The 138,914-nt window shown below is 45.0% G+C and overlaps 6 protein-coding genes across 10 annotated transcripts; 2 read left to right on the plus strand and 4 right to left on the minus strand.

The window, feature by feature from the left end:
• Positions 1-9,858: 9,858 nt before the first annotated feature.
• Positions 9,859-24,113, minus strand: MYADM (myeloid associated differentiation marker). The gene is made up of 2 exons (XM_054994625.1): positions 23,959-24,113; positions 9,859-13,182 (listed from the first exon to the last, which is right to left on the minus strand). The coding sequence occupies exon 2, from the start codon at positions 13,169-13,171 to the stop codon at positions 12,269-12,271; it is 903 nt and encodes a 300-aa protein (XP_054850600.1). The 5' UTR covers positions 13,172-13,182; positions 23,959-24,113; the 3' UTR covers positions 9,859-12,268.
• A 2,650-nt stretch (positions 24,114-26,763) lies between these two features.
• ODAD1 (outer dynein arm docking complex subunit 1) lies at positions 26,764-49,143 on the minus strand. 2 transcript variants are annotated; one of them, XM_054993570.1, is made up of 16 exons: positions 49,061-49,143; positions 46,747-46,913; positions 45,986-46,065; positions 42,493-42,592; positions 40,803-40,992; positions 40,163-40,285; positions 39,960-40,073; positions 38,632-38,699; positions 37,150-37,337; positions 35,731-35,856; positions 35,458-35,540; positions 34,048-34,216; positions 32,544-32,707; positions 31,575-31,678; positions 30,413-30,491; positions 26,764-28,245 (listed from the first exon to the last, which is right to left on the minus strand). In XM_054993570.1, the coding sequence occupies exons 3-16, from the start codon at positions 46,050-46,052 to the stop codon at positions 28,138-28,140; spliced, it is 1,683 nt and encodes a 560-aa protein (XP_054849545.1). In that variant the 5' UTR covers positions 46,053-46,065; positions 46,747-46,913; positions 49,061-49,143; the 3' UTR covers positions 26,764-28,137. The 2 variants fall into 2 exon arrangements, with proteins under 2 accessions (XP_054849545.1, XP_054849544.1); XM_054993569.1 differs by having other exon boundaries at positions 31,563-31,678.
• A 5,690-nt stretch (positions 49,144-54,833) lies between these two features.
• On the plus strand, positions 54,834-66,044 carry EMP3 (epithelial membrane protein 3). Of its 2 annotated transcripts, none has more exons than XM_054992255.1 (5): positions 54,834-54,978; positions 58,002-58,087; positions 62,312-62,414; positions 62,534-62,674; positions 64,057-66,044. In XM_054992255.1, the coding sequence occupies exons 2-5, from the start codon at positions 58,010-58,012 to the stop codon at positions 64,224-64,226; spliced, it is 492 nt and encodes a 163-aa protein (XP_054848230.1). In that variant the 5' UTR covers positions 54,834-54,978; positions 58,002-58,009; the 3' UTR covers positions 64,227-66,044. The 2 variants fall into 2 exon arrangements, with proteins under 2 accessions (XP_054848230.1, XP_054848231.1); XM_054992256.1 differs by having other exon boundaries at positions 58,005-58,087.
• A 7,150-nt stretch (positions 66,045-73,194) lies between these two features.
• On the minus strand, positions 73,195-84,848 carry TMEM143 (transmembrane protein 143). Of its 3 annotated transcripts, XR_008597930.1 has the most exons (9): positions 84,815-84,848; positions 84,092-84,287; positions 79,970-80,077; positions 79,611-79,805; positions 79,097-79,233; positions 77,999-78,278; positions 75,856-76,039; positions 75,559-75,770; positions 73,218-73,247 (listed from the first exon to the last, which is right to left on the minus strand). XR_008597930.1 is itself a non-coding variant. In XM_054992257.1 (8 exons), the coding sequence occupies exons 2-8, from the start codon at positions 84,284-84,286 to the stop codon at positions 75,625-75,627; spliced, it is 1,245 nt and encodes a 414-aa protein (XP_054848232.1). In that variant the 5' UTR covers position 84,287; positions 84,815-84,848; the 3' UTR covers positions 73,195-75,624. The 3 variants fall into 3 exon arrangements, 2 of the variants coding, with proteins under 2 accessions (XP_054848232.1, XP_054848233.1); XM_054992257.1 differs by having other exon boundaries at positions 73,195-75,770; XM_054992258.1 differs by lacking the exon at positions 84,815-84,848 and having other exon boundaries at positions 73,195-75,770; positions 84,092-84,316.
• Positions 84,849-85,630: 782 nt separating this feature from the next.
• Positions 85,631-98,294, plus strand: SYNGR4 (synaptogyrin 4). Its single transcript, XM_054993644.1, has 5 exons — positions 85,631-85,687; positions 88,469-88,613; positions 90,034-90,271; positions 94,045-94,181; positions 98,033-98,294. Exons 2-5 carry the CDS (start codon positions 88,518-88,520, stop codon positions 98,249-98,251), a joined length of 690 nt encoding a protein of 229 aa, XP_054849619.1. The 5' UTR covers positions 85,631-85,687; positions 88,469-88,517; the 3' UTR covers positions 98,252-98,294.
• Positions 98,295-99,135: 841 nt separating this feature from the next.
• KDELR1 (KDEL endoplasmic reticulum protein retention receptor 1) lies at positions 99,136-110,939 on the minus strand. Its single transcript, XM_054993645.1, has 5 exons — positions 110,638-110,939; positions 108,735-108,835; positions 105,310-105,468; positions 100,665-100,917; positions 99,136-99,882 (listed from the first exon to the last, which is right to left on the minus strand). Exons 1-5 carry the CDS (start codon positions 110,726-110,728, stop codon positions 99,848-99,850), a joined length of 639 nt encoding a protein of 212 aa, XP_054849620.1. The 5' UTR covers positions 110,729-110,939; the 3' UTR covers positions 99,136-99,847.
• Positions 110,940-138,914: the final 27,975 nt, after the last annotated feature.

Below are 138,914 nucleotides of genomic sequence, written 5' to 3' on the forward strand. Positions count from 1 at the left end.
GACATACTGAACACCAGATGGTGCTACTGCCACAGGTTTCAAGACAATAGCTGCAGATGGGTGGACAGTCTCATAAGCAATAAAGTACAGGAATGATGAAATGTGATGGTAAATCAACCTTCCCACATGACCATAATTAATTGATTCTGACACCAGTTCAAGTGCTTTTAGAACTGCCTGTCTGTTTTCCATAAATGTGCTTTCTAATAGTGGGAGAAAGGGCTGAAAAAAGCTTCACGTGAGAATTTGACCATGATGGGTGGAAGGAGGTTTGAGGGGAAATTTCAGTCAGGGAGTTTCATCCTTTGAAGAACAGATGCAAGAGTTCTAGATAAAGCACTGAAATATAAGATATTATAATAAGACATCGTGCTAGAGCCAATCGGTTTTTCAGCTTAGGTTTGCCAACCTCCAGGTAGGGCTGGATGATCTCCAGAATTACAATGGATCTCTAGATGGGTCTCATTTTGAGGGGGAAAGCACAGGAACGCAGTTTCAGTAGTTCCCCAAAGAGGTCACATGTCAGGTAGCCCCGCCCACCTGACTCTCGGCCATTTTGAGCCTGTTTTAGCCTGGATTGGGGCCGAAACGGCCCAGATCAGGCCTCTGATGGGTGGTGGATCACTCTTCCGCTCAGCAGCGGCCCAATCCTGACCATTTTGGGCCCCTTTTTGCCATTTTGGGCCCAATTTCGGTCCTGAATGGCCAGGATTGGGTCCAAAACAGCCAGGATCGGTGATGTTAGGGGGTGTGGCATATGCAAATCAGTTATGCCAATGACACATTTCCAGTGATGTCAAGGGGCATGGCATATGCTAATGAGTTGTGCTAATGAGTTCCTCCAGCTCTTTTTCTATGAAATGACCCCTGTCTCTAGATAAAAAAAGATCAGTTCCCATGGAGAAAATGGTTGCTTTGGGAGATGAGTTCTATGGCATTATATCCAACTGAGGTCCTTCGTCAGGTTCCACCCTCAAAATCCTCCGGAATTTCCAAACCCAGAGCTGGCAACCCTATTGCAGTTGGATCATTCCATCCCTTCTTACTACAGGCTTCATCCTGTGTAGCTGTTGTTCATGGAGATACCAATCCCTTTTTAGTACTCAAATGGTGCCCCCACCTCCTTAATCTGACATCTGAAAAGCTGGTAGGATCCAACCCATAATATCAATGTAGTGCACTGAAGCCAAGATTGCACACCAATATATTTGACAAACTGTCATAACGTTTATATATCTATCTAAGGCTTCACTTACTTCCTCCCCAAAGAGAAAGGTCCTTTGCACAAGATATTGCAAAAACAATTAGTTAGCCCCATGCCAATCATCTTTTTTTTAGCTCTGCAATACAGCCTTAGTTTTGTGATAGGCTAGAATACTTTTGAGAGAAACATTCCGAAGGACAGCTGGCCAAGGTGGTGGGGTGGGAAGAGACAAGGGAATCGCCTAGTCAAACACATATGCAGAGACCCCCTTTTATATATAGGACTGTAACTCAGCTGTGGAGGGCATGCTTTGCCTATAAAAACCGCAATTTTTAAAAAAAGGAGATACATTGAGAGGATCTTTTTCAAGGAATGGCCTCTATACGAGGCCAAATGCTGCAGTTTGCTGAACCCATGGCCTGGCTCCGTTGCTTCATGTCAGAGATGGACATGGACTCCAAGCCGTGAATCTGGAACTCCATGGCCTGGTGCTAGGCCTTAGTGAGATATCTGTGATTGTGTATCCTCAGACTTCTGAATCTGCTTCAGGTACACAAGGGGTTGGCAACATCAATCCTTACAACTGTCAGATGACATGACGGCTTTGGATTAGCCTGGCCTAAAATGCAAAGAGCCTGGTCTGTCATCCCCATAGGCCTACAAAACAGCATTTTTGCCCATAGAAACTCTAGTTCAGGCTTCAGTTCCTGATACAGGCCAAGTCTTGATTCCAGTGTTTTTTGTCCGAGCTTTCAGCATTACTTTTGCAACTGTGGGATGAAGAAAATACATTCCAGGTCTGGATTTAGGGTTGCCAGCCTCCAGGTAGTGGCTGGAGATCTCCCAGAATTACAACTGGTCTCCAGGCGACAGAGATCAGTTCACCTGGAGAAAATGGCTACTTTGGGGGGTGGACTGTATGGAATTATGCCATGACAAGGTCCTTTCCCTCCCCAAACCCCACTTTCTCCAGGTTTCTCCAGGTTATACCCTTGAGATCTCCAGGAATTTCCCAACTTGGAGCTGGCAACCCTATCTGGATTTGAGTACAGCCACCTGCAACTCTGGCCTGGCACTCTGTTAAAACATGCACATGCAATCAAGCGTGTGTGTATGGCAGGAGACTTATGAAAGCCTGGTTCATACATGCATGTACATTAACTCTGTTCATATGTTACATCCTGCATGTAAGATGTGCACACATCCATTTGTAAGAAAGAGCCAAAACATGTAGACTTTATGAACTAAACTGGGTGCCAGTACCTCATGGATAAATATGAGATTTAAATCATGTGTTGAAGTGACACAAGAATTACTCCATGTAGATAGAAAGAAAGGTGCATTAAACATTACCTGGAGGGCACTTTTTGAAAAAGGAAAAAGCCACTTCTGGTGAGGCAATCCAAAATGGAAAAATGGAGGAGGAGTTGGTGCTCCAAGTCACTCCCAACTAGTTTCCCTGCTCCAAAGTTCCCATTCTATGGAATTATCCCCCCCTCCCCAGTTCCAAATGTAGGCAAATAAGCCTTTGTAATTCTGCAAAGAGAGAAGGTGAGCACTGGAATGCCTTGGAGTAGGAAAAACAGTGGACAGGGAGAGGACCAGGGCTTTTTGTCAGCTGGAACACGGTGGAATGGAGTTCCAGCACCTCTTGAAAATGGTCACATGGCTGGTGGCCCCGCCCCCTGATCTCCAGACAGTGGCTCTCAGTGGCGCGGAGGGCTATCTAAACTCCCCTCTGTCTGGAGATCAGGGGGCGAGGCCACCGGCCATGTGACCATTTTCGCCAAGGGCAATTTAAGCTTTAAAAAACTCCCCCCTTGCTCCAGCTGACCCAAAGTGACATCATTGTGCGGTGCTGAATTCCACCACTGAGTTCCACCACCTCTTTTCCCAGGAAAAAAAGCCCTGGAGAGGACTACACACCCTCTCCACTATCGCCTCTCCATTCCATCCTCCAGAAGCAGTTTTTTTCCTGTTTTCAAAGGACAGTTAAATCTCCCGTTTGGCCATCAGGCACATTTGCCAGTTACATATAGGACACTGCTTTAATTACCGAAAACTTGTCTGCTGCCAGACCTTCTGCCTCCTTTTCCTAACTCCTGATTTAGGGCTGGGTTGACTTCAGCTTTGCAGACTACTTCTTTTTGCATTTTTAAACTAGAACCCACCATAGTTCAACAATGTGCCTGACTTTTACCAAACAAGAAAGTGTACTCAGGATCTCTTTAAGAGCCAAGGCGTATCTGTGTTAACTGACTCTTGATTATGCACTGTCTAGGAATAGATGAAGGAATACAAGGTCCACTCAAGGTTTAACCAGTCCAGCATTCTTTCCCAGAATGCCAGCAAGCCGTCAGGATGGAGGTGGTCTGACCGAAATAGGCTCATCATGAGCCACCAGTGGACCACAATTTACCTTATGTCCACTTACTTATTGCCCTCTGCAGGTTATGGTGCAAGCTCCCAACAGGGGTGGCTCCAGGGTTGCCAGCCTCCAGGTACTGGCTGGAGATCTCCTGGAATTACAACTGATCTCCAGGTCACAGAGATCAGTTCACCTGGAGAAAATGGCTACTTTTGGGGGTGGGCTGTATGGAATTCTGCCATGTCACAGTCCTTTCCCTCTCCAAACCCCACTTTCTCCAGGTTTCTCCAGGTTTCACCCTCCAGATCTCCAGGAATTTCCCAACTTGGAGCTGGCAACCCTAGGTGGCTCCCTTAACTCAGTTCGACATTCCAGTCATAAAGAACTTTTTTGGGTTCCGCAATCCATTAGCAGTTATCTAGGTAATGAGTTTGGTATGACTCATCCTAGAATGAGAGGGAACCACCCTCTTAGCTCATAGTCGATTCATCCAGTCCCCCTCACCCCACCTCTCCAGGAAGCCATGCTCTTTAAGCAAGATTTATTTACTGAACTCATGCAAGCTGGAGAGAGGCAAGCAAGATTTTGTAAGGAAAGGGGTGGGGGAAGAGAATCAGAATTAAAAAATCTCAGGGTATTTTGCATCGATCAGTGTTGCAAATGAAGTGTCTCAAACGTGAAGCCCTATAAGGTGGTCTAGCAGGTAAGAGTAATCGAAAACCTTCCCTGCCTCCCAGTTCAGTACTTTTTCAGTCAAAAAGATAAATTAAGGAACAGGAAATGTGACACATTTCTTGTTATGCTTTATCTGTATGTTATGTTACCATGGGTATGCGACACAAAGAAAACCCTTCAACGATGAAAGAGAGAAAAAACAGCATGCAAAACAATTTACATGGAGCAGTGTAGATCATATACTTGCGGTTAAAGTTGTGAATAAAACTAAGAGGAACCTCAACTCTGCTCACTTCCTTCTTTCCCCTGATTAGAATTAATTTCTCTCAAGTTGCCGACAACTTATGGTGACCCGGACCTAGGCTTGCCAGCCTCCAGGTGACAGCTGGAGATCTCCCGGAATTACAACTGATCCCCAGGCAACAGAGATCAGTTCCCCTGGAGAAAATGGCTGCTTTGAAGAGTGAACTCTATGGAATTATACCCCACTGAGGCCCCTCCCCTCCCCAAACCCCACCTTCTTCAGGCCCTGCCCCCAAAATCTCCAGGAATATCCCAACCTGGACCTGGCAACCCTTCCCGGACCCCTCATGGAGTTCTCAAGGCAAAAAATAAGCAAAAGTGGTTTGCCAGTGCCTGCCTCTGAACAGAGATGCTGGACTTCCTTGGTGGTCTCCTATGATGATCCAGCTTAGCTTCCAAGATCTAATGAGCTGACGCTGGGCTAGGCTACGCAGGCTGCTCTTTTCGTTGTCCACCTCCATATGCTATGAGTTTGATTAACATTTGGTAAGGTCCCCACAGCAGAACCAGATAACTTTACTTTGGAAGCTTCATCCCGCCATTGGCCATAAGTTGCCCATCCCTACTCGATGGCTGTAGTCAGCACAGTCAACATAACTGGCAGGGTACTTTGGGAGATGACTGGTGAGACAAGGCCCTCATACTGTACAGACACACTCCCAAGTTTCCCTGGCAGCAAATCCATTACCACAGTTAATGCTTTGGATTCATTCAGCCCAAGGACTGTCTGTCAGTTGCTGAATCTCTCTACCCCTTGCTGTCAGGCCCACAGATTAATGGCAAGATAAATTTTAAACTTAAGTTGATATTTGCTTATCTGCCATACTCTTAAGCAAAGTAACACTCCCCACCCCCACCCCACACCCTTTCCCTCAGTCAGCTAAGTTACATTTCCCCTGTACCAACCGCAACCCTGCCGCTATCTCAATCTTGCGGGCTTGCTTCTTCACAAAACGAGTCAAAATAAGAGCTCTTTTGTGCCTGAAATTAGTAATGAATAAGTCATTTATATGTCCTCAGAAATATTATTGAGGAACATTGTGTCTCACAAGGCCTTAATTTAGTTCATCCAAAGGTGGAAACTCTGGTTCATTCTGGGAGGGCAGCCGAACTCCAAAGGCCTCAAGTGCATAGATCGGCTTTCCTGCATCAATTCAAACCAAAGGCTCATCCTGTTTCCAATCAGCAGGACAGGAAGATGAAGATTAAAACTTTCCCGTTATCTGTTTCTAGCATCTTGTCTTCAGAGATATACGGCTTCTGTATGGTTTGGAAATCCCAAATGACCCCCACCCCCACCTCCCGAAGTCAAGTCTCTGCTTCCTGGGATTCTATTTAACTTGAGCGTCTTAACTTTTATTTTCCCTTAAACTAATTCTCAACTGGGATTGCCAGCCTCTGCAGCCTGGAGATCTCCTGGAATTATAACTGATCTCCAAGCTTCAGATATCAGTTCCCCTAGAGAAACGGGCTGGCTTAGAGGGTGGATTTTATGGCATTATGCCCCACTGAGGTCCCTCCCCCTCCCAAATCCATCCGTTCCAAACCTCTCCAGGAATTTCTCAACCTGGAGTTGGCAACTCAGCATTCCATGCTTCCTGACGTATGTTCAATTCTCATCAAGTTGTTGGGCAATGAGACTTTTTTTTCTTTTGGTTAATTTACACTCATTTTTAGAAACCCTTAATGGTGGTCTCTTCAGATATTGCAGCAGCCATGAGGGCTGTATAATCTGTGAACTGGCCTGTGGGTGGCCCGGTTTATCTGCTTTTGTTATCAAAATGGAGAACAGCTACCATTGATAGTCACTATATCTAATAATAACATTGCTTCTGAACATGGAAGCATGTTCAGAAGCATTTACCTATCATGAGTAACATGGAGCAGTGTAGATCATATACTTGCGGTTAAAGTTGTGAATAAAACTAAGAGGAACCTAAGAGGAACCTATCACCATTTACCTATCATGAGTAACAGACACATCGGAGGGTAATTCTGTGCCCCTCTGTTTATAAACTAAGCAACGCCTACGGCTAGCACAGAACTAAGTGTGATGGTGGCCACCCTAATATCGGCGGCCAGAGAATTCAAGTCTGCCAAAGCTCAAGGACTGAATAAATGAGGCTACTTAGAAATAAGAGAATGGGAGCAGTGAATCCTTCTCCTACTCACACCCATAAACCTGGATTGCAGCTCTTGCCTTGGGGTGTGGAAGCAGCTCAGGGATGAGCCACGGCGTCAGGAAAACACATTCCAGCCAGATAGACAAATATATATAGCCATGACTTCATCCCAGTGCTGGAGCGTAGCCAGAATTGCCTCAAGGGGGGAGGCAGATGTTCAGGCAGTAAGCTTCCACACAGCCTTTAAGATTCAGCCAGTTCTGGGGTGAGGAGGGGAAGCCTAGAGAAGAAGTTGCCTCCAGGTTTTGGATGGGAATCCAGGTTTTGGATTCAAGGTATCTGGGGCTGGATCTATGGATAAGGGTGGCATGGTCTCACCCAGGCCCACAAAAACAAGAGGGTTGATCCAGCATCTGGTGAACTTCAGGTCAGGGAGGGGGGACAAAAGAAACCCAGTTTATGCAAACATTCAGATGTATGCATGCAACATACAGAACGATCCCCCATGCTAATAGCTAGGGTTGACAACTGCCTGGAGGAAAAAAAATTGCCGCATCCCTTAAAAGAGGCTTAACAGGATGTTATTTACCAGATGATGTTATTTACGTCCATGAACACCTTCAACAGCCCATTTCCACACATCAAGTCTCTGTTACAGGGACAGAACATTTTTCTCTAGGCCTGTTGGCGACCGTGCGAGTGCTTTTCCCCAGCCCTCTCCCTGCTAATTCAAACATGCGCTCAGCACGTCCCTGGAACAACAGCTGCGTTCAGTCAAGACTCCCAGAAGCAAGTGAGCTGGAGTTTCCATCGGGTGAGAGTTCCTCCTCCCCTTCTCTCTAGCCAAAATCCGGCACTAACTGCAGATTCCTGGAGGGAGGGGGGAGCATGTGAGATTTTTTCCCCACCATACCAGCTTGCCCCACCCTGTTCGGTTCACAAAACTGTTATTCTGCCTTAGATTAACATTGCCACCACCTCCACAAAAGAAGTCCTCATATCTCAAAATTAGTTTATACCCTCACTAAAATAAAGTAGTCAGACCTTTGGGGGACAGCATCACTTTAAGCTGTGAGGGGAGGGGTACATGTTGAGATGCTTCTTTATGTAGAGAAAAGCTCTGCATGTTGTAAAACCAACATACCCTTAATGTGTTAGTTTTCTTAGTGCAAGGATTTTTGAAGCGTGGAGAAGCAAACATGTGATCCCCCCATCTACCCCTTAAAACATCCAGACAAAACTCTATCATTTGGTTTTCCTAAATGCATAAAGCGGTCCCTATTCTCCAAAAGCAAAAGAACACCCAATCTCTGCCCAAATTCTGTGCTCTGAGCAAGAAAAACAAGATTTTTTTTTTAAGATCTTGGTTCATTTGCATGATTTTCATTTCTGAGCTTAACATTTGAGTTTCCTGACAGAATCCATGGGGTTGTGGGAAGAAAGGAATAGCAGGAGATGAGGGTAAGGAGACATCAATGGAAGCAACTGGGAAGGGGGGGGAGATATTTATGCAGAATTTAGAAGGCTCAGCCCTTGAATGTTAATCAGACGCTGCCTGCTTGCTCTCTGCTTAACATCTGCTCCGACTGGCTACTGCAAGAAACACAATACTGATACTAATAATGGCAGTCCTGGGTGGAATGTCATTAGTCTTGAAGGTGCCACTTGGCTTCTGTTTATTTTTGCTGCAATAGACTAACACAGCTACCCCCACCCTATAAAATTATTACCCATCCAAAGTTGTGGTGGAATCAATGGCCTCCAGTGGCTGCTAATTGGAAAGCTGCTGCACTGGAGAAGTTAATTGTATGGAGACACAGCAGCCCATCTCCTTTTCAGATAAGTTCCTCTTGCTCACACAGAAGTCTTTAATTAATTAAATCAATCAATCAAAGTACACCATTTGGGAACAGCTGCCTTGACAAGCATGAAAGACAGACACTTGCTTTAAAAAGAAGCAGCGAGCTCAGGATCCCCAGACTCCAGATTTTGCAGCTGACTCCACACAAAGCTACCTTTGCAGCATGACAGAAGATGAATCATTTGCTTTGAGGGTGACAAGGTGCAAAGGAAGACAAGGGCCCTGAAGGAAAGGGGATCACAGCAGGAGTCTCTTGTCATGTCACAGTGCTGTTGAGGTTAAAAAAAGCTGCACCTGATGAAATGCCCTCTTCTGTATATTGAATAAGAATATGGCAGCTCTGTCCTCTCTCTTGCATGTGTTTGTCCAGATTTGTCTGGGTAGGGGAAGGGCCAAGGCTCAGTGCATGTTTTTCAAGCCAAAAAGTCCCAAGTTCAATTCTGGGAACCTCCAGTAAAAGGAGGGCCTAACCACATAACGCTTTTCCCAGGTACATCCCCGAGTCAGGTTAACAGATGTGGTCAGGTTATTTTCCAGGTATGCGCAACTCTGCTTTGAATGGGGACCGAAACAAAGGAGGAGAAAGAGCTTAGAATGTTCCTCCTCTCCCATTTCCCCCCAACCCTGCCCTTCACAATTTTCCTGACTAGAAACAGTCCCAGGGAGCCACGGTTTGCCCCATGGAGAAAACATGTGTAGATGGGCTTTGTGTATCTTTTCCCAATGTGGTAAACATCAGCTCCATGAGACCATTTTAGGTTGGGGAAATGGAGGGGGGGCATAAGCGCCTTCCCCTCACACACTGCAGTCCTGATGTAAATTGGGCTCCCATGTGATTGGGAAGCATGAAACTCCCAGACCGAGACTGTCAATCAGCCCCAGGAGATTCGGTCTTCAGTTAGCAAATGCTGAGTGAAATTTTTCTCTGTCCCAGACCCTAAAAAGCAACTGCCAGTTAAGAGTAGACCATTCTGAATTAGGCAGCCCAATAGGGTTGCCAGCCTCCAGGTGATAGCTGGAGTCAGATCTCCCAGAATTACAACTGATATCCAGGCAACAGAGATCAGTTCCCCTGGAGAAAATGGCTGCTTTGAAGGGTGAACTCTATGGAATTATACCTCACGGAGGGCCCTCCCCTTCTCAAACCCCACCTTCTTCAGGCTCCGACCCCAAATCTCCAGGAATTTGCCAACCTGGACCTGGCAACCCTACAGCCCAATGTTCTGATACTCAGCCTGGATAAGGTGTCACATGTTGTAATTATTCATCCCCCTCGGAGACTGAATTTGTACTTTGTAGAAATGAAAAAAGGTGAGCCCAACCGTTTAGTATTTCATTGCTCCTTTATTTTATACATTTCTATTTGTTTGCATATATAAAACACAGGCTCACAAACAACAGCACCACATTGAAACTGAAATGGACAGAAGAAATCTATATTTTGGTGGAATTTGAGTCCAGTGGCACCAACGCAGCTACCTACCTGAAACTATATTTTGACATCTAGAAGGCAGTAAATATGAAAACAGAATGGTACTTTTTAAAAAATACATAGAAATCAACACTAGTGCTTCAACAGAACAGAAGAGAGCAATGTTTTGTAAGGGTATTAAGGGGGAAGCAATATTATTTCTAATGTCAAGTCCTCTAGAATGATTTTTTAAAATGACTGTATTGGCAAAAAAACACAAACTCAAATTGAAAGTCATACATTTAACACTTTGCTGAATATGTTTTCAATTGTATTGGTTTATCAGCAAAAAAAAAATTAAAGCAGATTTCTTTAAGACACTTGAAGGCAAAGGTTTGTTCTCATTTTACTAAGAAGGTTTCCCCCAAAAGTTAATGGCACAATTCCTTTTAATTAATATTTTACTGTAATACACTGAACACGTGCCCTTTAAGAACCACACAGGCAAAGCTTTTTAATCTTAAATAGTACAAGCCAGGTGCAGTTTTTCAGCATGGCAGTGGCATATCATTGGCCTTGAAACCGATTACTTTGTTTTTAGCCTCCCGTAAAACACTGTTTGTTTTGCTTGATATGCCACTGGACTCCCCTTTAAGAATTAAGGCACTGCAGGAATTAACTGCTCTCATGCCTAGGAATAGATCTTTCAGCTAAGCTGGATCCTGTAACTTGTTTTGTTAAGCCTTTTTCTAGGGAGAAAGATTTCCTCCAATGGAGAATGACTTTTTCTGATAGAAAATAGTCTCTTAGTTGAAGGAAGTCTCCCTCGGTTGGGACAAAGACTTGTTAGACATAGGATCTGACCTATACACTTTTAAGAATTATATGGCTTTCTTGCACAAACAGTTTCTCTTGAGAAAGTGAACACTTATAAGGCCCACTAAGCTATGGATTTTTTAAAAATCATCCATAACCAGTATTTGGAAAGTGTCCTCTAACCATAGATGAAGCTCTTCCTCAGGTTGGCAAAGGAAGCTTATTGAAATCTAGCCCTGTAACACTGTTTCTATACACTCTCCATCCATTTCAACAAGGCCTGGATGAGAGAATTGCCATAGCAAATTATCTCTTTGGATTTGAGACATCAGCAAGTAGATATCTTAATTGCATTCATTAATAACTAAGAAGTGCATTCAGTACAGAGAGAAAAACATAGCTTTTTTTGCATAGTGTGAAGATAAACTCACTACTTTTAAATCTCTAACATGAAAGCTATTTCTTTTTTACTACCAGACAAATATGCTCTTTACAGGGGAGTTCTCTCCACTCTCCTTTCCCAAAACATAGGTTGCTCCGGAGACTCCAGCACACGCCTCGCCCTCTCATCCTAATCTAGGGTCCCCTCCCATTGGGGAACAGGAAAATTTGGAGGAGACTTCTCATACACACATCCGTATTGGGTCAGAGATCTCTCCTAGACTCCTCACTCACAAAGCAGATCAACAGAAGGACAACAAGCTAGCAGACTGGACAGAGAGCTGTCACAAGGGCCAGAAACACGTGGTGGCTAGCACAAACATTGAAGGCGTGTGTGCATCACGGAGGAGAAAGGGCCACCCATGGACTGGGCAACAGATGTGCAAGGGAGATTCTGGAAGGCATACATTCAAAAACGAAGTGCTTGCAGAGAGGCGAGGAAAGGAGTGTAAGTAAGGAGCTGTCCTGGCACTCAAAGCTAATGATTCCCACAACTTCCCCTCCCTCCCGATATATGCATATGCCCCTCCACCAAGAAGGCAGTCCCGCTCTTTATGCCCCTATATCTTGAGTCCCTTAGCTAGTTGCCAGGGGAGATGTTAAGAAAGAGCAAAAAGTATACATTCAAATGTTTTAGAAAATGACAAGGCATAGGAGGAAGCAGGGCAACGAGCAAGAGGGAAAGACACGCATGCGCCACCATGCAACAAGTGACAAATGGGGGAACCAGGCCAAAGGAAACGATGGGTGAGGAGTCTGTGGAGATTCGAGAGGATACGGCAAAGAAATGAGAGGAACAAGCACCTGGGAAGCGAATGGTGGCTGATGATACAAAAAGGTGGTCTTGGGAATGTTGGAAAGGAGGAATGTGAGACAGAAAAGGGGTAAGTGTGGACATCAAAGGTGGGGGGAGGGGAGTAGAGAGTTGATGGCCGAGAGAGAGAAACGTGAAAACGCAAGGGGGAACAGGCCCACAAACATTTTTATTCCCTTCCCTTTCTGTTTTCATTCCTCTCTCCCTCCTCCTGAGCTTTTCTGCCCAGCTGCTCACTGCCACCTGCACTATCTACCCTTGGATGAATATCAGTCGTGCAGAATACACCAGGTCAGCAAGGTACACCAACAGATTGAGGGCCGTCAGGACAGCTATGGTGACGTATTTGTCCCACTCACAGAAATAGTCTCCACGACAATATCGAGTGGGCTGTCCCCCGTGCTTTTTGTCAAAGTGATAGATGGGCCAAATGATGGTGGCTGTGGCATACATGAGCACGGCGAAGAAGGTGTAGCCGCTAAGGAACTTGTTGAACGCGCACGGCAGCCAGCCAGTGCATTCGCCGATGCAGAGGATGATGACGACCAGCGAGAGGATGAAACAGATGCAGTACACTGCCAGGCACCACTTGAGAGCACCATCCCTCTCGTAATCATCCTTATTGAGGAAGACAAAGATGATGCAGGCAATGAAGGTCTCCACCACCTTGAGGAGTCCAGGGACGGTGGCCATGTAGCCTGTGACTTCTCCCGGTTTGGCTTTGGTCATGATGACCTCAATGGAGTAGGCCAAGCAAGAGAGGCAGGAGAAGACCGTCGCAGCAATGCGGTACCCGCGTTCTTCACGACCGGGATGTGACTTCTGGATGAAGGCGACTGGGTAGATAACCGAGGCAGAAAGGCACAGCAAGGTGGCGTACATGGCAAAAGTGATGGGGAAATTCTTCCAGGAGACTGGCACGCGGTGCTGAAGACCGACAAACTCCACGAGCAAGATGACAATCGTGACAGCGAAGCAAAAACACCATGAGAACATGCACCAGTCACCATAATGATGGTCCCCATATGTGCGACCCTCGTGGGCCACAAGGCTGAAGGCCACACAGGTGAAGATTGCTTCCAAGATACGGATGATGCCCAGCTGAGAGGTCAGGGCGCTGGTGTTGCCCACGGACTTCGAGCGAGTTACCGGCATGTTCAGAAGAGCTGGGAGAAAAAGATACAAAATACAAGACACTGTGATAGGACAGTATATGGCCTAGCAGAACAAGGCACTGAACTTGGTTGCAAAAGACTCAACCTCAAAATCAGATACAAAACACCGGGTGATCCGTGATCAGCTCTTTTAAAGCAATTTCAACCATTAGGGACCCCAGTTTTGGTCAGGGGCACATGGAGAGGGGATTTAATACTTCTATGCCCTCATGGTTTCATTTGTCAGAACTGCTCCACCTGCCTTTAACTTTAAAAGGGGAAAAGACTGGAGGGGAGACCCCCTCCAAAATCTTTTATTTCTTCTGAGTAACTAGAGAGGCATACAGGTTTCAGAGCTGAAAGTATACAGGGCAGAAGACTCTTTCTCTCCCTGCACACCCTGGCCGTTTCCACACTACTCACCTTCATCTGGAACACTGCGGAACGTCACGAAAAAAACACGGAAGATAGTGTCTTCTCGCGCATGTTTTGTGCGATGTCATGCAAAACTTGAGTGAGAAAATGCTATCTTCCGCGGGTTTTTTGCAACGTTCCTCAGCATTCCGGATGAAGATGAGTAGTGTGGAAACAGCCCCTCTTCTGATGCAATTTAATTTTAAAAGACACTAGGAAGATATGACCGTATCCTGATATGAGCATATCCCGACGGTCTGATCTTTAATCATAAATGTATTGGTACTTTTGCTCAGCCTAATCTATGGAATATGAAGAGGTCTGTGTGCCAACACAGCGTTTCTCCCAATGAAAGGACTCTGTGTCACTCTATGAAGCTCATTGGTGGTATAATTGGCACAGAAAAAGAGGTATGAAGATTCACTTGTACAAGGATGTGAGGATGGCAACCCAATTACATGGCTTTATAAAAAGGATTAAACAAATCATACAAGAACCCAATTCTTGTCAAAAGTGGGGGGCGAGGGAGAGACAGTTCCATAGAGGATGAGTCTATCAAAAGCAATTAGCTGTCCTTGCTAAATGGAACCTCCATATACAGAGGCAGTATACCTTTGAAAACTAAATGTTAGGGCCAGAGAAAGGACTTCACCTTTCATACGTCTATCTTTTAGGCTTCCCAAAGATATGTAACTTGCATGAGGAATTTGCACCCAAGTCTCCCAGATCCTAGCCCACCCCCTTACTCGGTACACTACTATACAAATTTCCAGCCACTTGGATATTTATTTCTTGGGGAAATCCTTAGGGTTTTTTTTACTTCATTTATACCCACATTTGTCTCCTCTTTTCCATTTTTCCTCACAACATTCCTGTGAGGTAAGTTAGGCTGAGAGTATGTGACTGGCCCAGTGTCACCAGAAAGTTTCCATGGCAGAGCAAGGAACTGAACCTAGTCCAGATCCTCGTCTTTCACTCTAGTCACTAAACCCCACTGGCTCGCACTGGAGATCAAAGAAATGTGCACGTATTACAAATACTCTCCGTTTGGAGGCTACCAAAATATGGAACTGCTAGTGTCACTAGGCTCAAGATTCAGATCTATAAACATTCACAGATGGAAACCTGACACCTAGCCAGATAACACAGGGCAGGAAATAACTACTTACTCCGTAACCTGTGGCAAAAATGAGGGGGAAAAAATACCTGCAGGACACCAGGGAGGGAAACTCTCATGAATTACAAATGAGCAGAGTTTTGATAGTTTTAGGCCACTAGTAGTTTTAGGCCAAAAGTATCATTTAGGCCACTGGTGTACCACACACATGACTAAAATAGACATGTACTGTCATGCTGGCTAGTAACTGTAGCCGACTTGTTTACATCCCTGATGCGAAGACATGAGAATAGTCAAAATGTGTGTGCAAAGAGATAAAGCTTTGTCTTCTCATGCTAAAGGGCAATGCGACATCACAGCTCTGTCAACAGCCACTGCAGGCAAAGGAAATTCAACAGGAAGTCCTTCAAACAAGTGGTACTTGCTAGCACATGGGGCTGGCACAACCCTCACAGCAATCCGGATAGTCTGTTGAAATTTAGCAACAATCGCAGTACAATTAAGCGCAGTCTTTTGTCTGCCTTACATACATACAGCACACAGACGGACACCTGATACAAAGCCTCCTCAAAGGATGTGGGAGAAGGAAGTCAGAAGTTATGTCCTTCATTTATTTCTCCCCACCTTTCTAGGGCTGGATCCTACCAGCTTTTTCACTGTCCAAAAAAGAGAAGGGGCCCCTTTCAGCCACTCAAGAAGCTAGGCCAAGGACCTGGCTGGGCAAAAGCTGGGACTGCAGTGAGGAGGGGAATAGTCAGATCAAGAGGAAGTGCTGGAAGGATCCCACCCTCAGAGGGCACACCCAAGACAATTACACCATCACACTCATTAGTTCTCTCATCTTATTACTTGTCATTAGACCAGTAGCCAGGCGACCATAGGGCTCACTGTCTCAACACCCTTGCTATTTTCCCCTTTGCAGAGAGAGTTCATGACTAAGGGAGCGCACTCAGGGTGAAATTGAAACAGAAATAAGGCAAAGTAACAGCAACTGTTAAAAACCAGTTTGAGAGATGCCTGCAATCAGAGCAGCTAGCCCATCAGAGGTAGCCAAAAGAAACAACCAGGGCATTCTAAAAGGGGCGTGGCCCCTTACCCGGCTTCATGGAACATTTGGCCTTACCTGATCAGTGTACTAGCACTTCATGGGAAATTCATAGCTGAGGTAAGACTGGAAAGGAAAACTCCTTGCTCACAACTGGGGTTCTCAGCCACTACTGCATGCCGGCTAGGGTTGCCAGCCTCCTGGTGATGGCTAGAGATTTCCCAGAATTACAACTGATCTCCAGGCTACAGAGATCAACTCCCCTGGAGAAAATGGCTGCTTTGGAAGGTGGACTCCGTGGCATTATACCCTGCTGAGGTCTCTCCCCTCCCTAAACCCCACCTTCCCCAGGCTCCACTCCCCCAAATCTCCAGGTATTTCACAACCAGGAGCTGGCAACCTGCCATCTCATAACCAAATAGCAGAGCCTATAGAAGAGTATGACATTCCTTCTATGGAGCTACTCAAGCTTTCATCTTCATTTAGTCCACTGCTGGACTTCCAGGGGGCTGTTTGCACTAGGGTTGCCAGCCTCCAGGTGGTAGCTGGAGATCTCCCAGAATTACAACTGGTCTCCAGGCCACAGAGATCAGTTCACCTGGAGAAAATGGCTACTTTGAGGGATGGACTCTATGGGATTATGCCATGCCAAGGTCCTTTCCCTCACCAAACCCCACTTTCTCCAGGTTTTACCCCCTAGATCTCCAGGAATTTCTCAACCTGGAGCTGGCAACCCTAGTTTGCACATCTGAAGTTCACAGCAGAGGTAATCATTCATTTATTAGACGTTTACCCTCTCTTTTTACCTTCACAACAAACCTGTGAGGTAGAATATGCTGAGTCACTCAATAAGCATCACTACTGAGTGAGAATATCTCCCTAGACCTAGTTTGACACACGCATAAAGCTAGTCATCCCTGGCATGATAAATTCAGGTGGGTATTCATGTTAACCTGAAACAACAAAATCGAGTATAAGCCCAGTGGCAAACAGAAGTATGCAGGAATAACTGTTGTTAAGTCTTAAAGGTGCTACTAGCCTCCTGTTTTATTTGGCTCTCTCCAGGAATTATTTCTGCCTGTGGTCATGTTGCTTCCATGGTCAAAGACACGGGCCACACCCCCTTCCAGAGCTACTTGGCCAGCTGCCCTATTCTAACCCTTCAGTGCAGAGAACTACTTCTGTCCCCCCCGCCCACCCAAGGTTATTTTGGGTAAGCAGCGAGATACCACAGAGTAGGGGTGAAATGATTTCAGTCTTGTATACTCTATTTATATTGACTAGAAATTTCACAGTCCTTTGATCTGACGTGTCTTCAGTTTACAAAGTAGGATTTGAATTGTTTTGCAATCAAGTTCTAGCTAATCTGTCACAAAAGGATCACTTGTTTACGCTCCTGCTTAAGAACCCAAGAAAAAAAGTTTGTCTAGCTCAGATCAAAGTCTATGCAGTTCAGTTATTCTTAGCAAAACTCCTAGCAAGAACATGAGGTTGCCAACCTGCAGGTGAGACTTGGAGACCTCCCAGAATTACAACTGATTTCCAGATGGTACAGACCAGTTCCCCTGGAGAAGGGTGGACTCTGGCATTATGCCCTGTTGAGTTCTCTTCCACCTCCCAACCCCACATCCTCCAGACCCAAATCTCCAGGAATTTCCCAACCCAAAGTTGGCAACTCTATAAAGATGACCCATAAGCCGAACATCATCTACCACCTTCCCACTACTGCCATTCAGTATATACAGAGGAGTTAGCCGTGTTAGTCTGTAGTAGGAAAATCAAAAAGAGTCCAGTGGAACCTTTAAGACTAACCAACTTTATTGTAGCATAAGCTTTCGAGAATCACAGTTATCTTCGTCAGATGCATCTGACGAAGAGAACTGTGATTCTCAAAAGCTTATGCTACAATAAAGTTGGTTAGTCTTAAAGGTTCCACTGGACTCTTTTTGATTTCAGTATATACACTGTGTGGTGTCTTTCTACAAAGCAGACTCATCACAAAAAACTGGGGGTGCACGCCTCCAGGTGGTGGCTGGAGATCTCCAGGGAATTACAACTGATCTCCAGGCCCCTGGGAAAAATGGCTGCTCTGGAGGGTGGACTGTATGGCATTATACCCTGCGGTTCTTCCCCTCCCCAAACCCCAACTTCTCCAGGCTCCATCTCCAAAATTTCAAGGAATTTCCCAGCTTGGAGCTGGCAATCCTACAAAAAATCTTCAATCACAGCTGAGTGTGGAGTGTTACAGCTGAGAAAGGAGACCCCAGAAAATGTCTAATGTGCTAAATTGGGGTGTGTAGAACATGAGCCAGTGTTTCAGACAAAGGTAATTGGTGTCAGCCTGTACTGCTAGCAGAGGTTTCCTCATCTGCAGCTCCTGCAGAGGCTGGAAAAGGCAGAGGGCTTCATGGAAGGAGGGGTGGGGTTGGAGCTGGCTGAACTGTTCTCCATATATGGCCAGGAGAAAATCCCAGTTTGCCCTCAGTTGAACATTTGGTCTCAATCACGCTTCACTTCTGAGCTGAGGAAAGGGAAAAGAAAGAGGAAAAAAAAACCCTCCTGGGCTCAGCGCCAGCCTTGCTGCCTGTCTCCCTTCTGGGCTACTTCCCAGACAACCCCAGCAGCTCTCCGCCTTCTGTCCCCTTTCGACGGCTATGCCAGCTTCTCCACCAGCAGGATCCACACAGTCCACCCCAAAGCCCATTCCATCATTTGTACTGGATGCTGCCCCCCGCCCCGCCCCGGACCTTCTGAAGCTGGGCCCCAGGAGGAGTTCAGCCAAGCTGCTCAGAGAGAAAAAAATAAAGATAAATATGGAGGCAGTTGCAGTGGTCACAACGGAGATGTTAACTAACAGAGAGCTTTTTTTGTGTTTCCAGTCCCGCTTAATGTGTCCTCTCTACCCTGAAGTCATAACATTTTCTTTCGCAACTGGTAAACCACAGGCGAGTGCAATTCATGCAGGAAAGAAAGAAGACGGCCATTTCAAGAAATGTACGCTCCAGCCAATATGAATTAGAATTACAGAGGCAGGAAATGCAATAATAATAATAATTTATTCAGACTAAGAGCCACCATTATAAATCTGTTCCTACAGTGCTGAATACAAAGTAGAATTATCACCCCATACCTTTCAGGAGATAACTTTAAAGTGATGTAATTCATAATTAAGCTTAATGGATTTTAGCTGCTTTTGTTTGACCTATTGGGAAGGTGGAAGAGTAGCAGCAGTTGATCTTTTTCCTTGCTACCAACCTTCCAAAATATGTGCAGTTTTTGCTGTTTCATTCCCCAGACTTTTACAATGTTTTCACAATACCGCTACTGGGGCTGACATTTAAAGTGGAACACTGGCAAGTGGGGCTTCTTGGTAGTTTTCCTTCAGGCCATTTTTCTGTCAAAACCAACTCCACCATGCTGATTTTATGGGCATTGGGCAGTGGGAGAGATTTATGGTCGCTCCTCCCACTGCACCAACTTCCCCTTTAAAATTGCCACCTCATGAAACATATTGTGTACAAATGTTAAAGTCAGAAAAAATAATAGAAGAAAGATGACATGTAATGTTATTCCACCCTAAATGCGCTCTCATTTGTGATTCTAGATTTATCTGCACACATGAACAGACACTAGTAATCTGGATTGAACTGGAAGAATTACCACAGTTTGCCTCTGTTTTCATGAGCAGCAGTCTCAACTAGGATGCTCAGAGTTTGGGTTGCCAGCCTCCAGGTTGGGGCTGGGTATCTCATAGAATCACAGACTTGAAAGGGGCCATACAGACCCAATGCAGGATGAGCCTAAAGCATCCCTGACAAATATTCATCCAGCTTCTTCTTAAAAACTGCCAGTGAAGGGGAGCTCACCATCTCCCTAGGCCTGGAATTACAATTCATCTCCAGGCTACAGAGATCAGTTCCCATGGAGAAAATGGCTGCTTTGGAGTGGGGAGTCACCTCATTCCTAACCATGAGTAAAGAAAATACCACCCACTTTGTATTCTTTCACAGCCTGGATTTGTAGGAGCAACACAATCATTCAAGCAGCTTGGCATAATCTATCACAAAAATTGGTGGCCTACAAAACATTTTACTAGCCTGCTTGCCCACATATAACTATGACAGTTATTAGTGGCTAGGATCACTTTCTCCCTTATCAACCTGTCTGCACGCTAGTATCTGTCAACAGAAAGACCTACTTTGATGGGCAAATCCGATAAGGGGTTCAGAGATCAAGGAGATCTTAGTTTTCTTGATGTTGTTAATGTTAAGTATCAAGGGAGCAGAGGCCTGATTCTGATCAAGGCCATAAAGTAAGTGTTAAGCCTCAAAGCAGCCTAGGGTAAGGTGGTTATATGGTTAACCACTTGTCCCATTTAAAGGAAAAACAGGTGTAGATAACCTGTATGGTAAAGTTGCCAGCTCCAAGTTGGGAAATTCCTGGAGATTTGAGGGGTGGAACATGGAGAGGACAGGATTTGGAGAAGGGAGGGACCACAGCATGGTAAAATGCCATGGAGTCCACCCTCCAAAGCAGCCGTTTTCTCCAGAGGAACTAATCTCTGTCACCTGGAGATCAGTTGTAATTCCGGGAGATCTCCAGCTACCACCTGGAGGCTGGCAGCCTTACTGTATGGTTACCCCTACAGCACCAACAACTACTCTCTGGGTCCATTTCAGAGCAGGAAAACAGTGCAGGGTGGAAGGCTTAATTCAGAATCAGGCCCTCCTGTGCCTAAAATTTGCATTTTAAAAAATAATTCAAAATCTCAGGGCTCTTCTTACACAGCCTCTACCGGTCATGAGACAGAAGAACCCCCTCCATCTGAGACTGGGCAGCTGGCAAAGAAAGGCAGGGTCTTTTCTGGGGTGGCATCCAGATTACGGATCTCTCTTTTCAGAGATTTGTGTTGCTCCCTAGCTTTTATTATTTGCTCAGTCTGTCTTACTATAAGCAGGCTTTTGGGAAGTGAAAAAGTGGGAATTTCTATTGAGGAGGTTGGTAGCTTCTGTGGTTGCTGTGGGTTTTCCGGGCTGTATTGCCGTGGTCTTGGCATTGTAGTTCCTGATGTTTCACCAGCAGCTGTGGCTGGCATCTTCAGAGGTGTAGCATTGAAAGACAGAGATCTCTCAGTGTCACCTGTGGGTTTTCCAGGCAATACAGCCTGGAAAACCCACAACAACCATCGTTCTCCGGCCGTGAAAGCCTTCGACAATACATTGGTAGCTTCTGTTTGCATTTTTACACTGTACACACACCTCAAAGGCTAGCTTGAGGTTCAAGTGATTTTATACTGCATTTTAAAATTTATTATGGGTTGGATTCAATAAACTCCCTTTCTCTGAGTGAGAAGACTTCTTCAGGCAGAGTGAACTCTGTCAGAAGAAGGCTTGTCACTCAGCAAAGAACCCATTAACTTGCCTCTCAAATACAACAGCAGAAATTTCAGGTAAAAATATTTTTAAGATCGATAAATACAATGAAAAGGATTAGACAACAACAGCAACCTGCTTTAGTGAAATTTCCCTGCTTCACAAGGTATTCCCAAAAGCAATTCTGACTCCCCTCTGATAAACTGTTTCAGTTCAGGATAACTAATCCAAACTGTTCTTCAGCATGCTCCCACAAATGCTTCCATAATAATTTATGAATAGAAATTGTATGCCGCAAATAGTATAATCCTATGCGGAGTTACTCCCATTGAAACAGGTTTAGACTAGAGTAACTTTGCATAGGATTGCCCTGTAAGCCTACAATTCCAATCTTTAAAAATAAAGTTTTGAAAGTGAGAGGTGTGAGAGTTTTTATATAAAAACCCATATGTAACTCAGAAAGGGGGGTAGAGTTAAATGTTTTTGAAAACACTGTGGGGAGGGGAGGCTGCAAAATTACCCCCTTCCATTCCCTAAGTGACACAGAACATTTTCAAACAATTTCAGAGAAATATCGCCTGCTTAAATGTAAACTGTTTTCAGAGAGAACTCTTGAAAACACAGAGAAGGAAACGCCCAAGGTGAAGGATAAAACTGAAGGGCGGGCTGGTGGACATCCCAGCTTCAAATACAGGACACTTACAGTGCAATCCTAGGCATAGTTACTCCAATCTAAGCATACAGTGGACTTAGATTGGAGTAACTGCACAGGAATGCACTGCTGAGGCTTAACACTTAAGAAAACAGGTCTTTCCTCCTTAAAAAGCACCCAGGAAAGCTAGAATGTATGGCTTAAGACACTGATGTACAGAAAATCCAAAACCTCAACCAGATACAAGAATAACAGCGCGGTAGAATTGGGGGTAAGATTTCTAGGGTGTTCCCATCCCCTGAAGGATGAGTTTGAAGGCAGTTCAAAGCATAGAGGTCTGGGAGATCTTGAAAATAGTTCTGGGTTTCCCAATTAATGGAACAAATTGGGTTCTCTCATTCTTTTAAGTATATGGAGCCATAAAATCTTCCAAATGTTTCTTCCTAAAAACTCCCCAAAGAACGCTGTTTCTCAACTGGCAAAGAGTAACACAGTCCCAAAGATAGTCAGCAGAAAGCCAGGCACATAAATAGAAATAAATAAATAAATCGAGCGGAAGATGGGACCCTCCCATGGAATAGGAAAAGGGACGCTGGGGGAAGAGTTAGGGTTGATTTTGTAAACCGGTTGTTGCGAAATCGGCGACTTTGGCCAGCCTGGATTGCAGCAAAGCCTATTTGTGGAGCTGAACAGTTGAAACTGGACACTCCCTTGTCCTGCTGTCTGCCCATTCAAGCATCTACTTGTCCTAAAGACTAAACTTGTGAATAACTGCTCCCTAAGTGGCCCCTGATGATAGAGGGGCAAATCAGTTATGGTAACTCAGGTCATCAATATGCCACAAGTGACAAACCAAGCAATTTCTTAACCAGGGCCCATAACTCCTTAATGTTTAGCTGAATTCCTGTTCGTTGCATGCTACTTTTGTAAAGAGCTTGAGAGAGAACTGTAGGATTTTATCCTGGTGGGGAGGGATGAGCAGTTTAAAGGAACTTGGCTCCACTGGCTGTTAGAAACCATTGCAAGGGGGAAAGAAAGGGCTGCCTAAAATCCTGAACACCCTCAAAAGTTTGGAATGCCCCCCCCCCCAAGATTTGGAGATCATCCCCAGAACTGGCACAAGGGTCTCATTGAATATATGCCTGAGATCTGAGTATCATAGCATACGTATACAGCAAAAAAAGTTGCAGAAAAACTAGAAAATCTATTTCCTCCCATTAAGCAGCTAGCCCACTGCTAATTGCAGAGGCACATACCCTCCTCTCTCTCTCTCTCTCTCTCACACACACACACACTTTGACCACATCACACACAGATGCTCAGCTATTACACACATCTTTTCCTTACAAAACCACAACTGGTCCCTCAGACATGCCTCTGTGTCCCACAATGCATATTCATTATTAGCACAAACCCACCACATCACACTCTTATGCACCACTAAACAGTCTTCTGCACAAAACTGTCATAGCCCCTTACAACCACAGACTGACAATGCATGTGACACTGTGAGATCAGAAATCTCCATGGGTTGTACTCAGGAAGAGCACGCAGGATCACAGCCTCCCTTCCAGAGTCTGGCAGGCACTGCTTTCCATATCCACAGCATCATACCCCCTGCGGGCCACACACGCAGCGCCTGCTTCATCGGCGCACTTACTCAAGCACTGCCGAAATTATGCCCACAGAACATTCCATCGTGTCCCAATTAAGAACTCAGGGGTGCAGCATGTGCCAATTCGACCCCAGAAAGCTGGGCGCACTCCTCCCTCCCAGCCACAAGGGGCTGGGGCTTCTGCCCCACCCGCACCGAAAACCAACAGCACAGGATGTGGCTCTCTCCCTTAACTTCCCCAAAAGCAACAGGTTTCCAAGGGGGTGTGGCCCTCTACAGCAGTCACACAATACAAAGTTCAGAATGCGCAGGGCACAACGGAGACCGGGCGCTGGTCCTTTTCTCGGATCCTCGGCCTGTCCTTCGCTATCCCTCCCAGAGAACGCGAGGAGCCCGGTCCCTGCTCGTTTCCCCCCGGAGAAGCCTGCTTTCCTGCTCGCCGCCTCTGCGGTCCCAGCCGCTCCAGCTCCGCCTGCGATGTTCAAAACTCGGGAGCCTTCGCCTCCCGGGTTAACCCCTTGCGTCCCGGGGCCCCGGGGCCTTCGAGTGGCCCATCCCAGGCCAGCGACTTACTTGCAGAGGCAGGGGGGAGAGGCGGCCTGTCTCGTGGGGGGCCAGGCAGGCCGGCGGCGGCAGCAGCAGGGCTCCGAGGCGAGGAGAGCCGAGAAGATGCTCGGATCGAGGGGAAACGGCCGCAAGTCTGGAGCCGAGGAGGGGAGGGGAGGAGAGCTGGGTGTGGTACCCAGGAAGGAGGGAGTGACACGGCGGAGGGAGAGAGGGGCGGGGAAGGCCAGGATGGGGGCGGAGACCGGGGACGGGGGACGGGGGAAAGGGCCGAGGGGGCGATGCTGAGGGGGTTGCTGGAGCAACCACACACACAAACACACCACACCCCAAAGACGTTGCGGATCGCCCAGAGCAAAGAGCCACCCCTTGTCCAGCGTCCAGTGGCCGGGGAGATGCTTCTGGGGCAAGCTCCGCTGCCGGTTTGCAGAGCCACGCTGCCCCTGGACGGGGAGGTTCCATTGAGCCAGCATGGGGAAGAGCCGTGGGTAGACGGCTCTCCTCCACCAGATCTGTCCAGTTTCCCTTCTCGTGGCCAGGGGCCATCATCGCGCATTGTGATAGTGAAGATGATACATTCATAATACACTGGGAGAAAAAGTGCTTTCTTCTGTTTGCCCTCAATCTACTGCCAGTTACATTAATGTGATGACCCCAAACAGACACACACACACACACACACACACACAGAGTTACTAATAATATAAGAGAGGGAAGTGTTGTTATATTCGGGTTGGTGGTAATATATAACACTACTTATCATGGTCAGTTTTATTCACACCCTAATAGCCTTTTCTTTCTGTATTTAAAAGTTCCACAGTTTTTAGCTTTTCCTCATAGGGAAGCTTTCTCCCTAGCACTCATGAGCTTTCCCAGCTTTGGCCTTTTTGGTTTGCCTGCTCTTCATTCCTCCATGCTCTTTTAAACATCTTAGGTCAGAATGAAGTCTTGGCTCGGCTCCCATTACAGGATGACCCCATTAAAGGGACTAATCTCTTTCTCAGGAACAGAGGGTTTATTTCACACATCAAACTGTTCCTGCCTTTCAGGGCCTAGCCAGGTCAGATACCGGAAAATCTGTGATCGGATCCTCCATTAAAAAATAATAATAAATGGAGCTATGGAAACTCCATTTCATATTTAGGCCATGGAGGGGGTTTAACCTCTTCCATCCCACATAGTGTCACTTATAGAACACTCTCTCACACACACAGACACACAACTATGCATGTGTTATGGGCCCTGCAAAGGAAAATAAAAGCGAAATGATAAACCAATGACAAAGCAAAAGGCACTTCTGTGCTTTTGAGATGCATCTCTTATTCTTTCACCTACCCCAAGAAGGCACTGGAAGCGATGAGAGAAACTCTTCCAGGCTCAGTTTTCTCTTTTATGAAACACTTGAAGATAACAGGCCTCCCGTAGGGTGTGGATATGTGGGATGAGATGCAACGAGCAGCCCACGCGCCCACCCCCGGCAACTATTTCAGATATATTAGAGAACAGAAGTAAGAGTAGGTGAGAGCCTCACCCTAGCCTACCTCGCAGGGTCATTGTGAGGATAACAGAGGGAGGACCATGATTCTTAGAGGAAGCTCCTTAAGGGAAAGAGGAAGCACGTGGGGTTAAATATAATAAATGCAGAACACGTTTTTAGTCCCTACCCGTGCCAAAACCCCCACTCCCTATTATTTTGCTGCCACTCAATTCTTGTTTTCCCAGAGAACCCGTATAACCTAGTTCCTCCACCCCACCCCATTCCAAAGCAGGGAACCCCAATCTCCTCCCTCTGTGGATCTTCCCCTCTCGAAATTGTTATCCACTCCCCTCTTTTTAGGACATCGCTGACACCTTGTGGCTACAAATGGGTCTGCAAGAAGCTTGAGCAGGAGGTGTATAAAAGTTGGCCCTTGGCAACTGTATGCTTTCCCCTATGGGGTAGTAGGGTGAGGAAAGTCACACTAACAACAACAACATTCGATTTATATACCGCCCTTCAGGGCAACTTAACACCCACTCAGAGCAGTTTACACCCTGTGAGGCGGGTGGGGCTGGGAGAGCTCCTAGAAGCTATGACTGACCCAAGGTCACCCAGCTGGCTTCAAGTGGAGGAGTGGAGAATCAAACCCAGCTCTCCAGATTAGAGGCCTGCGCTCTCAACCACCACACCAAACTGGTTCTGCTTCCCCAGTGCAGTTTCCAACACAACACAGTAGAAAAGAGCAAGAGTCCAGAAGTACCTATAAGACAAACAAAATGTGGGGTAGGGTATGAGCTTTTGTGAGTCACAGCTCTGAAGAAGTGAGTTGTGACTCACGAAAGCTCATGCCCTACCACAAATTTTCTTAGTCTTATAGGTGCTACTGGACTCTTTTCTACTGCTGGCTCTTTTCTACTGCTACAGACAGGCTAACACAGCTACCCATCTTGATCCAACACAACACGGTCCTTCATCTGTTTTGATCTAAACATGTTTTAAAAGCTGGAGATTCTGATAAAGGATCTCTTGCATTGACTGTGGGAGTGAACTAGCCATCAAGGATACTCAGTGCTGCCCCAGACACACTACACAAGCCTTGGATACTGGGCTGAGATGAAACAGTCTTTGTTAGAAGAAACAACCATCCTGTTGTTTCCCTGCCAAAGAGGCATGTCTCCCTTTCCCATTCCTTAACGGGATGGCTGTTACCTCTGCCCAATCAACAGGCATGTTTGACACAGTCTCTAGGAACATTCCCTGTTTCCCCTCAAAAACTGATCAGGAAACAAAAAAAAAGCCACAATCTCATCAATTCAACATTTTAATCATCTCACTTTCAATTTGCACTGATAATCCAAAAACCCGATACAATTTTGTTCCCACCTGTTGCAGGGACTGTGTACGAGTGCCCCCTCCGGCACTAGGGCCTACTTGCACGCCCTTCAACACAGACACACATAAGCCCCACCCCCATGTTCCATGGCCCGATCCTGCCATTTCCCTTCAGGGAAACTGTCGAGATTTTTTCCATGATGATCGTCTTTGGGAGTAGCGGAATGTATGCCCCAAGATTCTTCTTTGTGGTATTACAAAAGGGTGGGGGCACTATAAAGGAAGGGCTGGGGTGTGTGGCAGATTATGAGGTCATCATCCTTGTTAAAATAGTTGAGTATTAAAAACATTTGTGCTAAAAATCTGGGCTAAGAGAACTATATTTTAACACACACATGGGAAACGACCCCTCACACACGCACTATAAAGTACAGTTTTCATGCACTTTATCCATATGTAATCTGCACAACTCGTGTATATATTGCACACGCAATGCAGCTGGTATTCTGTGCAGGCTTAACACAGCACACAACACACACAGTTAAAACCCACAATTTCTGAGGCACATACTAGACTACATGTGTGTGTTGAAACACAAGTTAAGTTCGTAGTCAAGTGCTTTAAACCCGGTTGATTTCCTCAAGCGCATCCAAGGAGTTGCGACGTACCCTTGTCTTGTGCCTCAACTACTCGGTCTAAGAGTAGGGGAGACTTTATTTTGATGCTGCAGACAAAAACAAACAAACACAGTACAGGAAGGTGCCAGTTTTTGGACACTAGATGGGGAGGGGAGAGAACATCATGAGCTTCAGGTACCTGCTCCTAGCCCAATGATATCCCCCCATAAGCATCAGGGAACTGGGTGTTTTTGCCCAGAGGGTTACTGGAAGTATGAGCTCGCTACACTGCAAAGTCATAGGACAGCTTCCTCCACAGGAAGTTTCTGGCAGAAGTTATAGAGACAGAAAATATAGAGACCATGTGTTTCAAGGTATGTTTCCTCTTCACAAGAGAATCTGGAGTCAAATTGAGAGACGTAAATGAACAGGCAGCTCAGAAGCAAAGTACTTTGTTAACATGCAGGCTGTGTGATGTGTACTGTCTATGCAGCAGGACTATCCCGATTGAGCGAGCAGTCAATAGAAGGGACATTTCGCCAGAAGGAGGAAGATCTTTCAGAATCCACAGCAGACCAGAAGCCTCTGCAAGGAGAAGGCTACATCCTGGTACGCCGATCATCCCAAATGTGGGGAAATCTGCAGAGGGTGCTGGCAGCAATGCAGGGAACCAGACCACCAGGCAACCCTGTCTATGGCTTTGCGACTTCTGTCCTTTGCATGGCACAGTCCAGATTGCGATGAGACTGCCTACTCAAGTCAAGAGGCATGTGGTGTTTTCTTGTATCCGCTCGCCCGAACCCGGACACTGGCTACGTCAGGCTGCATGCTTCTCCTGTGGAAAGGTGTTTCTGGCCTGCTCAGGACCTGCAGACGGGAGAAATCCACCAGGTTACTGTCTTCTAACAAATCATGCATGCCAGTTCTGAAAAAAGTTAAAATGGGGAGGGAGCAGCCACACATGGTCCTTAGAGCTAAACTACACGAGACGAATTACACGAGGACGCTCAAGTGAAGGGAGATGCAATGTTAGCTAGGAAGCAGGGCCGGCGCGCGCATGGAGGCCAGGTAGGCGGTGGCCTCGGGCGCGCGGGCACTGGAGGGGCGCTGGAAGGGGTGTTGGGGGGTGGAGACGCGCGCAGCGAAGCTGGCATGACTTGGCTGCAGCTACTGCTGCAGCCAGTCAGCCAGCCCCTTGCTGCCACCACCGCTGCCACACACCCCAGCCGGGCGCAGCCTCTGTGCGCCGCTCGAGCCCCGCTGCCGCCGCCACACTTCCCAGCCGGGCGCAGCCTCCACGCACCGCCCCAGCAGCGGCTCGCAGCTTCTGCTCCCGGCTGGGGCGTGTGGGGGCGGCGGCGGTGGAAGCACGGGGCTGGCTGGCTCCGCTGTGTGCTCCTCCGCCCCAGCCGGGCGCAGAAGCCGTGAGCTGCTGCTGGGGTGGCGCACGGAGCAGCCTCCGTGCGCCGCCCCAGCCCCGGCTCGCAGCTTTTGCGCTCGGCTGGGGCATGTGGCGGCGGCAGCACGGGGCTGGCTGGCTGGCTGCAGCTACTGCTGCAGCCAGCCACCCCAGCTCTGCTATGCACTCCTCCGCCCCAGCTGCGCGTAGAAGCCGTGAGCTGCTGCTGGGGTGGCGCACGGAGCAGCCTCCGTGCGCCGCCCCAGCCCCGGCTCGCAGCTTTTGCGCTCGGCTGGGGCATGTGGCGGCGGCAGCACGGGGCTGGCTGCAGCTACTGCTGCAGCCAGCCACCCCAGCTCTGCTATGCACTCCTCCGCCCCAGCTGGGCGTAGAAGCCGTGAGCTGCTGCTGGGGCGGCGTACGGAGCAGCCTCCGCGCGCCGCTCCAGCAGCAGCTCGCAGCTTCTGCGCTCGGCGGTCCTCCACACGCCGCCCAGCCCCCCTGCGGCGCGTGATGACGTCTGCAATGACGTCATCACGCAGTCCGTGGCGCGCCCGCGCGCACACGCTGCCGCGGGCGCCAAAGCCTCTGGCACCGGCCCTGCTAGGAAGCGTAGTTTGAATTTCACCATCCTCTATAGAGCTGGCAAAGATCACTTCTCAGAGAGTTTGTTAATAATTGGCAGAGCCTTCAGGGAGGCAAAGAGGAAATTAACAAAACCTCTGAGGAGCAATCTTTGCTGGCTCTTTAGAGAGAGGTAAAATTCAAACTACGCTTCTCAGCTAACATTGCATCTTCCTTCACTTGAGCATCCTCGTGTAATTGGTCTCATGTAGTTTAGCTAAGAGTAGTACCAATCCTTCACCTATCTTGCTTGTTTGTGAGAATGTTTTCATGCTAGAGACCTGTTTGTAAGAACACGAAGCAGAAGGTACTCATCATAACTTTGCTAAACACAATTCTCAGGGCCGATTCAAGGCATTCTTTTCACCCCAAGCAAGGACACTTGTCACTTCCTGGGCCTGCGCAGCCACTGGCCAGATCTAAGCCATTACCACAAGGGCCAAGCGGCAGGACACAAGGGGCCAAGAAGTGAGTTACTGCTCACGTCCTGCTCTGCTGACGTCTGGGAGCCAGCTGGGTGGCGGCACCCTCCTCTCTATGCTGTCTACCAAACAGGTGCTTGAGTGGCTCCCTTATGGGATATATATTGGGAACGTCACAGAAAGGCCTTATCTACAGTGGCCCCAAAGGTACAGAACTTCTCCAAGGAAACTGGCTCAGCTTTCAGATGCTTTGAGATGCCAGGCAAAGACCCCTTACTCTGGATGACATCTGAAGTGTCTTTCTGGTTTGTAGGTTTGGTTTCGTTTGTTCTTTCTTTCCTGTTCTGTTTCACCGCTGACCTAGTCAGGATGCTTTCCAAGTTATTGGGATGATAGAGTTCAACTGTGTGTTGTGTGTCTTTTATCAGACTGCTAGTTAGTTTAGAAATATATGAATATTTTTAATAAAAACACTTCCTAACATCCACACCAACCCCTTCCAAAGAATTGAGAAGTGCAGAGTTGTTGTTTTTTGAACTCTTCTCAACTCCACCCTGCTCCAAAGGCCTACCTTCCCGCTTGTACCCACCTCCTTCAGGGCTTTTTCTTTGAGCTCTGCGTAAGTCAAGGGTCTCTGGTCTTCTTCAATGAGCAAGTCATGGCTTGGTCTGTAAAGGACGGAGAAAAAGACGGAATTTGCATGGCAAAGAGAGGATCCCATGCACTAGTTCCAATTTATTATTTACTTATTTATTTTATTTACTTTCGATTTTTATTCCACTCTCCCCGCGAAGCAGGCCCAGGGCGGATGACAAGTAAGTAAAAACATTCCATGTAATTTATATTCAAAACAGTTTAAAACAATAATAACAAAGCAATACAAACCAATCCTACTTTCTGTTCTTCTAAAAAAAAAGTAGCCCCTATTAAATCCCAAAGAATTCAAGAATGCTGGTCCTACTGAGAAATCCCAGGGATTCTTGCTATTGCCTTCCTTCCTCTGATCTACTAGATCTCATTTTCCTCTTTAAAAAAAATCCCTGAAATATTAGCTTTCAGTTTCTTCTGTTCTAACTACAGTAGCTGCCTCTTTTTTTCCAGGAAGGGGATTTATGGGTTTAGACAGCAGTTAGACAAGCTGAAAGTACAACAAGTACAGCTTTTTCTAGGCCCAGCAGTTCAGTAGCAGGGAAGCTGCTTTTTAAATCTGTTTTTAATCTGTTGTTAAACCGCTCTGAGCCCGTCTGACGGGGAGGGCGGTCTAGAAATGTGATTAAATAAATAAATAAATAAATAAGCTGTTCCTGTTGACTTTCTGCCTGTTGTGAGGCAAATGGCCTTTGGGGAGAAGAAAAGCCAGTGTGCTGTTGTGGTTGGACTACGGGCTTCAACCCCCACTCTGCTATGAAGCTCACTGGGCGAGTTTGAGGCGGAGAGAGGAAGCAACTGGCCCAAGCCCCTCACGGGAGGCTGGTGAGAACCAGGTTCACCAGCCTTAACTCCCTGAAGGAAAGGTAGGATAAGAATGTGATAGGGTAGGTAGAAAAATAATTTAAAAAATGGGGAGGCCAATAACTCCCTAGCTCTAATGCAGTATATTCCACTCCCATTCTAAACATCTTAAAAACAATCTTTAGTGGCTTTAACCCATTTGCCCCTATTTTGCTTTTAAGGATTTCAGCATTCTCATATCCTTTTTTGGGGGCAGTGGGAAAATTCAAGGCGGTATTTGGCATTACCCTGCTTCATACCCAGAAGTAGGTGGCCGAATGCTGAGCCGGTGAGGTGGACGCTCAGGCTTCTGTCCCAAGATCAGCTGCACCGTCTCCAAAGTATCAAATGGCTTGTCTTGTTGCTAAAGAGGAACAGAATATATTGTTTGGGCCAGCAGTCCCCCCCACACCTTAAAATAAAAAACACAGACTTCGAACAGCTGGCCACTCTGCCTCTTCTACTAACCCAGATCAATCCACTTCTTCTACTCAGTCAAAAAAACTGAGCAAAATATTGGTTGTGGCTTTTGTTAGTATCTTGGTTTTCATTTTTAAAAGGATTTCTAGTTCTCGCTGCTTCAGAAAATTAAAGACACAAATGCTCATGGAATGAAAACGAGGTACCATTATGCTTTCAGCCACCACAAATTGCATCGCACAGTTCCAAAGTAATGGTTTTTCTCCCCTACACTGGGGCAGTTAGATAAAATTTCCACAGAAGAATACATGGACCACCATGTCAGAATTTTTTAAAAAGTAATTTTTCGGGAAAGGTATGTGAGCAGACTTATTTCCTTGTCTTACCTGCAAAAGGTTAATAAAACACCACAGGGTAACAGTGACTGTGCCCTGACCTGGATGGCCTAGGCTAGCCTGATCTCATTGGATCATGGAAGCCAAGCAGGGTTGGCCCTGATTAGTACTTGAATGGGAGACCACGAAGGAAGTCCACAGTCGCTACACAGAGGCAAGCAACGGCAAATCACCTCTGAATGTCTCTTGCCTTGAAAATCCCATGGGGTTGCCGTAAGTCTGCAGCAACTTGACAGCACTTTCCATCAACAACTGTAACCCTAGGACTGGGCTGCCCCCTCTAATCCTAGAAGACTCTCAGAAAAACCCTTTTCTCCAATGAGCTGAAAGCATGAAAAACGATTCCCCCTCGCCCCACCCACGCCTCCTTCAGCCCTTGCTCTTTTTTTCCTCCTGCCAATCTGCCCTGCATACCTCAGCAATCACGTAGGAATACATAGCCAATAAGTCATTGATCTTTTGCTCAATCAAGCCCATGTAGATCGCGATGTTCTCATCCTGGGCGGCTGTTGACCCTCCCAGCATTTTCTCCAGCACTGAGGGATCACACTGCAGCTTGCTAAACAGAGACTCGATTTCTTCCAGAGGAGTGGGAGAGAAAGTGAAATGAATGAATGGCTCCCAAAGCTCTGACTCTCCCAATGTCTCCTAGAGAGCCCAGAGGTCTTGGGCAGTTTCCATCCACCCTTATGGACAATAACTAACTGACAGAGAGATGCTCTGCAAATCTGCCTACAAGCCGTCTCAGCTGACCAGCGACTGTCACATCTTACGAACCATGTATTGGAACAAGAAGTCATTATTTTTTTTAAAAGATGGATCACTGCTCACAGCGTGCTCTCTCAACCTACCTCTGCATCCGATAAAACAAGTTCAGCAAGGTTTCCAAAACTTGGAAAGCCTTTTTGACTGGAAGCAGCTATGGAAAAACATGTGCGTACCATGTGAGGAGTGAAGCCTCTCAAGTCCCTTTCTATTCTCTGAAGTCCTACCATCCACCTCCAGCCTTGATGGCAGGCAGAAATGTTTCTTTGCATTTGTGTAGGGCTTCCTGTCAATCAGTTTCACCAAAAACTGCTCCCACTTCCACATTCAAGGATAATGAGACTACAGCAAATATATTTCCTGTATTCACACCACTTTGCCCTACCCCACCACCTTCCCAGGCTACAGAGCCGCTCATCCCCGTCTTCAGCTGTCCTTCCTGGATCCAGTCTGCTCATTCATCTATTAGCCTGTTAGCTCACACAGCTTCTCTAATCAGACCTCAGAGATGCTGCGTCTTCCTTTCTGTTACCCATCACCACTGTTCCTCCTTCTTCCACTGTTCACGGAGATGTGAAGACCAGCTGCTCTGTGCTTTCTCATACGGAGCCCAAGGAAACATTCGCTTGAGATCCTATGAATGAGTTCCTTGTGCTCTAGATCACCTCTGCCACCTCTGCCACGGAGCATGTTTCCACTTGCATTAGCATGTCTATTTGCTCAAGATCAATGGACTTCAATGAGCCCTTGCACAATCAGAGACCAAAGGCTATCTAATTCATAGTTTCTCAAGCCATCATAGATAGAACTGGTACACTGGGGGTGACTAGCAGTAGGAGGCGCTTAGGACAAGTCAAGTCATAAGGCACCCCCACAATTCATGGAACACTGGCCTGTCACTCTGCTGGATATTTTCCACACATCTGCAAGATTGCTATGGGAGTACACCATCTACTCTCCGGCATGTAATAGCGCAGCCTGAAAGTGTCAGTTTTAAGACAACAGCAAGTTCTTAGCCCTTGAGGTTATACCAAAAACAACAAAGAGCTTCAAAATGTTTGTGGCCCTCCTTTCCCCGTTAGCAGTCTCTGTGCTTCTTCAAGGGTAGCTCCTGTGATAGGAAAACCTTCCATCTCTGCTGCTTGCTTCTTACCACTTTTGAACATCTCCCAAATCTTTGTCCGGGACTTCAACAGACGTTCGATCCGCTTTATCTCATTCAAAACTTCCTCCTGCTGTGCTTCGGCTTCCCGTAACCGTGACAACTTCTCTGCCTCTTTCTGGGCCTCCTGTGTCTGGACTGTCTCTATCTCATGAGTGAGCTGAAGGACAAAGTTGGGAAAAGGTATGGAACAGAAGAACCGCTTCTACTGTTCCAGGAGGTAGGCAGGTGTATTTTCCAGGAGGCCATTGCCAGGGAGCACCGTGCACAAAACAAAGTGGAGGGCTAGATATGATAATGGAGGGTGCTTGAAGGGAATGTCTTCCTCTGATAGAGGTTCACAAATTGGGAGGGCCTGAGATGTTTTAGGGAGCCGAGATGCGCATTCATTCAGGCACAGTGCACAGCAGAGGTGCGCACTCGTTCATGGCAAAGGGCCATGAAGCCCCAACCCAGAACCATCAGAAGTCAATATACTGATTACCTTCAGAGCCATAAATGGACAGATACATGGTGTGTGTTTTTTAAAAGAACGTACCAATTTGCCCACATGCAACATGGCTGCTTCCACAAGGTTTTGTGTCCAGACAGGAAATTGTCCATTGTCATTGTCCACAGCCTGTATGTTTCCCCCGCTTTTCTGTGATCTTTCCCAAACAATCTCATGGGAAAGCCTGTAGTCAAAGCACCTTTGCACACTATGTGGACAGGAAAGAGCATATTTTTGCAGGTCCCACCTGTATCAGCTCCATTTTCCTTTCCCCAGCATCCCGCAGTTGCCACTGCCAGCCCACTACCATATCACCAGGTGGCTTTTTAAAAAAAGATCAGCAATTGCCATTTCGCTGAGCTTTACAGCTATGTGCCAATTATTGATTTTCTTTAAAAAGAAGAAGGAAATAGCACTCTGGTGGCACGGGGAGGGGTGACATGGGGGAGGGGAAGGAAGGCAACGAAAGCTATCAGGTGGATATTCCATCACTGCCGCAAACGTCTCTGCATTCACAACAGCAACAGAAAGAAGAATCACAGAAATCACTGACATGTGGAAGCAGCCATAAATTTGTCTTGGCTATGATGGGCAGCATACATTTGTGCTCCTCCTTGAAATCCGTATCAAATCTATATTATTCCAGTATCTAGTAGCTGGTGCTTCTAATTTGCATCTAGAAATTGTCAAATTTTGCCACCAGAGAGAGATACATTCCACCCACACTGGGATAACTTGGCTGTTCTGCATATATTCCAATAGCCAAATCAGCTTCCTAACCTCACCCTGCCCCTCCCCACTAAAAATGTGGACTGTAATTTTCCTGGCAGCAAAAGTCGGACCTCAGGAGTATTTCTGACCGGGGGACGGGGGGGACAGTGAAACTGGGAACTCAGATCTCCTTCCCTCACCTCAGCAATTTGTTCTCGGATCTGCTCCAGTTGGTTGTTTTGTTCACTGACGTAGTTGAACTGGGCAAAGTTCCGTTCCTCCTCTAAAGCAGGAAGGAAAAGCATCAGGTGGGTTCCTACTCTCAAACCAGCCACTGCCAAATGGGATCCAGCATGCCCAGGATGGAAAGGGTCCCCCAAATCTCATCCTGGGATGCTCTCCCTGCGCAAGGCAGCCCCAAAGCACAGCCTACACTTCCCAGAGGAAAAGGGTCCTTTCCCCACGGACATCACCTGCAACGAATTTATCCAGGACAGCATCCAGGGAATTCATGCCCGTCAGCTGCAGCAAATTCTCAACGGCGTCTTGGTAAGATTCAAGCAGCTCTTCCTCAGGCCCTCGCCGTTTGTACTCTTGCTCTGATGGAAAAGAGGAGAGTCTAAAAGCCCTGGTTCCAACCACTCCTGTCACACTCTCAGATCTGTGTTACTCCCAAACTCCTAGCTTCGGGTTCAAAATGCCTAGTGATTATTGGAACTCCTACTAATCTATCCACAAACATGCATTAAAAGGGCAAGACAGCTTTCCACCTTTTACCAGAAGTACAAGAAAGTGATTTCAAGCAGTGTAAGAGATAACAAATGCCTGTTATCTTTGTGTATGACCCTCTACAGAATCCAGTGGTGGATCTAACTCAAGAAGGGAGGCCCAAGCATGGGACAGAAGGCCATCACTATCAAGCTCAGGGCTCATTTCGAGGGAGAACGCGCAGGAACGCAGTTCCGGTAGTTCCCCAAAGAGGACACATGACAGGTGGCCCCGCCCACCTGACTCAGCCATTTTGGGCCCGTTTTGGCCTGGATTGGGGCCAAAATGGCCTGGATCGGGCCTCTGACAGGTGGTGAATCACTCTCCCACTCAGTAGCAGCCTGATCTTGACCATTTTAAGCCCTTTTTCAGCCATTTTCAGCCCCTTTTGCCATTTTGGGCCCAAATTCGGCCCTGAATGGCCAGGATTGGGTCCAAAACAGCCAGGATAGGTGATGTCAGGGCGTGTGGCATATGCAAATCAGCCATGCTAATGACACACTTCCAGTGATGTCAAGGGGTGTGGCATATGCTAATAAGTTATGCTAATGAGTTATGCTAATGAGTTCCTCCAGCTCTTTTTCTACGAAATGACCCCTGATCAAGCTACTACAGTTCAGACTAGTACAATGTGCCACAAGATCTAGAAATGCAGGCAGAGCCAATAACTCTGTCATCTGTTTAATAAGAATGAGAGGGAGTCTGTGTGCGTGCGTGCGTGCATCCATTAAGCAGACTGCAGAGTCATTTGTTCTCTGCATAGATATTTATACACATATATTAAAACTTTGCCTAAAGTAAACATTTTAGAACTCCCGAATGTAATGTTTTAGATATGTATATTTTTACCTAACACAAGTAAAAGGATAAAGGAGACGCCTCCAAGACAAAAATAACTAGGTAGGCTGGGACCACCCATTAAAATAACTAGTTAAGTCAAGACCACCCAGTACAACCCTGAATTCAATTCCAGAATCCCTGCTTTCAATCACTCGACTCTTTCTGGATTAGAAAGTGGTCCCATCTTCAAGCTCCCCTGCCATAAGGGATCAGAAGCACCCACTATGGCAGGGCAGGAGGGATACTGGCTCTTCATTCCCCTTCCCGATCTCCTCCTCACACACCTTTCTTTTCTTTGGCTATCAGTGCCTCCTTGGTGAGCTTCCGCTCCTGTAGTTTGATGGTGATGAATTCATTCATTCGGCGGTCGTGTTCCAGGATGCAGTTTAATTCTTTCACCTCAGAGTCATACTGTTTTAGATCCTTCTCTGTCTTATCCCGCAGTTGACTCAGGCGGTTCTGTGCCTCATCCCTGCAATTTACCCCAGTGGACAAAGAGGGACAAAAAATTTTTCGGTGAGGGGAGAGGATAAGCCTAACAATCCCAGTGCCTAACTTCCCTGATAAATAAATGGAGGACTAATTTACTTCCATTTTTTCCCTAATGGGGACCCAAAGCAGCTTACATTGTTCTTCTCTCCTCTATTTTATTCTTACAACATTGCTGCAGAGTAGGTCAGGCTGAGAGTGTATGGCTAGCCCAAGGTCACCTAGCAAGCTTCCACAGCGGAGGGGGGGGGGCTCTAACCTACTAGAGCTTAGTGTGACACTCTAACCACTACACATCCGTGGCTGTCTTAGCCATACTTTCCCTGTTCCCCATGCCCAAATCTTGTGGGGTGACATGAGAGCTGTGTGAGCTGTGGACCAGGCTCAGATCTGTGGACCAGGCTCTTTGGCTCAGATCTTACTGCCCTGGACATCTGCCTGGCATACACATGGTCCCAAATTCAGTCCCCAGCATCTCCATTTAAAAGACCATTTCTGGAGACTTTTCAACAGCTGGGTGCAAGTCAGAGCGAATTATGCTGGGCCAGCTGGGCCAATGACCCAACCCAGTACAAAGGCAGCTTCATGTACTGAAAGTGCCATCTGCTGGATCCCCCAGAGCTGCTGGACGAAACAAAGTATCTGGCTCCCAACCACCACAGCAAGCTCAGTCTTCTGTTACAGAACCAGAGAATTTATTGCCCTGGATCCCACCCAGCACATGAACCCGTGCTGTGGGTGCTGTGTGACTTCATGCGAGCACACAATTTGGTACTGAGCAAAACTAGAGCAGTGCAAGAATAAATTTTCTAGAGCAACAGTCCTTATGGCCACGGAGACTAAGTGCCTGGGCAGCTTCTAGGCAGCACTATGAAGGTGACCTCCAGGTTTTGAGGGACTTTGGTGCCTTCCATAGTTTGTGGCCTGGCCCATCATGGGCACAAACAATGCAAATTAAGGAGAAAGATGGATTTATGTAATATGTAAGAATTTTGCATTTTGAAGCATAGGCTTGGAGTAGATGTATATTCTTCTAGTGCAGCTTATATTCAGCCCCAAGGCCTACAGAGGCCAGAGTAAAGGCTAGAACTTAGGAGAAGTGGGACTTGGACCTCTGAAGATGTCATAATTTGCGAATGGGAGAAGGCAGCCAAGTAAGCGAGGAGCAATCAACCCCCAGCGACAGAAGTTACAATCTGACAGCAGTAAGGGGTCAGCATATGGGTATAGGGTATGCTTTTCCCTGGGGCATAGAAGCAGTTTCTCCCTTCTCTAACCTTGCATCGTAGGCAGTTGTGGATGAGTTGATCATAGCCCCAATGTTTTGTCGTGTTTCAAGCAGCTCCTGAGAAACAAAACAGAGAGAGGCAGTTTTCAGATCTATCCTCTTACTACAATACAACTTTAGTGCCCTGTTCCAAAGTTCCATTCCCTTTTACGGGCCCAATCACAGCCCTTCCCTTCTCTCCAACCCGCTGTCACCCGCTCCACAGCAAAAGCACAGAGCATGATACATATGTTTTGCCACTGTTTTTTAACCTTCCAACCTGAGTTGTCACTGCATGTGTTAAACTCATAGGATTCCTTGGGTGATTTTTCCCTTCCCCTCAGAACCGGCTGCACAAATCATCCAACACAAGCCTTTGCAATGATATGCTAAAACTGGAGGGTGCATTTGCACAGAACAATCCAGGGCAGAATCACAAGCTACGGTTAGTTACACGATCATTTTAAAAGACTTTCTCCCCAACACACACACACTGTTCCAAACGCAGGCACTGGGTCTGCTATCTTGAGGGGGCAATGGAGGATTGAAATTCTGCAAATGCAACAAGGGGGGAAAGAGTGAAACAGCCCTCCCCTCCCGCACCATCCTCCCCCCTGACAAATCAGTCCCAGCAGCAGGAATTGTAAAAAGGGGGCAAGTCTTTTAAAAGGATCATCACCAAACAAAACAGAAGGTGTAATTCTGGCCTTAGAGAATCCATCAGTAGCCCTGAGTTCTGGAGATAAAAAAAAATAAAATAAACAAACTGAAATGAAATGAAATATGGCTACTTCTTGTGTGGAGTGGTTGATTCAGCTCAAGTGTCAACAGTGGATCAACTGGGAAAACTCAAAATCAAATTAATCAAATATAGGTTGACTTGACACACCCTGAACCACAGTGAAGACTCCTTTAACCTAGGAACATTCCATCTGGGTCACCGTACAAAAGCAAAAATAGCTAGAAGATGGAAGCAGAAAGTGGTCGTGTATCAACCCTCAAGACAATACTGGGTCTGATGAACAAATTAGGCACTTTATAGCCTTCCATATCAGAACCTAGAACTTGTCAATCACACGATTGATTTATTAAGGAGAAAAAACCCTTTCTATTTCATATAATTCTGTTTCATGACAGACCGTCTCTCAGCCAATGAGAATCCTGATTTATATAGCTCCTTCAACAGCCAATCACATCCTGCCATTATGTCCTGGAGCCTTCACCAGGCAACAAAGTCCAAAAATTCCGTAACAGAATCTTTGCTTACCTTTGATGTAACTCTAGTGCCCTTCAGAAATGCAGCCAGTTACGTTCCACCATCTGCTAGCACAGCCCTACCTTCTCTAGATGCTTATAAAGCTGTTCGAAGCGATCATGTCCAAACTGGAGAATTTCTAGGTCCTCACGTAGCTGTGAGTTGACAACAAGCTGAGAATTGAATCTTGAGGTGGCCTGGAAATGAAAAATGAGTGTGAAAATGAAGACAACCAAGGAGTCCTGCCTCTCAGTTCCCCTGGATAATAACGGCCTTTTTTTTTTACCCTGTCTAGCTGGTTCTCCAAGGTCTGTACCCTTTTCTGCAGGTGGGACTTTTGTTGTTGGATCAAGTGTCCACCGCCCACTTCCTTTTTCTGGACAGCCAAACGCTTCTCCCAACTTTGGATCTATCAACAATAGGAAGGATGGGGTTAAGGCAACAGAAACCAACAATGGTGAAAGCACTGAACCCAAGACTCTTCTCGTAGCTCCTCTGACTCAGGAGATTAGACTGAGGAGTCCTAGCACCCAACTGTTTCATCATCCTTCCTCCCCAGATGCACATCCCGCCCCCTTTCCAATATTGCTCTTTGGCAGAACATGCTGGGGAGAGGAGAAAAACACATTGTTTCCCTAGATGTTCCTATATTCCCCACCCCTCGGGCTCTGAGTATGTGGAGTTCCTCTTCCAATGTATTGGAATGCAATCCTCTTGTGTTAAGCCACTAGGCCTGCTTAGATGTCCAGCTCCTGGATAGGTAAGGCTTGGACCACATACGCTTTTTAATTTTTTCATTACATGACTTCTAATGCTTTCTCCTATGATACCTTGTTTTAGCTGCCTCAAAAGCCTTTTGGCTGGATAAAATGCAGGACAGAAACGGCTTGCACTAAAGCATCCTGGTCCCCAGTCCTTATCTATACCTCTCGATCAAGTAGGGCTATTCTCTTCTTCTCCTGGATTATCTGCTGCTCCACATCGTCCCGGCGTCCCAACATAGCACGCAGACTGTCAGCTTGATCTTTCCCCCGTTGCCGGTTGGTGCGGCTCTCGGCCACAGTCTGCCTCTGTAGCAGTTCCTCGTTCTCCTTCTCCAGGCGCTTCACCTCCAGCCTGCCCATGGGAAATGGGGAAGGGGAAGAGAGAGGCGGCAGAATGAGGCGGGATGAGGCTGGGCAGGCTTGGGGTAGCACTTCATGACACCTGCTATGAGCTTTGATTGGGATCGGTGGCAACGCCAGCCCAAGAGATCTTTGGAGGCACAGCTATGGGAATGACAGGTAAGCTGGGGCTGGGTGACTGAACGTGCGCATCTCTCACAAGGCTTTGGATGGGGTGTGTGGGTCAGGTTCGAAAGAGTGAGCCAGCTGGCGTAGTTTGCAATAGCCAAACACAAAGCAAGAAAGAAGTCTGCAAGAAAAAAGGCACCACTGTGTTTTGACTTTGAAGAAGCGCTGCCTTTGTAAAACAAAATTCTCACAGTGAAGCAAGTGGGGTTGGGAATGAAGACTCCTGAGTTCCCTAGAAAGGAAGCAAGGCAAAGCAGGGCGGGTGCCAGGATTCGGGGTTGTCGAGTCACTGAGCAGAGTTGATTATCTCAGAGGAGGAACAAAGAAAGCAGGACTCCTGGGTCCTCTGGAAGTGGAGTGGAAGTGGAGATGTTGTGGGACACGAGAAATCACATGAGTCCCATCTAAGACTGAGCTAATTTGAGAACACACATCATTGTGTAAGGCATCAAGTACTTGCGTGTGCAAGTACATGTGTGTGATAGACAGCAGGGTGAGGATTATAGTTTGTTAAAAGAAGTACAGCTTATATGTGCGCACACACACACACACATGACTGGTGTAACCAAACAAAATTGCCAATTATATGTTGTCACATGCTTATTAGTTGCCATGCACACTTCTGTTAGGTCAATATCTACATCACCAGTAGAGGATGGGGAGTTTTTAGAAGTTCATTTTACAATTTTTTGCAGGGAGATGTACAATACCCAAACGAGAACCGGATATTTCAGAAAGAGATATGAAAGACAGAGAGAGGACATGGCCAAAGAGGCACAACACACAACCACACCTGTGCCAGAAACAAAGGCCAAGAGATACCACCACCACCCCTACGAAAACAGAAAAGTGCAGCAAACTTCGCACCAAACCGTGATGCAGCTGAAAGCCAGAAGGTGAGAACTGAGACATTCAAAGCAGTTTGAGGCTGGAGTTAGCCCCCCTCACACACACCTATTTGGTTTTAAATAGAGATCCCAGCTTGGGGGAGTGTGCATGCCCCTTCTGCCTCTCAAACAAATACTGCAAAGTTTCTGTAGAGTTTCCAAAACATGGGAAACCTGCTTAAGCAAAAGAAACAAGGGTTTTTTGCGGGAAGGAGGAGATCTCTGGAAGCAGAGCTGCTCTGAAGGCATTTCCAGTTCTCTTGAAAGCAGTCAACTGACTCGTTTAAAAAGACAGACCATAACTTTCTGCTGTAATACAAAGAGGAACCCAAACACAAACATGAAACCAAATTCACCACACCACCCCCATCACTCTCTCATACTCATGCATTTCTAGGGAGCCAGAATTTGGTAAAAGATGCCAGGTGAATACGTACATCTGCCTACGAATGGTCTCCCTGGATTCCAAAGTGTAGGCATGACGTTGACTTTCCAACAGGCGGAACTGGCGCTGGAGCTTGGCCAACTCGCTTTCAGCTGGTGGACCACAATGCAAGTGGCAAGGAAGGAAGAAGGAAGGGAACAGTGGTTAGAAAGGCCAACATTGTCCCCTACCAGGAGTCATTTCCTCCTCCCTGAAGGATGGCGGGGTGCTCCCTGCTGAAGGACCCATTTTACCATGCTCAGAGTAAGAATGATGGTAGACACCATCAAGAGCAAAGACACAGAAAAAAAGAGCGCTTCCACCCTGTATTTGGCACAGAGATGCGCCATGCAAGCGAGGATGGCTTTATTACCACCAATGGCATTTCGTATTAACTCCAGTTGTTAGACATGTTAGGCTAGAGACAACAATAAGGCTTTAAAGAAAGCTGCAAGCAATTTGTAATAAGCTTTTGCTTCCTATCCCACATGCACACACCAGTTTCTTCTGACCTCTAGTCAAACAGGTTTGCAAGTTTGGGAGATATTACAAAACCCTGCTTATTAGAGGCAGAAATGGGATGAGTCTCTGTATGTCTATTTCTTCACTCCAGGCAGTGACCTCCAGGTAGCCAAAGGATTGGATAAGGAGACCTATATTAAATTTCTGCATTAAGTCATCCGTTGGTGCTTCACCCTTTGAGACAAGATGGCTTCTTCACTCAGGGTTTGGCCAGTTTGGTGCTGCTTTTAGGCTCCTGATACAGGTAGCCCAGGCACTTTAGCCTCTGCTAATCCAAGCCAGTTAGCACAAATATGAGGGATGGATTGTAGGATGGAAGTGAAGCGTAGGCTGTGTAATCCACAACCAGCAGGGTTTTCTCACACCAGCACTGGAGGGCATATAGCTACCTGCTTTCCTCAGGATATTTCACTGTGTGTCACAGGGCCAAGCCCAAACACTCAAAGCCCTGCATAAGCCCTTATTCCACCTACATGGTCCACTTGAACCCTGCCTTACAGACACCCTTTTCTTGGCAAAAAATGCTCCCTTGATTCCTTGAGTACCATATTTCCAGAGAATGAGAGCTAAGCTACAAGAGACGAATTACAAGAGATGAATTACACACAGGGCTGGAGGTATGGGGGCAGCAGAGGGGTTGCCTGCCCCCAGTGCCGACGAAGAGGGGTCACTGAGCTCCATGGAGCTGACGGCAGCAGTGCTGGTGGCTGAGTGCCTGCATCCCACCTCTGCCCTCCCACTCAGTTGCTGCTGCTGCCGCCAGCATACGCTCCTGGCCGGGCACAGCAGCTGCGGGCCAGGTGCAGTAGGCAGCCAGGGCGGCGAGCAGGGCAACTGAGCGGGAGGGCTGGACGGCCACTTGCACACCGCCTCAGCTGCCTACTGCGCCAATGGGGCAGCTGGCTTGCAGTGGCGTGCCCTGCGTGATGACATCACATGCAGTGATGTTATCGTGCAGTCTGGGTGTGTAAGTGTGCAAAGCGCACGCACACAAGTGCTCAGGGGGGCGGCAACAGCCCTGAAGCTGCCCCCAGGTGCCGGCAATCCTCGCTACAGCCCTGGGAGCATATGAAGTTGCGATGTTAGCTGGGAAGCTGAGTTTTAAGAGAGATCAGAAGGCTTTGTCAATTTCCTCTCTACAGAGCCCAGGAGATTTGGGCTCAGAAGGTTTGTTTATTTCCTCTTGGCCTCTTAGAAGGGGAGGTGAAACTGACAGAGCCTTCTGGAGGCAAAGAGGAAATTAACAAACCCTCTGAGCAGCCTCTCCCTGGCTCTGTAGGGAGGGGAAATTGACAGAGCCTTCCGATCGCTTTTAAAGCTCAGGTTTCCGGCTAACATTGCAGCTCCCTTCACATGCTCCTCCTCCTGTAATTCGTCTCTTGTAGCTTGGCTCTCAGCGACTCACTTTCTGAAACCTCACGCAGCCACTGACTCATGCTCAGTTTACATCTCACATAAACTGGCCAGGATTAGAGAGTTTGTACCTCAGCTATTTTAATTTAATCCCAAAGCCAATGTTCCTCAAAGAGGCCCAGTCTTAAAAGGAACTCGTAAAGCCAACCAAGGCTTGTGGACAGCAGCCAAGGTGTCCCGGTTCTGTCTCTCTGGCCTCATTCTTTGCATACAAAGGCCTTGTCTCTCTGTTCCCTTTCGAAAGCTGGCTCCCTTGGCTCTCCACAGAAATACTTCGGCTCGGCAGAAAAAACAAAAACTCACCAACCTCTTTCTTAGTCGTTTGGACAAAGTTTGAGGGAAATATCTATCATTTTATTGGATTGTCAAACAAGGAATGATCCTCTCAGCTCTCGTTTTGGCTTTATGCTTCCCCACCTGGCCCTGTTTTTCAGCATGGCCTCCACTTCCAGTCTGCAGCAACATGCAGTGATTTACAGTGCCACCCCGAGCCCAGTAATGCCTTTCTAAGCCCACTGACTTCAATGAACTGAGAAAGATGGAACTCTGCTTTGGAGGGCACTGTTAGTTATACCCATTTCATAACAGGGAGCTATCTTGCATCTTCTTAGCAAGAATCTCTCTTATTGTCCTCCTCATAGTTTCCCATATCATTGCTTTTGGAACAGCACTAAAGGAACACTTCCTGCCAAGAATCTTTATGAAACTACCAGATGTGTATCTGAGTCTACGAGTTATGACACAGAGATTTTATAGTATATTGTGCAGTCAGTGTAATGCTTTGTGTGTTTACCCATAAGTTCAGTGGGGTTGACTCCCAGGTAACTAGGCATGGGATTCATCTTTAGGCTGAGCAGTACGCACAGGAAGTTTACCAACCACATCCCCCCCCCCACATCATGGTATATACATGCATTTAAAGAACGCAATAGTTATGGGCCTTTGGGAACCCTCATTGAAACGATGTTCAAAGAGTTCTGGCATAACTGCTCTATGAAACAACAGAAGCTTTTTTTCTGTCATCTCCCAGAGATTAGGTTGAAGGGATGAAGGCATTTTATGCCACGGGGTAAAAGCAGCAGATGCCGAAACGCTTTCAGAAGTGCAAACACGTATTTTGATTCCAGTCTCAAATTAGCACAGCGCTGCAGAGAGGTAGGCAAAATTAAGGCAGACCTTCGCCAAAACCTGAAGAGTAGACATGACTCCTATCGAGATCCTCCATAATTAGAAGCAGTATACCTCAGAGTATCTGGTTCTGCATTCCCAGCTTACAACTTTTCCCAAAGCATTTAGCCATCTGCTGGAAACCGACTAGACAAGCCTGATCGAATCCAGAAGGGCTCTTCTTAAGTTCTCAGCCTTGGTCAAAGCAAACTGGAGCAGTGAGCCAGAAAATGAACCTTTCTGCTTCTCCATTCCAATGAAAGGAAAAAATGTGTCATCAGATGACACTTGGCTGAATTCACACGCTAGGCAGTGCTGTAAAATTCCCGCCCCCCTCCCCATGTAGATTCTGGCAAAGCAAACATGCCCATGGCAATATTCTCCTTCCCTCCCAAGGAAATTACCAAGGCCCTCCAAGTCCAAATCACTGCTCTCTGAGCGGAGGCTTGAGGCGGATTTGAAGAACGGCATCTTTGCTTTCTTCCTGCAGACAGAAGGAATGAGAAAACAGAGAGCGTGCTGAAGGTGAGAATTCCTTGTCCCTTTCTGAAATTCTTTGCTTTGAGATAATAAATGCTTTGCTCCAAAATCTTCTCCTGCAATCAGACAATGGACTTTCATGATAAACTTTTCCCCAGATGCCCTCTAGGCTCTAATCGTTATTTACATACTGCTTTGTACTTTCAAACTTACAAATAGAACAACCAAAATTTCATAATGACCAATCAAAACAAAGCAGTAAGATGACAAAGCCAATAAAAATCCGAAGCAAAAGATATGAACATAAAGCAACAACAAAAACAAAAGCAATGGGTAGAAGCAATTTGCCTCCTGCTTTTCAGCATTTCCCTCAATTATTTCCATTGTAATCTCACAGACCACCAAAGTGAACTTGCGTTCATTAGTCTTGACACCATTCTCAGACCCCTCTACTTTAGTTTCCAGGTATAGCATATACTATCCTTCCTCTAAGGGATCTAAATGTAGATTTTAACACACACCCCACAACTCTTTGAAACAGGCTAAGTTGAAGAATAATGTCTTGCCCCAAATTAGTTTATCACAAGTTATGACACACTTTTATTCAAATCTGTTCAAATATCTGCCTCCCCAACATCTGCATCCTGAATACCCCCTCCCACAAAAAGTAATTACTAGAAGGTACCTGGTTCTCTACTGGAGAACTCTTATGTCAGATATATGACCAGTGTTTGTTGCTATGCTCTGGTACGACCTCCTGGTCTCTCCTGCCAACATCACACGCTCTCGTTGCCTTTGTCAACTTAGTTGTTAGCAACCATCTCCAGGAAATGCATCAGCTCTCCACCAATGCTGATGAAATTGAAAGGTATGGAGGGAGTGAGAACAGGAAATTACACAGAACTGATCACAGATGCAAGACCAGGATTCTCTGGTTCTCTTAGGAGTGTGGTGAGAACAGAGAGAGGGGCTGGAAAGTAGAACTCCAGGATTCAGCTAGGGTTGCCAACTGCCTGGAGAAAAAATGTCCTATACCTTTAAGAGGCTTAATGTGCAGAAATGAGGAGGTTATATTTTCGAGGGCAAGGAAATAAATATCACCTTGTAAATATGATCCTATTAAGCCTCTATTAAAGGCACAGAGAACAGGCCTTTCCCCCCTCCTTATTATGGGTAACTCCAGGTTTCAGTGGAGAAAGTTAGTAGAGTTGGGACCCAAAACTCCATAATGTTTTCAAAGGAGACTAATTCCTAATAGAAAAGAACCAGATCTCCCAAATCATCAATGATTTGGGGAGGAAGGGGGATTATAGACCTGTGCCTCTGAATTTCCTTGGGACTAATTCAAACAAGAGAGTGCTGGAATGCACATATTTATCATGAAAGTAAGGTAGTCAGCTGTCTAGTCAGCTGTTCCTAGGCAGATCTCCTGTATATTACCCAAATTTCATGTTTTTCTCTATTCCTGCAATTCCCCCAACAAGTGATCCTTTGACTTTCCATCATATCGCACATAGTTCTGAAGTTTTTCAGGCTGCACCAGAGTCTAGTCAAGACATCATTTGAAGGAACCATTAGGCCACATTATCTATAGCTTCCTCAGGTTAGAATGTCACCTAAGTATAGATAGCTTTTCTAAACAAACAGTTCAAGCCCTTTTCCAGGTCCCACTATAGTCCTTGTCATACCAGTGGAATACCCCTTTGTATTCTTCTCCTATATGCACTACGCTACACTGTATGTTTATAACTTTTTTGCACTACCTGTGCCTCATTCAATTAATTCTGTCTCCCTACTCATTTTTGCTGGATTCTCCCCTCTTCCCCTGTTGAGAACAGACCGTAAGATCTACATGCATAGTCATGTTATTCTTCTGTTCTGTACAACGCCTCATACTAGGTCCCACCTTTTAAAGCTAGTTTTATTCATCTAACATTTCCAAATTAATTGTCTTTCCAGCAGGAAAAGTTTTGCCTATTTAATATGTGCATGCTAAGCTGCTGTTAGAAGCTCAGGACCAGGGCGGGTTGACAAAGATGGTTACAAGCGCCAGTGGGGTAGCTTTATTAGTCTGTTGCAGCAAAAGCAAACCAGAATCTCCCAGCGCCTTGGAGACTAATAGATTTATTATTTCACAATCAGTTCTTACCCTGAGAACAGAGAATTTCGTTCATTCACTTGATGAAGTAGATTCTAGCCTACAAAAGCTACAATAAATCTCTTTAATATGCTGCAAGGATCCTTTTTGTTTTTTAAAAAAAGGAAAGATAGCAACTGTACAGCACTTACACCACAGACATATACCAAATAAGTGTCCATATCACCTGTTTATACCTCATCTCAGCATGTCACACCACTGCCTAGGGAATGCCAGCTCTGGGCTTGAAAATTCCTGGAGATTTGGAGGTGGAGCCTGGGAAGAGTATGGTTTAGGAGGGACCTCAGCAGGTTATAGTGCCAGAGTCCATATTTCATATCAGACATTTCCTCCAGAACTAATCTCTGTGGTCTAGAGATCAGTTGTAATTCCAGGAGATCTCCAGGTCCTACCAGGAGGATGGCACCCCTATATGAGGTTACAATAGTTCCTGCCAAGGTCCTAGAAGGACACATTCAGATCTTGTGAGATCACATAATGCATTATGGCATCCAGACCTTTTTGTATTTTCCTAACTCCAACCCCAAAGCTCAAGCAGGTGACCCCCAAATCCCGAGCTCTCCAAAGTTCTATACAGTCATGTGACTGTGCAGGTCACATAAATATTTTGTCAGAGTTGCCAACCTCCATGTGGTGGCTGGAGATGTCCCAGAACTTCAGCTGATCTCCAGGCCACAGAGATCAGCTGTCCTGAAGAAAATGGCTGCTTTGGAGGGTGGCCTCTACAGGGTTATACCCACTGAAGTCTCTCCCCTCCCCAAACCCTGCCTTGTCCAGGCTCCACCTCAAATCTCCAGGAATTTCCCAACCTGGAGCTGGCAACCCTAATTTGTCAGCTCACCTGAGCCCCAAAGATCCTGGCAGGTCACGCTAAAGGGTTGTCTAGCCATGTTATTACGGGGCTTAGCCACCCCGAGGCCCCCTCCCACAAGCCAAGGCCCTTTCAACATGTCAACCCCTCCAAGGCCCTGGAAGGTCACAGTAAAGCCCCGCACAGCCACGTGACTATGATCGAGGCAGGTGCCAAGGTCCTGCCAGCTCACAGACACCCCCCAAATCGACACTTCCCCCGCCCAGGTCCCTCCGTTCCCGCCTCTCCAACATTATTCAGAGGAGCCCAGCCGCTAGGCCACACCCCTTTTCCGTAAGCCCTTCCCCTTACCTTACAGAACTGTGCGCCCACTGCGCATGTGCGATTGTAACAGTTCCCTCCTCCTCCCCCCTCCTCTCGCTTCTATTCGACGGACATGCGCAGTGCGAGGCTGTGTGTGGGCGCTGGAACAGAAGGGAGGGAGATGAAGGGTTGCCATGACAACTTTCCATCTCAAGTCCCTTTTGCGAAACCGCAGATCTTCTCGGTTTGCGCCCCGTGGCTGCTCGTTGCCATGGAGACGGTTTTCGGAAAGGAAGCTGAACAGTGCAGAAGGAATGGGGTGCTGCAAGAGAGGAAGCCGAAAGGCTGAAGATGCGAAAGGGAGGCTGGGGTGGAAAGGGGGGGGAGGCTGGGGTGGAAAACGGGGGGGTGCCCGCCCGCCTCCCCCCTCGCTTTCAGTTCTGTGGGGAAATCTTGATTCCACTGGGCAAAAAACCAATTCACCATACGGTTGCCAACTCTGGCTTGGAAAATTCCTGGAGTTTTTTTTGGGGGGGGGGATCAAGGGGTTTGGGGAGGGAAGGGACCTCAACGGAGTATTTATTTATTTATTAGATTAGATTTTTTTAATATAATGCCATAGAATCCACCTGGCAAAGCAGCCATTTCCTCCAGGAGAACTGATCTCTGTCGTCTAGAGATCAGTTGTAATACCAGGTGATCGCCAAGCCGCCTCTGGAAGTTGGTAACCCTAGCATAAGATTCAATTTTAAGTTGAGGTTTCTGACTATCATGCTTTTGAGAAGGGAAGAAAAGCTAACACTGTTTCATCATCGAGGTTTCTAGGCCTCAGTATTGTGGGAAGGATGAGAATCCAGAAAATTAAAATACGCCATTCTTGGAAATAGGGAGGAGATGTACCAGGTGCAGCCATCATTTTGTAGTTCATCTCTTCCCAATGTCTACCAGGCTTCCCTTATCATTTTCAATCTTAGGGCAGCCCCAAACTATGTATGCTCAACGGAATTACACTACAGCCATTCCTAGATGGGGATGAACAGGTACTGCTCTGGGAAAGCTCAGGGACCTGTGGGTCCTATGGCCGTCCTTTCTAAACTTCTTACAAATACAGTATCCTTATGCATAAAAGCCCTGCAACTCTTGCCTTTAAAAATGGCAGGATTGAAATCAGAGTCTGATCTAGAACTACATGTCATACTGCACACTGATGGTCACATCATCATCATCACCTAAAAAGTTGCATGTCTCACTTGCTGACCTTGGCTCTCATTTGACAATCTGATATAGACCTGTACCGAACTATTTGCAACTGTGATCTTCACGCATATTTGATTAAATTTATAACCTCCCCAGACTCGGCAATTTATCTCTACCACAACCATGAGAAAGTTATTGTGACTCCATTTTACAGATATGGAATGGAAGCTAAGGGACAGGATTTTTTCAAGCCAGCCCCATTCCTGAGGACACAGTACAAGTGGCATATTCATTTCAACTTTGGCTGGATGATGCCTGGATGTGATGTGATTGTTGCAGGGCTGTGCTGTCTGGTGCTGAATTTGGACCAAAATTTCAACATGACTTTTCTTATACATTTAGATGTTAGATTTGAATTTTGTAACTTGGAGTAACACTTTCTAGTGTACAAATATCAGCTTTGGTGTTCAGACTGTGAGATGTCAGTTAAAATGTGTGACAAACTGAGTAGCACTATAAGGCATAAAGCAGAATGTGGTGGAAGTGCAGTGGCAGAGTCCGGAAGTCAAATAATGGATTGTGTCACTTCAGATCACAGGATGGGATCAGATTTATGACAGTTTCTCTGTGTTAAAAAATATTCTCTGCCAAATACTGATATAGCACCGCAGGGAGAGACTGAGCTAGAATCTTTCTCCCTGATGGGTTGTTTACTTTCGGGGATTTTAAATTATACCATTCAAAACTGGTACCATTCAAAAGTGGTATTATCCACCAGCATCCTGCAGTGGTATAATGCACTCTATCCTCTCTGAAGTCTACCATATCATTCTGCTGCATGTGTACTCTAGGCTGCTGTTGGAGATCTTTGGGGATTGAAAATGACTGTTCGGGTTTATGCTATGCTTTCATTTTTGCCTTTAGGCTTCTCTCTCCCTTTTTAAAAACTGGATCGATAAATGCTCATACTGAGAGTCCAATTAATCCAGCTGCTCCTTATTCTTCGCTTTCTCTTACCAGTCATTCTGTTGAAATTCCACTGAACCCCATAAGGGGGCTTTTACTATACATTTCATTTGTTGTTTGTGTTGCTATCAAGTTGCAGCCAACTTAGGGCAACCTCCTGGGGTTTTCAAGGCTTCCAGAGGTGGTTTGCAGTTGCCTGCCTCTGTGTAGCAACCCTTGGTGGTCTCTCATCCCAAGTACTAACCAGGACTGACTTTGCTTAACTTCTGAGATCTGATGAGATCAGGCTAGGCTGCGCTATCCAGGCCAGGGTGTACATTACCCACGCTATGTGAATTAATAGGTACCACTACACATGATTACCCACAAGATAGAAAGATAGGTTAGATTTTTAAAAAACTGTAATGAATTATTCTCATTTCTGTCCTAAGCATGCACCCAAAAGAATATAGAAAAACCACCCTTTAATCTTTCTTGAATAATTGTGAATTTTTATTTTATTTTTTATTTTACTTCATTTATAGCCTGCCTTTCTTCCTATCGGAGACTCAAAGTGGATTACATCATTCTCTTCTCCATTTTCCCCTCACAGCAATGAACCTGTGAGGGTTAGACTGAGAGGGTGTGACCGGCTCAAGCTCACCCAGCGAGCTTCCATAGCAGTGTGGGGATTTGTAGCTGGGTCTCCCTCCCTAGTCCAACACTCTAACCACTACACCACACTGTCTCTCATATAGGAATATGGCAGGGTGAGGAATGGATCTAAACAGATACAGAATCTGTGATCTTGAGTGTATGACTTGGGAAGTATAAATAAATATGTATCATATTTATATCTTGTTCTTCAGCTCCAGGCAATGTATCTGCAGTTATTTTCTTTACACAACAGTTTGAGCTGGCACATGATATAACAGCCCATTTGATTACCCCACAAAAATTGCAAAGCACCAAAGGAATTTTTCACACGTGATAGCAAAAGTGCCAGAGAGTCTCACACTGTAATGGCGCATACTTGTGTGAATGTTGTTAAAGATTGGGGGGGGGGGGGGAGTCTGGTTTTGATGGCCTAATGGCAAAACACTCTGCACATGCTTAGGTTCTTTTTATTATTCCATTAGCATATGGGTCTCCCTGATTGAAATCAGATTCTAGTAAGCCTTAGACTGAATCCTTGGTTCTTCTTTAAATCGCTTTTCCAGTATATTTCAGGTCTTTGTTTCCAGAGGTCACTTCTTCCAGGGATTCACCCCCAGAATCCTGCCAAGGTATGATCCAGGAAAGCTGGGGCCATAGTATGCAGTGCCCCGCCTCAAGCACTGTTGTACCTCACTCAAGAATTTCTAAAAACCAGACTGTTTCATTTGTGCCATGACTCGGAAAGAGTGGGCTTGTTTTTAGAATAGGAACATTTCTGTTTCTTTTTTTTCTCATCACTGGCAACTGCTTCCCAAGTGATTACATCCCCAACGACCTGATTCACCGAAATCTGCCCAACCAAAATCCCCCCTGACTCAGAATGTATTTTTCAAGATGATTTTTCATGCTTAAGTGATCTGGAAAGGAGGGGGAGCTTGCCTGCTATGACTTTATGCATGGAAGGATGCTTAAAGGGTGTTTGAGGTAACCTTAAGGAGAATACTGTTTATTTGAAGAAGCTGTTCTTTGTAAGTAGGTAATACCCTTTTTAGAAAATAACTTCTCATTCGGTTTATAGATTCTTGACACTAACCATTCATAGACACTAAAAATACACAGACGCTCGGGCACAGTGACAGGCTTGCAGAGGTATCTGTATTGATTTTCCATTCATTTCTTCGAAGCCCTGCCTGGAAATGTGGCAGCTCCATCTGGCAAAAAGGGCTGGCTACAGCCCAGCTGTGATCCCAGTAATGTGAAGATATTACTAAACAGGGGTAACTCCAAAAGACAGTGCAGTGATTAGTACATGTGATTAGAAGATTGGGGTTAAAAACTTAAAATTCCCACTCTGTCATGAAACTCAATGCTTTGGTAAGCCAATCACACTCTCTTAGCTTGACCTACCCCACAGGGCTGTTGTGAAAATAACATGGCGGAGGGAAGAACCATGTAAGCCAACTTGAGCTGCTTGGAGGAACAGCAGATCAAAGTAAGACAGGTAGACAGAGGCTGATTCCGCACACGTTGGATAATGCACTTCCAATCCTCTTTATAGATCATTTGGAACGGATTTTTTCGTGTGCGGAACAAAAAATCCACTTCAAACGATTGATAAAGTGCATTGAAAGTGCATTATCCAACATGTACGGAATCACCCAGAGACACTAGTTTGGAGGAGTATTAGAGGAGCAAGGATTTTGTCAAACTCTGTATTTATGTATTTATTTATGTATTTATTTATGTATTTATGTATTTATTTATTTATAAATATTTCTATGCCTCTGCTCCAGAGTCCAGCTTATGGGGACTGACAAATATAAACCACAAAAATATATATTTGTATACAATAAGATTTGGGTCCGGTAGTATATTAAAGGCCAACTAGATTTCCAGGGCGTGAGCTTTCCAGAGTCAAAAGCTACCTTCTTCAGAGCCTGCTACCCACCAGAAAATATGTGTGTAGAGTGAAGGTGAAATTAAACCCTGCCCTCAAATCATAGCTGACTTATGGCAACCCCTGGTGGGCTTTTCATGGCAAGAAACCAACGGAGGCGGTTTGCCATTGCCTGCCTTGCAACCTTGGTCTTTGCTGGAGGCTTCTCATCCAATTACTAACCAAGGCTGACCCTGAGATCTGACGAGATCAGGCTCTCCTGGCCTATCCAGGTCAGGGCTATAGAGTGAAGGTAAAACAGCATTTTAAACCATGCTATGGGGCCTCAATATACTGTGTGAGGTAGCAAAAAAAGGGTGATGGGAAATACTGATAGGGGGCACCAGTAACACAAATTGACATTAAAAAAAGAGCCAGATCCGAGTCCTGTAGCACCTTAAAGACCAACTAGATTTCCAAGGTATGAGCTTTCGAGAGAGTTGACTCCGACAAAAAAAAGAGAGACGTCTTTAGCAGCGCTCTTCTGTCTTTAAGAACTGTATGACAGGCAGAAATCGCACAGGTAACTCCTGGCATGGAGAGAAAATTAATTTTCTTTTGGTCTCCTGCGATTCTGCCTGCCGGGAAAGGAAAACGCCGAGCAACCCCAGGCGAGGAGCAACCCCCAGGAGGAGGGGCTCCGCTTTTGGCAAGAAGCGGGGCCCCTCCCCAGCCACCCACCCACCCCTTGCGCTTCTCTGCTCTCGGGGGCATCCGGCCAGCCCCCCGCTGCCTGGTCCCTCCCCCGTGGCTCGGTGCCAAGGGCAGGGCTGGCTGGCGCGTGGGGATGGACGAAATCGATTTTTTTCTTTTTAAATCAGAAGAAACTTCCCCGGACGAAAGACCAACCCCTGCAGCAGAGGAAGAGACTGGATCCCCCGCTCCTCGGCCTCTCCATCCGCGATTGAAGGTACTCAGCCCCGAGAGGGGGGAAAGGAGGCGGAGGGGAAGGAGCTTGGGGAGGGGGAGATCTGGAGATTTAGGACACGGGACCGGGACCCCAAACTTCTGGAAAGAAGAAGCCAGGTTGCCACCGAGCTGGGACTCCTCCAGAGAGCGGCTCGGGGGAAGAAAAAGTAGAGAGCTGGCTAATTTGGGGGAGCTGGCAGAGAGGCATCAGCTTGGGCTGTTTGCTAGAAAAGCAGCAGGAGACCCCTCCCCAGGCCAGGTTGCCAGAGCCTGCCTTGGCTCTAAGCCCTGGAGACCCCTCTTTCCCCTCCCCCAAGCCCTCCCCCTTTCCCCTCCCCCCAAGCCCTCCCCCTTTCCCCACCCCTCCAAGAGAATCCGAGAGTCCCCCATGGTCCACTACTTTGGTGTAGTGGCTAATATTTCAAACATGGGAGGGGTTTTTAATGGGAAATGATGTGTTTTGGACTGGGGCAGAAGAGAAACTGCTGGGCATCCATGCTGCGTCTCTGCTGCCAGAGGCTGGCATCTGGGCAAGTGTGAGCTTGGGACTGTTCACAGGGGTGCTGGTGTCTCCTTGCTCTCACCCTGGTCTCTTCTTTTCCTCTCTAGTCCTGCTTTATCTTCAAGGGCATTCAGACAGAACAACATTCACGGGGGGCAGAAATAGAGGCAGGGAAAGCCCATTTTGAATGCCAGCCGGCTGTCTGATCGATCTTTCTATTTGGATAATTGCAGATTCCATTTCTTAGAGTTTCTAAAGATGAACTTGAATTGGTAAAAGATCCCATGTGGTTAACACATAAGGGCATGCTTATTCAACCGTCTCATGGCCTAAAGCTGTAATCCAATACACACTTTTAGTATGAGACCCATTGGATTTGGTGGGGTTTATTTCTAAGTAAGCACACTTAGGACCGCACAGTGTATGGTCTTTTTCTGCTTTGTTTATAAATTCTACTAAGTTTGCAAACTCCATTTTGTGCAGAGTTTCAGGTGGGTAGCCATGTTGGTCTGTAGTAGAAGAGCAATATTCAGGTCCAGTAGCACCTTAAAGACTAATTAGATTTCCAAGGTATGAGTTTTCAACAGTCAAAGTTCTCTTCCTTTAACTCTCAAAAGCTCATACCCTGGAAATTTAGTTGGTCTTTAAAGTTCTACTGGATCCAAATCTTGCTCATTTTGTGCTTATAATTGTGCTATTTTACGAATCCTTGCAGAGAAACTGAACTGTTGCAAGAAAGTTTGTTATAGCAGTTGAACTCTGGCATAGTTTATGTTGGTTACCAATACGTCCAAGTCCTCCTTGGACAATATTGCTAAGAAAACTTCAGTAAAGGTAAACACTTTGGGTGATGTCTGCTACAATCCTATGTTCACTTACTTGGGACTAAACCGCACAGAATAAAGTGGGATTTATTTCAGATTAAATTTGTATAGGATTCCTCTAATCCCAAGTGAAGCTAGAGAATGCCTATTTTAGTCTGGAATGAATCACAAATATTATTCATATGAGGCCTAAAAGCAGCAGACACCATTTTAAAAAAAAACAAGTATAACTTCTCATTTATATAATCTTTCTATTCAGTTTACAGAAATACAAAGAAACAAAAAAGCCTATGTCGTTTTGAAACACTGTAGAGGAAGCAGAATGGAATGAAAGCTAACCACAGGGCGGATTATAAAATCCAAAAATAGCAGAGAAATAGATCAAGCCATGGTACAAGTACTCTTGCCTCTCAGAACTGGCATATTTTACGCCACCCTCTAACTCAGACCCATGATCCCATCTTTTTGCTTATCCCTTTCTGTATCATTATCCTAAAATAAAATGAAAGGATTGTCTTTCGCTCCTCTTTTACTTTTGTGTTCTGGTTTCTTAGGTTAAAGAGTGGCCTCTAGTTAGCTGGAACAAACTGGGAACCCAAATCTCCCGGGTGTTCTGGAAGGAGAGAACTGTCTTATAAGTAGGGAGAGTACAAACTACCCAATAGCAAAATCAAGGACTCCTGGAATCCTTGGGAGAGGAGGAAGTTGATTCTGGAAGAGCTAAGCACTGTGATGCGTGCATTTTCTGGAAGGAACAAGAAGCTACAGGTTTTTAATAAAAGGAGAATGGGCGGGGTTGAATTTGATTTGGTCCAAGTGCCCGTTTTCCATTGTTAGAATTTGGCTCTGAATCGTGGTGGCTGCTTCATACATTTTTTAAAAAATTATACACTACAGAGGTTTTGTTTTTAAGGGCCAAACTAGATGAGATGCCAGGAGATCTGTGATCCTTTAAAAAAAAAAAGGTTAAAAGCAGCTGTGTTGTTTTGTGTGTGTGTGTGAATGAGCCAAAAGTGCTTACAAGCATGTGCTTACAGGTACACTTGTCAAAGAGCCAAGATCCGCGGCACTTCTTCTTTTGAAAAATAACCCACTCAGAACAGAATCCAGCAGGAATTATAAGAGGGATTTCTCCTCTATCCACCAGCAGTTTGGAGATTCCAGCTCTGCTTTGGCTTTTTTTGGCCGCTCTGCAGTTTCTCTTGTGCCATCAGAATTCCCCGTTTGCCATTTGACACATCATTAGAGGGGCCCCTTGGTCAAACCAAGGGGGATAACTACACAGCCGGGCTGCCACTACCTCCACCCCTGGCGTGACTGGTGCTCACGTCACTCTGCAACATCTGGATCCTATTAGGCAGGACCTGGAGCCGCAGGAATGTGAGCTGGGTGGAAGAAGCCGGGTCCTGGCTTCTCCAGGGTGCAGGGGGCAATACATTGCATCGAAGGAGAGTCTTGTGGCTCCTGCCATCCTGGGATGATTCTGAACGTAATCTAGTGAGGCTGGAGTAATAATGGGGAGGCTGGAACAGTTTGATGTGTATTTGGGAATCTGGATTACTAGGTTCCCTGGGAGGGCGATTTTTGGTGATTTTTGTAAACCTTATCAGATTTTTTAAAGATTCCCCTAAGATCGGGAGGGAGGAGTGTCTCTTTTGCAAAGCATTTGTTTAATTCTGCTTCCCCTTCTCTCCCCAGCAGCCAGGATGAGTTTCCTGCTCTTTGCAGTCACTGCCCTCCACATCCTCATTCTCATCTTACTCTTCGTCGCCACGCTGGACAAGGTGAGCAAGTCCATGAGCTGGCTCCTCTCTTGCCAGTTTTTAACATCTAAATGAAAAAGCGTTCAAGTCCGGTGCCACAAGCCAGATTAATTTATTACATTTATATTCCGCCGTCCCCACATCAGCGGGCTCAGGGCGGATGACAACAATTCAACATATTAACAATTCAACATATTAAATATGTTTTTAAAAACTTTAAAAAACTCTACATCTAATAATTAAAATTACAGCTATGCAGATATAAAAATTTCATATATATACATATAAATAAAGAGACAGCACATAGTTTAAATTCGGTGTTCCGTACAGCAGTTCTTCCCAGAACAAATATATGAAATATAAAGTATGGACAACAGCATCTGCATAGGAGGGCATATGATTTAACCCCCTTCCCCTCCCCTTAGGTCCCCAAAGCTGCTTTTTCTGGATCCCACCTAAGTTTAAAGGTGTAGGGACAATTTTACTCACAGAAAAGAAACCACTGATCTCCATGTGCATGTCATATGGATAGTTATTGAGTTAGTGTCGCATGCGCTCTCCAGACAGGTCACGGACTGTTTGTCTCTTAGGGGGATCTTCCCAGAAGCCCTTAACTTCAGGGGATGCGAACTTTATTATGGAGCTGATCATCTGACTTTGATCATTTTGGCCCCCAAACATTTGTCTGAAAAACAAAAAAGCCCCTGCGAACACAGTCATTAGACATTTTGGTTCTAGATAACTTTAATGTTTACTTGCTAAGATTTATAAGCCACTTTTCATCAGCTTCCAGGGTAAAACTAAATAACAGTAAATTAAAAGACATAACCTACAACACGATAGCCAAATGCTGCAAAATGGTATAACTTGAGATGTCACAACAGCAGCAGTTATGAAAAGTCTAACACTTATAACCTAAAAAATGTCAATTAAAAGGCTTCTGTGTGTCAGAATGTTCTGTTTTGAAAAGTATGGAAAGCGGAAGCTAGATTTGCCTCCTAGGGACGGGTGTTACAATGGCCGTGGGGCCATTGCTGAAAAGTCTCTGTTGTGGGCAGATTCCAATATGGCCTTTCTGCTTGATGGAATTGGAGGCAAGGCCTTGTTTGCTCATTTCAGCACATTGTGTGTATGTACATGTGTTCATGGTTGGGGGGAGACCCATAGGGGCAAGCACTCTTTAAGATATCCTGTACCCAGGCAGTTTGGTGTTTGAAGCTTGGCATAGAAACAGATTGGCAGCCAGAGCATCTTTTCGATGTTAGGAAAATATGTTCATCTCTGCTTACACCAGCTGAATCTGGCAGCAGCTGAAATTTTCTGACTGGGAGCAGCTGCACATAGAACACATTACAGTAGAAAAGACGTCGCTAAGGTAAAGATGACACTAGCAAGAGCCTCGTATTCCAGCAGAGGGCGCAACTAGCAAATTAGCCAGAGCTTCTTAAAAATTGTAATTCTGGGCCATGGCAGGAACCTAGGAATCTAACAGTGCAGTCCTAAGAAGAGTCATTCCAGTCTAAGCCCTTTGAATTAAATGGGCTTAGACTGGAGTAACTTTGCTTTGGATTTCACCATACAAGTATTCCCAGACCGCAAACAGTTTTTTTTAAGGACAGGCTTTTCTCCTTCTTGCTCTTCCGACATTATCTTCCAGTGTCTTTGTACTGTTTTGTTTAGATTGAGCTTAAGTTTATTCACCTCCTTCCAATCTGTTGCAGACTAGGGACGAAGAAGAAGAAAAAGACAAGTAGAACTGGGTGTCATCTCCATGCTGATGACCTTTCCCAGAAGTGTTGGGTGGATGTTAAAACCCCTCAATAACAGAGCTGATTGCTTAGAAATGCTTCATAACCAGCATAGTATAGCGGTTAGAATGTTGGACTAGGAACGAGGAGGTCCAGGTCTGAATCCCTGCTCTCTCTCAGGGCCAAACTACAAGTGACGCCTGACACAGGTTGGACACTTGTTAGCTTCCCTCAAGTTTTGATGGGAAATGTAGGCAGCTGGGCGGAATGTTGGACAAGTAACAGTTGAAAAGTCTATTGGACAGCAGTCGGAGAGCCAAGCTGCAAGACCAGGACACCTACATTTCCCATCAAAACTTGAGGGAAGCTGACAAGTGTCCAACCTGTGTCAGGCGTCACTTGTAGCTTGGCCCTCAGTCTAACCTACCTCTCAGGATTGCTGTTGTGAGAATAAAATGAAGTTGGGGTTGCCAACTGTGGGTTGGGAAACTCCTGCAGATTCTGGGGGTGGAGTCTGGGGAGGGACCTCAGCAGAGGGAGTCCACCCTCCAAAGTCAGCCATTTTCTCCAGGGGAACTGACTTCTATAATCTGGAGATCAGTTGCAATTCCAAAAGATCTTCAGGCTCCACATGGAGGTTGGCAAATGGAGTAGGGATAACAGTGTCTCCCTTGAGAAGAAAAGTGAGATATATATATCTAACAGGGTAAAACAGTTGGCTCCCAGCCTTCTTCCCAGACTGGAGTGGGGCCACTTCAGCGCAGAGCTCCCAAGTCTAGGAGGCATTCCTGAAGGAAACTGTGGTATCAAAATCCACTAAAAGGCACAAGACAATTTGCAGGGTCTCATGCCTACATTGTCCTCCTGAGAAAGGTGAAATATCTCCAGGTCTTGTCCAAAACCTGGCCTAAAACTCACCAATGTATTCCCACCCTCTTAGGCCTTGAGTGTTTTGTGCTGATCCTAAAACAAAAATTAAACAACCAACAGGGATAACTTTGTTTTAGGAAGTTTTAATCAGGCAGTACCCACCCCCGCCTTGACACAGACAGAGTTTTCCCTCCCCTCAGTTTAAGAAAGGTGTGTGGATTTTGGGTTGAAGTTGTTCTTAAATTGACAACTGTGCCAAAGGCTGTGTCTAAGCCTGTGCTGGGGGCGGATGTCCAATTTATCCTGCAACCTGCGTATAGATCCCTGCCTTCATTAAGCCCTGACAAGTATTTCCCCAAGAACTGACAGCTGGCTGAGAATGAAAAGGGAACGGTGCGCCTGTTAACGTAAGTTATGTGTCGTTCTGTGAGGAAGAATTCTGCTTGGCAGACATCTTACTTTTTTGGGTCTTAATTTTCATATTCCAGACTTGAGGCCATGCCTAGAAATTCCAAACAAAAGCAAGTATTAAAAAGCAGACCAGTCTGAATTTGAATTTCTCAATAGTGTGGCTAAGGGTGACATGCTGTGAGGCAGGTGTGGGATTCTTGACCCTCATAAAATGAATGCAGGGGCAGTGAGTGGAGCTGGTTAACCCTTTTTCCATCAACCATCCTCTGTAAACCCTCCTTTGGACATTTCTTTTCACCCTCCCTCCATTTATCTCCAAGTAGGGTTGCCAATTCTGGCATGGGAAATTTCTAGAGATCTGGGGGTGGTACTTGGGAAGGGTGGAGAGGGAGGAGAGGGAGCTCAGTGGGGATCTGATACCATAGAGTCCACCCTCCAGAGTTGCCTTTTCCTTCCAGGGAAATTGAACAGTGTAGTTTGGAGATCGGTTGTAGTTCCAGAAGATCTCCAGGTCTGACCTGGAGGATGGCAACCTTAACTCTGCTACAAACCCAGGTTTGCTGCTCAATAATGTGTGGAAAGCCTTCCAGCTGTGGTATGTGCTATATTAAAATTAGCACTAGGGTTGCAGATGACGCCCCCCCCTAAAAGAAGACAAAGAGCATCCAAAAAGAGAATGTTGAGGGGATGCACAACATTTACCTATGTTAAAATTATTAACAGATGCAAATTTACAAAATTAATATGGCTTTAAATAGAAATATAATTTGCTATAGTGCCAGTTCTGTCTGGGGCAGCAGGCAGAGCTCAGCTTCTTGATTGTCACTCAGAGGTTTACAAAAAAATTCTTCAGGGAAAATAAACCCAGCCAGCTTTATTGGACAGATCCCTGACATTTCAGAGGCCAGGCCTCAAAAAAGAGGACTGAAAAAGAAGACATCTGGCCACTCTAAGAGGAACAATTAGACAAGTCTTGCAAATAAATCTACAGAAGTTGCTGACTCGCAGAGATTTTTATTAGCTTGTTTGTCCATATTTGCCGCACACACTACACCACACCAGTAAAAAAAAGAAACTTATAGGAAGATTGCCCGCCTGCCTTCAATATGCTATACTTGCTTGGAACCCGGATAGGTAAACCAGCCTGGCTAGAATCCTGGCTTCAAAATCTCCCTTGTAATTTTCTTTTTTCTCTTTTTCTCCCCGTGCCCTCCAGTCTTGGTGGGTTCTGCCAGATGACAATACAGTTAATATCTGGTATGACTGTACATATCATAACGCCACTCAGTCCTGGATATGCCAGTCGGTTTCTAAAAGCGGTAAGTACCTGAAGGAACTGCATATCTTGTGGGAAGGATCTTTCTGTTATGAAAGCTGTGCTCCAGAAAAGCTGCATTCAGTCTCCTGCCACTTCCCCCCCTCTTCTCCCTTACTCCAGAGTGGCTCTACGCAGTCCAGGCCTTCATGGTCCTAAGTCTTCTCTTCTCCAGTGCTGCCTTCATCATCTTCATGTGCCAGCTCTATACCATGAAGCGTGGGAGCCTCTTTTATGCCACTGGAATCTTCCAGATACTTGCTGGTAAGGGCATGTTCTGCTTTTTAACTGTTTAAGTCCAATTTAATTATCTCAAGATATACAGTGTCACAGGGAGAGGGGAGGGCTTACCTGCCAACATTTCACAGACAAACATCCCTGTTTTCAGACTGGGAACATTTTCTGAGTCTTTCACCTTTACAAGTTACTGAAGGCAGTTGACTGCCTGCCGTGTACTGGATTAATTCAGCAATAGCCCGTCGCCCACTAATTTAAAAGCCAAGAGAGCAATTGTTCTTTTGGCTAAAGAAATAGTAGGAAAACATAATTGTCCTGCAATATGTCATCAGTAGTTTGAAACACGACTGCCGAGCAGTGTGTGAAATGGGAAGCTGTGCACTGCATGGTGCTTTAGTGTTCATGTGCGTGCATTTTCTTCTATGTGAGCTACCGTCTCATCCGCCCAGAGATTTAACTGCTTGACACTCAGAAGAAGGAGATGAACCTAGAAAAAAACTGACCATTTTATCATCTCGCTCATTAACAAAATTTTAACAAGGCATCTCCTAGTTTGCAAACATAGGGATTTACCCTAACAAATTTAACCAGTTAATGTACCTGACATTTGAAGCATATGAAGGCATGAACTTGGCATGAGATAAAGCATTGCGGAAGGTGGGTATGAAGTGGCCGATTAAAGAAGAAGTAGCAGAAGAAATGTAGGCACTCAGATAGATATACCATTTGTCCCAGTAACAATAATTTACCTAGTATACCACTTTTTGGCTAACTCTGCTGAGTCTAAAAAAGAGCAAGAGTCCAGTAGCACCTGTAAGACTAACAAAATTTGTGGTAGGGTATGAACTTTTGTGAGTCACAGCTCACTTCTTCAGATACTGCTGAGTCTATTCCATATCATGATGCCTTCCTGTCGTTTTGCCGTTGTTGCTGTGGCTGCTGGTGTAGTGCTGTGTCAACAGGACTTCCTCATGGCAGCCTTCCACATATTTTCCCTGCCTGATATACCAATAGGTCAATTACCAAGAGAATGGGAACATTCTGCGGGGACTGAGATAAGGGAAATGGTACTGATGTGGGCAATTCTGAACTTCCCCACCCACATAGCAGCCATCCCAGCCTTGCTATGATCTTTCCCAAAACATTGCAGCCAAGAGTTGCATAGAAACATCACAACGTTTGAGACTGGGAAGGGGATACTTTCCCAACAGTGTCGATGCTTTCCCAACCCATGTGAAAGTGACCGCAGGCAGATTTAGACTTGGGAAATGTTTTATATTCCAGACGCTGTCTAGGAATGCACATTGCAGATCCCAGAGTAACCTCAAAATTTTGCTCCAGACAGTATGATGAAGCCCCGTCACAGGTCAAGGACCCAATGCTAATGTTCTGTCTGGATCTCTTCCCAGCCATCTCTGTGTTCACAGCTGCTGTGATCTACACAACCCATGTGGACGAGTTCCAGCAAGGGCGACAGGCAGGTGGCTCTTTCGGCTACTGTTTTGTGCTGGCATGGCTTTCCTTACCCTTGGCTCTTATCAGCGGATTTATTTACATCCACCTTCGAAAAAAGGAGTAGTTGGCAATGACAAGATCTCTCCATTTGTCCTGGAAGGGAGCTTGTTCTCCTGTGACTTTTGCTATGTATTCACTCTTTGCTGTTTTCAAAGGCAGTTATGGTACAAAGACATACACGATGCCTGGCTTGATCCACTAGGGTTACTGCACTGTCAATGCGTTACCTCTCGTTTGTGAGGTATCATGCACTTTGCATGGTACAGCAACTCCAAGGTGGGTCATCTTGCACTACGCATCTCCTTGACCTCTGAGGTACTATCATACACTAAAGTTGCAATCCTGAGGGCGCTTTCCTACGAGTAAGCCCCATTGAGCATCATGTGACTCGCTTCTGCGTAGACCTGCTTAGGATTGCTCCCTATGCAGGTTTTTTTGCTGGCAAAATTACGTGTCATGATGCTGGTGTATATGCCGATTCAGGAGGAATGTCTTAAATGTTCTTCATACTTAGTCCATTTTGTAAGTTAGTTTCTGTAGTTAGAAATGATTCCTTTAAAAAAAATATCATTGAAAACTGAAGCAACATTTATACTTTCAAAATGAGGAACTGTAGACTTCCTTCTGCCCCTCCCTTGATATTCTGCAGCATGGTGAATAGCTCCGCTGCCCCTCAAAAAAACCCTGCATTTTTTTCTGTTTTACAAGAATAAAAGTGTGTGGGGAATTCAATAGGTTTGTTTACAAAATATTTCTGTGGCTTATGTAGGGCAAAACATGGATCAAAACTCAAGTGTGAAAAAATAGCTTAAAAATTTTCATTTTTAAATACAGGGTTGAATAAGAGAGATCTTTTGCATGTTACTCAGGATATTTTAACATCTTGAAAGCTAAAACATTGAGAAAAAAGTTATAAATTGTAGCCAGAACTTCTGGAACCTTTTAAAGTTTTAAGAGTAAAACTTGCAGAAATAAGAATATTGCAAGTGCAGAGTTTTTTTTTTAAAATTCAGAAAACATTGCAGTCCTAAGCAGAGGTTACTCCAATCTAAGCCCATTGATGTTAGTAACCTCTTTCTTTCCTAACTTCCGTTTCTACATTATGAGGAATCCAGGAGTGTGGAGGCAGAACTGACGGAATTTTATAACTAGTGTTACCAACAACTTTATAATTTAATCCCCCCACACGTGTTTGTATTCTGCAACACAGAGAAGGGGTTTTCATTTGTATCAGTTCAAGCACTTTTAAAACATGTTAGGCATCCATCTGCTTTGAAGCAGCAGCCTGAGAATCACAGTATGAATGTGAGACTCATGTTTGCAAATACTACAGGTCTCCTCATCAATAGGCTGCATTTGGCTGCATCTCCTTGCTTTGTTGACATTCACTAGCAAACCAAGGTTCGTTTCAGTATAGTAGGTGAATTGAAATATACATGTTTATTCTACAAACAGCTGTTTCTTTTTAAAGGAACGCCAACATGCAGCCACTATAATTACCCCTTTCCCTCCAGCAGCCATTTTAAAGCAATAGCTCCAACTTCAAGTTTGATGAATTTGTGGAGATTCTGGACTTCCCAAAAGAATGGTAAAAGATGGAAAGATGAAACTAATCATATCTATCCCACTTCTAAAACTGGTGTGTGTGTGAATCCACTTCTAAAACGGGGGGTGGGGGTGGGGGTTCAAATCCTGTCTACTTTCCCCCAGTAATCATGTCCACAAATACAATGTGCCTTGAACAGTCTGTTGTACAAATTTTAAAAAACAGGTTCCTTCCATGACATTTCTATATCAGTAACAGTATTATATGTGTTGACTTCTCTGAAGTCTACTTGTACCTTTTATATGCATTTGAAGAATTAAAAAGAATAAAACTTTATATAGAACCCTGTCTTCATTCATACTTCAAAACTATGCTGTTCTACTTTCCAGCCTTTTTAAATGTATAGTTTACCTTTCTCACAAAGGCTCCTGGAGGATTATAAAAAGATTAAAAACCTCTAAAAATACAGAAAATACTATTTGCAAACATTGAAAACTACATGGTTGTTGTGGGTTTTCCGGGCTGTATTGCCGTGGTCTTGGCATTGTAGTTCCTGACGTTTCGCCAGCAGCTGTGGCTGGCATCTTCAGAGGTGTAGCACCTCTGAAGATGCCAGCCACAGCTGCTGGCGAAACGTCAGGAACTACAATGCCAAGACCACGGCAATACAGCCCGGAAAACCCCCAACAACCATCGTTCTCCGGCCGTGAAAGCCTTCGACAATACATTGAAAACTACAACTCCACCCTCTTCATAGGAATGCCTTCCTAAAGTGCAGATTTCCTGACCTTGCCAGGTAAGCTATTCCTTCCAGGTAGGGGCTGTCACAGAACACTCAAGTAGAGGCAGCCGCTGCTGTTTCCTGTTTGCAGAGCAGCACCTTCAAAAAGTCTTGTTCAAATGAGCAAAGCTGTCACGGTTCAGCATATCCAGAAAGGAAGTCTTATAACTGTGTCAAAATCAAAAAGAGTCCAGTAGCACCTTTAAGACTAACCAATTTTATTGTACCATAAGCTTTCGAGAATCACAGTTCTCTTTGTCAGATGCATGGAGGGCAAAAAGAAACTGGTCAGATATAGAGGAGGAGAGGGGAGGCCGGAGTAGATGCAAACAGTTCCTTCTGATATGGAGATGCAAACAGCTCCTTCTGATATGGAGATCAGTTTGCTTCTGTAAAGGAAATCAGTTACTTTTGATAATGAGATAACCATTCATAGTCCCTATTAAGTCCCAGCTTGACAGTCAAATTTACATATGAATTCCAATTCAGCAGCTTCCCGTTGGATTTTGTTTTTGAAAGGTTTCTGTTGAACTACAGTGACCTTTTAAGTCTTTGATGGAATGGAATGTCCTGGTAATTGTGTGGATCCCAGGCTATCAAGACCTTTATAGGTAATAACTAGTACCTTGAACTGAATCCCAAAATTAACTCAATAGAATGACTGTTGAATAGGCGCAATATAGTCACCTTGCCCAGCTTCTACTAATGGTAATCGAGCCACGGCATTCTTTACCTGCTGAAGTTTCTGAGTTGTCTTCAAGGACAGTAAAGGGAAGTTCTGGAGAGCCTTCCTTTGGTCCACTGAATATTTAGGCTGGTAACCCGTTTATTTACAAATGCTGAGCAGATCAGAGTGCATAAGCAAGCACACAGGCTATACCAAATCCACAGCACCTTGTAACCTACGAACATCTTTTCTTTAGAATCACTGTTGGTTTTCCTGCCAACTCCATATTCTTATTATTCAGTTCTCACATCCTTAATTCCCTGCACACAGGAAAAAGTGAACTAGTTTTAATCTCCTTCTACCCCTAACTGTGTACTCCCTGTTTCAATATAAGAAGAGGTTTATTGAGGGCACTCATCGATCATCTTCTGATATGCATGGGAATTAATCTCAAGCCTGAAATCAACTATTGTCTTGCCACTAAAGAGGTCCCACTTTTCTTCAGCAGAATTAATAGACGTGAAGGAGCACACATGAAACACCAGGGGGCAGGCTGTGATTCTTTAATAGACATTTTGCAGGAACCTGGTATTCATCTGGTGCCCAACTGTGGCCTATTCAGGCACATTCCTAGTACTCAAGGGGGTCATGAAGGGACTTTGAAACAGCCCAAATGGTATCTGGACAACATCCAGCGTTGAGGCTTGCGCTCCATCCTGGATTTTACGCTCTGCCTCGCTACTTTTTGATGCCAACAAAGCCACCTGTGACTTTATAAAGCAGGAGAGGATTGATACAGAACAATCTCAGGGGTTCAGTCTCTGTAGTCAGGTTTCTTGCCACAGGCCTTCACTCTCCTATTTCCTGTGGGGCTACGATTTGTTCTTTTCCAAGGAAGTGGCAGGAGCAAAGGGTTATGTAGCAGGGTTGGAAGTGGAAGACCCGAATCCCTGATCTCCCTGTTACAAAGCCCCATTAAAAATATACAGAATGGTCTTTCAAAATTGGTTGCTTTTTCCAGAGAGGCTGGCTGGAGCAGGGAGGGGGAGGATTTAACAAAATAATGTAATTGGGGTCTTTAAGTGATGGGAAAAGAGGGACTGGAGCTTAGCTGCTGCTGAGAGGGGGTAGTTGAAGAATTGCAAGGTGGTGGTGAAGCATAGAGGAAAGGAGAGAGCAGAAGCAATTGGCTGCAAATTAGGACGTGGAAGAGGAGGAGGACATGAAAGGAATGGGTTTGAGGTGTATATACACACCGTGGGTAGCATTGCAACAGATAAAGGTGAAAGCTGATTGATTTCGATTGATAGTGGACAGCTGTTGTTTGTCACGGCATGTTTGGACAATGATGCTGTAGTGGTTCACATCCTTTGGTTGAACTGGTAAGGACTGCTTTTTGCTTTAAAAAATAAAACAGGAGTCCAGTGACACTTTTGAGATAAACAAAACTTACTCCAGCCTAAGTTTTCCTGAATCACAGCTCACTTCATCAAAAGCATGAAATGAACACCCATAAGGTGGATACATTTACAGCAAGGGTCACATACCAGAGAGGGTAGCGTTTTCAAAATCCAGCTTAAAACCACATGCAGTCATTTGTGCTCCCTCCCCAAATTCAGGGACACACAAAACAGCTTTCTGGAGGAGGCTGGCACAGGCAGAAACTATCTGAATATCCTCCTCCTCTTCCCAGAAGTCCAGTTAGTCATCCCAGCCAGATATCTGTTTATGCAAGCTCCTAAAAAATTGAGGTTCTGACGGATGGATATGTTGGGAGTGTATCTATATAGAAGGCGGCAATACTGGAAGCATCCAGGGTACAGAAATAATCACGCAAAAAGTAAGAGCCATGCACTGAGGATACTAGGCAACGCTTCCGCCCCAAAATTAATCTCTTAGTCCTATGGGCAGGGAAAGAAGCATTGGGGGCTATCTGCTATGCCTTCTACCATTGGTGGACAGTCTTGAGTGGCCCTTTGGCAAAACCGTTTTCCCAGTCCAGCCTGACAAAGCTATCACGGAGGGCAATCTCCACACAAATGAATAACTATATACTCTGTACAGATTTTTCCACTTCTGTTTTGTCAGAAATGCTTAAACAGAGAGAGAAAGAACACATAAAGAGGGTGGTTGAAGAACGGGTCATAGATCTAAGGGGAATAACTAGGCCATTTTATGTTGATTATGAGATTTTTGAAGAGGATTCTGAAGAGCTTGCTGAAGAGCTTCGGTAGAATGCAGGAGCTGAAGCCTTCAGTAAAGTACAAAGAGTCACGTTTAAGGACTGTGTTTGCGGTAGGGGGGAGAGGGAGTGCATTTTCACACATATATCCAAGAAATTGAAAAGCAGTCTCTCTCAGTGTGGCTCAGCTAAAGTAGAAGTTACTGTATGAACCTGTTTTCTGTGCCTGGTATATCAAATGATGACACATTACTGGCTGTAAAGGTTTCCCTTTTTGTTGAAGTAGCAAAATGGTTGGCCTGAGTGTACTGAAAACTGAGGGAGGAACAGAGAAGATAAATCCTAAAATGTCTGGAATTTTAGGTCCTCTGCAAGATTCTCTGAAATGGTTTAAAAAAGCCTCCCGAAAGTGCGTATGGTTGACCTAACACCAGGAAGACCTGGATTCAAATTCCCATCCAACCATGAAACTCACTAGGTGGCCGTGGAGTTGTCACCTTCTTTGATCTACTTTACAAGGTTGTTTGAAAGATAAAATAATAGCGAAAGCCAGAATTCTGCTATATTGCCTCTGGAGGAAAAGGGGCAATAAAATATAGATTGGTGTCTAGAACTATACAAACAGATGCCTGAGGGAGAAAAATACTCAATTCTGTTCCATGCCTGCTATCCTAAGTGGTTTTCCATCAGTAAGGTCCACTAAAGACTCGTAGTTCTGACCTTACCTAGCTGTTATTTTAGTTTCTTTAATTATAATTCTGGTACTCAATATTTATCTCCAGCCTTTTGGCAGAAATTGTAATTTCTGGCTTTCTTCCAAGAGATGGCTGTCCTATCTTTAATGATGCTTTTGAGTAACATTATGCAGAGCTTACACATTTATTGTGCCGTTTTGTAACCGTGCCCACTTCACTAAATAGCATTGCCTTCCAGCAACTGCTATTGTTTTACAAAATGTTCATTTTTCAAGAAAGGTGGTTTGGACTGAAGCAACTGCTTTAAAAAATGCAGAGAGCTCGTTTATACTCTCCAAAAACTACGTGTTGACTGGGAAACCTGATCTAGATGAGCCAGCTCTACATCCACCTGGGTAGGGAAGAAAGGGAAAAAGCAGGATTATGTTGTGACATTACAGAGTGACTTTGCAGAAGGAAATGTACCATTTGCTACAGCTTTGAATAACTTCCCACCTCATATAAGATTGTGAAACACTCTAAAGATAGGTTGGGGATCACTAGAGGCAGACTAATTACTTCTTAACACACTCTTTTGTATTCACAATGAGGATTAGGATTGCCCTGGGAGTCTCTATTGTAGATTTCTACATTGCATGGGAAAAGGGGGGGGGGCAATAGCCAAAGAAGCTGTAGTGAATGATGCACTTGCCAGAAATTTCTATTCTTTGTCACTCTTAAGGGTACAGGAGCTCTTTTGAGATCTGCCAGCACTTCTCAGGACAAGGTAGTCCCCATCCTTCCCCGTTCTTTTTCTGCATGTTTATGTAAAAAAAAGAAGGAGGATATCTATGTAATGCTAAGTGTGAGCACTAAACCAGTGTGGGAATTTTAATTCCAGATGAAACAATCCAAATAAACTATTGCTAGAAGCTGGAGAGGAAGAAGGAAACCCCATGGTAGCACCAGAGCATCGTAGCACAGAGGTGATAAGACATAACCCTAGAGGAACACTTTTATGAAAATCTTTTTTCAGTAATTTGCCAACAGACAATGTAGAACTAGGAGCTATGGCGCTTGTGGGGGTTCTCACACTTTAGTAGCCCAAGGACACTCATTTTTATTTTTTTAAAAAACCCTGTAGATCCCCAAGTTCTTCTCTTCCTCAGAACTATACACCACTCACTGGATAGCCGTTTCAAAGTATACGTAAGCCACCTATGCCTGGTGGAGGCTTTTATTCTCCTATGTTCTTGTCTTGTGAGTTCCGTGCTGGAACAACGCCCAAGCATGCAGGGAGCAAAATGGATCGGGACCATGGTACACAGGTGGTTAAGCCTTCCCTACCATGCCATTTCCCTAACCTGAAATGACACCAGAGAGCCACTATTTGTCCCATTGGGGAAACTGTGTGTACTGATGGGCTACGTGCAATTTTCCCCAGAGTAGTTCTCTGGGGCTGTTAAAACCCTGGCCCTGATTCAGTTTGGCTTATGCAGGCCTTGGAATTAAGTTTCCAGCATGGAATTTGCAGCAGCATCTGACTATGAGGACCTGGGGACAACACAAGGAAAACATAATGCATAGTAAGCTGCTGGGATCCTTATCCCCTGCTATGCTGTAAAAACAAGTTTAAGAAAAATGTTTTTATCTTCTGCAAATGGTCTGCAAGATCAGATCTCAGAGGACAGTTGATTCAACAACTCAGAAGGCCCTGATTCAAGTTTTAACCACTCTCCCCCCCTTGATTGAAAGGCACTTTGTACCAGCGAGAGACTTCCTTACTGGTTAATAATTTCTAGGGAGAAGCTGACTTAACAGCTGTGAAGGGGCCTGGAAAAATGTTCACAGCTGTTTGCAAGAAAGTGGGGAGAAACAGCATCATACAAAACCTAGATTTCTGCTATTCAACTAAAAACTGCCACTGGCTATTAAAGTCCATGGATGCTGAGTGTAGTCCCCTTTGCCTATGGTGAACCCTTTTGGATTGCAAAATGAGAGTGAAAACCAGCTCAGTTTTTTACCAGAAGTAACTTTGACCGCTGCATAAGGACTATATCTCTTCAGTGTCATCCAGCCAGGCAGAGGGCTGAGCTACTGGACCCTGGCAACCCACGAGTGTGCTTTCCAGCCAGTGCTCCCCAGGGAAGTGGATTGCTATTGGTGGCTGACCTAAGAGCACCTACTCTTTGAAAGAGGGGGAAGCTGATCCTGTCCCTTTCCTCTGAAGTGGACTGGCTTTACTCCCATTACTAGAAAAATGAAAGGGGGGCATTTTCGGATTAGGCATGTGCCACAATGAGGCCTTGCCTTGTGCTCTTACAAAGGATTTGGGCATCCCCTGCAGGACCTTCCAAGTTTGAGAAACATTGCATAGACAGCCATTCCCTGCTCCCCCTGTCACCAAGAACAGCACGAATGGCAGGGTGGCTGTGATAATGGAACTAGGCCCAGGCAGTATTAGGGATAAGGGACGCATTTGCAGCTCTTTGCATCCTCAGCCAATGACTCTCTAGCAAATGAGCTGGGCGACCTCAGATATCTGTTGAGCCCCATTCTAACAAAGTTGCTGTGTGGCTAACCAGTGCAATATTTACTTTTTTATAACAGTTATTTCTTATTATCATTGTTGTATAATTTTATTTCAAATTATTGCCTAAAAAGATTAATGTGCTTGTTGGATATCATATGGGGCAGTTGATGATTAAGTTTAATACCAAATGTTAAGAAATTACTATTTAATTAATATTAAATGAAGCTTGGTAAGGTACTAACTAGAATTTATCACAATTATAGCTATTATACTATATAACCTGTCTGGGATAGCCCAGGTGAGCCTGATCTTGTCAGAGCTCAGAAGTTAAGCAGGTGGGCTTTGGTTAACAATTGGATGGGAGACCTCCAATGAAGGCCAGGGTTGCAAAGGCAGACAATGGCAAACCACTTCTGTTAGCCTCTTGCCATGAAACCCCCATCAGAGGGTGCCATAAGTGAACTCTGACTTGAGGGCACTTTCCACCATACCACACTATATAGCATTATAATATAATTGTATTTTTTTTCTTTTTTCCCTTTTCTTTCTCTTTTCTGATGTTGTTCTGATGTTTTATACTTAAATAAAAAAACACCAAGTGACAATTTGCGAAGGTAGGAGAGAGAGAGTCTTTGGATGTGAGGAAATCCTTTATTATACTGAAGATACAGTTCACGCACTTCCTCAAGCCAGCATGATTTCCTACAGATTTAGAAAAGGGCAATCAGCAATATTTTAAGACTCGGCCTGGACTATGGACATAAAAAAAACAGTCTCTTCTCTTAAAAACAGGTCCATGCTTCTGGAAAGTTGCACAGCGCTGTCTGTCCCTTCCTACCACTACACACACCAATCAGTGATTGATAACCTTGAGTGGACATATTGTACAAAAGCATAAGAATTAAACAGGTTCAGGTGCATTAACCAGAGCTTAAAACATATCCAACAGCTTTCTTAGCCTCTGTGAGCGTTAAATTGACAAAACAGTGCAAGCTATACCTCCTGTATTTTGTAGCCTTTTATGCCATTCTTCATATTTCCCTATTTTCCCTGTGTTGTGTATATATTTGTTCTGACAGATTTCACTTCCTGCATCTGACAAAACAGGCTCCAGCCCACAAACACTTCCAGAATTTTGTTAGTGTTTAAAGTGCTACAAGGTTTCTTTTTGGGGTTTGCTGCAAACTCGCTGGAAAGAGAAAACTGTTATAATTACAAACAGCTTTTGCTTGACTCAGCTTTACATCACATTCATTTCTCCATTGGAGGATTTCCTAGACAACTCCCTTTTAGGAGACCCCATGTAATGAAAACCAATTATACCAAATGCTGCTTTTCTTGTCCCTTGAGGGGAGAGGGCAAAGGCAGCCATGCAGCTCTTGGGAAACTGCCAGGGCCCCAGGATTTCTGTTTCACGCAGCCAGCAGCAAACATTATATTCACGGGAACAAAAGGGCTACTTTATCTTACATGTGCCAGGAGCAAAATAACAACATCTTCACTCCAGTGAGGCAGAAAAGGAAAGTCATTTGCAGAGGTAGCTTCCTTAAGAGTCAAATTGGAAAGATTTTTATGTGCAGCACCCTGACCTTGATGGCCTGGACTAGGGCAATCATATCAGATCTCAGAAGTTGACTCAACACCAGTTAGTGCTTGGATGGGAGACCACCAAGGGAGACTAGGGTCGCTATGTAGTGGCAAAGCAATAGCAAACCACGTCTGTTAGTCTCTTGCCTTGAAAACCCCAGCAGGGGTCCCCATAAGTCAGCTGCGACTTGATGTCACTATATACACACATACTACGTGCAGCAAGTGGATAAATATGCCCATCTTATTTTAAACCTATCATCAATCATCCGCCTTGCTCCCCCAAACTCCTCTTGACACATCTGCAGATTTCTGGAATATCAAATAACCACTGTAAAGTGCTAGCTCAATTGTAGGAAGACAGGATAAAAAGTATGGGCCAGTGGACAAATGTATGATGCTGTCCTAGACAGAGCCACACCATTGGTCCATTTAAACTTAGTATTGTCTATACCAGCAGTGGCTCTTCAAGGTCACAGCTAGAGAAGGGTCTCCCAATTCCTGCTTCTCTTGAACTTCTTTCAGCTGGACATGCCAGGGTCTGAATCTGGAACATTCGGCACATAAACCATGATTATTGGGACTTGCATGCAGGAGGGCAGAATTCAGATCTCCACTGGGACTTAAATTTTTCATTTCAAGGTTCCGTCTTGGAACCTGCTTTCCACTACAGGAGGCCTATCCCTGGAATAGGTGAAGCAATAATATGGAAAAAAGCATCTCTGGGCCATGCACAGCATCTCTTTCACAACTTGAAGCGTTGCCTGAACTTATTGATTTAACCAAGACCACACACTTTGTCTTTCAGACTCTCTTTTCTCTTCAAAATGAGAACAAAGAGGAATCTATTGTGCAGTACAGTCTTTCAGGCAAAGCACAAGTGTACCACCAAGCATTTCAAAGTGCTTCAGAAATTACTAAGAGGGGAAAAAACCCTGTTCCCAACAGGAGAGCAAGGGATGTTTTAAAGCCCATCTTGCACTAAATGCAAGAGATTCATTGCTTTGTGCCACTCTCATTTCAATGTAAACAGCCCTGTAAGAAACCGCTCATTCCTCAGAGAAAGGAAAAAAAGCAGTATACCATAGAAGTGCTTTGCATTAAAAGAAAAAAAAAGAGTTGGGAAATTTTAAAAGCAGTTCCTTCCCACCTCCCACCAAATAACAGTGTTTGAGATACAAGTTGGCCTCTTCGCTATGATGTACACCAACTGAAATGTATACCCCATGGTGTGTTTATGCTTTGCCTTACAATATATGCATCCACAGAAGAACAACAGTTAAAAAAAACATGGGTACCCATGCAGCATCAACAGCACACCTTGGGACACCTTTTCCATAATGCCTTGGAAAAAAACAAATCTTCCAATACTCATGCGTTGTAAGCTTGGTATGCTTAGTAATAGGGACTTCTCAAGAGTGCTCACCTTTTCGAACCAAAAGTGCCGTCTAAAATAATTTTAAGGGTTTCCCAACCAGTCATAGGGTTGATCTTAACCATGGGGGGGCCTGCAACCTTGCACTCCCAACTCCTTCAGATGCTTGCAGGCACGTTCAGCACAGAAGGTTATGTCCAGCCCAGAGCGGAGATGTAACCACTCCTGCACATCTTGCTGCAGGTGTTCAACAGGTTTGAAGTCTGGAGACAGAGAAAGACAGGTGAGAGCCCTCTGTTTACTTCTTCAGACCCTCCACCCCATCTGGGAAAAAAAATAGACAATAACCTGCATCCTCCTTCAAGTGGTGCTGCTGCTTAAGGAAGCTGTATGCCAAGATGACCTCCTTTGCATGTTCTTCTTGGGCCCGCAGAATAAGAGAGCCTAGCAGTTCTGAGTTGTTGGACGTACTGCGGTAATACAGCATATGCACCAGCTCAAGGGCATGAACGTTCCTCCGCTGGCCAAAGACCTTGAAAAAGATGGGAAAAACAATTCAAAGCTGTGCTTAGAAAGCCAGGTCTCTGGAAAGGGAGCAAGTGAGCAAGGGTGTAAAAGACATTCTCTAACTAGTGGGTTAGAATAAAAGTGGTAGAGTTCAGACCTCCTGGATCACTGGTAGAAATGGAGTAGAGGTAATCTGGAGAGAAAGCCAGCCGAATGCAATGTTAGAGAAGCAAATTAGAATCAGGCAGACTCTGATTCATATTCACATTAGCTCGTAAACTTATTGAATGATACTCATCCAGTTACTCTATTTCAGGCTAGACTACCTCACAGAGTTTTAGGGTGAGACCTGGCAATCTCTCAGAATCACAAGATCTCCAACTAACAAAGATCAGTTCCCCTGGAGGAAATGGTTGCTTTGGAAGGTGGATTTTATGGCCACTGAGGTTCCTCCCCTCTCCAAACCCCAATCTCCACCCTCAAATCTCCAGGAATTTTCCAGCTCAGAGTTGGCAACCCTATACGGTTGTGAGAATAAAATGGAGGAGAAAGCCATGTACACTTCCCCAAGCTTGCAGGAAGAAGCATAGGATAAAATTGTGAGAGAAAGCACGGTTAAGAGCATTTGCTAGAAAATTAAATACTGGACAGTACAATCTTAATATGTCAAAGGAGGACTTGAACAGCGCAAAAACTGGTGAGAAGTGGAGTGCAGTGCTGTGTGCTCCACACAGAAAGGCACACTGCACCCAACAGGTTTTGCCATGGGATCCCCAAGTGCTGCATTGTATCATTTATTCCTTTGAAGAAAGCTAACATATGGACAAAAGTGAAAAGGGTGTACTTGCAGATGCCATGCAGTGAGGATTAAACCTTGTGACCATCACATGGAGTCTTCATCAACCATGGAGCAGGAGTTTTTGCTCCCGAGATACACACGGGCCTGGTTCTGACTGTGCCTGTTGGTAGAAGCAGCTTTAGCCTCTCCACCCCCATCCCCATTTTCCTGTCCTGAAACAGTCCCAGGAAGTCGCTGTTTGCTCCAGTGGGAAACTCATGTAATGACGGTTTCCCCACTGATGCAAACAGCACTGGGAAAAGGGGCTGAAGCCACTTCTATCCATGAGCCACCGTCACAATTGGAATCAGGCCCACATGTGACCGGAAGGTGCAGAACTCCCACGGGGACTTTGTATTGTGTGAAGCTGCCCCAAGCCTACTCAAATTTGTACAGCTCCAGCTGGCAGACACTTTTTCTCTGCTGTCCTCTCCACTTCCAGACAATATAATCCACCTGACAGAACTTGGAAAAAGCCACAAGCCACACAAAGCCGGCAAATACTAAAGAAAAAGACTCGTACAAAGATGTGCTTTGTTACCCTGCTACCCTGCAGGGAATGCCATGATGTCACACAATGCATGCGACAAAGGGCCAGGGTAGATAACAGGTGGAGAATGTCAGTCAAACAGACAGATGAGGAAAAGAAGTCAATTCAACATACCATACTATCAAGGGATCTCTACAGAAGCATGCATAAAGATGCAGAAGGCTATTTTTAAACAAACCTCATAATGAAAGCTCTTTCCATCTTAATTATCAGCATTTATACCATGCACTAGAATGTCTGGTAAGCCAAATGACAGCCCTGTACAGAATGTCAGTACTGGTTAACCCAAACCAGGGGGGAGGGCACTAACAACTTGCCTAAAGTTGACTTAGCGAATGGTGTTTGTAGCTGAGTAGCTACACTGTAGTAGCTCTCATTTACGGTATTGCGGTGAGCTCTTGATGTTGTGCCGTTATCCAGTCATACATTAGCCTTCCTCATTTGGGACTTCGTTTCTGGCATGTCCTAAAGAGCAGGGCCACATTCCCAAAGGGAAGAGAACTGGGGATCACTTTCAGACACCGGCTGGTTGTGCTATGAGGCTCTGATTAGCATTGCATTTTACTGGCTTCTGCAAACAGCAGCGGCACACGTACCTTCCAAGCCCGGAAAGCCATAAAGGCAGCAAAGAACAGCAGCAGGGAGGCGGTGCCGATCTTGAGGTCGGTAAGGACCACCATGCCCACATTGACAAAGACGGCCAAACCGCTCACTATCAGCATGCTGTTGAGGAGGGCCCTGTATAAGATGGACGTGCGGACTCTGACGGCCGGCAGGAGCTGCTCCAAGCCCTCCAGTGGGATGTCTTTAAAGCACTTCAGCACCAGGTGTGCATTCTTGGTCCGGGCAGCCACCACCACCCTCTTGAAATAATGCCTACCAGGTGAGCAGAAGAAATGCCATAGTAACGTCAGACAGAGCAAATAAAACGTGTTACCCACCATCCAAGGTTAAGAACACAATATAGTTAAGGACTCATCACCCCATCCAGTTTGAAAATCCAGCATTCTACAACAAGAAATCATTCTCCTCTTAAAACTTACGACTCCAAAAGCCTCAGATCTATTAACTCCCCGCTCAACCTAAGCAAACAAAATTAATTTTCCACCAACAGAAATTCCAAGTTTTATGAACCGAAAGGCAATGGTAAAGATAGTAACTTTATAAGCAGCAACTAAAATGTGACAAAATAGCAAAGAAACAAGCTTTTATGTTCTGCAGGCTGAATCTTCCTCCTGGTTGCTAGCCTTTATATTTTCTGAAGAAGAGCTGCCATAGTTTCTGTGTCCTGATAGCCTTTATTGCAACCCATAATCTTTTGTACACTTGTACCAAGTGTCCTTTCGTATAATTAAGTCTGCATAACATCTCCTCCATTTCACCTTAAGTCTGCTATAATGTGCAGGCTGGACTTCCCATCATCTTTTTCTTGCCCCCCCCCCTCTTTTACCAAGACAGTAGGAATGGTGGTGAACATCCAGCCTGAAGGAGAGTTCCAGTGACACTGCCACACATACTATCTTGGCAATCTTCACAGGAAACCTGTGTGCCCAACGCAGCACACCTGTCAGTGACACAGTTACAAGCACAAGCATAGTGATCCAATCATAGCACAGCAATCCACATTCTATGATCCCTTGGGTATACCCACAAAGTCTCAGCTGAGAGGGAGACAGGTTTTTTTTTTCTCTTGCCTGTCTGCAGGAATCCGAGGAGATGTGCCAAAAAAGCCCCTCTGGGCCTGAAGGGTCGTCATCACACGCAGTGGGCCTATGCGTTGGCCGAGAGCCCAGAACTGTATGTACTCGTACTGATCGAGATTCACAGACACCTGCAGAAAGCAAGTCAAGCCTGGAATAAACATACAACTGCTTTGCAAATAAGGTCCAACTGCCTCTAAGCCCCGGTTCACAGAGGCAGGAGAATGAGACAGAGACTTGAAGGAGCAGCATGGGCTGTACGCACCACTTCAGGCTCTAAGTGGAGAATCACATTTTGGAACATAAATTCCACTCTCATTCTGCTACTACTCATATCAACTAGGCACAAATGGCATCCCATACCCACCCACTGGCAAGGTCATCAAAGTCTCAAGTGCTTGGGGTCCTGGGCCTGCATTCAGAAATAGGTCCTTTTGGCTTTATTCACATTAATCCTAATAGGTTGCAGTGAGCAAAAAGGTGTGACCCTCCCCAGCGAAGGCAGCACCTGGACTTCATCATAAGGGTGGTTGACCGCCAGGGCATATGCCAGTGTATCCTCTGACAGACTGTTGAAATTCGCCTGGTCCAGCAATGGTTCCAACTTCCCCAAAACATCCTTTTCTTTTGTTAACCGTTCGGCATCCGTCAAAGAGGTCTCTTGCAGCGTATCCTGGTCGGGGTTGATAGGTTCATAGAGACCCTGAGGAAGGGGAGGGGGACAAATAAGCAGCAGGATGAATGCCATTATTGATATTAATGCTGACCACAATGCCCCATCCCCCACGTTCAACACAAACCACTCCTTTCCAGCACTAAATGGCCAATCCAGCCAAAACCAGGACAAGGGTTTGTGAGTGTCATTACCTTTAGTTGCTCAAGGACAGAGTGGTAGTGGTACAGAAGGGAGGCGTCCACTTGAGAGACAAATGCCAGGAATGAGACTCTCTCTGTGTGGCTGGAGGAGTGGAACTCCTGGGGAAGGAAAACAAGGCAGAAATGAGTCAGAAGCAAGTGATCTGTCCATCAAGGAATCTCTTGTACTGTGTTGAAGTACAGCTGTTTATAAAAAGACACTACACTTAGCACCCAGAAATCACTACCTCTGAAGCAGTGCATGGATGGCCTTGCATTGTCTCTGCATTGTCTCTCTCCTTCACTTTGCATTTTTTATATTAGCCCCAGAGAGGACTGATATCATTTTAGGGTTTGTATGTGTGTTACACATCCACACACACTCTTGATTAAAACACAAGCACACAGAATATACACTAGTAAAAAAGCTTGCAGAGACAGGATACTTTCTGTCACTGAAAATTCTTCCTTTCCCAATCACATGTGTGAATGGTGATCTTTCATAGTCTTCCATTCTGCCATACATGTGACTTGTCTTACTCTCTATTGGAGTGATGGCCACTATTGTGTGATAAGGCTACCAAGTCCTGCGTTAGAGACATAAAGAGTCAGTCACCCCAACTTCCCTAGTAATCCAAGTGACTTGAAATACTTTAAGTCTTTGATGGAATGTCCTGGACACTGTAGTTCAACAGAAACCTTTCAAAAACAAAATCCAACTGGAAGCTGCTGAACTGGAATTCATATGTAAATTTGACTCTGTCAAGCTGGGACTGAATAGGGACTATGAATGGTTATCTCATTATCACAGGTAACTGATTTCCTTTACAGAAGCGAGATCAAGGGGAGTCCAGTGGCACCTGGCGTGGGCTTTCGGGGATCACAGTTCTCTTCGTCAGAAGCATCTGGCGGGGAGGCCTGTGATTCTCGAGGGCTTGTGCTGCAGTGGAATTGGTTGGTCTTGGAGGTGCTACTGGACTCTTTTTGATTTTGCTACTACAGACTAACACGGCTAACTCCTCTGAACCTTTACAGAAGCAAACTGATCTCCATATCAGAAGGAGCTGTTTGCATCTCCATATCAGAAGGAGTTGTTTGCATCTACTCCGCCCTCCCCTCTCCTCCTCTATATCTGACCAGTTTCTTTTGGCCCTCCATGCATCTGATGAAGAGAACTGTGATTCTCGAAAGCTTATGCTACAATAAAATTGGTTAGTCTTAAAGGTGCTACTGGACTCTTTTTGATTTTGCTACTACAGACTAACATGGCTAACTCCTCTGGATCTATGAACATAAATGAGTGAGGCTGAAATGTTGTTACCCATAGAAATGTGTTTTCCCATAATTTGTTGCTGCGTATTCTGCACCTCCCACAAAGGAAGACAAAGCAGAAATATACATCTCATAAACTCACATTTCAAGCTTCTAGTTCTTACTTAAAAGTCTCTCCACCTTTCTACTCTTTACTATAGCTGGGTTGCCAATTCTGAAAGAAAGGAGTCCTGGACAGAAATAAAAAGACATCTGTTTGCTACATATTTCAAGTAGGCAGGAAAGTGTACGGCTGTATCTTTAATTGCATTCTTACATATTCACTCCTGTTGCAACAGTCTCTCAGAATGCTCAACACTGATACTTTTTCAAATCGTTAGAGATTCACAAAGTGCCACCAGCTATGCCTGTCTGCTTGTCAGCAAAATTATTTTGGGAAGATTCAGTGGGTGACCCCTGACCCATCTTCTAAAAGTGGTGCTCTCTGGGCTTAGATGACCACACTGTACTCCTCCTTACGTCTCCAATTGACAAAGCAGTACCATCTTTTTAATATGAATGGGTTGCTCATAGGTACTGGATGCCATCCTGTCATAATCCACTTCTACATGAAAGGAAAATATGTTTCCAGTTCCAATAATTTATAAAATGCAGCATAATCAAAACAGAGCAATATAATTCCTGAACTGTACAATGCAATCCTGGACAGCAAGCAATTCTTAATTCCCTTTACAATCCTTCTCCCTCCTTTTGTTCTGTACCAAGATATCTATCATCCGCCCTCCTTAAAGCCAAGGGAGAAAAGACCAGAAATGTTATGGAGGAGTTTTGGGGGAGCAGTACAGAAAACAAAACCTCCAATGAAACATTTTCTCATTTGGAATAAGTGAAAAACTTTTTAAATACAATGTTTTACTTACTTAAAATGTGTAGCTAGATATTTATGTAAAACCATCTACAGCATTAGAAATCATCCCTGTGTATAAAGTAGACATACAACATATTTTTAGGGATATGTTTATATATGATGAATTTTGTCTACAGTTAATTTGTTATAAGGTGTACAATGATAATATACTAGTGAAGAGTTTAGTGTAATAAAGTTTCACTTAATATCCAAATATGCTGCTAATCCTGTCAAGACTGTGCCCAAATTACACGTTTCTTTATATTTACAAGCCAATGTGTAGGTTTTATTTTTTCCCTACCTTTTCAACAGCAAAATCTAATACATATATGCTAAGGCAGCATAGGGAGAAGTAGTTTGCAGCTTTCTCTCACTATATTGGACATATCTGCAATTTGGATTACAGAAAATTAAGGAATTTATACTTTTTATAAACATGCCAAAATACAAATTTAAATGTTAATCATGTTGTAAATAATACATTTTATGTTGTGAAAGCAACAAAAGTAGCTTCCGTTTGGTAAGAAATTGAATATTGCATACATTTCAGTTTTTTCTGAAAAAAATCCCACCCACCCCAAGAAAAGGTCCCTTGCCATTAGAGAAACAGTCTGCTTGCCCGGTTCATTGCCCACTGACCTACTGAGAGTTACTGGGAGATTTTTTTTTCAAAATGGCACCACATCTGTGGTGCAATGTCACTTCTGTCAGATACCTGGAGGTAATATCACGTCACCAGAGTGATGTTGATGGGGCACTCTAGGATGTGGGCAAAACTCTTGGTCCCTCCCTAGCACTTGTGACATGAGATCCTTTAATTGGAGGTTCTAATAATTGAACCTGGAACCTTCTTCATGCAATCTATGTGCTCTTGAGCTACAGTCCTTCAGTATCTGAGCTCTTCCCTCACCTCTGCGGCTAACCTTATCACTCTGTATGCTCTACAGCACCTTGCTGTAGTTATTTCTCTTAGATATGAGATATATTTCTCTTAAATATCTCTTAGATATGTATACCCTGCTTTTCTTCCCAGAGGGGACCCCAAGCGACTTACAACATTATATTATCGAAGGCTTTCACGGCTGGAGAACAATGGTTGTTGTGGATTTTCCGGACTTTCGCTGCTACACCTCTGAAGATGCCAGTCACAGCTGCTGGCAAAACATCAGGAACTACAATGCCAAGACCACAGCGATACAGCCCGGAAAATCCACAACAACCATCGACTTACAACATTGTTCTTCCCACCGCCATTTTACCTTCTCAACAGCAACCCTGTGAGGTAGATTAGGGAAGGAGAGTGACTGGCCAAATGTCACCCAGAAAGCTTCCGCATCCAGAGCGAGGATTTGAACCCAGGCCATCCAGATGCTTGCCCAACACTGTAATCACTTCACCACACTGGCTCTTGTGGCACTGTGCCTTGTAATGTAGCTGCCTCAAGATGAGAGTGGTTATGGTACTCTGTACACTCTTTGCTAAAGGCAGAAAAAGATTATTCTACAGCAAACAGTTTCAGATGGGTAGCCATATGGGCCGGAGAAGAGCAAGATTCAGGTCTGGTAGCACCTTAAAGACCAATAACCTGGAAATCTACTGGACCCAAATCTTGGTCATCTACAGCAAAATAAATTAAGTTCTGGGCAGCTGAATTATGTGATCTCTATCAGTTATGCAAAGTAAATATGTTGAGATTAAATTACTTTTTATCACTAGTTTTGCATACACTAGTTATAGGAAGGGAAATGGAGGTATCATTCCAGCTACCAGAAATCCTACGCAGTCCTCCTGCCTCCCAACGTTTAAGACGTAACCAGGCAATACTTGCATATTTCTAATACTATGGGTTCAAAACACATAAAAATAATAAAAGCCAAGATTCTGAGGATGCCAAACTTGGTGCTTGCACAATGCAATCAGAAATTTTTGGAGCCTCAATGCAGCAACAATTATACCTTCAGTAGAGTATTAACCAGCTGCTCCTTGGAAAAAGGGATGTATCGCTCCCGATAATCTACTGTCCAGTTCTGTGGTGTTGTTGGTTTCCGCATCTTCCGGTACTGTGCCATTTTAGCAGCTAGGGAGGCTTTGCCACGGGATGGCAACCCGGTAACCCCAGCCCCTAGGACTAACCGTGTCATACACAGCATTCTAGGAGAGTTCAAAAATCATCAATCAATACCAAAAAAAAGTAGTAACCTGTAAAGTTCACTTTCTGTTGCAAAATCAACTGTTCTTCAAACCGACCCCTTATGTTGCTAGCATGACAGAGCTGGCACGTGCCAAGAGCGCGTCTTTTCTGAACGGTTATTAAAGGTTTAACCAACAGAAGGAGACCAAAATCCACCATTGGAAGGGCAGCTTGTGATAAGCACCTGGACCAACGGAGTAACTCTGCACGATTGAACCAAGTCTACAACTTCAGGCGAACTGAACCCAAATTAAACTGGGCCAGTAGGATGGGGTGAAAAGTCAATCACGGATACATTCTCTCTTCGCTGAAATAATGTTTATGTATCAGACATCGCCATCCTACATGACGTCTCCACACATTTAATCTGAACAGCTGTTTCCTCTCCAGCTGTAATAATAAATAAACTTCCAAATCCCCTTTGTAGCCAGTTTAAAGCAGTGGCAGTGCGGAAGCAAAGCTAGCATGCAAAGCGATGAGCTCTAACCTTCAGAGGACTGACATTGACACTACTGCGCATGCGCACGCCTCTACTCGTCTTTCGTTTTGACAACTGCTTAAGTGTTCACGGGGGCGGGGCTTCCTCTTCGCAGGCGCACTCATGATTCGGCTTCAGCCCATTTCACAAACACGTGGTGCGCTTGCGCAGTTCATTCCTGTCTCTGAGATCGGTAAAACTTGTTTAAAACGTCGGCCGGGGGGGGGGCGGACTACGAAGTCATAGACTACCGTAGTTTTTATGGACATTTCCGGTCTACAACTGATCCAGTTTTCCGTTCAACTACCAATAAAAGCAAAAAAAAAAAAAATTAACTAGAGAGAGATTTGGCCCCAGAGCGTCCATAAAAGAGGACAATTTCAGCTTGAATACCACTCTAGTGTTTACTACTCTATGGTCTACTTTGCACGAAGGAACATTTCACAGCCGCATAATATTTTCTTTACAGTCTTTCTAAAAAAGGCGGGCTTTAAATACCGTCAATTAAATAAATGTTTCTTCCCCCCAGGGAGGACATGCGCGACCCGTAAACGCCCCCTCTTCCTTATACCGAGGCCTATGACCAGCGCAGGCGCACATTTCAGCCCGCTGTTTTGTATTTGCACGAGAGCTTTAAGATTGGCGCGCACTTCCCTCCTGTCAGCCCAACTGTCATTTCCAACCGCCGTTTGAACGTGGGCAATAGGAAACAGGGGGCGTGGCTCCGATGGCTAGCCAATCAGGCGTCGAGTTCTCACTCGCGCTCTTTCTCCCCCCCCCGTAGAGACCGACCAAAGGCGGGAAAAACTTGTACCCTTTAAGAGAGTTTCTGAGAGAGGAAAGAGAAGTTGGGTTTGGATCTGAACGGGCCGTAACGGAAAGGTGGGCTGTGTGCGTATCTTTGTGATCCTGTAATTACTTTCTCCTTCTCCCATCTCCATTATTGTGGAGGGAGGCTCAAACGGTCAACTTTCTAGTACCAAGAATATTAAGGTAGCGCTTCGCGTGGTAGGATGCTATTTTAGCCCGTCCTCCTCAACAGACAAAGTAGAGGAGATGGCCTACCAGTCTCGTGAGGAACGCAGAAAACAGATGCCAAGACCTCATTGTAGGGAGGAAGCAATTTTGAGGTATAGGCTACCTAGTAGGCCAGCCTTAACAACAACAACACTTTCAGTAATCGCTCTCGGTCTTATGTTGTAGTTATAGCAATAATCATTGTTATAAGACAGGCCAGTGTTATTATTTCTTCACCCCTTATTGTGGCCGAGAGAGCAAGCAGGTTGCCTAAGGTAACTTGAGTTTAGGACGTTTGAACCAGAGACGTCCTGGGTCACAGTTCGGGTTTTTTTAAACTGGAACAGTCCCTCTTTCCTGGCACTTGGCTCTGTTATAGTGCTGTTTTTTTCCTTTTTTTGCCTTTGGAGAATGTTTTGTTAAAATTTTGTTAGTAATAGTTGCTAGTGATGTCACTCTTCAGGGTTCAACAACACTATGTGTACTGTCAAGTCACTGCTGACTTATGGTGACTCTAGCCAAGGGGCTTTCAGGGCAAGATGTGAACAAAGGAGATTTGCTATTGCTGAGTCTTCCTTGGTGGTCTCCCATCTACGTACCAACTCTGCTTAACTTCTGAGATCTGATGAGATTGGACTGTGCCATACTGTTCCACTATCCAACAAGAATATGAAGCACAAATACCTCTGGTTTTAGAATATTATAGGTCAGGTTGTTGCAGAGTAAAAGAAAACGGCATGCTTCACATGAAGTAGAGTTTTTGGCAATGTGTCATTGGGGGAGAGGAGAGCAATCCTTATGATCAGTTGGGTTAAAATATGTTTTTTTGTGAAATGTTGGCAGATATGGTGAGGTAAAGTTCATAGGCTGCCTGGACTCACATTTGCCTTATGGCATTTACTCTATTGTCTCTTGCTGCTGAAAAGTGCACAGCCAGGTGGATAATTTCTGATCCTGTTATGTCCCAGCAGGGTCATAGCTAGTATCACAATGAACATTTCAGTAAGAAATCTGAAAAGAACAATAGGCATAACCATTCAGTATAATTGTGCATTGAAGAAGAGATCATGGAAATAACATTTGGCTCTGTCTGACTGGTGTTGCAGAAACCAGAAAATAGACATGTAGAATATCAAATATGAAGAAAATTAGAAGACAGAAGATACTCCAGAATTTTTTTCTTATTTTGCTTGGTGAGGATTATAGAAAATTCACAGATAACAAATGCTTCTAGACCATTTTTTTTTGCAGCCCAGACAAAGCAGTTCTTAAGATCTGTAACAAACCTACATGACCAGTGCAATTTCAGGAAAATAACTATTAGCTTTCCTTATGGCTAGACTTCTTCAAACTCCTTTAATTTATTATTTCATTAAGCTTGCCTAACCAATATGATTGGCTATTAAATTATGCTTTGCACAAGCTGAATTGCCAGATGCTATAAGCTTTGTAAGACTTCTGATTCAAATCAATTAATATTAAAAATTTAGCAAACAGTGTGGAACAAATATATAATCGGAATGGGCATGCTAAACCAAGTTTTGTTGACTTTTCTTTCAGTATATGTATGGGTAGAATTAGAAGAAATGTTAACCTTCCTCACGGGGTTGTTGTGAGCAGAGAGGTGCAGGCCAAGAAAAATACAGTTAAAGAGGGGTTTCTTCTGAGGGCATTTTAGTGGAGCACTGAAAAACCAAACCTACATGATATTTTCTCTTTTGGAATAAATAATATGCTTTTTAAGACAAGGTATAGATATTTTAATATAAATATTAGAGAATAATTTCTGTGCATACTGTAGACATACACACTTAAACTCAAGGTGCATTTCTATGCTGCACCAAGAAGGTGCTGTCATTTTTGTGGGTGTAACAGACATGGCCCTCTTTGTGGATTGCTGCTTGACTTCTGCTAGTGATTTTGTATAAATAAGCCAGTACTCTGAAACTGCTGTCTTGTTGACCTAACCTCCTCTAATGAACTTTTGTAACACTCTCATCAAAGGATTGACACAAACATGTCCACAGACTGGAAAAGAAGCCACTTTTTTGCCTTGCCTTTGTGGAGGCAATGCTAGTATTTTCAAACCTATTGTATAAATATGACTAATTTTGTCCACAATCAATATGTTATATATATGATAATGTTTTTAACATTATAACATTTAGCTAAATATCCAAATATGCTGCTGCTACTATTGTGACTGTATGAGAGAGCTTCTGCCCAAGTAATGTACCTTTTTTTGCTTGCTATGAAAAGATGTTTTTAAAGCAGTAGTATGATATGAAAGTAAGTGTTGAATATATTAAATCCCCCCCCCAGATTTTCACACACACCCAAAAGTTTTTTAAAACACTGTGTTTTCCCCATGGTTTCAAAATTTCCAGGAGTTTACACCTCTGGTTTTGAGGGTAAACTGGAGATATGGAGAACTGTATATGCCATTCTGAACTCTTTGGAGTTAGTATGGTATAAAAATAGAAAACTAAATTGGTGAGTATTAATGAGCAATAGCTTATTATAGGTTTGGGGAAATAGCCTTAATATAGTCAAGTGTTGACTAATAGGACAAGTTATCATATCTCATAAAGGTTGTATCATGTTCTTCTGTTTTCTTAGTTCATATTTCCCAACTTTCTTTTGCAGCATCTGTCAAGATCAAGTATTGTTCTAGAGACAAAAAGGCAACCACAGGATGAGGAGGGTAGTCTCAGCCTTGCAAGATTTCTCAGACCATGACATGGTGCAGTTCTTCTTAAGACCTCAGATCATTGCTAGAACATTAGCGGGGGTGAGAAGAAAAGACAGCACAATTAAATGATCGCTTCATTGTTTCTAAGTGAGAATTACATATAAGCATGGGTTTGGTTTTCAGTAGGAAAGAATTCCATCAACAATCATTTTCATAATAATATGTACAGTAGAATAGTATTAATAAATTCTAAAAAAACCACCCTGTCCTATCAAAATAGGGCACACAAACGACACCAGACCTTTTTAGAGCATTTGCAAAGCGATGTTCCACATCTGCAAAACTTATTAATAGAAAGTATATTACCAAAATCCCCTCTCCCAGCTACTTACAAATTAATCACACGATACTTATAACGTTTAAAAATTTTATTCTCAAATAATTAATTAAATGTTTAGGGATATATTTTGCTTGATGGCAAAAAAGCAAGGACTGTGTGGATAGATTTCCTGGAGCTGGTGTGCACATTCTTTCTCCACCTCTATTATAGTAGAAGCCCCATTACCTAACCAGAATTATGTAGAGTTCTCTGACTACTTTAATTCATTCTGTTTCCATGTCACTTTAGGTAATCAGCACATGTATAAATTAAAGATCGTGCATCTATTCTATGTCATTTGAACGTGAGGTTCTATTTGTATTACTACTTTGGTATTTAAAAGGTTACCATCTCTTAGATTCTAAACAGTATAGTAAGTACTGAATTAAAAATAAGATAATGCAAGGGCCACCAACATGGCACCCAGAGGAGCCATAGCACTCCCAAACACCATTCCTGGTGTTTGCCAAGTGCTTTTAGAAAATGAGTGAGGCCAGGTGGGGGTTTTGCCCCTGAACGCTTATGACTGGCTATTGGAAATCTGATTGGTTGCGCAGATTTTTTAAAAACATTGCTTTGGCAGCAGCCACCACCATAGCACAAGGATCTTCACTCCGTGATTTGAAGATATGCTGTATGTGTGCAAGAAAATATTTTAAAACAATATGATCATTTTAAAAGGTATTCCTGTTAAACAAAGCATCTGCCAGAAATGCTGAAGGTTTACTGTTAGAGTTATGCATAACCTCACTCCCTGATATTTTGTGGCTGAATTTGCCTCCTGCAATAGCCATTTTGTGGTTACACCCATCATCCTGTTCCGTAATTCCAAAGTTGCCCACGGGCTGATGAAAACTTTAAGTTTGATGGCTACATTTGAAGGAAGGGATTGTTATAGATGTCACAAATGTCTGTGATGTACCTGAGACTTTCACTTGGGCAACATGGAGGCAGGAAGAGTGAATAACTGACTTCTTGCTCTTCAACTCAATGCCTGTTTTATGCATTTCAATTCTTGGAAAGGTTATAAAGACATGATAGATTAATTGTAAAAACAGGCAGGAGTACTGCCTGAAACACATTTCATACGATATGCTAGCACTATTCTTGCTTAACTGCCCTGTCTTTCTCCTGTTTCAGGTTTTCTCTTTGACTGTATTTGCCTCTTTGGTGAATGAAGGGTATCAGAACTTGGTAACATCTTCCCAACTACACTGTGTGCTGAATGATAAGGAAGCAGCCTGCTGCTATGGCATCACAGTGGGTATACTCTCCTTCCTCCAGTGTCTTCTCTTTTTGGGCTTTGATGTCTGGGACACTACTGTGACTAGTCACAAGTTCAAGTATGCCATCCTTGTATTGGATGTCACCTTCTCCAGTGAGTAGTCTTCCTTTCTTTCTACCAAACCCATTGGATGATAGTTTTGGTATATGCAGTTTACCAGGTGGATGAGGGCCTAATGCAACTGTAAGGTCTTCTACAATGAATCTAACTTCTTAGATTATCACCCCCCAAAACCTTCCATCATTGAGATAATTCCCATTTAATCAATTTGATCAATACCCTTTTTATATTTTCAGTTGAATGCTTCCAGTTTTTATTCTTCCCAGAAGACCAATGGTACATCTGATGAAAGCTCCACATGGTGCCATTTTAATTATGAAGACTTAGTTGGCACTCTGCAAAGAGACTTAAGGTCATGTCTTTCTTCCTCCTCCCTTCCATTTAAAAAAAAAATCCTGCCTGGTGAAGACTTCTGGAGGACATGAAAGCTTGCACAACATTATGGGTTATTTTGATTGATCCTAATAAAAGAAATTAAATGGCCTTTAAGAAATAAAAGGAATCATGATATAGTCATTAAAATAATTCTATGTTCATTACCAACATGCACAAAAGCATCAATTTCCTGTTTTTAAAAAGATATCCAGCTCCCAAAGATTTTGGCTTAGCATAGCACCATAGTTTGTCTTCCTTGGCCAGCAGTGGTCATATTTCCAGGGTTGCTTCCTTACTGTGTCTAATCTGGCTTGGATGCTAATTGGAAACACGTTTTTTAACTCTGTTTCCACTCTGCTGTGGTTCTTTCACGTACCTTCTGGCTTTCCCCCTTTCTATGAACTTTCATAAAACTGCTTTACTATAATCCTTTTGGAGATCACAGTAAAGCTGGGATAGCTGCTGTGAGGATGGGAATATCCAGATCTTTCTTGGTCCTACCCACATCAGTGCCGTTTTCTCTACCCTGTGAGCTCTTCCATGCCAAAGCCCAACTACAACTGCAGGACAGCAATAAGTGCAGGAACCTCAAGCAACTACCAAATAGAGGAGAGCATTGACAACTATCCCATCAAGATACTGAGCTATAGAGAAGAATATGGCCCACTTTTAAAATAGCAGAGCTACAACCAGTAAATCGGTGCAAAGCTACTGAGTTTTTCTTTTATCTGTCATTGACCTGAAAGAAACATGCTACTGGTGGGCCTTTTATAGAGGCCTCTTGCTGCCTTTTATAGAGCCTGAATAAGGTATTGTCTTATTGTTTGTCTGCCTGTTGTCTCCTCTCTTGAGACAGTCTTTGAGCTGCAGGATGCACAAAAGATGTGACAACACCTGAAGACAGACAAGGAAACAATGAGGAAATAGTCGTTCCACACAAAAGACTGTCATTTCCACATGCTGTCTTACTCCTTGCTGTCAGGGTTTATTTGACAAGCATGATCACAGCAAAACAGTGTTTCAAGCAGGGCAGTGTTGGTATTGTATTTATTTGTGTGAAGCATTTCTTAGGCCCTGGCATTTGCCAGTACATCAGTATTCATACAGGTCTATTTTGGCAAAATTAGATGTCACTAAGTCATGTTTGGTTTACTGCCTTGTCTTCAGCCTTCACTGCCTATCAAGGCTCTTGCTACATTCTTTCAGATTAACCTGGGCTATTGAGTACACTGCCTACCTCTCCCCAATACTTCAAGAAAAAGTTTGTTCATTTTAAGCTCTTTGAATAGTGTGCAGTCTCTTTCAGCATCCCTGCGAATCTTGTACATTTACCCTAGTATCCCCTCTCTTTTTTTCACTGTTCTGTTCATCCATTCCTATATCTCTACCTCCCTTGTTTTTTCCAAGAGCACATTTGTTCCTGAATCTATGCTTTTCAAAAGTGGGCTGATGATGATTCTAGTCCTGACCCATATCTCATAGTAACTAACAAATTAATCTTGTTCTGCATTTTCTTTTGTAGTAGAACAGAACTAGTGCAGTTTCCTCAGCTCAGAACCCAAGAATAAGGATTCAAGTAAAAATAGCACATTTAAATCACATCAAAAGAAAATGCTTTTTACCATGCAAATATGAAATTCAGGGAGAAACAGAGGTCAAGAATTTAGCAGCTGGTCCCAAAGGTAGAGTAATGAATTTGTTAGGAAGGACAGTGCATTCTTGTGCCTCTGGGTTTAAAGCCAAATCTCTAACAATTATGGATTAGCAGGGAACAGATTATTCCACACCTGCTTATCTTTAGGTTCTTGCTTCTGAAACATCTGGCACTGGCTGCATTGGAGACAGGATATTTGGCTGGCTGAAGCATGGAACAATCTGATGCAGTCTGGCAGTTTTCCTCTATCCCTTATTCATCAGCTAAAAAGGCAAAACCCTGTTTTTAATATACCTGCCAACAGCGCAGCATTGTTTGTTTTAGGGAGCTATTGCCTTTCTGATTTCTGAAAGCAGTTTATCCGTGAAAGTAAGAGCTTTTATTAGAAGTTACGTTTGCTCAATTTGTTGTAAATGCAGTTATATGACTGTTGCTGGAGCCACATTCTTCTGAGCTCACTCCAAGATTCACATCTGTACAATATTAATAACAGAAAATTTACATAAGATGCACTGTCATATTAGAAGGGAGAACAACAATTTAACTTAGAGCTCTGTGTCTAGTAGTCATAATCATTCGTGTTAAACCAGCAGGTTACTACATATCATAAACCGTAATTACTTTGCATTAACATAAATGGACCTTCCGATCTTTGCTAATAAAAATTGAAATTGAGTCACAAAGTTTATTCTATTGGCTAATGTGGTAGAAATGTCAAAAGGTAGATTTGTGGTTCCATTTCTGTAACGTCTCCTAGGTTTCTCCTCAGCCCTGAATTATATACAACTAATGGGGGAAACGGGTGAAAATTGTGGCGGGGGTTGGGGGTGGAGGCAGCTGTGCATGACTTCCCCCTTCCTTGCAAACATAACCTTTCAGCCCCTTCCCTCCCAAATACTCTTCTCCTTTTAGCCCCCTCTCCTTTCCAAGCACCTATTCCTTTGTCCCCCATCCTCAAGGATCCTTGCCCTTCCCCTCCCCAAAAGAGCCTTTTCCTTTCCCCCTCCCTCTGAAAAGCCATTCCCTCCATTCCTGACCTTTGTCAACACTGTTGGGAGCAGCCTGGGCCACTGAAGCGCTTGCCATGGCGCTCCCCCAGGCTAGCAATGCTGCATGCGCATGTGTTCTCTGTTTTGCTTTGTGGAAGAGGTTTGAGCCCCAATGTACTTTTTTGACATTTCAGGTTTTTCTTCAAGCTTGGGGGTGGCTCCCCGTGGTCCTGATCCATGGATTTAAGCATCCGCACATAGTGGGGGAAACTTCCAGATTAGATATATGATTCAAAGGCAAACTAATGCTAAATTGAATACTATACTTTGGAGATGGGAACAGGGAGATACAAAAAAATGACATGAGCCAAAAAGTGATTTGTACCAGCCCTGCTCGGGCTTGAAACCAAATTGAGAGGTGGTGGGTGTTTTAAACATCTCTGAAATGTGTTTCTCAAAATAAAATAACTCCCTAATACATGTTGATAATGTGTCTTGTGAAATAGCCTGTGATAGTCTGAGGAGTAGATTTTCACTTATTTTCACAGTCCGTCAGGAGGATTTCTAGAACCAGTATCTCAGGGGCCGGGGGGGGGCTGTTTATTTCAGCAAAGATATTTCAAGAGGAATAATAACTGTGAACATATCGGTAGAGTTGTAGAAAGAAGAGGCTGATGGACATTATTTTTCCCCACCCCAAAATTACCAGTCTCAAAAAGCTTGCTGTAGGATGCCATGTGTGCCTTCAAGTGTTTGTATTATATGATACTATAACATTTTCTCCCCAGTCATCTGGACAGGTCTGTGGTTTGTTGGGTTCTGTTTCCTAGCTGATCAATGGAACCGGTCGACTCACCGCTACCTTCTGGGAGCTAGTGCCGCTTGGGCTAGCATCACCTTTGCCTTCTTCTCCATTCCATGCTGGGTGAGTCAGTCAAGTACCTCCCTTTCACTTCAGTGTGAAGAGAACACCTGCTGAGAAAGCTATGGAGGCAGAGTATATCCCTGCAGCGTTGCAGTAGAAGAAATGACATCCTCATCATACCAGAGCCAAAATTGACCCCTTCCAGGAAGCAGGTGATATCAGCCCTAGTCACTATAGCAGATAAGGGAGACATGAGGGGTTAATATTTTCCCTACTATGTAAGATTGCGTATCTGTTTGAAACGCTATACGGGTAGCTAAGCTAATCCTCAGCACTGTGTCCAGATATACTAAAACTGAGCCAAAGCAAACTAGTATTTTATTACAGTCTCATTGCACATGATTTGGAGTTCATGTGTTTAGAGTGGCTGTCAAATTGACTCACAGTGGCAGGGTGGCTTATCACATTGGTCACAGCAAATGAGATGCAAAAAGCATAGTTAAGAATGTCTTCTTACTGATTTAAAGTTGCTTTGGGGAGCATTTTGATCAGACAGTTCAGTGCAACAATCCATTAACTAGAATGAGAAATAAGACAATTCTGTTCAGAACAGACAAATTAGCTGCTGGTAAAATTCATTCAAGAAAAGCCTTAAAGTGCACACAAAGATTAAGATTGTGTAGGACAGTATTGACATTGACCTGTTATATACGGCAATGCAAAAAGAAATCCCTTTCTGACCTTTCTTCTCTCAGAATCTTAGTTGTTTAGAGACAGATAATTGAGAAACTCCTGTTGCCAGTCATCATGATTCCTAACCATATGGATTAAGGGAATTAGTAGGCAAGCCATGCCAGTTGTATGATTTTTGAAAAAGTATTTGCTGTAGCATGCCATTAGAAATATACTCCAGAATCCCGTGACACAACATAGGAAGCTAAAATCCTTTCAGATTTCACATTGGGAACTTTGAAGTCAGTCTTGGAACCAATGGTATGTTCAAGGCTCTCATGTAATATTACAGAACATAGTGAAGTACACCTCTTAGATTTTATGAAGCTTTCATCTTAATGCAGGATGAAAGCAGTGGAATGGTTTTCACAGTGGGGTGGGGGGAAAGGCCATGTTTTGTTAAAGTTTACAAGTTGCATGTTGCAGATGGGGTCAAAGATAGGTCCTGGGTCTCTAAAAGTTAAAGATTATTGGACTAAAGGATTAGGTGAAATATTGCATGCTTATTCAGCCTCCTAGAAAAGGCAGCAGAAGAATGCACACAATTGAGGAATTCAGTGTGTGTGCCATGTGGCAAAAATTTTGACACACATAGACCCCATTTTGGTCAACTTGATTAAATAGCCTCTAGGTCTAAGCACTTCTCTACTTAGGACTAGTTCTGACCAGGATGGCCCAGACTAGTCCAGTCCTAGCAGATCATGGAAGCTAAGCAGGGTCGGCCCTGGTTGCAACTTGACAGCACTTTACACACACAAGTCTAAGTTGCTAATCCCTATTGAAATAATCAAACAGATACCACAAACCTGTTTTTTGTGCAAGCTCACAAACAGGTGCTTATTTAGAACACAAAGAAAACATGACTTGCTACACCCTGGCTTACTGTTAAAGCCTCAGTACGTTTCTGCTGATTTCAGAGAGTGTTGAGAAGCTGCTTCAGGACTGAGCTCTTTCAGAGCATATTTATTCGTTCAATCCTTGTAGAAGTGGGTGACTCACATTTCCCATCAACAAGCTGCAGAATTAATCAGGAAGAGCCTTCTCATCAGAGCAGTTGTAGTAGGCCTTTATTTATAACTTCACACAGAACAAACCAGAGCAATTCAGGACTTGGTCCAGTCCCTTGCTCAAGGTTGCTAGATCTGGAAGACTGAGCATCAATCTAGCAGAAATCATTTGTAACTGCTAACCAAACATCCAATCAAGTATTGGGCAATTGAATGGCAGCCCAACAGGTTCAATTTGCAGAAAGCACACTTTTGACCAAAGTCTAATTCAATGAGAAACTGGAAGATTTGTGGTCAGTTTCAGAAGAGGTAGTTAACAATCACAGAAGATTTAAGAATAACGACAAAAGCATAGAAAAATTAAATCGGTTGTCTTATTTTCAGAGTTGATTATTTTTTGTTCAATATTCTAAGGTTTCCTAGGAAAATTATAGCATTTTCTTACTGAAGACCAAATCAATCAAGTTCTTTTCTTTTGCTAACCTAACCTCGATATTTAACTTGCAAACCCCAAATATAATAAAATTGATACTGTTTTGTGTTCCAACATAACTTCAGTCCCTTTCTTTCCAGGCCAGATCTCTGCTTTTCAGTACTCAACCACACATTTCCCCCCAGTTCCCTTTATCTCCCAGAGCCCTCTTGCCATTTCTCTGAACCTCACAGCCTTCACCTGGCTTCCTCATCTCTCTTAATATTTATAAAAACATGTAAAAATATACTAGACCAGAGTTTCGAACTGACGCTGTATGCTTCCTTTTCCATACAGGTTATATGTTCTGTGTACAATGCTGTTTTTTCCGTTTCCTCAGAGCATTGTGGTGCATTCATGCCCTTTCTAGGTTTTTCCTAGTTTTTCTTTGATTGTTCCCAAACCTGGTTTGCTGCAAAGTTTTTGGAAGTATCACAGAAAAACCTGGACTGCTGCCATGTGGGCAGGAAAGTTTGGGTATTTCTAGCCTATCCTAGATGGCAGCCATGTTTCCCTAATACTGCTACGCTGGCAACAGATGGCTTGTTTTTTTAACTGGCAATTTAATATTGTTATAACAATTGTCAATCCGATTCTTTTAATTCCCTGAGTTTCCAGCTTTCATTTTTGGAAAAGTAAGTCCCTAGCCTCTTTTCTTGTGGAGATATGCCTTTCCCCTTATATCTTCTCAAAGAAAATGGCTAGATATGTACCTTTTTAAAAAAATGAAAGGTGAGAATTCAGAGAAAGATGCATTGTTATAATGTAACAACACTATCCAGTTGCCAAATTTAGAAAACCTGAAAAGCTGCAATGTGTGTTTTATTGCCATTGAAGTGTATCAGCAACTGCAGTAGCAATAGAAAACTACACAAGTACGTCGATGTGTGGAGAATTCCAGAGTGGAGGGCCCCAACATGGTGCCTTTGGGCGCCATGGTGCTCACTGATGCCCTCCCTGGAACCCACTCAGTGTTTTTAGAAAGTGGCCTAGGCCAGGTGGTGCTTTTTGAATTTTTTTTGTTTATGATATTGCTGATAGTGGCTTTATGTAAACCATTTTACCTGTGCAAACAGCAGTGTACACATGATAGAGCTGCAAGGCTAAAATGCTTAATGTGCCTAACTGGATCTCCCTTTGAAGGCATCGTATCTTCCCAGTTTGAATGTATTTTTAGAATTCAGATGAACCTTGATAACTAATCAAATTTTATTCACTGATTCTACACAAAAGACATCCAGGCATAATCAGTAGTTGAAAACTCTAAAAAAAAATTGCCCTGAAACTGCCTGCATAAAATCAAATAAATAATTTTTTCTACATGGGCTTAATTTTTAATGAAATAATGCTTTCTATTTTTGGTTTGTATTTATAATAGAAAATGCCTTTATTATAAAACAAAGCACATTATTGGAAGAGTTAATATTAGTTATTTAACATGCATTCTATTCACAGTAATTCATTAGATGCCCTCACAATAATAATTTTGAAATGCCAAAATACAGTGATTTACATAAAACTTAATCTCAGTAATCCAGCCTTTCTAGTACTAATATCAATATTCTTACCATTAGCCCACACTCAATCGCACAGTTTTGTGTTCCTGGTCCCTAAAATTTACCATCTACTGGGGTGGGGAAGTGTCAACTTTTTCTGTATTTACATACAGGTGCCTGACCCACTGCCTCTTCTCCCCACAGGTGTACCTGGCCTACCTTGCTCTGAAAAACCTCTGGGCTGAGCCACCTATTCCTTACAAGCGGACTCTGGATGAAGGATCTGTTGCCTTGACCACCCTTTCCTCTTCCACTGCCACGTCATTTCCTAGCAGTGTGGGGTATCCTGAGAACGTGGGTACAGCCTCCTACCCATCTACTCCTGTGCCGAACCGGCTGACCTTAATGAATACAGATACCTAGGCAATTATTTATTCATGCAGTAAATAAAGAGAGAAAAAATCTATTGCTCTGTCAGAACATTTTTATATATAACTTTGCCACTGCTAAAAGTAACATGAAGGTAGAGGAACAAGAAACCCACTAGCAAGTGTTACTCAGAATCTAAGAAGGGGAGCAAAAGAAAAGACAAGAGCCAGGTCACATGCTAAATAACATGTCTTCCTATCTGTTTCACTCCTAGCTAAGATGCATCAGTTTGGACTGACATTGCAGAAGGAGAACTTCCTCCCTTTCTTCCCCTTAATGCTTGGGCATGAATTTTTCCAAGCAGCACCCATGAGAGAGGGTTAATACGTTGCCTGAAGTTTTATATTAATATTTAAGATTTCCCTTATGAGTAATTCTAATTATTGTCTATGGTGTTTTTACACATGAGATTGTGCTTATGGCTACAAACCTATGCACTGTTGGAAGTAAGCCTCATGGAATTCAGTGAGTTTTGTTTTCAAGTGAATACAAATATGATTGTGTTGTAAATCAGTCTCCTATATATACAGAAAGCCTATACTTGCTAGAATGTGTTTTCAATGTATCTTCCATATTCTGTCTGACATGGGCAACATCCACACACAACATGATTTGTTCTGGACAGGCTTTTCAGCGTCATAAAAACAAACTTGTTATCAACGAAGAGATGTTTCTGTGAGGTGGTGTCAGAATCACAGAAGTGTAGCAGCTACAGAAAATGTGTGCTATCCAAACACAAAACATTTTGTGTAAAATAGGCTACACATGAAAGACATGGTTTTAACAAAAAGCAAAACAACCACTGTACAAAAGATAGCATGGAAAATGCAGACAGCCACAGTCAACAGAGAAGCACAAAGATGACAACACAAACAAGCAACAAAACAGTTTCTTTTTATTTAAATTCCCATCCCTCCCACAAAGGCACTAATTAATAGGGAGTGGGGTAGTTTGTTTATTTTTCTATTTAAAGAGGAGGAAATAATCATCAAATACTATACAGGATTCAGGATTAAGTGACAATGTTTAAAGGAGTAATCATATTCTACTAATATTTTTTAAAAAACGAGACAAAAAATTACTGTCTGAAGGCATATGAGACCTTATGTTTCCATCTGCTTATTTGGCTAGTCCCACAGTACTAGACCATCACAAAAGGAAAAACTCAAGATTTCTTAGCAGTTATCAGCAAAACATCCAAAACATGAATCCAAAAAGGGAGATGACCAATTTTCTTTAAAACAAAAACAAAAAAATTCCTACCTTTGCTGCTTCATCAACAAAATAAGAGTCAAGAGCAACAGAAAGGGAGGGAAAGAATGATCAAAAAGGAGTTCTGAGAAACCGATACGCTAAATTCATACCCCATCTCACCCCAATCTATACCAGTCTCTTGAACAAAAGGACCATCATTGTTTTGTCCCAAATCACACTCCCTTAGATAAAAGTTCAGGGTCAAGAAGAGACCAACATGTGATTAATGTGGTGGTTTGTTTTTAAATCACAACTTCTACATGTTTTTAACTTCTTGTGAAGATTCCCCTCATCCTTTTCCTCCATCAAAGGATCTTGTCATAGTCTCATCCTGAACTATGCCGGCAAACTCAACTTCTTGCCCTTTAGAACTGTAAAAGAGAAAGAAAAAAGAAAAATATGAAAATTTTAGGAATGTTGGTAGGAATCCTTGCCCAGCATTGAAATGAAACTGCCTCTGAGAAAGAAAATGTGCATATCTTCAAGAACCTTTCAGAACAAAAATTCATTAGCTAAGAGACAGATAAAGATGCACACACCAAATATAAACATTTTATACTTCCCAAAAAAGCAGATACAGACGTTAATATTTAATTAGACAGTTTGATGCCTGAGGCAGAAAATCCAAATGATTGTAAATATATATATTAATATAACTACATAATTGACAGTTTTCTGCTTTTTAATTTCCCCCCATGTTCTGTGGTCAGAAGAAAGCAGTTTCATTGTGTCTGATAGGGCTGGACCTGTTCAACAGGAATAAGTTCTTAGAAGGTACACTTTCATGCAAGTCGTTTATTATTTGTTTCTGGGAGAAGAATTGAACAGCTAATTAGTATGTTGCCACCATACAATGAGTATTTTAAGTTTTAATTTTATATACCGCTTTCCAACCCAAGTATTCAGTAAAGTACTCATATGAGGTACACCGTCTACCAAAAAGGCTGAGGTCTGACTCCTGCTGTAGAGTGCCCTCTAGTGACCTTTAAATTAGCTGCATCTTGCTTTCAAGATGCATTTCTAATTTTCAGCAACTTCACACACAAATGCTTTACAAGAACTTGGAAGTCTTGAATTAAAAAATCCCCACCATGATTCCTACTCACACACATCTCACTTCTTAGAATACCAAGAGATTCTAGTTTCAAAGTACCTTTTGTAATGTAGAGGTAGAAGAAATCACAATAGAGTACAGTTTGCACCAAGCCAGCAACAATAGCAATGAGGTCAAAGAAGCCCTCAAACTGGTAACGCCAGATCCAGTTGAATAGATAGAGGGCACGGTAGACACCCAAGGCGAAGAGATAGTGACTTGTGATGGTCTCTGCCTCACCAGTCTTACTAACCATGAACAGTTGTGGCAGGATAGCCACAGACTCCAAGTAGATGGAGAACGTCCAGAGAATCTGAAGGTGAACAAGAGACATTGTTTCATTGGCAGATGTATTTCTGATCATGAAGAACAGTTTAAGGCCAGCTTATAATATTTTTAAAAATGTGCAGTTACCACAGATGTTTGAATTTATACTTTTAAAATATATTTATAATCCTGTTCTTCCAAAGTTAAGTATGGCTTACAAAATAAACATTTTAAAAAGTTTTAAGGCCTCAGATGTGGCCTGAGAGATCTGTGGTTAGCAGTTACCACATTTATGGGGGGAAAGTAGCTCTCCACACCCAATGTTGCTTTTCCAGTCTCAATTCCTAATCCCCTCGCTCCAGAATTCCACTGGAGCAACACAGAAAAACACACCTGGTATCTTTATGTAAGAAGCACCCTTCAGGTTCAAACCAATGATCCATCTAGTTCAGCATCTTGGCCCCACAGGCCAGAAGCAAGGCATGAAGGCAACCGTTCTCCACTAATGTTGCCCCATTCCCTCCCCCATGCTCCCCAGCAACTGATATTCAGAGTATTTTGCCTTTTTTGTTTTCTTCCAAGAGCAATTAGCAACTGGGAGAAGGGAACTGATATCAGGCAAATAGCAGAGAAAGAGTTAATCTGCTTCCCTTGTCTAGTGCCATAATGCCCATTCCAAACCTTCCTCCTGCTAGCCACTGTTGCTTTTGTCTTTTTAAAGAATACATGCACATGGCAACAATTCAACAACAACAACAAAGCCTTTATTGGCATATCTCAGGTTATCGATACAGGCAGTAAACAAATATAACGGTAACAAGGGTGATTTGAGTGAAAGCAGACGTTTTTCAATCGATCCTTGATTACCAGACTTAAAAATAGGGCTACCTTTTCAGTTATTTCGGATGACGAATCATTCAGAAGACGGTACACCATTAAGGCCTCCGAATGACCCAGCATATTAAGTAAAATTGGGTCTAAAAGATTAGAACGTATATCAGCATACTGGGAACAATGGAGTAGGATACGAGGAACCAACTCAACTGAATTCGAATTACAAGAACAAAGTCTTGCAGAACATGGGATCTTATTATATCTGCCATAGGTGACTGCAGAAGGGATAGCATTGCACCTAGCAAGTGCAAACGCTCTGCGCATTTGTGGGGTATAAGAGGCAGGGCAACAATCCCCATTTTTCACTCATTGCTGTGAGTTCAGAAGCATGGGCAGTGGCAATGGAACATCTATGTGTGGGGATTCTCCATACATCCTCGGAATCCCCTTGGGCCCACCCTTCTCCCCACCCCTGCTGGAGGGCTTTTTGCCAGCTTTTTACAAAAGTAATAGCTATATTGCTATAGTGTTATGATGCTATAGCAATACAGTAACTGCTATTTTTTTTAAGCCAGCATCCTGCAGGTGGCAGGGGAGGGGGGAAATGGCAGATGCAAAAGGAGTACCAAAGGAAAATGGAACCGATGTGGGTGGGGAGGTCCTAAAATCTGCACCTTTCTGCTTACATGAGCAAACCTGCGTTGATTATGATTGTTCTGGAAACATCATGCAGAGAGATTTGAGAAAAATTGTAGCAAAGCAGGGGAAAAACTAGAAGGTGGACAATTGCTTGATGGTGTCACTCCAGACTGGGAAGCAAGATGAAGCAGAATGTCTATGTTGAAGCAGCCTAAAATATGCATGACTCTATGTTATTTCTAACTTCACCCTTGCTTACTGTTACAGAAAAGTGGACTTTTTTTATTTCATCCACAGTTACTCTAGAGATTTAGAGTATTCTGCACCAGCTCATTTTCTTGTGATTTGTCACTGACATCACAAGGGGTTGGTGCAGCCTGCATCTCATCCAATTATCTGTTGGCTTACCATCCATGTTTAGCACTCTCTTCAGGAGGTTCATGCAAAACTCAGTGCCTCATTAAAGAGTACCAGCAATCACTAATTGGCTCAATGAGGGCTTTTTTCCAGCTGGAATGCGGTGGAACGGAGTTCCGGAACCTCTTGAAAATGGTCACATGGCTGGTGGCCCCGCCCCGATCTCCAGACAGAGGGGAGTTTAGATTGCCCTCCGTGCGGAGAGCAATCTAAACTCCCCTCTGTCTGGAGATCAGGGGGCGGGGCCACCAACCATGTGACTATTTTCTCCGAGGGCAACCCACTGAGTTCCACCACCTCTTTTCCCAGAAAAAAAGCCCTAGGCTCAATACTTTGAGACGTCCCTCTTTCTAGATATTGCCATGATCAGACTTGTACCTTAAAAAAAAGATTCTGTGGTAATCTGCACTTTGCAGATAAAAATCTCTTGCATCCATTCTGTCTTGGACTCTTAGCAATGACAGGGTCAAATGGTGCCAAGGTGCCGACCTGTCCAGTTATTTGGGATACTTTCAGTCTGAGGTTACTTTCAGTCCATTTATTCAGTCTGACGATGTGGACAGGATCCTTGCTGGTTTGGGGACTACCAGCTGCTAGTATGATCCTTGCTCTTCCTGGCTACTGAAATCTGCTGCGGTGGGAGGGGGGGCGGCTGGCTGACTTCGTCAGAGAGGTATTTAATGCCCCCTTGAGAGAGGGGGTGGCCACCCGAGCACTGAAACGGGCTGTGGTGTATCCGCTTCTATAGAAGCCAACCCTGGACCCAGGAGATCTTAATAACTTTCGACCAGTCTCAATGTTCCATTCCTGAACAAGGTGATTGAATGGGTGGTAGCTGGACAACTTCAAGCTTTCCTGGATGAGGCAAATTGTTTAGATCCTTTCCTATCTGGTTTTAGCTCTGGTTATGGGACTGAGGCAGCCTTGGTCACCCTAGTAGATGACCTGCTCCAGGAGATGGACAGAGGAAGGACAACTGTTGGTTTTTCTGGACCTCTCAGCAGCTTTCGACACCATCAGTTATGGTATCTTTCTGGAGCACCTTTCCAGGTGGAGATTGGGAGACACTGGTCTGCAGTGGTTCTGGCCCTACCTGGAGAGGTTTCAGAAGGTGGTGCTGGAGGACTGTAGCTCAGCCTCTTGGCCTTTGGGTCCTACAAGGTTCCATCTTAATCTCCTTTGCTCTTTAATATCTACATGAAACCACTACGTGTGGTCATCTGGAGATTTTGGGCTGGGTTGTCACCAGTGTGCAGATGACACTCAGCTCTAACTCACTCTTCCAGCTGATCTCAGGGGGGCTACAGAAACCCTGAACAGCTGCCTGGAGGTAGTTTTGGAGTATGTGTGGGCTAATGAACTGAAGCTTAATCCCAATGAGACGGATGTGCTGCTGATAAACAACAAATCCAACCTGGGATTTAAGGTGTCACCTGTTCTGAACTCCATTCTTGGCCCATCTACACAGACTCCCAATTTGTTTCTGGGAACAATTCAAGGTGCTGGTGTTGAATTTTAAAGCCTTATGTGGTTTGAGACCAACTACCTGAAGGATTGTCTATTCCCTTATGAATCTACTTGACCACTGCGGTCGTATTTGAAGACCCTGCTTCATGTGCCTCTGCCTTCTGAGATTAGGTGGGTGGAAACCTGGGGCAAGGTCTTCTTGGTCATGGCACCAGAAGTCTGGAACTCTCTCCTCAGGGAAACTCATTGTTATCTTCAGCCAGCAGATGAAGATTTGTTCATTTTGTTTGGCATTCCCTCCGTGATCCCTCATTCCTGCCCAATGTTTTTAATTGCTGTTTTATGTTTTGTATGGGTTTTAGCTCCGGTTTTAATTGTTTCAATGATATTTTTAGTTGGTTTTAAAATGAGATTGTATTTTTATTAGTCACCTTGGTGGCCCTTGTAAGGGCACAAAGCAGGATATAAATTTGGCAAAATAAAAAATAAATAAATAAACCAATTCACCATCTCTCACTCACACACACACACTAAAGTCTTCTCCCAGCTTTCAGAAATGGGATCTATTTCTGACATTTCACAATACTATGTTTATCTCAGTTTCATTCCACATCCTACTCTTGGACCTGATTTTGCATAAATGGGTAGCTAAGGCAGTAGAACGCATCGGCATGATTTTCGAAAACAAAACTGAACCCCAGCCTTCAATCCTTAAGAAGAGAAAGCACACATGTAGGGAAAGGCATGATACCAGAACAAACAGCAGCCTGTGCAGGTACAGTACAGTATGTTTCAAAGATGTCTGTTTCCTGGTGCTGGAAAAGACCTTTCTCTGCGTGAGACCTTGGAGAGCTGCTATCAGTCAGAACTGGCGATCCTGAACTTGATGGATCAAAGATCGGACTTGGTAAAAGGCAGCTTCTTAGGTTTACATGATACCTCAATGGGACCAATATACGTCCCTCGGATGGAATGCTGAAATGTTGCCACCGGTTGAGGCGAAGAAGAATTTTTAGGACTAGGAGCAGGTTTGAGGCTGTATTGTTAATGCAAAAGAAGCCCAAATCATGCGCTGAGTTACCTCTAGGGGAGTGAAGTCATGGTTTACTAGGAAGGCTAACACTGCGGTGGGAATGGCCAGAAACTCCACCCGGAAAGTGTCGTGGTTGCCATCGTAGGTGGCTTTGAATTTGCTATAGATCATCCACACTGTGGCGTAAGAGCATGCGACATAAACCACCTAAAGGAGACAAAACAAATCAAAAGGAATCACTGAGGACAACTACACACCCACACACATTTCCCCACTGCTTTCTATCGAGCAAAAGTATATCTTCACATTTCGGGCATCCCCCCGCCTGGGAAATCTCACCTAAAGATTAATATTCCCTTCTGCTAGAACAAGTTCTGGTTCATAACTTCCCCTTCTAGACTAGAGTGCCCCCCTTTAGCTTCTAACAGGGCTTTTTTTTTCAACAGGAACGCAGTGGAACGGAGTTCCAGCATCTCTTGAAAATGGTCACATGGCAGGTGGCCCCGCCCCCTGATCTCCAGACAGAGGGGAGTTGAGATTGCCCTCCGTGCGGAGAGCAATCTAAACTCCCCTCTGTCTGGAGATCAGGGGGCGGGGCCACCGGCCATGTGACCATTTTCTCAGAGGGCAACCCACTGAGTTCCACCACCTCTTTTCCAAGAAAAAAAGCCCTGGCTTCTAACCAACCTCCCATCCACCCCAAATCATTTACACTGAACAAGAGTGTTTTCCACACAGGGATAAGACTTGTGTAGTTTCTGTATTGCTGCTGTGGCTCCTAACACAGTGCAGCCACAACAGGGCTTCCACGTGGCAAGTTTCCCTGTCCCCATGCCCTGGCAGGCGCCTTCTCCTTTCCTATGCCACCAGGGGTTTCTCAATTCAAAAAATCAACAATTAAATAACATGTTATTGTTGCATTAATTGTTATATAATTATATCAAGTTCTCTAAAATGTACCTTTCTTTAAAAAAAAGAAAAGTCTCTAGCCCCTTTTGATGGAAAGATACGTCTTTCCCTTACATTTCCACAACACAAGGGGCTGAAGATTAACTTTTTAAAAAATGAAAACTGGGAATTCAGAGAACCCGACACACAGATTGTTGTATCATCATAAAGAGACAACAACATTCAATTGTGGAATAAAAACAAAAAAGCGCCTCGGTAGTGGGGGGGACGGGGAAGGGAAAATGGCTGCTGTGTATGCAGGACCAAGAAAATACAAATTTTCTCTCCCATACTTTTCAGTACAATCTTTCCTGAAATTTAGCAGTGAAGCAGGTTTAAGAAGCATTCCCAAACGTTGTGGGGAAGCAGGGAAATAACCCCACTTCCTAACAGCACTGGACCCACAGCAAAAAGGCCACACAGAAACAGGCTACATTTATTTATTACAAATTTTATACCCCACCTTTCCATCCCCACAAGGGCTACCATTTCCACCCCCTCCCATTAAACTAAAGCAGCCTTTCATTGAAAAGCGTTTACTCATTCCTATAATAATAATATTCAATTTATATACCACCCTTCAGGACAATTTAATTCCACAGAACGGTTTACAAAATATGTTATTATTATCCCCGCAACAAACACCCTTTGAGGTGGGTGGAGCTGAGAGAGCTCTGAAAGAGCTGTGACTGACCCAAGATCACCCAGCTGGCTTCAAGAGGACGAGTGGGGAATCAAACCCGGCTCTCCCATTTAGAGTCCCGTGCTCCAGTCTTAACCACTACACTAAACTGGCTCTCCTGCAGATCTTGGAGCAATTTAAAGATGACTTCTCAGTACTATCTTTAAAGGTTAGGGAATTGTCTAATAATAAACCCTTTTTAGTTTACTACCTTGCTTTTAATGTTTTATTAGCATAAGATTATTCTAGCTTTCAGCTTATCCAGAACCACTCAGAGGACAGAAAGCTATGCCTGATGAAATGTTCTGTTTCACTGAAAGGACCGCCAGTGCAGTGCAGTGGCTAGTGTGTCGGACTAGGATCTGGGAGACCCAGGTTTGAATCTCTGCTCTGCCATGGAAGCTGACTAGCTAACCTTGAGCTGGCCACACTCTCTCAGCCTACCCTACCTTGCAGGGTTGTTGTGAGGATAGAGAAGAGAATGACATAAGCCACTTTGGATTCCCATTGGGGCAAAAAGCAGATTATAAATGAAGTAAATAAATTTGCTTACTTTTCTACTAACATTTAAACATTCTTATTCTCTGCAAACAACATGGCAAGAAGTATCCATACCAAACCATTTGTCATAAAGTTAATATATTCGTTTCAGAACCCCAAAGGATGATTGTAGAATAGGAAACATAATTGTTTCTCTTGACCTAATAACATATATATATATATATGTATGTTATAATATATATATATATTAGCTAATAGCTAACAGGTATACAGGTATGATGATTTTAAGTCTCTCTCTCTCTCTCTCTCTCTCTCTCTCTCTCTCTCTCTCTCAGGGTTGCCAGCTCCAAGTTGGGAAATTCCTGGAGATCTGGGAGGTGAAACCTGGAGAAAGCAGGGTTTAGGGAGGGAAATTATGCCACCTGGCATGGCATAATTCCATAGAGTCTATCTCCCCCAAAGTAGCCATTTTCTCTGGGTGAACTGATCTCTGTGGCCTGGAGACAAGCTGTAATTCCAGGAGATCTCCAGCCACTACCTGGCAACACTTGTGTGTCTTTAAATGCTTAGTGTCGTACAGATGAAAAGTGGGGGTGAAAGAGAGGGATGAGTAACTGAGATGATTGGTTGATGACCAAGAGTATGGGTGGAGTGAACTGCAGTTTTTAGTTACTGAATGGGAGAAATATTGAGTCTGGCAAAACAGGCAACCTGTGGGGAAGCCTGAACTGTGTGTGTTTGTGAGAGAACACTCATTCTATCTGAAGCAGGCAAACTGTGTGTGAGAGAAAGTTTATGTATATCTGTGTGACTGAGCCTATGTAAAGAAACTTTAAGAACTGAGAACTATCTTTGAAACCATCAAGCTTCAGTACTAGTGTGAAACCGATACACTTCTTGTAAAAATAAAAGTTTTATTTTTTTTTGTTCATCCCTGAGTATATGTTATTCCTATACCCCATTCCTATCCTCAGGGCCACATAGTCCCCTGAAGGAGCCTGACGCTTGGGCACGTCATTAAAGGGGAAATTTAAATTAACTCTCTTGGAATATAATTCCTGATGGCAACAATCTACCCAAAGGGTGTAAGAAGAGGGTTAAAGGCAAAATCTAACTGAAAAATAAAGAGGGTCATAACAGGTTTCCAGTATACCCTCCTGCCTCCAGCTGTGACGCAAAGTTAATTCAGGCCTAGCTTACCCCCCAAGGCTGTGGTCTAATGATAAGGCCTTCTCTCCTGCCTAGACAGCACCCTAGCTATCCTGTCTACGTTTCTCATGCTTTATTCTTGTCCAATCCCAACTCAGAGTCCAACTTATCCAGCCCAGCATCAAGCTTGTACCTTCATTGAGGTGTTGTACAAGGAGATGTAGTTGGTAAACAGATCTAGGTACCGAGTAGTGAAGACAATGGCAAAGAGAACTTGGCTCTTTCCAGAAATCCCTGCATGGAGAAGCAGAGGGCAGTGAAACACACATGGGAAAAACCTGAAAATCAGTAAAAATAACACAGGTCTTCTTGGAGACAGTGGCCTAGAGGAATTTAATTATCCATTAACACACCAGGTGAGTTAGAAAGAAAAATATAGCAAAAGGTTTCCAAAAAAACCCCAGAGCTGGGATATATTCATCAGGATTTATACAATCCTTTGCTAATGTATCATGAGGCCTACTTCAAAAGATAATCCACAGCCTTTCTCAGTTCTCTACAGTAGGGAGAAAATTCCTGCTAAGCCTGAGAAAATCTATACACACATTCATCGGTGGGTTCCCTCCATCCAGCCCTCTTATTCTGTAAGGGAAATGGCATCATCCAAGCAACTGAAGCCTAACTATTCCATCTTCCACCCTGTAGAAGACTGAGAATAGTAAAGCTTTATCCAATCTAAACTAGTTTCCACATCATCATTGTGTAGCCCTTTACACGTAAACACACCCATCTCCTGCCACAGGCTTGTTCCTATGAAATTCCACAGGTTTTATCCCTAAAGGGACAAAATGAAACTTCCAGTTAGATTCCCATTTTTAACACTTTATTCCCTTACAAGAGCCAGCATGCACACTCTCTGTCTGACACACATCCAGAGTGGCCATGCATAAATGTATCTTTTATTTAAAGAGAATTGCTATAAAAGAATATCGGACTCCATACACAAATGGTGGGCCTCTTTTCTTAGGTTAATGTAAATTGAGCACACTCTACAACCACCACAGATACAGTTTCTTGTAACTAAAAATTCTATCCCACACTCACAGTACAATCAGAAGAGTTATTCCAGTCTAAGACAATTGATTTCAATGGGCTTAGACTGGAATAACTCTTCTTATGATTGCACGGTCAGTCATAGTCTTTAATAAAGCCTGCGTTTGCCTTAAGAAAAAAGGTCAATCCCTCCAAGTACAACCAGCGGCCACTGTTAAATAAAAAGCAAACTCTTCACTTATCTCAATAAAGTTTCTTAATTCTGCCAGTTTTACTTAAACATTCAAGATGATGTCAAAAGGGGTGTTTAAATCTAAAGAATTTTTTTCAAACTACCACCAACCCTAAGTCCGAGTCCGTGGTAGTTTCTGTAAGGCTGCAATCCTGTGCACAGTTTACCCAAGATTAAACGCCATTAAACAAACTAGTAAATACTTCAGAGTTAGCATGCCTAGGGTTAGACTGCACAGACCTTCAGTTTGAAAGGGAACCATTTAGCAAAGAAAAGATCTTTGAATATAACCAGCTATATGTTTTATGCAATCAACCTCTTAAAACACTGGAGATTTTTTTATCCTAAAAAAAGCAAGTACATCTTATCTCCATCAAATCTGTCAATGCCACCTTTTTTTTAAAAAAAAGAAAAGAAAGCCTCGTAATTAATTTCCAAACTGTAGCAAGGATGTATGCAATAATTCCAATAATTTATTTGAGTTCCTGAAACAAATATTTAGAAAAATGAAAGAATGGGGTTAATCGACTGCCTAGTTTTATTTTTAAAAGAATTCAACAGCTTGGAAAAAAAAAAAGTTAAAGCCAGCTCATCACTTCCAAAGACCATTCAAGAGAATGGGAGGGAAGAGAGGAAGGAGGAGGGAGAGGCCGGTTAGCCCGTGAAGTTACAAGCGTAAATGAGTCAATTACAGGTTGGCTTGGAGAAGATTCGACACATTCATTGTGATATGATCACGCTCACGCAGCGAAAAAAGGGCATTTTACGCTCCTGTAGAGAGGTATAATGGGAGCCGGGAGAACAGTCTTACCAGCACATGATCTCGTCTTCCAGATCTTCAACAGCAAGATGATTATAGCTAATAGATGAGATATGTCTCCCAGGAAGCGGAATATATTCATTGTTTTCCGGGGTAGTTTTGCAGAGAGGCTTTGCTTTAACTTCTCAGTGGGAAACCTGCAGAAGAATCTTTTATGACGGTCCGGGAAGAAGCAGATCCCCAAAGGATGGGTGGGAGGGAATCCTTTATTTTTGGCTTTCCTCTTTTTTTGAGCTAAATCAAGCTGAATTGTATGTCTGGGTGCCTAAGGATGCCTGGGAAGGAAGGCCCCGAAAGGGGGTGGAGAGAGAGGAGGTTTTCCACACCCACATGGGCAGGGTTTGTCAAGAAGGGGGGGGGGCATATGAATGGAGAAATCACCGTTAGAAGCACAGAGGAGCTTGGTACGGAATCGTTAAGTGGGAAAGAGCAAACGGCTGCTGAAGCGCGTTGAGTAGGAAAATGCAAAAAAAATAAAAATAAATCACACATACAAATAAATCATTGGGGGAATCACAGCAATAAATTGCCTTCCTATTAAAACAGGCTGGAGAGAGGAGTTCTTATCACCAGTGGAGAGCTACCTGTCCTGTGCCCTACCTTATCCATCCCAGAAAACGCAGTAGTCCTTGCTCCAACCCACTCCCCAGCTGGAGGCCGCATTAGTGTTCTGCCGCTTTCTCTCCACTTTTCTGCGTCCCCAGCTCTGCAGTAACTTCAGCTGGGTGGGGGAATTAAATGGGCAGCTTTCTTTCTGCAGAGAAAAGGGCAGGGCGCTTTGCAATATTTCAGAGCAGTGAGCTATTGAATAATGCACTTCCAGTCCCCAAAGCGAGCGTTTGCAAGTTAATTGTGCTATTTCACTAAAGTAAAGTCCAGTTGCAAAGTGCACTGAAAGTGGATTCTAAGTGCATTATTCAGCTCGTGTGAAAGTGATTCCAAAAAGCTTTATTGTAGCAAAATGGATAGAGGGGGCTCCTTTTGGTAGGGGGAGCTGTGTTTTTTAAAAAGACCACGAACTCAGCAGGGGGCGCTGTGCTAGAATATCTGTGTTATAGTATAGACTGAGAACTCAGAAGAGATCATTGTGTTAGGAAAAATGTAAAACGGTAAACTTACACACACACACTTTACACGTTGCCTTGTCTTAATTTTTTCATGGACTCACATGAGTTGTGGGTTTTTCTTAGTTCTTGCACATGTGGTGTTCTATTTGGATCTGGCAGATGTGGTATGCTTCAGGCTTTCTTGCCTGCACTGTTTTCTTGATCTGAAATGTTGTGGGGGGTGTTATTTGACCTCTTGGGGAAGCCCACAAGTGTATGCGTGGGTTTCCCCAGTGGGACAAATAATGCCCCCCCCCCAGACTTACAGGTAAGGGGGAACATAAGAGAAGCCATGTTGAATCAGGCCAGTGGCTTATCCAGTCCAACACTCTGTGTCATTCAGTGGCAAAAAACAGGTGTTATCAGGAGGTCTACCAGTGGGGAAGGGACACTAGAAGCTCTCCCACTGATTGCCCCCCCAAACACCAAGAATACAGAGCATCACTGCCCTAGACAGAGAGTTCCATCTATACCTTGTGGCTAATAGCCACTGATGAACCTCTGCTCCATATATTTATCCAAGTCCCTCTTGAAGCTGTCTGTGTTTGAAGCTGCCACCACCTCCTGAGGCAGTGAATTCCACATGTTAATCACTCTTTGGGTGAAGGTCTTCCTTTTATCTGTTCTAACCCCACTGCTCAGTAATTTCATTGAGTGACCACGAGTTCTTGTATTGTGAGAAAGGGAGAAAAATATTTCTTTCTCTACCTTCTCTGTCCCATGCATAATCTTGTAAACCTCTATCATGTCACCCCTCAGTCATCGTTTCTCCAAGCTAAAGAGCCCCAAGCGCTTTAACCTTTCTTCATAGGGGAAGTGTTCCATCCCTTTAATCATTCTAGTTGCCCTTTTCTGCACTTTTTCCAGTGCTATAATATCTTTTTTGAGGTGTGGTGACCAGAATTGTACACAGTATTCCAAATGAGGCCATACCATTGATTTATACAGGGGCATTATGATACTAGCTGATTTGTTTTCAGTTTCCTTCCTAATAATCCCCAGCATAGCGTTGACCTTTTTTATTGCCATCGCACACTGTATCGACATTTTCAATGAGTTACCCACCACGACTCCAAGCTCTCTCTCTTGGTCAGTCTTCACCAGTTTGGACCCCATCATGGTGTATTTATATTTGAGATTTTTGGCCCCAATGTGCATTACTTTGCACTTGGCCACATTGAACCTCATTTGCCATGTTGACGCCCACTCACCCAGTCTCAACAGATCCCTTCGGAGTGCCTCACAATCCTCCCTGGTTCTCACCACCCTGAACAATTTAGTGTCATCCGCAAACTTAGCCACTTCACAGCTTACTCCCAACTCCAAAACATTAATGAACAAGTTAAAAAGCACTGGACGCAATATTGAGCCCTGCGGTACCCCACTGCTTAACACCCTCCACTGTGAATATGGCCCATTTATACTCACTCTGTGTTTCCTATTCATTAGCCAGTTTTTGATCCACGAGTTGACTTGTCCTTTTACCCCATGATTATTGAGCTTACTTAGCAGCCTTTGATGAGGAACTTCATCAAAAGCTTTCTGGAAGTCCAGGTAGACAACATCTATTTGGACTTCCAGAAAGCTTTTGATAAAGTGCAGGGAGGAAGGCTGAGGCCACAAACATAATCTGAATCAGGCACTCCATTTGCGGGAGAACCCACGACTCCTATACGACTGTCACATCATCCCAGGCGTGTCTGTAATGGAACCTTAATCAGGTATAATTGTCATGACTTAATAGTGATTAGGGGGTGTGGAGAGCAAAGTTCGAGTCCAGTAGCACCTTAAGGTTTTCCAGGGTATAAGCTTTCCAAAGTCAAGCTTCCTTCATCAGATACAAGTAGGAATGGAGATCTCTGAGACTTTATATCCAAGGCAGAAGGTGGGAGGGGTATTGCAAAGAAGAGAGATAGGATGTACTATATGAAACGTAATCATCTAAGTTGCTACTGATTCAGACCTTGCTCTTCTACGGCAAGCCAACATGGCTGCCCACCTGAAGCATTGGGGTAGGGTTGCCAGGTCCAGGCTGGGAAATTCCTGGAGATTTGGGGGGTGGGGTCTAGAGAGGGCGGGGTTTGGGATGGGGAGGGGAGGGGCCTCAGAATGGTATAATGCCATAGAATCCACCCTCCAAAGCAACCATTTTCTCCATGTGAGCTGATCTCTGTCACCTGGAGATCAGTTGTAATTCCAGGAGATCTCCAGCTACCACCTGGAGGCTGGCAACCAGTGCCAGCAATATGCAGATAACACCCAGTTCTATTTCTCCTTAGCAGATGAGCCAGGTGGGTCTGTGGAAGTCCCAATTAGGTGCCTTGGGAAGGACATAGGATAGATGAGGCCCATAAAGTAAAGCTCAGTCCAGACAAGATTGAAGTGCTGTTGGTCGATGGAGAAGCTGCTTGAGGGCAGTGGAGCCAGCGTGCAATAGAGGAGGTTGCAGGTTCATAATGGGGGCGGGGGGTGCTACTAGATCCTGGTCTGTGGTTCAGGTCTCCTCTGTGGCACATAGTGCCTTTTATCAACTTCAGCTGGTTCACCAGCTATGGTGGTTTGTCGAAAAGCATGATCTGACTAAAGTGATTAATGCTCTGATGACATCCAGGCTAGACTACTGTAATGTGTTTTGTGTGGGGCTACCTTTAAAAACAGTCCAGAAAGTTCTATTGGTCCAAAGTGCAGTGGCCAGGCTACAATTGGGTTGCTTACAGGGATCGTATCACCCCCGTCCTGAAAGATCTGCACTGGCTTCCCATCTATTTCCTGGCACAATTCAAAGGGCCGATTCTTACCTTTAAGATCCTAAATGGCTTGGGGCCACGGTGCTTTCTTCCATACGGTCCAGCCCTCCAGTTAAATCCTGCCTCTCAAGCACTGCACTCTGAGCCTCGTCTTTCAGAGGTGTGGTAGGTGCAGGGCATTTTCTGTGGTGGCACCTTGCCTCTGGAATGCCCTCCCCCTGGAAGCTCACCTGGTGCCTGCCTACTTTACTTTCTTTTAGACACCAGGCTAAAACACATTTTTATACCCAGGCTTTTAGTTATGGGGGTTTGTCTTATCAGCTTTTAAATATTTTATGGTCCGTTTTTATGCTGCGTATGTCTAATGGTTCGTTTTTTAATGACTTGATCTTTTTATTTTAGGTTTTTTCATTGTAAGCTGCCTCAAGTAGAACTCCAAAGAAATGGCATAGAAGTATTCTAAATAAATAAATTAAATAAATAAATGAAGTAAAATAACTATCCCTAACATTACATTTGTTTTAACCTGGATAGCCCAGGCAAGTTTGAGTGCATTAGATCTCGAAAACTAACCAGAGTTGGCCCTGGTTAGTATTTGAATGGGAGATCTCCAGCAAAGGCCAGGGTTACAGAGGCAGGCAATGGCAAACCACCTGTTAGTCTTTTGGCATAAAAACCTCAGCAAGGGTCGCCATAAGTCAGCTATGCCTTGATGACTCTCCGCCACCCAAGTTACATCTGGGAGAAATGTTTTGCGGATACTTTATGGGTTAGATCTGACCAGCTTTTCCATTGCTGGAAAAGGAGGCCACCCAAAAGGCCATACTGTGGTCATGTGAATTGTATGCATAAAAATCATGTGGAATGAAGGATGTAATAAGGAGGGGAATTGAGAGAGGATGAGTGAAAAAGCTGTCTGGCTCCAACCCTGTCCTTGCGAACTCCTGCCTGCTTTTGCCAACGCCTCCTTAGAAATCCCATGAGTGGTAGCCCTTGGGAAGAATGGGCCTCAGAGCGTCACCAAAGCTGTCATCCCCACATTTCTTTAGAGAACTCATGCAGAATGTTTTTCCAAAGCTGCGTCTGTATCTGCCAATGGAAAGGGTTTTTTTCCCCATAGCTACAACTGCATAGCTGCCAGTTGAAGCTGCACCTGTTGAATTTATTCCAGCAGGTCAGCGGGCCAAAGATAACGTCCTCAGATTTTGTAGGGCTTTTTCTAGGGTAGATACTTGCCAAGACAGGGTTAAGGCTTCTGTCGGCAAAGGCCACACGCTCATTTAACAGAGGTATTTGTTTCTTTCTCCGAATAAAAATAAAGAACAAGTGTGCCTGTTTTCCACCTGAAAGAGAGTTATGTTGCTGCCATTCTAATCTGATTGCTTCTGTGATCGTGCTTATATTCATGCTGGGTTGCAGGGCTGGAATTGGTTCATCCTTGTGGCTTCACCTTTGAAGAAGGGCCAGTCGTTGCGTTTTAAACAGCCTCTCGAGGCCACTAACTCTGGATCTTACCTCAGTTCCTCGTGTGCAAGAGGAGCCTGCAGCCAGAGTGTAGCTGACAGGCCTGAGAGGGAAAAAAGACGAGGGAAACCCATTTTGTGTGTGAACCGTGAACAGCAAAGCCAGGGCTCTTGGCTTTAGCATTCAAGATAATGGCACGTGGTTCTTTCTGGGATCACATGTGAAGGACTCACTTTTGTGTAGAAATTCGCATGACTCTGTTAGGGAATTTCTATGACCCTTATTCTAAAAGACCTATGTATGAGCAGGGCTTTTTTTCAGCGGGAACGCGGGGGAATGGAGTTCCGGAACCTCTTGAAAATGGTCACATGGCTGGTGGCCCCGCCCCCTGATCTCCAGACCGAGGGGAGTTTAGATTGCCCTCCGTGCCACCACGGAGGGCAATCTAAACTCCCCCTCTGTCTGGAGATCAGGGGGCGGGGCCACCAGCCATGTGACCATTTTCTCCGAGGGCAGCCCACTGAGTTCCACCACCTCTTTTCCCAGAAAAAAAAGCTCTGTGTATGAGCATTTATTTGAGCTGACTTTGCCCAGAAGGCAAAGGTTATTATTTGTAAGCAGATTCCTTGTGGTTAAGTAGGGTTAGAAAGCACTATTGCAAAGACAGTATCTCTCTTGTTTTGACTTTGTACTCAAGAATTTACCTTGGATAAGGAGTCTCTCAGGAAGACATCCAAGATTCCTGTGTGGCACCAAACATGTAACATGTTTATATTACAGAGAGAGTTTACTGTCTTGTCAATCAGACTTGTTTTGTGTCATTTCTGAAGAATTTGATTCTGAAAATTGTATCTAGTTTCGTATAACAATGTTATCTCTTTTCTGTAAACAATGAACTTTGGAAAGTATATAAGATTCTCTGCTATGGCTGATCTTTATGCATGTGTCGGAACATGGCACTGCATCTGGGTTTTATTAATTCTTTATGGATCACTTTTGGTGTCTTAGTTAATTGTGGGTGATGGCTGAGGGGAAATGTAATCTGAACACAGACTAGAGTACCTTTAAAGAAATTTTTCCTTAACACTCTGGAATGTTGATGGCCATATATAATGATGCCTCATGCATGAAATACCTTTGTTTAGTAGGAAGCTGCACAAATCACAGTTCCCCATGTACACACAGAAAATGGCATATTTAGAATCATCATTGGTATCAATTTACAAAAGAATAACAGGCATTGCTTCACAGGGTGACTTCTATACAGAGATTTCTCATGAGTAAAACAGTCTTTACTTACTGTGCAACGTTAGTACACTTCAGCAGAACGAAAGAAATAATTTCTTTCTTTTCTCTCCCCCCTCTCCCCCCCCCCCGCCCGCTCCATGATTAAACGGCTATTTTACTTTTCTTCATCTGGGCAAAAGAGGGCACTGCAACCTCAGGATTGATGCCCGGTCTGGTCCAATCCTTCCAGTTTCCTCTGGTATTTTAAACTAGCATTATCCACAGGTGGACACAGCATCCTCTCGGTTGGGAAGTGTGTAGGAGAAATTTTAAATGCAGTCTAAGGACATGCTGTGAACAAGCTTGCGTCCTGAATGTAAGGGAAGCACATGATGTTTTCTGTGCGCCGCTTCTTTCTAGCACAGCAGCTAGAGACCAGGCATCTGAGTAAATGCTGAGCGTAACACTCGGGCTTCAGTAAATGCTTCGTTCTTCTCCAGTACCTGCCTTGGGGTTGTAGCTATTGTGTAACAGCCTGCTTTCGCTTGAGGCATTTCTCTACAGAGGGGTGTATTCCCAAAGGGTTCAAGTTCAGAGAGCTGGGTTAATCCAAACCCTTGGTTATTTGCATTTCTTTCTTCACTGTTGCCTGACTGTGTGCCCATCTGCTGTTTCATCAAGGAAGAACAACTTGGAGTGTTCCTTGTGATAATGAGGCCTGTGGTTAGTTGAAGCAGAGGTGGCTTCGCCGGCATTTAGGTTAAGCGGTGTATCCTCTAGAGCAAAAAGTAAATCAAGTGTAGCTTTCTCATACCCAACCTGTTAGAACATAGCTTTCTTTTAAAGGGGGTAAAAAACCGTTTCTAAACAGGATTGCTAAAGCATCTACGCAGATCAAAGATTCAGAGACATAACATTTCCACTTGAATGAAAAAAATTTCCCATAATAAGCTGTCCTACTTTCCTTTGGGGTGTCAGAGACGGGAACAGCACACCCTGGCTCACCCATCCAAATGAGTGGCCTGTGGCTGCCTTTGCACTCCAGTTAGCCATTCCTGAGATTAGCATAGGGTACGTGCCGTATTCCCGTCAGCTGCATTTAGAGAACTGCCCCGTTCACACATGCAGCATGCCAATGACGTGCCTCTGAAGTGTGCCTATTAGCCATGGCTCCCTCGTTCATGGCATCGTTTTCATTTGATCCTCAGTGCTGGAAAAAGAAATCCCATCTCCTCTTCTAGTGTTTTACAAGAGGAAGGAAACAACGTACCAAGGGAAACCTGTAGGCCCCTCACACAAACACATTCTTTCAGTAGATGCCAGTCCTGCTGTTGTCTTCCCCCAATTTAATGCCAAGTGATCCTCCCTGTCTATGACTCTCCAGGCCACCTCTTGCTGCTCTGGAGGAGCAGGTGACCTGCTATCTTGTGCCTCCATGCTCAATCCTGCAGCCTCTAGAATGGCCACCTCCCCCCACCCCCATAACTCACAGGGTTCTCATCACTGTTCCAGAGAACTCAGGATTCTGCTTCCCAGGGCATAATAGTTATTCTGGTCTCATTCGTGCGGAGCGGAGCGTATCTGAAAAAGCAATTAACAAAGTGTTTAAAAAGCAGGGAGACATGAATTTTGCCATGCAGCAACTGCCAATGGCAACCATCACGGGTGGGAGTGGGGAGAATTAATGAATCATTCTCTTCCCCTTTCTCTACCACAGAGACCCCCAAGGCCAGATGGTACCATTTTCCTACTCATACAGGGGCAATAAAAATAATAGCTCATCTTTCCACTTTCCACAACTAAAACTGGAACTGCAGCTGCACTGGGCAGGGAGGGATGAAAGGGGACAGCATTATATATTCAGTGGGAGAAGATTCCAGACTGTGTTTTATTTCTTTGGGTTTTTTTTTAAAAAAACCCTCCACTTTTCCTCTACACAACTGAGGGCAGCATAAATTGCACTCCCGTCTTGTTTTAATCTCACAACAACTCTGTGAGGTAGATTAGGCTGAGAAGTTGTGACTGGCCCAAGGTCACCTGCCACCAAGCTTCAAGACAGAGTGGGGATTTCAGTCTGACTATCTCGGATCCTAATCCGACATTTTAACAACTACACAACACTCTGGTGGAAGGATGGGGTCTCATAAATCCAGGTACAGGATGTTGGGAGCCAAAATAGGTTGGATGGGGGCGGGAGTGGGAACCCAAGCCAAGAAGTCTGGGATGAAGGAATCTCAGGGTTTAGTACTGCCATCGTAAGAAGAGTTACACCTTTCTAAGACTACTGACATCAACAGACAGAAGAGTGTAGCTCTGCTTAAAATGGCTCTATAATTTTCTTTATTTATCTTTTTAAAGCATTTATCCTCCATCTTTCCGTCATACAACATTCAAGGCAGCTAACAAACTATAAGTAAAACCAAATAATACCAAAACAACAGTATAATAAAATCAAGCAGTAGTTTTTAGAAGGCAGACTTCCATATGTAAGCTGGCGGCAGATTTAAAACAGCATCCTCAGAATATAATAAAATACTATACCTTCTGAAACACAGAGGTCTTTGTGAGATGATGGAAGGCATGGAAACAAAGTGGGCTTTTTGGGCAACACTCTTCCAGAGCCACCTGCACACCCACCCATCTCACCTCTGATGACGGAGCACAAAACTGTACCTCAGCCAAAGGCCTGAGAATATGGATAAGTCCATGAGGCAAGCGGTGGTCTGGAATGTGTATGGGGAAGAAAGTCACCAGACCTTTGCCCCAGAATCTATTTTCAGTACCAGATCTGGTCTGCCTGGGAATAGCAAAAAATAATGAATAGGACCCCAGAACATTTACAGAATGTCTTCTCCTCAATACTGAGCAATTGCAGCCTGACTTTTTAGACTGAAAGGAAAGGCTTCCAGGAACAATAACATGGATTGAGCCTCCATATTTTTCTAAATTAAGCACCAACGATTTCAGGACTAAGGGTGGGAAGCAGTGGATCATTTTGATCAACTGGGCATCAGGAATTTCTGGGCAGGGGGAGGAATCTAAACTAAGTCCTAAGGGAGTCTCCATACCAGCAATGAAGCCCATCCCGAGATGTCTGTGTGCAGCTTTTAACATTTGTGTGTAGACAAGGGCTTGCTCCAGCAAGATTTTTCTTGTCATCTCGTTTTCAGCATTTATAATTCAGGGGAGAAAACAAGGACTAAGGTAGGACGTGGCAGAGATTTATAAACTCAAGGTTATCTAATTAAACTGCTTGACAGTCAGTTTGGGAAGGACAAACTGATAGGACTTCTTCAAGCAGTCCATAATTCACTCATGAAATTTACCTCAGTTCCCCAAGAAGTAGTGGACTGGACACTATCAGTGAAGGCTTCTAAAAAGAAAGACAAATGAGTGACAGGGAGGATTTCCAACAGCTGAAGCCCTGACCCTCTATCCTTCCTTGCCGTACATTAGCTGTTGTTTCTCATAGTAAAGTCTCCATATACCAAGGCAGCAGGGCTTTTTTTCAGCAGGAACGCAGTGAAACGGAGTTCCAGCACCTCTTAAAAATGGTCACATGGCCGGTGGCCCCGCCCCCTGATCTCCAGACAGAGGAGAGTTTAGATTGCCCTCCACAAGGGCAATCTAAACTTCCCTCTGTCTGGAGATCAGGGGGCGGGGCCACCGGCCATGTGACCATTTTCGCTGAGGGTGATTTAAACTTTAAAAAACTCCCCCCTTGTTCCAGCTGACCCAAAGTGACATCATTGTGCGGTCCTGAGTTCCACCACTGAGTTCCACCACCTCTTTTCCCAGAAAAAAAGCCCTGCAAGGCAATATACTGCAGAATAACAGATGCCAGACGTAAATGAGAGAGGAAGGCCATTACCTTTATGACCCGTCAATGCAAATAAAATGCAGGACTAAATGCATGATGGTCTGATCCAACCAGGCAATTTCCATCCTAAGGCCTGGCATTGTTTCGCCAGCAACATATGCTCCTGGAAATGTCTAGATAATGTCTGTGTGTCTCCATATCAATGTTCATTTCTCTTAGAGGTATTTTTACGAGCGGAAATTTTTTACAGCCTATTTTAGCAGTAGATATTTATCACAGGAGGTATGTGTTTAACTGGTAGTTATGCATGCCTTTGTAGAAGTGCACTAATCTGCCCACCCTGCAGCGTCAGTTGGTCTTGTGGGCTAGTCTTTAGTGGTTCAGCGTTAGAGCGGCTGCTGCACATTATGAACTTCAGTCTTCTTTACCTTCTCCATCTAAAAAGGATCAAGTAGCAGCTGACGTGAAGGACTTGGGACCCTGGAGGGCTGCTGCCAGTCAGCAGAGTCAGTCCCGACCTTGATAGACCGATGGGCTGACTCATTAGGCAACATCATGCATTCATGCAAAATATACACAGGACATTTGACTGCCAACAGGAAGATTGGAGAGAGACAACAGTTTTTAAGAGAGTGGAAAGCAGTTCGAGAGAGGTTTAATTGTCATATGGTTATGACACATTTATTTTGCTCCCTTGTTGGCTCTGGGCAAACAGGTTCTGTAGGTTTAATAATAATAATAATCAGGACTTTTTTTTCAAGGAAAAGAGGTGGTGGAATTCAGTGGGTTGCCAGCACAGGGGGCAACTCTTGGCGGGAGGTGCTGTCTCTGACACCACATGTGCACGTGCAAAGTGCACACATGCTCCCAGGGCCAATGATGTCACTTTGGGTCAGCTGGAACAAAGGGGGAGTTTTTAAAAGTTTAAATCGCCCTCAGTGAAAATGGTCACATGGCTGGTGGCCCCACTTCAGCGGCGCGGAGGGCAATCTAAACTCCCCTCTGTTTGGAGATCTGCGGGCGGGGCCACCAGCCATGTGACATTCCACCGCGTTCCAGCTGAAAAAAAGCCCTGATAACAACAACAACAACATTCGATTTATATACCGCCCTTCAGAATAACTTAACGCCCACTCAGAGCGGTTTACAAAGTATGTCATTATTATCTCCACAACCAGGGCTTTTTTATGGGAAAAGAGGTGGTGGAACGCAGTGGTGGAACTCAGGACCGCACAATGATGTCACTTTAGGTCAGCTGGAAGAAGGGGGGAGTTTTTTAAAGTTTAAATTGCCCTCGGCAAAATGATCACATGGCCGGTGGCCCCGCCCCCTGGGCAATCTAAACTCCCCTCTGTCTGGAGATCAGGGGGCGGGGCCACCGGCTATGTGACCATTTTTAAGAGGTGCCGGAACTCTGTTCCACCGCGTTCCAGCTGAAAAAAAGTCCTGCCCACAACAAAATACCCTGTGCAGTGGGTGGGGCGGAGAGAGCTCCAGAGAGCTGTGACTAGCCCAAGGTCACCCAGCTGGCTTCAAGTGGAGGAATGGGGAATCAAACCCAGCTCTCCAGATTAGAGTCCCGCGCTCTTAACTACTACACCAAACTGGCTCTCAGTTTGGCTTCCAAACTGGCTTCCAAATTTACTTTAGAAACAATATAAAAACCTAAAAAATCTGTTTTGCGGATGCAGACATAGGATAAGTGAGCAGCAATCGCTGCTTCAAACCACTATTAACTTTGTCTAACGCAGCGCAGAATTCTGCCCCTGTACCCACACCATTCTGCTGCATTTAACCTCTAGATCTTACCCTGCTCCCCTCAGTGAATCCGATGTAACATTTTCTCTGCAAAGGAATACTCAGGAGGCAAGGAATGCTTATCAAAAATGTGATGTGAGAATGGAGAAAAGCCACAGGGAATTTCTGGGAAAGATTGGTGAGCAGAAATCTAGTCTCCTGCTCGTGAATTTTTCCCTACCTTTCACTTGAAATTAGATTTTTGGCATAAAAGACTATATTCTCTTGCTGCCTTTTATTAATGGATCTTACCTACAACATTCATGCAGATTTTTCGTCTTGATGTAATGCTTCCTATGTGCCTGTGGCCCCCTCTCCCCTCCGGTGTTCTTCTGTGGGGGAAAAACTTAAATTGGAATAAGCATCTGAGAACCCAGGAGTTTGGGTTTCCTAAAGGAGAGCTTCTACCCCCCCTCCCACCCACTCAGAGACCTCAGGAGTTGCCCCCTTCCCTCCTCAGCTCTATCTTTTTAGCCCCACTTCCTTCCCCGGAATGAGAACAGATCTCTCTCATTAAAGGCAGCTGGAACTCTGGCGCTGGACATTTTCATTCTCTCACATCTATTTTTTCTCCCTTTCTTCCTCGTTCCCTTGTTCCCTGCCAGCAAAAGTCGAACGTCATGAATAGAGAAGGGGTTTCTTTGTTCCTCTGAGCTGTGCTGCTTTCCCGCTGATGCTAGAAGGACTCCGCCAAAATGCCCCCCCACTTCATTCCTCTCTGTTGAAACTTCCCAATCTTAATTCTTAGAATGGTGTAGCAGAAGCCGTGTGCTGTGGAGATGGAGTGGAGGGGGGGACCCACACAGTAGCGAGACAGAAAGAGCCACTTCCTCCACTCCAGAGGCAGCGCACCCAAGGACAAGGCAAAAGTTCCTGGCTGGTCAGCTGCCCCCACCCCAACAACACCCCAGCCTGGAACCAGAGAAGGCCTATCTCCACCCAGAGGGTGCCCAGCTTGTATAAAGAACTGTCCCTCAAGATTCCTGGCTCAGCATGTAGCTGGGTAGAGGGCCAGGCAGGGACAGAATGAGGGCTGGTACTCTGGAGGAGCGTAGGGTTGCCAACCCCCAGGTGTGGCCTGGAGATCTCCTGGAATTACAACTGATCTCCCGTCTACAGAGATCAGTTTCCCAGGAGAAAATGGCTGTTTTGGAGGATAAACTCTGGTATTGTATCACGTTGAGATCCCTCCCCTCCCCAAACCCTCCCCTCTCCAGACTCCATCCCCCAAATCTCCACCTAACCCAGAGCTGGCAATCCCAAGCAGTGGTTACATGGATTTCAGGACATGAGAGAGTTGGGGATGGAAAGTAAATGTTTGTGAGGGGGAGAGCAATGGGTAAGATAGTGTATGTGAAACTACTCACCCTAGATTGCCCTGCTGTCTGTCCAAATCAGTTCTCCCAATCTGTGCATTCAAATTTCAAAAAAGCAAAATATATGGTAATTCCAAGTTGGCCCCCAACTTCGGGGCCTTTGGAGGAGCAGTTGGGGGCCTTTTGGGGAACAATATTTAAAGCAGCAATCTATGAATTGCTGGAAGGAGCAAACTATCTGCCTATTTGCAAGTGAAATACAATACAATCAACAGGTAGCACATTCACCGAGCAGACAAAATAATGAACAATACATTCAGTAAAAATAGATACAATAGGGCTCAGTAGCTGAAGATACTCATAAGGTCAAGCATAGAGATGAAATCTTTTTGTAACAATTCTTAACTAATTTTCAGGGCATGTTAAGCAACACGGAAACACTCTAGTGGCACATATCTGCATCAGCATACAGTATCCAGTAGCATAGCATATAGTCCCTGTCCCTACCAAAGCATCCCTCTGAGCTATTTCTTATGGCACAGTCCTATAGTCTGGGTAGAAAGCCCTCCCTAATAATTCAGTCTTGCATAGTTTGCAGAAAGCCAGGAGAGTGGAAGCTTTCCTGACCTCCTCAGGCAGGCCATTCCATAAGGTGGGGGCCGCCGCAGAGAAAGCATGTGTGCGCACAACTGCTGATTTTGCCCAGCTGCTGGATGGTATCTGCAGAAGGCCCTGTTCGGATGAACAAAGCTGCCCTGGCAGAACATAGGGGGAGAGACAGACACAGATATGAGGGGCCAAGGTCATGAAGGGCTTTGAATGTGATAGTCAGTGCCTTGAACTGAGACTGGTAACTGAAGGGAAGCCAATGGAGTGACTGCAAAATGGGAGTGATGTGCATGCTCTATCTAGCTCATGAGAGTAACAAGCTGCAGCATTCTGCACCAGCTGGAGTCTCCGAGGCAGCTTTGAGGGGAGACCTATGTAGAGTGCATTATAGTAGTCTAGTCTTGATGTCACTGTGGCATGAATCCAGGTGGCCAGATCACCCATGTCAAGGTTAAGGGGCCATATTCCAGGCTAGTCTGAGAGCCAAGCTACAAGTGACGAATTACACTTGCCTGGCAAGTGAACAGACTCACGTGTATTCCTCCCTGTTCATTTGCTATTCACTTGCTCTCCACTCGATCAAGTGGAGCGCAAGTGAATGGCAAGTGAACAGGGAGGAATACACGTGAGTCTGTTCACTTGCCAGGCAAGTGTAATTCATCACTTGTAGCTTGGCTCTGAATGGAAAGAAGTCCTTTTGGGCAGCTGCATTTATTTGCTTCTCGGGCAGCACCCCATGGCTCTTAACTGAGTCAGCCAGTCCCTCTCTTCCCCAAAGAGATAAAGGCATTGAACTATTGCATGACAAGTTATCACTCTACAGTGGACTGTACATCTTGTACCAGGCACTGACCACCTATCCAAGCATGCTGTATTGTTCAATGGGGGCACCTGAAGCAGAAAACAGAGAGGTCTTCCATTCTCTCCATATCAAAATATTAATATCAGAGCTTTGGGCATCTCTAGTATGCAGGGCCCTGCCTTGGTTAAAGAGATTAGATTCAGTCCCTCAGCCAGTGAGTGTGTTCTTGAGCACAGTTAAAGGAACAAATTGCAGTCTGAGACCAAAAATGAGAACAAAAATAGGGCTCTTTTCCTTCTGGTATGTTAAACATGAGGAATTACTTATGAGTGAGATTTCCTCCAAATCACAAGGATCAATGGTGATGTGCCATCAGAAATTATGTTTGGTGGGGCTGGGTGGAATTGTGAGCTGCCCCACGGAGGAGGAAAAGAAACAGGGACCCCAGAAGAGCCAAGGTAGGCCACAAGAAGGACTTGTTCCAGCTCATGTTAGAAAACTCTTCTAAGGGCTTTCCAGGCCCTTAGAAGAAATCATCGAGGCCGCCCGTGGGTTCCTGTGCAGAGCAGACTTGAGTTTCAAAGCAGATACTACCTTGGGGAGGGAGGGTTCCGTAGCACAGGAACCCTGGCGCTCAGAAGTAATGTTTCCCACCCCAGGTCAGAATGGCCAGTGATGCTGGGCTGTGGACCTTCCCCCCATGACATGTGCAGTGGCTCAGATGCTTAAATCAAAGGCATCTTCTTCTCTCCTGCCCTCTGTTTTCAAGAGGAACCCTGCAGTTCACATCACATCGCTGAATTGTACAGGACTGGGGAAAGGGGAGGGACTGACTCTCATCCCCCCCCACTCCCATCTTTAGGATTCAGTGAAGTGGTAAAGAGAGAGGAACAGATATGACAGAGATGACATATGGGAACAGTTCAGGCAGGGCTGTGCTGGTGGCTCCAGTTGGCTTTTAAAAGAGATGTGTTTCTCTTTGACGGGGTCTTTGTCTATTGAGAGTTTTTCCTGGGGTACCCTATCACAGGCCATCCAGACTCCTTGGAGCAGAGCGTGTTGTTTCATTAATGTTATTTGTATTTTGCCTTTCTCCCTGAGACTCAAGGATGGTTATACAATGCACATTAGTAAAAAGTAAAGGTGCAAGCACCGAGTCATTACTGACCCACAAGGGGACGTCGCATCATGACGTTTTCTTGGCAGACTTTTTACGGGGTGGTTTGCCATTGCCTTCCCCAGTCATCTACACTTTACCCCCAGGAAACTGGGTACTCATTTACCGACCTCGAAAGGATGGAAGGCTATGCATCAGTACGTGAACATAAAATAACAGCAGATTGCAGACATTTGAATACATCAGAAATCTGATTGGGCACTGAAAAAAATGCTGAAACAAAACATAAGCAATAGGCAAAGCATAAGCAATTTGACATGGCATATTAAATGACATGGAAGCTGCTTGCTAAGTACACAGTAGTATAATCCACAGCCCCTGTCTCTTAACCAAAGCATCTCTCTGAACCATTTCCTCACAGTATGTCCTTCCTACCTGGGTGAAAAAGCCCTCCTGAATAATTCAGTTTTGCAGTTTCCAGAAAGCTGGGAGAGGGGAAGCTTTCCTAACCTTGTCAGGCAAGCCATTCCATAAGGGCACATGTGCCACAACAGAGCATCCACATTTATGGACAGTTGTCGGTTTTGCCCATTTGCAGAGTGGTACCTGCAGAAGGCCCCGTTCCAAAGAGCAACGCTGCTGTGCAAGACATAGGGAGAGAGGTGGCCCCACAGATCCAAAGGACCAAGGCCATACATCCACATCCTTAGACCTCCCAGCTGTGATGGCAAAAAGGATCAAACTCCAAACAGGATTCCTTTGATCCCATGTGGGCTCACTTGTCCTTATTCTCAGCGGCGTCCTTTTAAGTCTTCTCCCTGCTGCTCCCTACTGAGATTCCTTACCTCCACCATGAGTCCTAGCAATGGCATCCAGGCCCTAGCCCTGCAGCGCCCTCTTCTCCCCTCCTGGGTGTACTACCACAGGCTTTCACTCTCCTGTGACACACACTGCCCAGCTTAGCTTTTCAGCCTTGCCGCGCCGCCAGCCTGTGATCCTACAGGGACTAGGTTGTGAGCTTGGCCAGGTGACAGGATGCATTACCCTTTTCACAGCCCTGTTTTGCCTTTTAAATACCCTCTTTGTCCATGCCAAGCACCTCTATTTTTTCAGGCTAGGGCTGACACATACCTTCTTTCCCCCCAATCCCTCTCTCTCTCTGTCCTTCTGCAACCCGGCTGGGGTTTTGATTTACTTTTTCAGCTAAGCAATAAGCAGTTATATTTACCTATATCTTATTGCACCATAGCTGTGATCTGTAACTGTGGGCTCTCCACACTTCAGAACCTCTTTGGGCCAGTTTAGAACCTCTCATTGTATGTAGGAGTGTTTCGGAAGGGGGTGGGGAAGAGGAATCTGGATTTTGCAGACAAGGAAACGGAGACAGTCAAACTTCACCTCTCTGCAGTAAAAAAAAAATTATTTGCCTTTTGCAGGGCGATGGTGGGGGATATCCCATGGGAGGGGGGAAGGATCATCCCTTTTCTTTCCACTTCGGCCTCTTCTAGAAAAGATCCACAGCATGCTTGCTCCCCCCCACCCCAGATTTGCATGTGCATCCCCCCCATTGTCTGAACGCACATGCCGAGGCCAGGCCAGGCTCTTTCCAGCCCCCCAGCGCCCAGGACTGCTGCAGCAGCGTGTTCCTTCCTTCCTCCCTTCGCAGCTCGCTTCCCACCCTGCCTCTGCCGTGGTGGTGCTCTGATGTGGTACTGTGGTGTTGCATGCTAATGACCCGCTCTGGTGTGTGTGTGCGTGTGCGCCTCTCTCTTTCCCTTGCGCGCGGAGGGGGAAAGAACAGGCGACGTGGTCTGGGCTGCGTTAGAGGGATCAAAATATAGCCAAGCCCCCTCCCCTCCCCATGCACCGCTGTATGTTTTTAGAAAGGTGACCCGGGAAGAGGGGAGGGGGGAGCCGGGGCGGGGGGAGAGTATAAAAGCAAGAAATAACTCCACTCTGCAAGCGCCGCAGAGATCTCCGGGCTGGAGGCCCCGGGGAAAGGCATCTGGCAAGAGACTTTGCCTTTCTCTGCTCTTGCAGGCGACCCCCTCCGCCCGCCCCGTCGCCGGCTTCGGCTTTAACTTTTGGATGCAACATGTGTAACGCGGAAGGCTGCAACAACCTTGAACGGAGACAGACGCGGAGGGGGGGCCCCGAGCGGTGAATAAAGATCGGGAAGGAACCGGCCCGGGAGGGGTGGGGGGAGAGAGGGGAGGAGATGCTGCTGCTGCTGCTGCTCCCGTGGCTGGTTGTGGATTTGGCGGCTCTTGGATTCCCCGCAGGAGAAGCGATGTAAAAAAAAAATAGGAATGCCTTTTTAAAAAGCCAAAGCAAGGAGGAAAAAACCGATTCTCTCTTTCCAGACGCGGAGGAAAAAATTGCTGTCCTTGATCCTGGGTTATTCTTTCCTCGGGAGTTGTCATGAATAGGTAAGAGCCACGCTTCTCTTTTTGCAAAACGCACAGATCTCTTGATCCCCAGCCCAAGGTCCGCCCGGGTTTTGTGTGCAGGATCAGGCAAGGGGTTGTTGCTTGGATAAGGGGAGGGGGCTTCTTCTTCCTCCCACCCACCCCCAGTGCCCTGGGTTGGAAAAACGGAAGGGGGGCTCTATGGAAAGTGATGGCCTATGGAAAGTGGTGTCTCGCCCCCCTCCCCATTATATTGATGAGCGCGAAGAAGCCGTGATTGACGTGTGGCTGAACCTGGGCGGGGGGCTGGTTTTACAATTTTGTCCTGGGCTGTCGGGGGGTGGGGGCTAGATCTGAACTGAGATTTAATGGGGAATCTAGATCTGGTCAGTTGAGATTGAATGGGAACCCCAGATCTGAGCGGAGATTGCGAAGGGGGCTGGGTTTGCAGGGGAAAGAATGGGTGACGCCCCCCCCCGTCTCTCTTTTCCCGTGTGTGCGAGTGTGTGTGTGTGCGTGCGTAGACTCACGCGTGATTTGTTTGTGGCATCGATCCTCCGCGCTGCAAGAGTGTGAGATGCGAAAAGGTGATTCCCCCCCCCCTCAGCCCCCTTTTTCTAATTCTGAATTAACTGCAAACAAGAGACAGAGAGCGGGGCGCGCAGACCTGGTGGCGGCGTCTGGGTTCTGCCGCCGAGAGAAAGCCGGGGCTGTATTTTCTTCTTTCCAAGCCAACTGAAGGGCATCTCTCTACCTTTCCGAGGAGAGAGACAGCGAGAGACGCCGGCGAAGCCCCTTCTCCTCCCCCGGCTTCTGGGGCAGGGGGAAAGAGGCTCCGGGCGCGCTCGCCGGGGAATGTGGTGGACCGGCAGTGGTGAGAGGAGCCTGGTGGGTCGCAGGATGGGAGGCGGACCTGGCACGCCTGGGTTTTTCGGGAGGGAAAGAGTGCCTAGTGGTTAGTGGGCCTGGGAGCGCGCGAAGGGGCGGGAGAGGAGAGAGGCGACGCCTTGGGGAGGAGGGGCCACCAGCCAGGCAGCAGGCAGGGCGCGCTCTTGGAAGGTAGTGAAGTTCAGTGGTTAGAGTGCGTCGAGAAGGCCGTGAGGTGCAGTGGTTAGAGTGAAGTGAGGTGCAGTGGTTAGGCTGGGGGGGGGGGGGGGAGGTTATGCCCGGTGCAATGCTTTTCCCCAGGAGGAGGCTGAGAGAGGGTGTGAGAAGCCGGGCTGTCCACCCGCGGCCGGGCCTTGCTGGCGGGAGGAAGGGTCTGCTGAGCCAGGGCGCCGCTGCCGCGCTCTTTTCCCAAAGGCCGCGGCTCGGAGGAGCTCTGGCGTCTCCTGGGTTGGAAGGCCAGGGGGAGGGACCACGCCTCTCGTCGGAGAGGGCGCCCAAGATGGCAGGGATGCCCGGGGAGAGGGCGGGGGCGGCCCCCTCGCCCCTCCTGATGTTGAGTTGCCAACCTCCAGGGGAGGCTCGAGGATCTCCCGGAATTACAACTGATCTCCAGGCCACAGAGATCAGTTCCTCTAGAGAACATGGCTACTTTCGAATGTGGACTCTGGCGGCTGAGGTCCCTTCCCAAACCATGCCCTCCCCAGGCTCCATCCCCCAAATCTCCAGGAATTTCCCAACCTGGAGCTGGCAACTGTAAGTAGGAGGTCTGTCTCAACCAACCTCTTCCTATGAGTTTGGATGGGTAGTAGGTAGGGTCGTCAGCCTCCAGGTAGTGGCTGGAGATCTCCCAGAATTACAACTGATCTCCAGTCAACAGAAATCAGTTCCCCTGGAGAAAATGGCTGTGTGGGGGGGGGTGATCTCTATGCCATTGTACCCAGCTAAGGTCTCTCCCCTCCCCAAACCCTGTCTTCTCCAGGCTCCACCCCCAAATCTCCAGGAATTTCACAACCTGGAGCTGGCAGCCCTAGGATGATAGGGGTGAAAGAAAGACTTGTGCAGACTGCTGAGGAATGATTTATATACCAGTCACTAAAAAAGAGGGGGGGGCCCAAAACCTTCCATTGCGCTTCAAAGGCAAAGACTTGACTGGGAAAGCAAAGTCCTACCTTCTCCCCCTCCCCCCCCAAGGAAAATGAACGAGGAATTGATGTACCCGGATCGTAAGCAGGGGTAGGAGATGAGCAAGGAGCTTCAGTTAACTCGGCCTCTCTGCTCCCAAATTTTCACCCACACCCCAGACCACCTTGGTTCCCTCTTCACACCCCCAGAGTGCAGGAATGGCACACGCTTCCCTGCACCCTCCCCTAGCCTACAGGACTAAAGCCCTCACACTCCTGCATCTCCTTTTCCCATTAATAACCCCCATAAACTCAATAGCTGCTTGTTTAGCTTGGGCCAGTCGTCTGACAGGCAACTCAATTAGACAGCTGGGCCTGTGACTGGATTGGGACTGGCGGCGGAGGGATGGACGGACGGACAGACTCAATGCTCGATGTCTGTGCCCGCTTTCCTTTGCGGCTGCTATCAGATTTCCATAAGCCCACCTCCCACGCTGTGGCTGGTATGCATCTCTCTTCTGCATAGACCCTAATGCCAGGCCCTGGAAATAGCCATCCGTCTCTTTTGTGACAGAAATAGCAGCACAGTCTCTGAGTTTTCGTTTTTAAAAAATAGAAAAAATGGCAGGGGAGAGAAAAGATGGAAACGGGTGTGTGTGTGTGTGTGCAAGCTAGAGAAAGGATGCAGTGATAGGGAGGAGGCCAAGGAGGACTGTGGCACTGGGGGGCGCTTTCATAGAGGCGCTGTGGATCTGTTGCAGGAGAGAGACTACCCCTGTTAGCTGGTGTGCATTCAAGTCAGAATTCCCCCGTTTCCTCCTCTCATGTGTGCCACCTACTGTCTTCTTGGATCCCCTCCAAAAAGGGCACAGCATCCACACATGATGCATGCATGGCCTGTGGAACTCATTGTCACAGGATTTTTCAAACTGACAAAAAAAAGTGTGTGTTCAAGAGAGTAATGGTAGACAGGATCTTGGCAGCAGCCAAGAAGGATGGGTAGGGGAGACAGCCTCATGCCGCTAGTGTCTGTAAAACAGAGCGGGAGGCAGAAGAAAAATTCATTTCCCAACGCCTGCTATGGCTTCCCCTGGGAGCTGTGTTTTCAGAATGGAGAAGGTGGTGCAAATCCCTAAGGCAGCACAAGCTTTTGCTAAGGGATGCAAGAGTTGCTTCCATTCTCATCCCTTCTTCAGACCAGTTTTAATGGGTGGGTGTTTTGATGTGGCCCACAGGTAGATTACAGAACGGGGGTGGGGGTAGGGAGCTTCCTTCTTTGTGCAATCCCAGGGGCAGTGTGTGTCTGCCAATTCAAAATGTATCTTTGGCCTTTTCTCTTAGGGTGGGAAATGGGGTCAGTGCAGTAGGCTACGTGGTTGTGAGGGTTGAAGCAATATTCTCAATTTGAAGAGGCTCGTTGCTAAAAACCTGAATGCTTATATGCTGGAGTCGGGATGCTAGGTTAAGATGGTTCATTAGTGTGGTCCAATCTGATGGTGAATATGACCTTTGAGAGAGAGAAAGGAAGAGTGCATGTCTCTTTGCCTGTAAATATCCAGCTTTTGAGCTCCACATTGCCGGCTGTACAGTGTCTGTGCTGTGCTTCTTTCCCATTATTTGTGGCCTTTGGACATGGAAACCATGAGGTTTAACATCTTACTAAGCAGGTGTGTCCTTGAAGGAGCTCTGTATCGGTTGCTGTTTCTCCTCTCTGACTGTGCGTATGTCAGTGATCCTCTTTGCTTCTTAGAGTGCATCAATGGCCGCGTCTCCTTGCTGATCATTATACCACTGTATGTGTGCCAGGGGTTATATATGCACCCTGCCTTGTGCGTCTGTATCAGTGGCTGTCTTTCTCGTTTTGTGTGTGTACGCAGATGGTAGGTTCCACTCTGTGTGGGTCAGTGGCTGTCTCTGCCCTCTGACTGTTTCATCAACAGTCTCCTCTCCGGCTGTGCATGCTGCTCGGTTGACTCTTCTTGCATGAGTGTCAATGACTGTCTTTCTTCAGGCTTTGTGTGTGCGTGTGTATACAGCTGTTTTCGTGGATGCTCCTCAATCTTACAATGTGTCTCAAAGCAAAGCGATCCGTTCCTGACTGCCTGTACTGGGTAGCAAATGGGGGTTAGTGATAGATCTTGAAGAAGTTGGTTCAGACCCCAGCTCAGCCATGAAACTAAACTAATCCCTGCCTCAGTTTCCTGTCTGTGAATGATCTAGCTCCGGAGGTTGTTACAAAGACAGAGGAGGCAAAGATGTTAAAGCACATCTGCCTGATTGGCATGCTGGAAACGTTATTAATGTTTGTGTTGAGGCAATTGTCTCTCCCACTTGAGAGACGGACCACATGCAAGGCTGCTGGCTGGCTGTCCCTCCTTCCAGACGTGCAGCTCTCAGAATGGCTGTCTCTGGTTTTGTCTCATATATTTTCTTCCCTTAAGAAGGGCTGGCTGGTGAAGGTGCCTCCCAGCAATGGATTTGCTGGTTTGGGTGCGGCCAGCCTGTGATGCTGAGGCTCACAGCAGATTGTGCACCACAGACCGAGTGCCAACAATGCAACAAGTGCGCTTAGCACCTGGCTGATGCTAAAGAAATGTTAAATACAACCACCAGTGCCAGTGTAACTTGCATAGAGATGTGCACATAACCAGCCAGCCAAGAAGTGACACCACTCGGAATGCAGACAGCTGAGCAGGGTGAAATATAGGTATAAAGAGGCTGGTTGCAACGCCTACCTATACTCCCACATCCCTCCCAAATATACCAAAAAACAGCAGCCACGTATTTACACAGGAAACCTGCCAGTCCTTAAAACACCTTTCTGGCTGTATCAGCTGCAAGCCTTGGGAAAGAAGAAATGTTTTCCAATGCACATTTCTACAAGCAGTTTTTTTTTTAATGAACATATTTTCAAGCAATGTAGCTACATGCAAGCTGTAGTTAAGATACAATGAATGGAGAATGTGTATAAACACTGCCTGTTGTGCACACTCACAGGACAGCATGGAGAATGAACAGCCATAAAATGGGGCATTTAGTGTATCGTGTGTGTGTAATCTCCAAATGACTTGGAGAAATGTGCACAACTTTCTTGCATAAACAGGGCATTTCACACATCGCCTGGTCATTGTGAATATTTACCACTTGGAAAATCTTCACAGTTTACTGCTCAATATGTGAAACATTCATATCCTCCAATATCACTTGGAAATGATGCATATTGACTGGGCTGAATACACCATTCTCTGTTCATACAATGTGTGTTTTTTCTCTACAGCCTCTGGTAGATGTACTCAACATGTTTATGTACATTCTCCATTCAGCTCTTGACTCTATAGTTGTTTGATGCAAGATGACTACATGTAAACCTGCAGAACAGCCACAATTTCCAGTTTTGTGATTACACCCTGACACAAACATATCCTCCTGTATTACATACTTCTGTAGATCCTGTGAGATGGTGGTTGTCACAATAAATCATCCGATTGTACTCTATACACTAATGCTTTCACATTGTCCAGATGTATATTAAAAATCTGCCTGCACCTCAATAACAATATTTAATATAGCAGCCCTCTAGCCAACATGGCTATACACTACCACTTCACACAATCACCTGCATGAACTGTTTTGCCTCATCTTTGCCACATCTTTCCCATGTGCCATAATAAATACAGTCTTACTCCACAGCTTCACACTGCGGTTAGCGTTCTTTCTTGTTAATGCCCAGGGCCAGTTAAAAGAATTGTAACACACTCCTCCTCAACAGATTCTCTGACTGTAGCTACTGATGTCCACCTTGTGTGCATGCCACATCCTATCAGAATGCTCATCAGAAAGTCTGTCACAGGCATGCATACGTGCGCATGCGCACACAAGCAAAAGACCCTTATGGTGGTGGTTCAGCCTTTTCCCATAGTCTGCATTGTAGCGGCCTTCTCTCTCCCACCACACACACTAACTCAGACAGTAGCAATATAATTAATATGGCCAATCTACAGACAGACACTGAAAGAGATGCTTGGATTGTAAATGGATAAAGATGCTGGCCCGCCCTTTGTACTCTGCAATTTCCCATCCTCCTTCGCATATTATCCGGGAGGCTGTTTATTAATATCCTTCAATGGTGTGCCTACAGGTTTCTTCCGGCTGTGTCTACACTTTCTCACCCTCAGCCACTTTTTCTTGCACGCTGTTCATGTGTTCTTTCACACCCTCTCTCATTTATCTTGCGCTGCCATCTGCCCCCACCTGTTTCTCACTGAAAATCCAGAGGATTTTAGGACTGTTGCCGAGCTACCCTCTTTCCCAGGTGCCTCAGTTACCAGAATAAGCCATTAATGGACATTTATGAAAAGGTTCTCCTTGCGATCATAAAAAGCAGAGAATGTGGGGGCCTCAAGAATTGCCGGGCACAGCTGTGCTATAGTGTAAGTGGACCATTGTCCAGGTTCCAGGAAAAGGGGGGCAGTATAGCGCAAGGCTGAGGGTTTGGCAGCTTTGCCTGAAATCTGCACACCAAAACAGCTGGGAAAGGGCCTTGCCAATTGAGAAGGAAAATGAAAGAGACTCTAGAAGCAGCTGCTTGGGCAGGGATTCTTCGCCTGATGCTGAGAAGCAAATGCCATAAATTAAGATGGGAATAGTTTAAGAGGGCAAAAGTGGGGGGGGGGGGAGTACCAGTGGGGAGGACTTGGTTGCATATTGGCTCTGCAACCTCTTTCCAGTGCCAAGGATCAGTCCAAGGCCATGTGAACAAGCATGTGCAGAGCGTTTCCCCTGCTAAGCATTAAGCAACCACAGCCCACACCATCTGGGACTAGTGAATCTCTTTAGGCAGGTTCGAGGTCTGGCATTTTTCATATTAGAAACTGACTGATTTCTGAAAAAGAAAGGTGGCGGATCTCTAGCAGCCTTTGCTACTGCAGCCTGAACCTGGGTGCATAACTGCAGGCTGGCTGTGATGATTCTGTAAGTGAAATGCATTCCTCACTTGTGCTATTGTGACTTCATGCATTCCAGGGCAAAGCTTGAACACGGGTCATGGTTAAAGCCCCGACTCAGATAAGGCTGAGGGAGGAGAGCAGTAGGCGGGGGAAACCCAAAATGGGGATGGTGTGCTTGTCACAAGAGGGGAAGTAGCTAACTAGAATTATGAGACTTCCGCAGACAGTGATTCTGTACATGCAGGTCTGTGCGTGTGTGTGTGTGTGCGCGCGCGCGCGCGCGTGGTTTCCAAATTAATTACAGGCAGAGAAGAGCCTGCGAGCGTCACTTGATGGGATTAAGGGTTTGTGGGAGGCGTGAAATTGACGCACGAAACCCTGGACCCCTTGTCTCCCCTCTGGCCTTGGGAACCTGGTGATTGGTTCCTGTTGGCTAATGTCTCCCCTCCTAATTCCTTTCCCCTCCAGCCTCTTTTGTGCCCCTTTCTTTTACTCTCTCCCTTCCCCAAACCTGCGATGGTCCAGGGGGATTTCGCTCCTGCAGGCGACTGGCAGGTGGAAATGAATCCTGCCGACTTTGATTAAACCTCTCCAAGGCATGTGTCTCTTCAGTGCAGTGCGTCTGTAAAGAGAAACTGGGTCTGATGATCCTTGCCTTACCTCTGATCACCTCAAAATTTGGATGTTGCACAAATCGCTTCCTGAACCCCCTCCCTTGCTAGGAGAAACAGAGAGTTAGGACCAAAAAGCCATCTAATCTCCAACCATCAACAACCACATCAGGGCCGATTCCAGACAACTAACCGGAAGGCGCTTCATGCCGCCATGTTCCGGATCGTGACGGGGAAAACGCGAAATATCGCATTTTCTCGCGCGAGTTTGGTGTGACGTCGCTCAAAACTCGCGCGAGAAAACGCGATATTTCGCGTTTTCCCCGTCGCGATCCGGAACATGGCGGCATGAAGCGCCTTCCGGTTAGTCGTCTGGAATCGGCCCAGGAAAAAACATCTACCTGTCCCGTAATGTACCGGAGATTATGTCAAAGAGTTTAAGGTGGGAGGTCTCCGTACCACTGAACATGAAGCTTGCTGCCATAATTCCTGATACTCAAGTGTGGCTTGTTCTGTAATGGCCACACCCTTTTAAGGGTGGGGCAAGGCAGGCATAGTGTGTGGCAGTCGGGTTTAAAGGGCAATAAAGTATGTCTCTTTACTCCCACACACCAGGGCTTTTTTTCAACAGGAACGCAGTGGAACGGAGTTCTGGAACCTCTTGAAAATGGTCACATGGGCGGTGGCCCCGCCCCCTGAGATCCAGACAGAGGGGAGTGTAGATTGCCCTACGCGCCGCTCAGTGGCGCGGAGGGCAATCTAAACTCCCCTGTGTCTGGAGATCAGGGGGCGGGGCCACCGCCCATGTGACCATTTTCTCCGAGGGCAACCCACTGAGTTCCACCACCTCTTTTCCCAGAAAAAAAGCCCTGCCACACACTATCCGATCCCCAAAGCAGGGCATCTTTCAAATCCAATTTTCTAGTCCTTCTGCCTGAGAAACTAGGACTCGAGGCCTGCCACTGAGCCGTGGGGCTGGATAATGGCTACTTGATTTTGCAGTCCTCCACTTATTCCTTCGGTGTAACTGGGTCCCCCAGTCTTGATGCAGCCTTTCAGACATCCAGCCTTTCTCCAGACTTTCTCAGCAGTGGCACAAAAGACGCACTTCAGCAGAGGGAGCAGAATCCCCACCCCAGACTCAGCTGCAATTCAGCTTCTGATCTAAACAACGAACGAAGACAAGCATGTGGGGTCTTGTTCACCAAAACAAAAACCTTTAAGGCGTTGACTGTAGGCAATACCTCTTTCTCATCCTGTCTCCCCTCCAAAATGGGTTAGTGTGCCTGTTGCAGATCCCAGAGGCGTTGTCAGCATTTGTGCTGCTTGGCATCCCATTTTAGTTTCCCCAGACAAATACCCCTGATGTGCCCAGCTGCTCCTGCAATCTTTGCTCCTGCAAAGATCTCTGTACCCACAGCCACCACTGGCACGTTCAGAGATCCATCCCTGCGGGCATAGAAGCTTCAAATCAGAAGCTATGGCCCACTTTAGACATGCAGAAAGCTGCCCTGCCCTCGCTCCACCCCAGAAGCAGCTGCCTCTTGGAGTCCTAGGTAACTCTGGCAGTGGCACATCAGGAGCATTTTGCCCTGGTGTGTGGCCTCCACCCAGCGATGTCAAACACCCGGGGGCCATGTTAGTTTCTGTGTTCCTCCGACTGAGATGCGCGCAGGAAATAAAAGCGAGAAAAAGGACAAAAACGCAGCACGACTCGGGGCCCCGAGGGGAGAGATAGAAAAGGCAGGAAAATCAATAACTCCGGCAGGAACCAAAGAGGGGAGGGGAGAGGAGAGAGAAGAAAGAGTAAGAAGGGAAGGTTCATTGAGACTGGGGGAAAGGAGGCCCTGGAAGGGAGATGGGAGCAGAAGTGATAGGAAGGAGATTGGGGGAGGATGGAGAATTCAGGCCCAAGACTAAGCAATACTCTTCTGCCGTCCGTAGTTAGCAGGTGTGTGCGTGTGCGTGCATGTGTTTGGGGGGATATGGGAACTAGCTGTATATGGTATATGAGCGGCTGTATAGTGAGGATCCATGAAGATGTGGTCTCTTATCCGTGAAAGCTTATGCTCGAATAAAATGTTAATCTTTAAGGTGCCACAAGATCCTTGCTTATTATCAGATGTCTTTTGCGTGTTGCACAGTCTTTTCTTAATGGTGGAGGTTTTTGCATATTCCATGAGCTGCTTTGCATATTACTGAAATTGCTGCATACAGATGGCATGTTAATTCCTACACGGGAGACAAGACTGAGTTCTTTGCAACAGTGTTGTGAGGGTCACACTCAGG

The sequence above is a fragment of the Eublepharis macularius genome, chromosome 12, assembly GCF_028583425.1.
Source record: "Eublepharis macularius isolate TG4126 chromosome 12, MPM_Emac_v1.0, whole genome shotgun sequence".
In the NCBI taxonomy this organism is placed as follows: Eukaryota; Metazoa; Chordata; class Lepidosauria; order Squamata; family Eublepharidae; genus Eublepharis; species Eublepharis macularius.

What these genes read in the sequence shown, in the direction of transcription:
- MYADM (XM_054994625.1), bottom strand. Translation starts at nt 13,171, where the DNA reads ATGCCGGTAACTCGCTCGAAGTCCGTGGGCAACACCAGCGCCCTGACC.
- ODAD1 (XM_054993569.1), bottom strand. Translation starts at nt 46,052, where the DNA reads ATGCCGTTCTTCAAATCCGCCTCAAGCCTCCGCTCAGAGAGCAGTGAT. An exon ending in GATAGCCAAAGAAAAGAAAG is followed by an intron (nt 35,857 to 37,149) that starts GTGTGTGAGGAG and finishes CTTTTCCATCAG; the next exon opens with AGCAAGAGTACAAACGGCGA. An exon ending in ACTTCTGGGTATGAAGCAGG is followed by an intron (nt 30,492 to 31,562) that starts GTAATGCCAAAT and finishes CGTCCTTTACAG; the next exon opens with ACCAAGCCATGACTTGCTCA.
- EMP3 (XM_054992255.1), top strand. Translation starts at nt 58,010, where the DNA reads ATGAGTTTCCTGCTCTTTGCAGTCACTGCCCTCCACATCCTCATTCTC. An exon ending in CCAGTCGGTTTCTAAAAGCG is followed by an intron (nt 62,415 to 62,533) that starts GTAAGTACCTGA and finishes CCCTTACTCCAG; the next exon opens with AGTGGCTCTACGCAGTCCAG. An exon ending in AATCTTCCAGATACTTGCTG is followed by an intron (nt 62,675 to 64,056) that starts GTAAGGGCATGT and finishes ATCTCTTCCCAG; the next exon opens with CCATCTCTGTGTTCACAGCT.
- TMEM143 (XM_054992257.1), bottom strand. Translation starts at nt 84,286, where the DNA reads ATGCTGTGTATGACACGGTTAGTCCTAGGGGCTGGGGTTACCGGGTTG. An exon ending in CCTCGGATTCCTGCAGACAG is followed by an intron (nt 78,279 to 79,096) that starts GCAAGAGAAAAA and finishes CTCACCTGGTAG; the next exon opens with GCATTATTTCAAGAGGGTGG. An exon ending in CCACTTGAAGGAGGATGCAG is followed by an intron (nt 75,771 to 75,855) that starts GTTATTGTCTAT and finishes CTCTGTCTCCAG; the next exon opens with ACTTCAAACCTGTTGAACAC.
- SYNGR4 (XM_054993644.1), top strand. Translation starts at nt 88,518, where the DNA reads ATGAGGAGGGTAGTCTCAGCCTTGCAAGATTTCTCAGACCATGACATG. An exon ending in TTGCTAGAACATTAGCGGGG is followed by an intron (nt 88,614 to 90,033) that starts GTGAGAAGAAAA and finishes CTCCTGTTTCAG; the next exon opens with GTTTTCTCTTTGACTGTATT. An exon ending in ATTGGATGTCACCTTCTCCA is followed by an intron (nt 90,272 to 94,044) that starts GTGAGTAGTCTT and finishes TTTTCTCCCCAG; the next exon opens with TCATCTGGACAGGTCTGTGG.
- KDELR1 (XM_054993645.1), bottom strand. Translation starts at nt 110,728, where the DNA reads ATGAATATATTCCGCTTCCTGGGAGACATATCTCATCTATTAGCTATA. An exon ending in TGTACAACACCTCAATGAAG is followed by an intron (nt 105,469 to 108,734) that starts GTACAAGCTTGA and finishes TGTCTCCTTTAG; the next exon opens with GTGGTTTATGTCGCATGCTC. An exon ending in CTACCTCTACATTACAAAAG is followed by an intron (nt 99,883 to 100,664) that starts GTACTTTGAAAC and finishes TCTCTTTTACAG; the next exon opens with TTCTAAAGGGCAAGAAGTTG.